Genomic DNA, 142,533 nt, shown 5'->3' on the forward strand with positions numbered 1-142,533 from the left:
AAACAGTATAAATGCAGCAGCAGCTGTACTGCCCTTAAAACAGCCTTTACCCAGGGATACTGGTTGACCATTTAAATCAAATGTATCCCCGATCCGCTCTGAAATCTCTAAGTTTAAGTTAGTTCAGAGAGCTCAATATTTTATACCTGGACTTAGGTATATGATGTCATTCTCCTTTCTCAGATATAATTTAGAAAATCCTAAGAAATTCACACAAAGACTTAACATTAAATATTTACTAATAAGTAGTGCACTTAAAATTTTGAGCATGCATATTTAATAAATATTTTTAGTTTGTCTTAGATTTCACACTATAGTTTAGAGAGTTTCACTTCCAGCTTTCAGACGGACAAGGCCTTTTAGGAGGTTCTTGTTTTTTTTTGGTATCTGTCTGTTTTTCACTTTTAACTACTCTTTAATGGAATCTCTTAGGAACTTTTCTGATCTAAATGCCCAATAATCACACACCATTGCCTGACTTATGCAGACAAGCCATTCAACACCGTTTCATGAAAATGCCATTTTCCTTAGCTTGAAGGGACAGAGTCCCAAATCCTGAACAGATAATTCATTAGACCATAACAAGGGAAAAATAAGTATTTTTTCTCCAACTATTTCATTAACCAGAATTCTTGTCTGTTATAAAACTATAAATACCCAATGTATATCCAACCATTAATCCATCAGTCTTGCTGATTCCTCTCCACCCAAATACTGTAATTTACCTAAACATTTCAAAATAGGAGGACGTCTTTTGGGGGATTTCAGGGATGTATAGTTTGTGCAGAAGCAGCGTCCTTAAACTCTAATGGGGACTTTAAATGTCTGAAGATATTAAACAGTTGAAATTTTGACAAGGCTGAATGTATTGTAGGAGTAGTACGAGAACTCATATATTTTGTTTTGATACCATTTTTAAAATAGTGTGTTGACAAACAAACAGTAATGTAAACACATCCGGCTCACGAAGGGTGCTCTCACCAGTAACAAAACCGAGCTGGTCCTCAAGCTGCCATTCCCCAGGATGTAACTCTTACGGCCTCTCAAGTTACATTCTCGGATTCTGCATGCATTGTAGAGAAACAGGCAAGAAAAGCGCACTATTATTGTAGAACCCGCGTGGCCCTGAGTGAAATCACATGTGGGTGATAAGCAGACTGAAGAAAGAAGGCAAGTCACGAAACTCACAGTTTCATGTGGAGGAGTGTGGAAGCTTTGCTCACCGATTGTTGGCCTAACTTGTCAATTTTCCACACATGGAAGTTATTAGTGCAATCCTGTAGTCTTAAATAGACCTAAGAACTTTTACCATGGACTCAAATCCATTCCAAAATACTACAAAAAGTATTAAAGTTTCAGTAGGCAAATTTTCATCTCTTTGGGGGCGCATACATATATACGTGACAGTACGTCTCTATATGACATTTATATCCATGTCATCAGTTGCAACGGGGGCATACTTTTATTTGTGCATTTTTACTCTGCATTGTAAAGAATTGTGGGCACTTCAATACTTTTCTGTGAATCGGGCTTAAATGTGATTGTTCAAGAATACATTGCACTCAGGCATTCAGGCTGAAACCAGCAACAATCGTCAACGACCTTTAACCATGCCTGCTCTCCGCATTAGTGCAGATCATTAATCATATTTTATGACCAGGAATCCTTCTCGCAAAGGTTCTCGGCCGTCTTGCTCCCTCCCTGTCTCTCTACCCCCCACTGCCTTGCTTCGTGGAAACGCACGCACATGCACACACACGCACACACATCACACACCCTGCACTCACGTTGCACACACGCAGAATGGCCCACTGGCTGAGAGTCCAGCCTTGCAGGCACAACTCCCTTCCTGGGTGCTGGTCCGTAGTGGTTTCTGTTGTAAATGCCCTGAGCTGGGGCGGGCCCCCGAGCTGCTGCAGCAGCCGTGAACATTAGCGAACGTTAGGCTCCGAGAGAAATGCCACCGCGGAAGGTAAGGCCTGGATCGTAGCGCGGCCTCCACAGCAGAGCCACGGCCGTGTCTTGGATGGAATCCATCTCCACTGCAGATCGTCACGAGGTGAGCAGAACACGGCCAGGAGCCCGGTGGGAGAGGGCAGCATTACTCCGCGCAGGTCACCGCTCCCTGGGTCTACGTCACCCCCGGCTCGAGCGTGCGGGGGGGGGGGGGGTGGGAGGGGCTCCCGCTCCCACAGCCTCCCCCCTTCACCCTCTCCTCCTTCCCCTCCATCTGCCCCCCTCCCGCCCCTTCTCCTCTGCAGTCACCCACCCCCCCGTGAAAGATTTCTGGAGTCAAATTGGGATTTCCATTCTCAGACTCGACTTAGTGCAACTAACTACGGCCCACGGAGAGTAGTAATTGGGGTGAGAAAGTGGAGTTTGAAAAACAAAAATTAAAGTGGAACTTTTCAAGGATAAAATAAAAAACAACAGGATTTTAAAATTGCCAGACAGCAGAATCTGGCTCTGAGGTCTTTCCAGTGGGACCCCATCTTGATTCCGGACTTCCTCTGCAGACACCCTGTCTGAATACCCCCGGCACCTTTATCAGGAAGTTAGGTGAAACGCACACCCTAAGCGGCTTGTAAACCACGCGCGGCTGGGACCACCGGAAGGATACCCGCCTATAAATCTGGATTCCAGGCTTAGGGCTCAGGTGCCCAAGCCGGCTGAACATGCATTCCCAGCACGCTTGCACGTATGGATGCGTGCCTGTGTGTGTATCCGTGTGTGCGCGTAAACAGCTTCCCGTAACTGGATCTGCGGCAGCGCTAGTCCTTGGGAATAAGGGGCGACAACTAGCCGCTGGGATCGGGATTCAGTGCTATTAGGGGAAAAATTATCAGTGTCTGAGTCATCGCGAGCCTCCAGACTTTCCCCGCAGTGTGGCAGAACTTTGTGCTGATGAGACAATAGTGGAGCGTGTGCGTTTCCTACAGGGCAGACCATTCCGGGGCTGGGGGAAGTCTCGGGCCTGCGCCGGGCCGCTGGGGGCCCGGTCCCCTCCCCGCACCGCGGCAATCCCCGGAGCCCGGCCGGCGCCGGGGTCCCCGCGGGGCGGGCGCGTCCCGGGGCGCGCGCGGGCGGCGCGGGGAGGGGGCCGGGCGCGTGGTGGGTCCCGCGCGCCCTCGCGCGTCCCCCGCGCCCGGGAGCAGCTGGCGCGGTCGGTCTAGTGCAGCGCTCGGCTCCGCGCCTCGGGCGCTCGGCTTCACCTTCAGAGGCGCGGGGCGTGCGCGTCCTCCTCCCCGGGCCGCCCGCCTCCCCGCCAAGGTAGGGCCGGGGTGTAGGCGCGGCGGGGCCCGCGGGAGGGGCGGGGGGCGCTTGGGACCAGGCCTCGACGTGTGGGGGACCCGGCGTGCGCCGCGGGGGTCGGGGCTCCGGGAAAGGACTCCGGGGCGCGGGGAGGGCGGTTCGCTTTCCCGGTGGCTAGTTGCTCCGCTCCGCAATTCCGGGAGAGGGAAGATGCAACTTCGGGCGGCCCAGCGAGCGCCCGGGAGGTGGCTTTTACCGCAGTGGAGGGGCGGGGTGGGAGCGCGGAGGAGGCTCCGGCTTTGTACACTTCGTCAAAGGCGACGCGGGAGGAGGGGAGCTCGGATGCGCTCTCCATCCATTAGGAGACAAAGAGCAAATTGCCTTACTTTAAAGTAAAACGCTCCGGCTAATGAAGGTGGGTGCTGGGGCCTCGGGGCCCGAGGAGCCGCTTCAGTTATTAAGGGTTTGGTTGATGGGGTCGATGCCAGTGGGCACCGAGCGCTGCTGCCTCGGGGACGTGCTTGAGGGGAGGGGCGTTGTTCCCCCCCTCCCCTGGTTGCGTGCCCATCAGCTGGGAGCGCATAAGTGACCCTAACATTAAAGAAGTGAGAGCCCGGAAGGGAAGTTAGGGCCGGAGTGGGGTTGGGGACGAGGGTTCTCGCAGTGACTGAGGCGGGGTGGGGAGACGGGGTCAGCGTGGCAGGGGCTCCTCGGAGATGCACCCAGCCTGGCGTGGCTGGGGGCGGGGGAGGTATTGATCGCGCTGTATACCCGCGTATATACTAGAAAAGAATACTTGGGGTGTGTGTTTGGGGGTGGTAGTGATGGAAAAGCGCCTCGTCTGCCATTTCCAGGGGGAGCTAACCTACTGAAGTGTTTCGATCAGTATTTAGATTGAACCGCCTCGTCGAGTTTTAAAGAAACTTTGTATGAATAAGTTTGTTAAAAGACAGCCGAGTTGGGTATTTAAAACAGGGGTTCATGAAGGAAGGTTGGTGTGCGGTGACAATCAGCCGTGGTGGGCTGGGGAGCCGGTGGAGCTTTGCTATTAGGGACCCGAGAGACCGAGCCTTGTATCCGAAAAATGTGGGTCTGTAAGTCAGCCTCGCTTATTATCAGCGTTAATAAGCTCCCCGCAGCAGACCGGGATGTGACCAGGGGCTTCTGGGGTTGTGTGTCTGTGTTTTACTCATTCCGCTGGGCTTACTGATAAAGAATTACTTGGTCTCCGGGTGTGCAAAGATCAACTTGCTCAGCCCTCTTTTAAGATATATTCATTCTGTGCCTTATTTAATCCAGATGCACAGAAAGCCATTTGCTGCTTCATTGTTGGTTTACATTTTTTGAAAAGGCGACTGGTGTAACCTGTGGAATTTGAAATGCAAATAAAAGCCTGTGGGAGTCGAGGCAGAACAAATCAGCGTTTATAAAGTGGAAAAGATTTAATGTCTTTGAGATCGTTGCGGAGGAAAAAAACTGGAGAGGGGGAGTGATTTTTCAGGGAGTGAATTGTGACGTCAGGTCTTTTTGGAAAAGACGTTATTTTTAAGGTCTGAAACCCGGGTATGTAAAGTGCTTACAGGAAAAACAGATTACAAGATTAACATCTGTTAACATGATCGTTTATCTCCAGCCAAAAATAGGTCAGTTCTTTCTTAAGGAAACACGATTGCTGGCGCATGCTTAAATAATAAAATTAAAATAATGAGTTCATAAATTAGGACCAGCGTTTGTTCTAATCTGACCTGTGAAGAACATTTTTTAATTTCGAGATCAATGAAAGGTCAGAGTCCCTTTTGGGTGTTGAGAACAGCTTCACCCTGCGTCCATCCCCTCCCGGATGACCCCCTCCTTTTCACCGCGCTCTCCCTGTCCTCCCCCACCCCGATTGCTAATTTCCCCTTTCATCCATTGAGGAAGTACAAAATATATTTAAACGGATATTGTCTGACGCACCCCCCCTCGTTAACGAAGGCAAACTCTCTCTCGGCGCAGATGGCTAACTTTCAGACCTCTGCTGTTGTTTTACCAATAAATGAAACGGTAGGGAAGGGGAAAAAAAGGAAACAGCCTTGCGAAGTCTCCCTGCCCCCTGGGTGTGAGTGACGGCTCTCCCGGCCAATCCGCAGCGGCTTTCTCCATCCCGGAGGTAATTTGGGGTGTGTGTACGCGCGCGCGCGTGCATGCGCCCATGTGTCTGCACACTGTTAAATCCGACCAGCCCCACGCGTCCTCAGGCTCCTGATTTGCACAGTTGAGAGCTGTAGACGTGGACACGCTTTTTTCTGAGTCTTTGAAGCTAGGTGGGCACGCGGCAGTCCAAATGGAGACCCTCCATCCTCTGAGTGTCCCCTCGTAAAGAATGGGCGTAAGAAGTGCTTTCGGATTCCAGTCGAAACCTGCAGACGGGGAAGAAAAGGAGTGATGCGATTGTGCTTCTCAGAGACTAGGGAATCGAAATGTGTGGTTCCTTCCGTCACGTTCCCACGCGGCAGGCGCGCCCTGCGCTCTTGGGGTCGGAGGGAGGGAGCCCACTCGCCGGGCGCTAAGCGTAGCCAGGTCGAGGATTGTTGAAACTGGTGTTAACTGTAAAAGTGAAGGGCAGCGTGGACCTTCCAACTTCACATTTTATTTTCTCACTGGCAGTTGATCCTTAGTCCATGGCAAAGGCTAGAATGTGACCTGCTTATGGTCAGAGTTCTGCTGCCCACCCGACTTATGAATGCGAAGGGCTGGCCGTGGCTCCCGCGCACAATGGGCACATTCACGGGCGGAGCGCGTCACGGGCCGCCACACATTTCCTACGGGTTTAACCCGGCACCAACTTCCCTAGGAATACTGGTAGTGTTGTGTGTGGACGCATGCTACCAGCCATGTAGCATCTCTGTTCTGTATTGGAGTGGCTGTGCTGCCTCGCTCTGGGATGGATGGTAATGCTACAGGGAACGGGTTAAGGACCCACATGTGTCCCCTGCTTCCCCGAGACCCCTGGGAGGCACCCTGCGACCCGACCTGGTCCACGCACGGTGTGTCCGGCTGCAGAGCCGCGCGGAGGTCTGCCGGAGGGTCCGCGGGCGACCCCGGGCGACCTTCGTCCTCTCCCATCCAGATCCTAACTCGGTTACAAGGTGGTGTCCGGAGCCCCGCGCCTCCCGCCCGGGCCATTTCCGCCCCCTAAATCCGAGTACGACTCGATTCTCTTCCCCCCGCCCCCCAATCTCTGTGAGCTCGCGGATTGAGGAATGGGCAGAAGGGGGAGGCGTCGTTAGATTAAATCATTCCTATTTCTGTGTCTCCCGCTGGTGCGGCGCTGGGCCTGGGGCGCCTGGGGAGGCGGGGGCCGGGCGGGGGCGGGGGCATTTACCTGCCCGCCCCGGGGGCGGCGGCCTCTCGCGGCCCGGCTAACTGGGGGAGGGCCGTGGGCGGGGCGGGCGGGGCGGGGGGGTGGGGGAGGGCCCGGCCCGCCCCCTCCCCCCGGCGCCCGCCCCCCGCCCCCGTCATGTGGAGCGGACGTCACACGCCTGCACTGTAACCCAAGAAGTGAAAGAGACGGGGACCCACGGCCCAACTTCGCACCGTAACAAAGGCGGGGGTCCGTGCGGGCCGGAGAGGGTCTAACTGGGGAGGGATCGGGCCGGCGGGAGGGGGCGGGGATGAGGTTGGGGGTGGGGAGTGCAGGGCCCGGGGCTGCTCTGGGGCGGGAGACTGGGGGGCCCGGCCGGGGGGTGAGGGCCTGGTCAGGGGCGGGGTCGGCGCGGGGCGGGGGGGGCGGGCCGGGCCGGGCCGGGCCGGGGCGGGGGGCGGGCTGCGCTGGGCCCCGGCTGGGGCGGGGGTGTGCGCGGCGGCGCGGACCGCGCTCCGGGGGCCGAGGCGCGGCGGAGGCCAGGTAATTGGTTTCTATTTTAAACTTCACTTTGTCCTGGCGGAGGTGGGGCGGTGGGAGAGGCGTGGCCCCCGGGCGATTACATAAGTGTTCATACCTGACCTGGTGCCGGGCCGCGGGCAGCGCGCGGATTTGTGCGCGAGGGGCTGGTGGGCACCGGGCCCGGGCGTCCCCGTGTGGGGCGTCCGCGCGTGGAGTTGCTGCGTCCTGCGCGTGGGACCTGGTGCGTGTCGGCCGTGGGGACCCCGCGTGCCCTCTGGGCTGCGGCTGGAAGCCCCGGGGTGTCCGTGGTTGGGGGCCAGGCCTGCCGGCGGGGTCCACCGCGTAACAAAGGGCAGGGCTGCGGGACGCTGGGCCGCGCACCGCGCCGACCTAACGGCAGGTCACAAAAGTCTTCATTAAACGTGCAACAGACCTGCATTTCCCCCATGAACCTGCCCTAGGTCTCCAGTCTTGATTAAAGATGACTTAAACATTGAGGTGCTCCCACCCCGTGGCGGTGTGATAAATACCATTAAAGGTCTGACCGGAGGAGAAGCAAGGGTGGTTATTCCCCGACAGGATCTTTGCCAGATTATTTTTCATGCCTTCCTGTTAGTATGATCGGAGTATTTTGGTTTAGGAATGTAAGTGCTACTTTAAGGAACTAGGCATGCATGCTATTTGGTAGGATCTTTCTACTGCCGCGCAAAAAAAAAGAGCTCGTTTTATCATTTGTTTGTTCCTCCTTCATTTTCTCTTGCATTCTTTGATTGTGGCGTCAAAATAGCTGTGTTATTTATATTGACACAGACTGGCCGGAATTAACTATCCCACATACCACTGCCGCGCAGTTTCCCCGCCTGTGTGCGAAATTGGAGGGTGCGGAGCTGGCCGGCCGTGCCTGGGTCTGGGAGTTCGGGTCCTGGAGAAGGACAGACAGTTTCACGAGAGCAATTCCCATGCTGTCTTGAATGGACCCTGGGAGACCCTGAGCTCTGAGCGAGACTCCAGTATTTTGGTAATGGAATTAGAATTTTGATGTGTTAAGATACAAATATATTATGTCTGGTATTTTTCTCAGTTCATTAGTAAGGCTTTATTTTGTTAAATTTGCTAATTTGAATAAAATGAAACGTTTAGAGCACATTAACATTCTGAAAAAACAACAAGCCCAAGGGATGTGCCATAAAGCTAACTGAGAAGAATGCGAATGTCTGTAAAATGAAACAGAACAGCCAAGGAGCGTATTTGGTAGGCGCAGGATTCAACAGTGGAAAAAGAGAGAGGAGTTTTGCTTCGTTTCATTTCCGAAAGCTTTTGTTGTCAGCGTAATCTTTCCAAATGGCTTAGTATACTGAAACTTGCTCCATCAAGGACTTTTAACTTTTGGACGTGTAACTGATACTAGTCAGTGATGATTTGAGAAGAGTTTTCATCACTGGTCTTAATCCCATTGTTATTTGTAGAGGACCTTTAAAGTTGACTAATTTAGAGATTAAAGTTTCCTTGGGGCTCCGAAGTCCCCACATTTCTAACTTTATGAGACATCTCAGAGACCAACGCAGAGTGAATAGAATGGGAGATGTCTGTGAAAACAGGTCGATGCTGAAATCACCTCGTCTCCACTTCCGTGAATTAAACTTTAACTTCATTTACCTTACTTGCTCCTACGTGGAGATATTTGAGTCTTACAGGTGGAGCGTTCAATGGGGAGATTAAGTTTAGCAACAATTATGTGAAAAAGAAAAGGAGACTTCTTTAAAGAACTCAAAGTGGGGTCAACTCGAACAGATGGTTTTCAGCGTTACTAAACAGGGAAAAATGATGATGTGACCTAGGAATTTAAGTAGAGTTTAGTCATGGATAGTTCTTGAAAAACCAGTGCTCAGTTTATTGGGTTGCTGTGGAGTTTTATTTATTCCTTTTCCAGGATACGTATTGGTCTTATTCATAATTTACCAGAAGGACTCTTATAAAGAATTTTGTGGGAGTGGCTCTAAGTCTGGCTGGAGATTGTGTTTAGAGTTTCAGCTGCATTATACCTTAATGGCATAGAAATAGGAAACTGAAATAGAAGCTGACTCTGTTCAGCGGGAAGGAGCTTGTCCAGACGTGTGTACTTTCCTTTCATAATATATTTGTTTTCAGTGTGCAAGAGACTGCACTCTTTTGGTTTTTATTCCATTTTCGACATTGCTTTTAGTTATATCATTAAAAGTGGGATTTTGCTTATAATGTAGCTAGATTTCCAACTGAATAAAGCAACTCTGTTGTGCAGGAAACAAATAACTTTTTCATTGGTGTTTGATGGCCAAATTTAGCTGGAGACAGCTAACCTTTCTCGGTGATAGGCATAGATTTCAGCTGAAGGCATAGAGCTAATGGTAGAAAGCAGAAGAAAGTGAAATGTATTTGATCAGATATCTGCAGTTATAAATATTTGAACGTAACATTCCTTCTTCAAAAGCAGACATCTTACATGCTGTAAATGTTTATACCTTTTAGCACTTGGATGGACTTATTCTGACACAGTCAATTCTTTCAAAAAATGCATCTCTTTGCTGCCCTAACCCCTCCCCCTCAAAAGCTCTAGAGGCTGTGGGGAAAGTTCCATTAACTCTCTTCTTACTGAATGCCGTCCAGAGGATACCAGTGGGCCTGTGTGCTGCATTGCCCTGGCCCCGCTGCCTGTGTCCCCCTCGCTGTACTTACACTGGCAGAACTGGCAGCCAGCACACGGACCTGCCTTGGCTTGCTTAGCACTGGGCACCTTTGATCTTTTCTTCCAGAATTATTAATGTCTAAACAGGAAGAATTCATCGCATCACTGTCTTTCGCTCCCAGACCCTTATGCTCTTGGTAGGAAGCCTCATCTCATTTGGATTTGCATTTTTAAATGAATAGAGCCGTGTCAGGAGGTGGATTTGTTCTGAAGTCTGATCAGGTGGTGTTTGGAATACATCTCCATGTGTGGTGGTATAGAGGTAGGCTAGCGGGATGGAGCTTTGAGAAGGCAGATGTGAATGTGGAGTGTGGGTGTGCATCCCTGGGCTGCCATTCTGTCTGCTCTGGAGTTTGGGTACCAGCAATTTTTCAACTCTTGTTCTGCGCTGGGCTTGGTGCTAACTGGCGGCATGAGTCACACAGGTGACGGTGGGTCTCTTCTCCTTCCTGTCTTCTCCTCGGGATGTCACCCCCAGCCTGTTCCGTCTGATGACCAGCAGTGTGTTGGCAGCAGCCTGTTAGGGTGTGAATGTGCCTTGGGACCACAAGAGTGACAGCATTTTTTAGATTCATGCCTTTGCTGCCATCCTCTCTGGACCCAGGAACAAGTGAATTGTGTGTGTGGGGGGCAGTAGGGAGGTGGGACATTTCTCTTTGATGGAGGGATGACCTCTGCCCTGAGGGAGCTGAGATCCCGCCCTACCTCTCTCACCAGAGGGGGGAGTGATTTATGGGAGGGCATATCCTCTTCATCCTCTGACTCTAGCTATGAATACCTTACAGTTCTCAGAAATTTCGACAAATTGTCACGAGCCCATTTTAAGAAAGGGGTCACATCAAATGTTTATTTAAGAAGAATTTCTTAATACAACAAACCTTATGGAAAAAATAAAGAAAAACTTTCACTATAAATTTAAAATGTCTCATCCAGTTCTTTTAAAAGCATCTTTATTTTAAAATTAATTTTCTTCAAGAGAGGACTGTTTGAGGGTTATGACTTAAATAGTCATAGGGAGGATACATATATAGGCCCAGTAAGTGCATTGCTTGTATTTGAAATTTACACTATCTGCTAAGGTATATCAAGTATATTTCAGACGGACTGGTAACAATTAGCAGTTGCAACTGTCTGTTTTGTGTATTCTCTATCCCTTGCGTCTGGCTACACGGGATGTGAACAGCTGAAGCTTTTCTTTCCAAAGCTAGTGCTGGTTGGAATATTTATGTCCAGGATGAAATGTTTTCCAGTAGCATACATCGGAATGGTAACGAAGTATAATTCTGTGGCTTTCAATATCCCTTAAAAGTAGTTTTCCGAAAAAGAGTTGGCATTTAGTCTTCAGTGCCAATGGTACTGAAAATTACAAAGCAGAAATCATCAGAAATGCAACTATTTTTAGAACCCAAACATGTAAATATGTGTAAAATGATGAGTAAAACACCACACCGGTGAGTCGAAAAAATAAATTTAAAAAGCAGCTCCATTGGGTTTAGATACGTTTTACAAATACATTTCAAATATACGTTTTACAGATATATTTTACAAGTATATTTCAACTATGTGTTCATTCGGTAGATTCTTTTTCTTTCTGTTCTTTTGTTGTTGTTGACGATGCTTTGCTGTCAGGAATTTAATCAAGTCATCGCATTCCAAAAACTGACTTTAAGAGACATGTATTTTATGTGATCGTGAGGTTCAGACACCTCCTCAATGGAGCGTTGAAAGTCGGTTGAGATATTAATGTATTTTATTTTCAAGACTAAAGTAAGCTGATGTTTTATTCCTTCAAAAGCAGGTAGGCTTGTCTCTCACCGTTTCTGGCACCCAGAGGATTGCTGTTGTCAGCTCAGCCCTCAGATGCAGCTGTCTTGTTATTTCTTGCTCATTTAGGGTATGGGGAGCTAGGCTAACTTGTGGTGTTAGCTTTCAGGATGTAGTTGAAGGGAGACTCTGAAAAACTGAGGTTCTCTGGTAAAACTCTAGTTTTTTTCTTAGGCTCTAAGAATTAAAGAAAAAGCTTTTTTCGGCATTATTTGGTCTCACTTGAAAAACCCTCCCCTCTTCACCTCCTCCCATGTGAAAAGAAAAGATATTTGTTTAGGAATTTTTGTCCTTTGTCTCAGACAAGGGCAGCATGCGCCTGTGTTTGCCATGTGGCACTGTTTAACCTATGCTGCTCGGGCTGACTTGGGCTGCATGAGGTACTGATTCATTTCAGCATTCCAGAATGTTCTTCGAAAGTGAGGGCAGTGAAGGATGCAACCAGAGATGTGCCGAGAGGCTGTCTCTAGCAGCTTCTCATTCTGTTGATATTTGAGGGCTGTGAGCAAGTGTCACTTTTTTTTCCTGAAATAATTTTTGTGGAAAAGAGTTTGACATTAAATGTTGGCTGACTGTGTTGGTTCAGGAAGACACACAGCCCAAAGTGAGCAGTTAAAACTTCTGCTGGTTGTAAATAGGCTGAAAGTTGGGTTAGTGAGACAGGACTTTCACTGTTTCGTTCCTGATTATTCTGGCGACTTTAACCTAGAGCTAAAAAAAAAAATGTGTTGTTTTTTTTTTTTCCCCCTTAAAGAATTGGCTATTCTTTTTTAAATGGATGGATGAACCAGTGGACGGATGGGTGATCCTGTTCTATAATTCAAACTTTTGTGGTGCTGTTCTGGGATTATCTAGATGTTTTCACCTTGTTTAGTTTACACGTGTTATTCTGAATTTTCAGATAGATGTGGATTTAATCACAAGGGTAGCTCCTCTGCTAGATGCCACGTCTCAGGAAGCTGTGCACGTGGAGAATCAAGGTTTCTGCCTCCATTTTTAGGGTCCCGTATGGCTGTGGAGTTGCCCACCAAAGCTCACGTGTGTCCAGATAGTCTCCTGCTGAATCTGTCTCATTAGTTTTAACCATACTGTGTTTCCTGTTTTAAGGAGAGGAGTAAGCACATTTATACTCATTCATGTGTGTTGCCTGTAAAGCATATGTGGGCATATGTGGATGGGAAGGTACCTCTCAGAGAATTTGAGTGGTGTGAATGAAGGCTGCTTTGGGTGACATCCTGTATATTGACACCGTCAGTGACCCGGGGCGATTTTTGTGCCAGTTGGAGAAAATCATTCACATTGATAACCGTAGTCCCACCAGACGGAGATTCTTCATACCAGAGCTTTTTGTGTCTTTAGCATGACCGTTAGCAAAACGGTGGTAATTTGTTCCTTTGAGTAACACCACGCGTAACTTAAATTAGTGCTACTGTGATGACCCGGCCATGTGCTCAGATGGCTTCCTGAGTTCAGACGTGGCTTTTCACTTTTTAAAACAAGAGGCAAGGACGATGATCTCATTTCTAAAACCAACTTGAAAAACACAACTATGAGTAAGTAACTGAATTCCTGATGTAAAAATACTTGCCATAGCAACGTAAACTTGGGACAATTCTGCAGAGTCATGGGATTAGTGGTTCAGTGGTAGGATTAAAATTGGCCTCAGTAAATTACCCTGGTGACAGAAAAGCAGAATCTGTTAAGGGTTTTACAGGAAGATTGGCTTATCAGTTATTTTCTAGGTTGATGAAAGATTATGGGCTGCTTAAAATTTGAACTTTACAAAGGAAGGTTAATTTTCCTAATAGCTACACATTTTCAAGTATCTGTAGGGATTGGTTAAAACAAGAGGTTACAGCAGTTAGAATTTGGGATTTTTTGTGCATGTGGGAGTCCATTGACCATCCGTGTTCATTTAGCTACAGACGTTCAGAGGGCAGTTGAGAGTATGCATTTCAGCCAGCGGTTAAATTAGGTCTTTCCAGTGTCCATGGAAATAGTAGACTATTTTGGAAAGTGCATTAGATCTTCGGGGCCACAAAGGCACCATTTAGACGCTTACTGAGCTGTACCTTCGTGGCCCGAGCAGGTTACGGGGGTGCATTGCTCCAGAGTAGGGTTTTCGTGTCTGTCAGGAGTTTTCAATTGATACTACAGGATGACCATGAAGGGAAAAATTTACTTTGCTGGTTATTTACCTTTCTTTGTACATTTATGTTATTTCTATTTAGACTTGTTTAAAAAGGCTCATACTGAGTTATATGTGTGTTATTTGCAACTGACTTAGAGATGATTTGGGGGTGAATCTGGGTATTTTACAGGTACTGAACGGCAGAAGGACTTAGTGATTTGGCTGAGGCCAGAGTGATGGAGCCGAGCTCAAACCCAGGTTTCCTGAGTCACAGTCTGGTCTCTTCCTGGTACCCCGTGCTGAGCGCACAGAAGAAAGTGCGGTCGCAGTCTGAGTTGTTGAGAAGGTGCAGGGCTGATCGAGCTCTGCAGATGTAGACCCAGCAAAGTGGTGGGTTTTTTAGGACAGGAGGGAGAGGGCTCCACTTCAGTTTCACTTTCTGATGCTTAAATCTGTCTCCAGAGAGAAGAAAAAACGTTGACTAAATTTTTGCAGCTCTCCATGGGGATATCGTGTTAGTGGGAGAACTGCATAAACCGTCCTACTTCAAGGCCACCCAGCATCACCGAACTCAGACTGGGAGGAAACGGGGAAGCCCCGTCATCACCCAAGACCTGGCAGCTGCGGGCACCCGTTCCCAGCTCAGCACGGGGCCCGGGTACAGATTTTCTTGGGAAACCCAATGGTAACACCCTACTCTCATCACTTTTTATAAGAGAGTAAATATAGAAAGCACATCACCAGCAGGGGATAGAAAGTCCTAGAAGAAAGCAGCCAGCAAAACATGCAGGGAAAGGGGTCCTCGAGGACCAGCGGTGGCTGAGATAGACCCGCAGTCTCTGGTGGGCCTCCTGTCTGAGGCCGCGGCAGAGGTGAAGCACACGCTCGTGCAGGGCAGGGCACGTGCAGGGCCAGGCTCTCATCGCGATGGAGTGGGTGACTGCCAGGTGGGCTGGGGAGAGCCACGGGGGAGACCAGAGCAGGTGGGCACCTTCCCTTGTGCACATCTTTGGTGTAGGTGGACAAGATGGCAAGGAAGAGGAAGACACGTCGGGGAGAGGGGCAAGCCGACCTCGGTGAGACCACACTTCCCTTTTCCCCGTTGGCGACGGCAGCTCAGACAGGTGGCCACAGCACCCATGGGACGGGCTGGCGGGGTCTTGCTCTGCTCCTGGATGCCGTATAGGGGATCCGTTCCCTCTGCCTGCTCCGGCAAATTTGGGAGCTGGGCCAGGGTGCAGGGAATTTGTCTTCATCTTGCAAGAGCCGCTTAGAAAACCTGTCTCCTTTGCGTTCTCCAAGTGGGCAAACATAGCCAACATTCTAGGTTTTCTCTTAAGGGGAAAAATCAGTAAACTGAGACCCAGATTTTGCATTTTGTTTTCCATTCTCTGAAGAAGTTCGTGCTTCCTCATTATCTTCCTGACACTGTGCCCTAGGTAGGTTGCTACCTTTCTAGACGTTTCTCAAAATACGTAATGGCCCATGTAAACGCGGATTGTAGAGATTTGTTTAATCGGTGTATGGACATCATCCTGTATCCCCTTCCGTGAGGATTTTGGCAGAGGCTCGTTGGAGAATCTGGTGACTGAAATCCTGTTATTCGTCTGTTGGTAGGAAGCGTTTGCTTGTTCATCCCCATTCCATAAAGGGTGTGAGGTACACACTTGAGGTCTACATTAAATATAGAGTGAAACTTAAATAAAAGTCAAGAACAAGGAAATGGGATAATAGGTCCTGACAAGGGGAAAATAGGATTCCGTATCCAGATCATTGTGTTCCCTCCGGTGGGTGTACTTGGACCAAAATTTATAATCTGAGCTTTCTGGTCACTAAAACAAGAGCGAAACAGGGCCATTTATATGTCGAATTGACAATACAGGCAAAACTCACCGGTTCTGTGAAAGAGAAGCCTTTTCTAGCCTGGAACCCTAAAGGAGACGCCTCACGTTGATTTGTATGTTGACCTTTTTCACAGGCCACGTGTTTTCCTGTAGACGGTCTTCAATGATGCTCTTAGGGTGGGTCTGCGGTGGCTTTCCAAATGTGGTTCCTTGGAGCTACCCTGGTACAAGGAGCCGAGGGCATCAGAACACAGTACCCTGCACTGAGAGCTATTTTTTGAATCGCCATGACAATATGATCCCAGGTATTGAGCATTAAGTTTCTCGCTGTATTAGAAATTGAAGTTTTACTACTAAGGACTTACAGACGTGAATCAAATTGGGCGAATGCCTGAAAAACCAGCCCCCCCAAATAAATAGCTCATAAATGCTCTACCAAGGCTCATTTCCTTTCCACAAACATCCATCTCACACCCGCTGTGAGCAAGGCTCCCACATTCTGTGTGTATTTTGTTTAGTATTCATAACAGTTAGGAAGTCGTTCTGGTCCCCTTCCCCCCACTTCCTTAACCACTGAGACTCTCGCGGGTAAGGAACGGGGGTTATCTGAGCAGAGCATCTTCTGGGCTTGAGTTTGACCTTCCTCATGCTCGTTGAAGCCTAGAGACTTTTTTTTTTTTTTTAATGCGTTACGCGGGCCTCTCACTGCTGTGGCCCCTCCCGTTGCGGAGGACAGGCTCCGGACGCGCAGGCCCAGCGGCCATGGCTCACGGGCCCAGCCGCTCCGCGGCATGTGGGATCCTCCCAGACCGGGGCACGAACCCGCGTCCCCTGCATCGGCAGGCAGACTCTCAACCACTGCGCCACCAGGGAAGCCCCAAGCCTAGAGACTTTGAGTCTTGGTCTGCGCCCTCTGGAGTTGTGTCACTGTGGAGATCATGTCGTGGAAGGCCAGTGTTCCTCTTCCCGGCCCCTCCCCCTTTCTAGGTGGCCAGGGTTACTGATGGCTCCCCAGGAGGAGCTGGGAGCCAATGTCAAGGGTGCCCTGAGCTGGGGCCGGCCACCTGAGCGTGTGGGCCCCTGCTCAGCACATGGCCATGTCTGCCGTGAAGGTGAGCGGACGCTTCTAGTGATCAATCCATCAAGAAATAGAGTGGGGCTTCCCTGGTGGCGCAGTGGTTGAGAGTCCGCCTGCCGATGCAGGGGACACGGGTTCGTGCCCCGGTCCGGGAAGATCCCACATGCCGCGGAGCGGCTGGGCCCGTGAACCATGGCCGCTGAGCCTGCGCGTCCGGAGCCTGTGCTCCGCAACGGGAGAGGCCACAACCGTGAGAGGCCCGCGTACCGCAAAAATAAAAAAAAAAAAAAAAAAAAAAAAGGACGGGGGTGGTCTGGGGATTTGAAGCAGGGAAACTCCTGCATCAGCGTCCAGCCGTCCAGCCAGCTAGCGGGGCTTGGCCCACCTCAGCTGCCTCTTCTCCTGGTCGACTTAGCGAGCCTGCACCAGAGCCCGGAGAGGCCTGAGCTTGGGAAACTGGGGTCTGTATTTGCAAATCTCTAGGGCAGGCGTCGGCAGCCTTTTTCTTCCTCCCTCCTTCCCTCCCTCCCTCCCTTCCTTCCTTTCTTTCTTTTTTAAAATTTTTATTAGAGTAGAGTTGATGTACGGTGCTGTGTTAGTTTCAGGTGTATAGCAGAGTGAGTCAGTTATACATAAACATGTATCCACTCTTCTTTCTTTTTTTAGCTTCTTTTCCCATATAGGCCGCTACAGAGTATCCAGTAGAGTTCCCTGTGCTGTACAGCAGGTTCTTATTAGTTATCTATTTTATACATGGTAGTGTGTATATGTCAGTCCCAATCTCCCAATTTATCCCTCCCCACTGGCAGCCTTTTTTTTGTAAAGGGCCAGATAATAAATATTGTGGGCTCTGTGGGCCAGAACTTCTTGTTAGAGCTAATTCACTCTGCCTTGTAGCGGTTATAGAAGCAGCCACAGACAACACACCAGTGAGGAAATAAGCTTTCTTTGTGGACACCGAAACTTGAATTTCATGTCATTTCATGTGTCGCAAAATACTGTTCTCCCTTTGATTTTTTTCCAGCTACTTAAGGATGTAAAAACCATCCTCAGCTCACGAGCCACACAAAAACAGGTGGCGGGCAGGCTGGCTTTGGCCTTGGGGCCGCAGTAGGCTGACCAGCACGCTAAGAGTGCTGCCTGGTAAATAGAACGCTGCTGTCGTTTTCAATTTTCTACTTACCCCGTGGAAAATGGTTAAAGAAGTGGGTAAAATTAGTAATGTGTTTTATTTAACCCAGTAGGTCCAAAATGTTCCTTGAACACGTAGATGATATAAAAGTTACTGCTCAGTTAGTCTTCGCTCTTTATTTCACACTAAGCTTCGGAAATCTGGCGTGGATCTTACACTCAGGGCTCAGCCCGATGTGGACTCGCCCCTTTAGCCCCTGTGGAGATGGCACAGCTGCGGGGCTGGAGGTGCTGCCCTTGCAGGAGCCCCTGCCGTCAGCCAGGGCCTGGTGCTGAGGTCCATGAGGAACCCCCAGTCCTCCAGTTCAGCTGTTTGTAGACAAGGACTCTAAGGGGAGATACGATACTTTGGAAATATCTCAGTCGAATCCGAGCAGCTTAATTAAGGGAGAAAAAGTTCTTTTTTACCACCCTCAAGCCAGGAGCCGGGGTCGGGGGGCGCTGGGCGCTGAAGGGAGGCTGGGGCCTGACGCCGCATTGTGTCTGTCCCTTGGCGAGTCCCTGGTAAATTGGCCCAGCACGCTGGGAATCAGGAGCCTTCCTGTCTCCCTGTTCCCTGCTGCGGAGCCCCGCCTCTGCTGTAGCATCCAGAAACTCAGAAGTGTTAATCCCGGGTTGCAGGTGTGTGGGAAGGAACTGTAGTAAGAGGCAGCCTCTGGCTTCCAATCCAACATCCGGTCGTGGTGCCTTTTGCCCAGTTCTGGAGCCGGTATGCCTTTACTTGTTCATCTGTGAAATGGGGTGAGATGCTGGCCTCCCCCGAGGGCCGGTTAAAGGACGATGTGCCTTGTACCCGAAAGAAAGGGAGCGGAAAGCAGGCTAAATTACAAATGAAGGTCACTTACCTGAGAATTTCAGAACACAGAAGGATGGTTCCAGTTTATTCTCTGTCACATCTAGTGGTAATATGTAAACGTATAAACTTTACATCCAGCATAAAAAAGCATTTGGTTCTTCCTACTTTTTGCACATTAAAAAAAATCACCTGTTTATGTTACAAAGGAGGTGAGAACTGTGGTCTAATTCAATTAGATCGATGTACTTTATATTGAGCATATTAAGCCTTAAACCTGTTTTATCCTCATTTGCCACCTTTTTGCTTTGTTAGCCTCACAATATAAAAAGCAACTTTATAAAATATAGAAACTGTTAACTTCGCTTGGGGGCTTAAAGTGTATCTGGAGTGAAAACCCTGGGCAGAGTTCATTGATTATTTTGTACATCGTTGTTGTAATGATGGTAGGACACCCAGAAAATGCTCTTTGTTGGAGGAACAGAATATTTTCCTGAGATTATGCTTTTGCAGGGCCTCTCCCTGCATTCTTCGTGGATGAACTCGTGCCAATCTCATTTCTGCTCCCAGGTCCCGGGGATGTGAAATACGGTTGTTGGATGAGAGCTCAGTACACTTTGAGCTCTGTATCAAAGCTCGTGAAAGTGCTGACGTAGGGGGTTTTCACTTAGGAGGGCCGTGTGGACGGAAAGGCAAAACTTCTTTTCCTCAAAATGGATCTGGAACCAGCGTGTTTCATCAGTCTTTTTAAAGTAGGTCATTTCCATGTAATACTATTAATAATAAGAAAAATGAAGATTCTTTTCCCCCAAATGGGTAACAATAATGTTCAGAAAAGGTGTTTCTCAGAGGGAAGAATAAAGTAAGTAACTCAAAGCAAATGATCTCCTTTAAAAGATGCTTCTGGGCTTCCCTGGTGGCGCAATGGTTGAGAGTCCGCCTGCCGATGCAGGGGACGCGGGTTCGTGCCCCGGTCCGGGAGGATCCCGCATGCCGCGGAGCGGCTGGGCCCGTGAGCCATGGCCGCTGAGCCTGCGGGTCCGGAGCCTGTGCTCCGCAACGGGAGAGGCCACAACAGTGAGAGGCCCGCGTACCGCAAAAAAAAAAAAAAAAAAAAAGATGCTTCTTTCAGGGAGCTGAGGGTTAAATACAGTGCCATGAATTTGTGTTCCTTCATGTCAGCAGTATTTTTGACTATGATTTGTATATTATTCATGTGCTGTTAGGTCCTGCCCTGGAGGACTTTACAGTGGGCCATTTTGTGAGTGTTGCAGAGTACGCTTGGGGCTGGTTTGCCAGCCAGCTGGAAGGGGATTTCTAGGTATAAAATTGCAAGAGAGTCACATTGTGTTGGGATATTTATTACCTGCCACAGGTAGGCACAAAACCCTGCCGTTTTAGAAGACGGCGCAAAGCTAGTCTGTATCCCCATGTGTCTCAAGACTGCTGTTCCGTGTGGTTATTAAGTTTTGTCACCTTGTGAAGGTGAGACCTGGTGAAATTGCTTCCTCATCCTGGGGCTGGTCCTGTTCTTTGCCACGATGCTGCGGTTTACCTGCTATTCCTGCCTGTAAATCCAGGTTCAGGTCAGCAAGTTTATTATTTAGAGTGAAGTTCACGTTCCATATCTTGCCCTATCCGTCACTGAAATGCTTCTTTGCATAGTTAAATGGTGTTGAGACAGACTAGAATTCTGTTTACTCTCTTGCTTGTGGACTCGTAGTATCAGTGTTCAGGAAACTTACCGGACTTAAAAAAAAAAAATAGATCGGCTCGCGTTCAGGTAGGATAACAAAGTCCAGATCGACATTGTTCAGCTCTGATAAAAAGCACTGTTTCTCTTTTTCTGTTTCACTGGCCCAACAGAACAGTGCTTTGGAGACGTGTGCAAGTTTAGGCAGAGGGATACTTCCACTCAGAGGAGAAGTGAGAACTTCTTAGGATCACCGTTTTTTAGTGTGTGGGGCTGACATTCTTTGCAGAGTTTTCTAAATTCACATGCATCTCGAGTTAGATTTCATAAGTTGGCTCTTATCTAGGGAATGACTGAAGGCCCCAGAGCCAGTCACCCCAAATTGGCCGTACATCTGGGGCACTCAAGAGCTTGGGCAATTTCTATGCAGTCACGTGAAATTTATGGGTATTCGTTTGCCCCAGGATCTGCTAGTCAGATGGACTTCAGTGTGACAATGAATGCAAGTGTTCTGATTAAAGCATCCCTTTCGTAGACAAACCATGGCTGGGTTTGGAGGTTAGTGGAAAACGGACACAGGACTGCAGGCTTACATTGAATCACTCAGGGCAGAATTTCTTTCCTGTTCACTTGGAAGTCACTTTGTTTAATTCACTTTAAGATGTCTGAAGTTGGAACTACGAATATGAGCTCTGTCTTATTTTTTTAAAATAAATATATTTATTTATTTATTTTTGGCTGTGTTGGGTCTTGGTTGCTGCGTGCGGGCTTTCTCTACCTGCGGCGAGTAGGGGCTACTCTTCGTTGCGGTGCGTGGGCTTCTCATTGAGGTGGTTTCTCTTGTTGCGGAGCACGGGCTCTAGGCACACGGGCTTCAGTAGTTGTGGTTCTCGGGCTCAGTAGCTGTGGCTCGCGGGTTTAGTAGGTGTGGCGCACGGGCTTAGTTGCTCCGCGGCATGTGGGATCTTCCCGGACCAGGGCTCGAACCCGTGTCCCCTGCATTGGCAGGAGGATTCTTCACCACTGCACCACCAGGGAAGCCCTGTCCTATTTTTAACTGAGAGGAATTGTAGTAGCTGAGCACAAGTGGGGTTCCTTTCCCCTTACCCCTTAACTTTGTTTCTTGTGTACCATCGCATTTGCTGGAAGGGGGTTGATCTGAATGTCATTATTCCAGGGAATTAATATGAAGCTATACATTTAAATTATTGAACCAGAATTAAACGTGGACAGCTGGGACCCAAGGACTTACACTGTATTTCTCTTGCATAAGGGGGTAAAGACACACAGTACTTCACTTTGAAGACATAGAGATTTTCAGAAATAAATTACGTAGAAGTTCACAAAATGCTACAGAGACACAGCACTTTTCCGTTAGGGGTGGGTGGTGTGGAATTCACGGCAGATAACACGTTAATTGATTTTCAACCGCATATTTGAGTAACTGAGTTATAGCCAAATACTTAGGGTAGCGTTCCACTTGCCTAAGTTAAACTATTCCTTTTCAGATAAGTATACAAAATGCAAAGTTCGTAGACTGCAAAGACTCCATCATCTTTGCCGGCAAGATATTTACCATCCAAAGAGGAAATTGCATTTTGAGAAAAAAGAACGTGAGAGATTTCACAACATGAATGTAATTTTATTTTATGCAGGCTACGATTTGTTGAATGCCTTCTAGATGCCAGTCGCTGTATTAGGCGTTTAAATCCAATAATAGCTTAATCAATATATGTAGATTTTTAATATACATATATAAACTTTAACTTAAAAATTAAAATCTGACCATGTTATGTGAGTTTTCCTGCAACTTAAAAAAAATTATTTTCCCAAATTAGTCCTTTTTTAAAAAGTGTTTTATTTTGTAATCTTTATTTATTATTTTTGCCCACGCTGCACGGCATGCGGGATCTTAGTGCCCCGACTAGGGATTGAACCTGTGCCCCCTGCAGTGGAAGCACAGCGTCCTAACCACTGGACCACCAGGGAAGTCCCTGCAACTTATTTTTTTTAACATAACCTCACAACTTACTCTTTAAGGCATGGGTGGAGTACAGATGTTTGCACACCCCGTCTGTGGTTTCCAAATGCCCAGTACCCAGTGTGGTCCATTCTGACCCATCAGAAGGGAATTTGGGGTGAGCATCGGCCAGTGGGAGTGGGCCAGCTCCCGCCAGGTGGATGTCGCCCCGGGGAAGCTGCGCTGTGTTTGTCCCCGTGGGGGACTTTGTGTTGCTACCCATTTCCTAGCGTGCAGTATACCTCTGTGATACACAATTTTGTGCGCGTGTGAGAATGTTTCTTTGGGCTTGGTTCCCTGAAACGGAATTTTTGGCAGGAAGGGGCATTTTCATTGATGGATATGGATGCATTTCCCAACAGGATATCAAAATGCCATTTCACAGCCCCGGCAGCAGTCAGGGACCTGTGGCTTTCTCTTTGTCAGCACTTGGTGTTATCAGTCTAAGTCTTGGGCAACTTGATAGGGAAAACACCGCATTGTGTTTTAAAAATTTAAAGCCACATTTAGCGTTTCTTAACGTTTGTTGACTCTTATTTCTCTTGTGAACCACCTGTTCACTCACTCGGTCGGTCGGTTTTTCCACTGAGTTATTCATGATTTGCTGCTTTGTAAGAACGTTTTGTTTATTAGGACAGTAGCTTTGTGCTTTGTTGTTGCTCTCCAAACATTCAAATCGCCTACATCTGAGTTGTTTCGCAAAAGGTGTGTGACTGAAACTGATTTTTTTTTTTTTTTTTTTTTTTGCATTTGAGTGGGTGAAGGAGTGTGTAACAATTCTTTTGATTTCTTACCTGATTATTGTAATGGTTACTTTTTCTCTTGATTCCTGGATAGATTTTGGGCATTTATATTTTATTAGAAAATTAGTAATTTCTTTCAATATTATCACACTTGTTAATGTTTTGAAGAACATTGTATTCTTTTAATTTTCCTTCCTTTGGTGGTCAGTAGACCTAATTTTCCCCAGCCCCTGCCTTTTTTCTCTTTTGATTGGGTCAGCTTGTCATTTTTCTCCTTCATTGGGCTTATCAAAGAGCCAGTTATGGACTTCATTTATCAGTTTTGCTGTTTTTTTCTGATTGTGGTTACCTTTTAAAATTCAAATTTAAGGATTTTAAATTTTCTTTGTTACTTTTTGATTGGAATATTTCACTTACGTATTTTCTTTATTTTTAAATCCTGCAGCTGGTTATACTTTCAGCTTTCTGTGTGTCCCATAAATTTTGACACAGAGGAGTTTCAGGAGAGTTTTGCAATTGCCCCGTGATCTCGTCCTGCCCCAGGCGTTGTTACAGAGAGTTTAAAATTTTCCAAATGGGTGGACTTCTGTTAGCGTGGTTTTTGCTTTCGCTTGTTAGTTTTTGGTATCACAGTACTATGTATGGAGCCTGGGAGATCTGTGCTGTTTCTGATTTAAGGAACTGTTAGAGCCCATCTTTGTGGTCAGCATGCAAGCCACCTCATCTCCTATTGTCACTTTAGCAAAGTGGCTGTTGTGGGGTTTGATACTTACATACTAGATTGAACTCTACTTTTTAATTCAAGTCTTCTATTGTTTTTACCTCTTTAATCTGCCAGGTTTAAGAGAGATTTGTTAATTCTCCGAGATCCATTTTCTCTCTTTTGATCTTTCCATGTATTCACTGGGGTGTTTGCTTTGTGTATTTTGTTCTCTGTTATTTGACTTTAAAGGTGTAGGACAATTTTATTCTTTGTGATTTCTTTTTTTTTTTTTTAACCCTTAATCATTATAGTATGACTTTTGTGCAGTTCAATGCCTTTTGAACCATGAATTAAACTTTTCGTGATATTTCTATCTTCACTGTTGTTTTTGTTTGCATTTTTCTGGTATATTTTGTCTGTGTGTCCACATTTTCTGAGTTCCTTCATTTTGGGTGTCTTCTGTACAGGGCATATAGTTGGATTTAGTTTTTAACCCTTTCGTTGAGTCTTTTAAATAAGTAGATTCCATTTATATTTTTTGCTGAAACAGATTTCTTAGGTGTTCTTTCCTAATTTAAAAAAAAAACTTTTACCTTGTTTTATGCTTTCTTCTTTTTTTCTTTGTTTTCTGTTTATAGGTGTATGAATTATGCTTCCTCTCCTTTAATCCTTGAAATCAGAAGGTAGATAGAAAGTCCGGTGTTTTCAGTTTTACTAGTGGTTTTATTTATAACTTTTGCCTGAACCCCTGTTTCTCAATTTATCCACTTCAGTAACAATATAATTCGACTTCCTCTTTGGGAAGGGTGAAGAAATGAGTACTTCTGTTACCTTCCTCCCTTTCTTTCTCTCTTCCCCTCTCCCCACACAGTATTGTAATTCCTTTTTTGGATGTTGTTTTAGTCTACTATTGTTAATTTATTATTTTACATTGTATATACTGTCTTGCAAGAAATGTAATAATGACATGTTTATATGTATGTCACAGTTACTTAGACTTGATTCTATTTACACTTATTTCTTTGCTTACTGGGTTTAGTGATCATTACCAGATATTTTTCGTTTTTATTTTTTTGCCTGTGAGTTCTTTGAATGTTCTTTTGTTTGGCTGGATTCCCTTTCCAAGTAGATGGGAAAGGATGGTTCTGGGGAGGATGGGAGTCCTTGCTGGAGTTAGTTTCCTGAGCAGGAGAGGGTGCTGGGGAAGGAGAGAGCCTCGAGGCGCTCGTGTGTGTGTGAGCGCGGCAGGTGACGTCTGAGAGGTTGTTAGGGGCTGTGAGTGATCTTGAGGGTGCTGGGCTCTGTCCACAGGGTAGTGGGCGTCCTGAGGGCTCTCACCAGCGGTGAGGTGATGGGTTCTGGGTGACCCCTCAGTGGTCTTTAGCAGGGGGCTCGCCGGCGGGGGGACTGAAGAGGCGGCTGTTTAGGGAAGACGGTGCAGGGCAGTGCAGAGGGAGGGTGGTGCTTGGGGCCAGACCCGTGGCTGTGAGACTGGAGAAGGGGGACCCGAGAGGGGCATTGGAGGGTGTGGTCCTGGAGACGTGGTGACGGATTGGGCCAGTGGGAGATGGAGGGAGGCCAAGTGTAGACGTGGTGAGTGCGGGACCCGGGCTTCCAGGTCTGGCCCTGGTAGAGGCTGCACCCAGACGGTGTGGTCCAGCTTCCTAAGACTGGCAGTGTCTCCTGCGCTGGGCCAGGATCTCTGTCCAGCTACATCATACAATCTGTGAGGCCATCAAATGTTCGGGAAGAGGCCTGACTGCTCCTGCGGGAATGTTTTGACAGCAGTGGCCTGGGCCTCCCAGATCCCAGAAATACTTGTGTTCCCTGCTCCCCCGACAGAAGTGGGCAGGTGACAAAGCACTCAGTCCACACACGGGCACAGTAAAGGCCAGAGAAATAATGCAGAGGCCACACATCCCGGTACAGAGAAGGGGGCTGAGGCCCAGGAAAGCTCCCTGCAAGGGGTTGCTTCTGTCTCATGCCAGGTGTCGGAGGGGATGCAGACCAGCCTTCTCACCTGTCCCACCAGGATGCTGGTGGCAAGAGGATGCCTGCCTTCTGAGTTCAGGAGGTTGAGGGTTTGATGGCTGTCATAACCTCTGAACTGATGATACATTGTGCATACTTGTAGAATTATTCTTTAGAAGTTCTTAATAGCAATAGTGTTTTTATCTGATTCTAATTTCTTCTGGCCAGCAGGTTGGTGAGGGAGACTGTATAGGTCATGTCTTTGATGTGGGTAGAATAAGGCATCTGAAAGTTGTCTTTTAATTAATCAGCTTGCAAGAATACTTTTGAGAAAATTACTTGGGAAGGAGAAAGGAACATAGAAGGAATTTTAAAAATCAGGTTTATTGAACTTTATGGAAACACTGTCAAGGGAAGGGTAAGCCGTGCGGTATGTAGGATTTACATAAAATCGCAGAGAAAAAGTTCTTAATGTGAATTAGGTCAGAGCTTCAGTGCTTTTGGCCGAGGATGGTTGTAAGATATTTGTTACCAAAAAATGAAGTGGATTCAAATTCTCAGAATAAACCAGAGAGCACAGAAGAGGAGTCGTATGGAATTTCCAGCCCAGGAAGAAGTGGGACATTCCAAAGCTGATTTATAAAAGGGCTCCTTGGATCAGAACACTGCACAGTGTCAGTTAAATGCCGCATCTAAAATAACTTGAACTTGGAATTTCTCAAGCCATTAGCGCAAAAAAGAGCCACTGTGGGAAGCATGTTGTGCTGGGTAGAAATATACCCTTTATGGGGCCCTTCTTTCCATATTCGAATTAGAATTGTATTCTGAAAACTTCTCTCATTTGCTCCAGAGCTAAGTTAAAACTGGGGAGGGAAGAAAGGGACTCTTTTCTGTAAGTTTTTGGCCCAGACAACTCAGCAGAGAGCATGAAGTGTATGTAACAGGGAGTTTAAGGCTGTTCCAGATTCAGCCCATGAAAACTGGCTGCCTCATCTAGAAAAAATATTTTTAAGCAGTTGGTGGATTCTGGTGATGACCTCAGACATCTAGAGGTCTAATCCTCATTTGAGATAATACTGTTTCCGGAGCAACATATTTTAAGTAATTTTAACAACTGATTATTGACCTCACGAAGCCTGTAAATATTATTCACTCATGTCTTGTCTTATGATCTTTAAGGGAGTACGATATTCAAGCATTTGAAATGATTTTAAGCATTTAAAATCTACATTGTTTTGGCTTTTTACTGAGGTAGAATATACATAAGGTAACATTGGCCATTGTAACGGTTTTTAAATGTACAGTTAATGCCTACGTTGGTTTTTTAAATTAGTGAATACTAGTTGAAAGGAACATAAGACAACACCGTGATTTTTCTAGGTACAGTGTGACTTAACCTTTCAGATTCCAAGGGCTTGAGAATAAAAGAAGATAAAAATAGACAGTGAAGGCTCTGTTTAGTCCCAACATTAAAATTATATTTTTTTAAATATTAAAGTTTCTGGTCAGGAGACTAAAGTTACCAAAATCCCTTTTATCTGAAAAGTGAATCCCCCCCCTTGGCCCAACTCAGTAATTTTATTTAATTTCTTTTTACATTGAAAGAAAGCACTTTTACCCTTAATGCAGTCGTGGAAACCATTACTAGGTTTTTGGTTATTTCAGTGTGGACGGGAAAATATGTAACCTGAAATCATGAGTACTTTCTTTTAACTGTGCGCTCTGTACAATACATACATTCATAGATCTGTACTAAAACTTATTTTTAAAGAGCCCTCTACATAGAAGGAGGTAATGAGTGTAGCTTTCTTAGTAACATAAAAACAGGACAGCAAATCCCTAATAAGAATAAGTTTGGGTGTCGTTTTGGGCCAGTGACCTCACTGTGCTGCAGTTTACTAATTTTACATTTTACAGGGAGAAGGTAAAAGCTTTCTCCAGAGCAAGGGAACTTCAGCACAGCCTGACTTGACTGCATCAGCTATTTATTCAGGCAGACGGAGCTAAACCTGTGGAAAGACTATAACTTCATTTAAGAAAAACTATTCGGGAATGAACTTTAAATGCCTCTAAAATCGATATGGGAGGTTGGAGGCTTGAGACCTGGAAGTTTTCTTTCAATGCTGTATTCCTTCTTTGCAGTGCTATGCACCCTGATGGTTCAGGATCTTTCATGTTTGGGGAAGCATAGAAAATGTGAAGCACTGCTAAATGCAATCTGTACACCCCAGGCCCTTTGTTCAGGTCTAAACAGGGTAGGTAACAGGGGAGTGTGGATCGAAGTTTCCATTTATTCCCCCCGAGTGAGAGTTTCTGTCTCATAAATACCTAGTGTGGTGGGTTTTCTTATGTGGACGTGGGCCTGTCCCCAGTCACAGACGCTGAAGGACACTGCCAGTCTTACTTTTGCCGTCTCTAATTTCAGATAAATGAACACATTTCTGCGAAAGTGGGAAGCAGAGATCGATGGCCCGTTTCTCGACCTTTCTGGTCCACGAGAGCAAGTCTCAGTGTCATGTTGTCACATATGCACCAGGAGACCTCCTCCAGCTGCCTGTCAGCATGTCTGGAAGTGGCGCTGAGGCTTCTATGTGCAGATGGGCACGGGCTGGGCTGCGTGTACGGCCGTCCAGTGTTACTCGAGGTGTCCCCTTGTTCTCAAGCTCAGGTCTGGAAGAGGCTATGGTGCCTCTTGGGGAGAGGCTGTCTGGCAGGACAGAGGGAGCTAGAGATGACCAGGCAGTGGCCAGAAGCGCTCAGACCGCCCTGCATCTGTTCTTACTTTTCTGTAGTTGCCTTGAGGGTCTGTGATGCATGTGGTTACCTTATCCAGGGAAATGCATTTCTCTGGTAACAGAAAAATCAGGAATTGAAGGTACTTACAGTTTGAACATGTCTGCAGATGCAGGAAGTTACTAAACTTCTGCTTTGAAAACGAGGCTGCCCATCAGATTGCAAAAGACTTTTGAGGCTCAGACTCTAAATTGATTTGACGTGTCGTGTCTTTCTGAAGATCACAGCCAGCCCCGGGGCCAGGACCTGGCTTCACGTCCCCTGGCCAGCACCCTCTCTGAGCCAGTTGTAGCTTGTAGTCCCTGGCGGAGAGGGGTCAATTCTGCCCCTGGTGCTCAGAGGGGTGGGCCTGGGCAGAGACACTGGTGGGAGATGTTTGCTTTCACCGAAGTTGTTTGTTCTCTGAGGCGAGAGAAGCGGGACCAGCGGTCCTTCCATTCCTCCCGGCCCCAGGTTCCAGGTGACGCTCCCCGAGACCCAAGGTTGCTTCTCATGGACTCTACATCCCGGACCCCAAGGCCTCACGTCTGAGCCTCCGGCAGGCCCTGAACTGGCCTCTGTTTTAGTTTCTCCTTGGAAATCTAGTCCTCGGCCCCTGCCCCGTCTGTCTCATTGGCGTGTCGCTGCAGGGTCCACGGGCCGGGCTCTGCAGGTTCCCTGGTCCTCCTCCCATGGCCGCAGCACATGGTAGCCTCCTGTGTCCCTGAGAGTCTGACCTCAGGCCCTCCTGGCAGTGAGGGCCTTCATCACCTTTGCCTTGTTTGCCCACTTGCCCCCTGTTCCCCGCCATCGTCCCCTCCCCTGGGGCCTGCTTCCCTGCCAGGGCCGCCTTGCCAACTCCGTTCCCCAGATTCGGGGTGCGCACCCTGAAGGTCCCCCGCGCCCTCCGGCTCTGCCGCAGCATCTCCTTCTGTGCGTCTGCGGGAGCCCCTCCTCCATCCCTGCTGCCATGGTCTTGATTTCCCTGGAACCGACCACATGCACGGCCCCGCCTCCGCCCTCCCGCGGGCTGAGCGGCTGAGCACCTGAGCATGCAGGTCACCGGGCGGGGTTCTCTTTCGGGTCCTCCTCACGCTGCCCCGGGCTCGTAGGGTGAAGCCTGTATGAGGGGGAGGGTCTGCGTGTGGACCCGCGTGTGGACGGTGGCCGTCGTGCAGGAGACTGCGTGGTCTGGGCCGGGCGGGGGCCAGCTGCGCCCTGGAGCCGCAGGGCAGGGGTGTCCCCCGGGTGATGTCACTGCCCCTGAGTCAGCCGAGAGGCAGCAGGGCCCCGGCGGGGGCAGCCGCACACATGTGCACTGTGCCCGTCTTTCAGCAGGACCCTAATAGCAATTAATGTAATCAGTGTCACACATCAAGAATATGGAAGGCGGGCTCCCCTCGTGGCGCAGTGGTTGGGAGTCCGCCTGCCGATGCAGGGGACACGGGTTCGTGCCCCGGTCCGGGAGGATCCCACGTGCCGCGGAGCGGCTGGGCCCGTGAGCCATGGCCGCTGAGCCTGTGCGTCCGGAGCCTGTTCTCCGCGACGGGAGAGGCCACAACAGTGAGAGGCCCGCGTACTGCAAAAAACAACAAACAAAAAGAATAAGGAAGGAGCTTGAATTAATATTCGCTCCCAAGGGACCTCGGCAATTTTCAGCAAGGCTTAGACGAGTCACAGGGGACAGGGAAAGTCCGAGAAGCAGCGGTTGGAAGCCCGGGTCTGTTTTGAATCCAAAAAGCCTCTGCGCTTCTAAAGCTTGAATCCAGGGTGCAGTGAGCACAGGAGAGTATAGGCAGAACCGGGTCTCTGCAGTCCTCCCCGCTGCTCAAGCTTGTCATGTGCCACCAGCTGTAGAAGCCTCTCCCTGCCTGGTCCTCCGTGGGCCTTCGCCCTCCCACCCACATCTGTCTTCTCCGTTTCATCTTCTCTGTTCTGCTGTCTTTATTTCCAAGGTGTCCCCTTAAATATCCGAGTGCGGCGCTCCACCCTCTGCCTCTCCCCAGTCAGAGCGAGACCCCCAGCTTCCCTGCCCGCCCAGCCCTTGCCTGGCCACCTCCGTGCTGTGTGACGTTAGCCATGTGCTTGCCTTCTCTGTGCCCTACTTGCCTTATTTGTAAAGTGAGGAGAATGACCATAATTACAGGGGAGAAGAAATATGTGCCGAGCTCATGTCTGGCACCTGACAAGCCCTCAAAACACGTTAGCTGTTGTTGTCTGTCCACTGAGTGGCAGCCTCCGTGGGGTGGTGTTCAGGTGCCTGCAGGGAGATCTCGGAAAGAAGCCACAGGGACCCTCATGTTGCTCCGTGGAGGCAGGTCCATCGTGTGGTTGGCTGGACCACACCAGGGGTGCTCGCATCTTCCTTTGTTTGGAGGGACCTGTGTCTTCCACCTCTCACATGCTGGCCTTTTCTTTACTCTCTCTGTAATTCGTTTCGGTTATTTATTTTTTTCTGATAGACAACATTTCATTTAAATGAGACAGCCTTTGTAAAAGCATATGCTCTCTACTAAAATGTTTTATTTTGATTTTCATGGGTGGTTAAGTGGTTTTCTGCACAGCATGCAAGGCAGTGTAATTTTATTTGAAAATTTGGACTAATTCTAGATTTGCAGAAGGTTGCGACAATAGTTCAGAGCGTCCCATCTCCCCTTCAGCCAGCTTCCCCTGATGCAACACCTTAGACAACATCAGTGCTTTTGTCAGGCCAGCAGGAACCGCGGTGGTGTGTCACTAGGGGCTAACATCCGGGCCCTGTTGGGATTCACGGTTCCGTGAGTGTCCGCCTTCTGCCCCAGCCGGGTTCCCCGCCGCATCTGGTGGTTACTTTTCTCCAGTTGTGATGGTTCCTTGGTCCTCCTTCGTTTCTCCTGGCCTTGGCAGTTTCCAGGAGGACCAGTCCGCTGTCTCGTAGTTTGTGCCTCCGGTTGGCTTTCTCTGATCTCCTCCTCCCCGTTAGAGCTGGGCTGAGGGTTTTGGGAGGAAGGCCACAGGGAGGGGAGGCTTTAACATCACAGCACGTCAGGGGTCAGTCTTTCAAAAATGGACTTACGCTTCACGGTCTTTCCGGCTCTGCTTCGTCTTTTATTGCTTAATGAATCTCCAGATGAGGGTGCAAAGCGCCTGCCGTCAGGGCGCTGGCCCTGAGATTCTCCCCTCTGACCGTGTGTTCAGCCGAATCTGGAACTTTCCTCCCAGGTGCCATGGGGCATCACAATCTCAGAGCCGTCCTCGATGTGGACTGGCTCCCTTGGCCCAAGGGAAACGGTAAATAGAGTTTTTAAACGGCCTCTTTCTTCTTTGAGTTTCCTTGACTAATGAATCACAGCCAAAGAGTAAACTCTTTTATGTTTCCTCTCCCTGTTCACCTGCTGTGTCCAGGAACAGGGAGTTATCTCTGAACACATGTGACTTTGAGATATTCAGTCAAGGAAAAACTGTCAGAAAAAAGTTCATGCTTAGTTTTAAAAACTCAAACGTCGAAGACAAGTCATCCAGCTGGTGTGAGATAATGAAGAGCCTCTGGGCACCTAGAGAGCCTGGTCCTGGCCGGGGCCTCCGGGAGATCCCCCGATGGTGAGGTAGCAGTGAGTTCACCACCGAGTGCCGTTCATACACCCCGTGCTGCTTCTCTGCATTGCTGGTGCTGCTAAGACGATATCATCCTTTCTCACGGGCCCTGCTGCATCGTCCTGAGGGGCCCAAGATACATCTCAGGTCTTAAAAGATACGTCCACTAAGTAATTTCTTTAAAAGGGGAGAAAGGAAGGGAAACATCTCAACCTCTTCATGAGTGAAACGACCAGGTCTGGGGTACAGGAGCGGTCTTGCAGGCCCCCCATCACCTACCCTGCTGCGGGGCTCTGCACTCCTGGACCCCCGGGACCCTGGTGCCTCCCAGCAGCCCTTCCTGGACGCCAGCCGCTCGCTCGTGGGATGTAGTCTGAGTTCCGGCTCCTGAGCCCGGAGATGCCGACATGTTATGTGATCATGTCAAGAAAGGGAAATTACCAGGAGCTCTTATTTCCAGGGACCCTCGCCTGCCTTTTTTCATTTATAAAATAGTATGTTTAATTTATGGTTAAGAAGATCGACTTGCATGCACTGCTTGTGGCTCATGCAGCAGAAGTACCTCATTTTAGACGTTAAAAGGTGTCTGCAAGTGCTGTTTTTAAAGCTCGCCGTCAGTTACCTACTGCAGAGGTCTTTTGAATGCGGTGAGGACAGTAGCACGCCCCAGTCAGACTCCCGATCCGATGCTCTACCTCGTCAGCACAGACGAGCAGGGCAGGATGAGGTATGGAGATGCCCTGAGATCCGCGGTCCAGGACAGGCAGCCCCCCGGGTGCGGTGTTTCTGGTGGGGCTCGACCTGCAGGGAAGCACAGTGTCGCCCAGGAAAGCACGTCCTCGGGTCTTTGTCGGTGATGCGTGACAGCCTGCATCGGCGGACAGTCAAGGTTACGAAACGAAAGGCCCTGTGCGTTTGTAGCAGTTTCTTTCTTTCTTAAAGAAAACCAATAGCAAACTTTTCTTAAAAAGGTAATTATTGATACTGTAATACCAACTTTTGATCATTTCAGACTCTGAGAGGCCGGGAGAGTCCTGTCTCTTCCCCAGAGCACCAGCGTTAGATGAGGGGGCTTATTACTTCATTTAACACGTTCAGGGCAAGTCAAATTTGGTTCAATTAGAATCCCTTCCTATTTAATCCGTCGGACTTCTGTTTCGCAGACCTGGGATTGAGGGCAGGCTAAGCGCCGAGTTGTTACTTTGACCTTGGTGTGGGACCGCTTCTCCCGGCTTAGCTAGAAACGTGTGAAAAGGAGTTTGATGGTAAATAGAAAAGCAACCGGGCACGAACACCTGATTGCGAAACCCTTTTATCACCTCCTTTTTATTAGGACCAATTCAAGAGCAAAACTCTTCAAGACGTTTTCCCTGAGAGGCAGCTGTGTAAGCAGATCTGCAGAGCGTGTGAGGACTTTCACTTTTATTATCTGGGAAGGCGTTGCTGAAGGACATTAGTTTGCATATGAGTAAGATTTTTTTTTTTGCCCACATTTGCACAGCTTGCTGCTCCTGGGACGGTATTTTTGGGCAGAGCGCTTCAGAGATGCAGAGAGCTGACCTTTCCCTGCTGGGAGGAGCCATCTTAGTGCAGAAAGCAATAATGCGATCATTTATAAACTTTGGGGTGTTCCTGTTTCCATCTTTGGTTTTTCTGGGTGGTCTTTAATGAGAGGAGCTGTAGGTCTTTCTCTGCACCCTGTGTGCCCCGACATGCGTGGACTCGTGCCTTTGTGGCTTCGGTGTTTCCACCTAAACAGACATTCTAGACACTTACGTATGTTGAGCCTGCAGTTCCTGATAAGGAGATGTGCGGCGGTGACACTCTTTTTCCTCTTTCTCCAGTAATCGTGTGGATTGTCCTTTGATTAAAGTCATGAAATGGTTTGATTTGAATTTGTACGAAGGAGTCTCTGGGTTTGAAGAACGGAAACCTCAGGTGACGTTCCTCTCCCAGGAGGATCCCACGCCGTGCCTGGCGTGGCGATGGGCAGGCATGGTCTCGTGACTCTGTGTGGCCACGGCAGGCTAACCGGGGAAGCCTGGATGGCGCTGCTATAAGTTTAGAAGCCCGAAGGAAAATACTGAATGTGATTTTAACATGAAAGATATTACGATGCAAAATAGGAAAGGGAGAGCTCATACGGTTTCTTTCTGGATTTGGGGAAAATCACTGGATTTTCGGTGTCAGAGAAGGAGGGAGCAGACGTGGGATTTGCACGTAGAGCCCTTGGGGGCGGGGCGGGAAGAGGTTCCTTCTGGCGTCTGCGTGCCTGGGGTGAGGGTGTGGGCCCGGAGCAGGAAGCCGGTGAAAGCACGTGAGCCCCTGAGAAAACTGTGGACCCTTGTAACTCAACACAACGCAGATTCTCTTTTTGAAAGTTTCTTTCCGCGTGGATTTTCCGTAAGTGCTTGTGACATCAGGAATCAGAGCTACAAGGGATAATTCGCTAAATGATCTATGATTATGAAGCATCTGGAGAATGCAGTCCTGCACACGTGGAGAAGTGCAGGGTGCACACGTGCTGGGTGAAACTGACCCAACATCAGTGGGTATCCTTTCAAACAAATAGCTGTGCTGAACATCGGGACTTGAAGGTGAGTGAGAGGTTTACCTCCTCAGAAGAAAAGTGAGATTTCCTGTTTGTTTCCTAGCGGAGCCGTGTTTTCAGAGCGTGACATGGGGAGGAATTATCCTGATTGATTGCAGGACAGGATGAGCGTGTTCTTAGGAAAGGAGCCTCCTTGTGTGAAAACAAAACAAAACAGAACACGTTGATGATTCTTCTGCACATCACTCCTTAAAGACAGCGTCATGGTCTTATTCTCCGTTCTAATTTTGAAGGGTCTCCTGTCACTTACTTAGCTTATTTAGTATAGTTTCCCTTGAGAGACTGAAGAACTAGTTTGAGAAAACTCCCATTAACTGAGAAAGCAGTTAGGGTTTGCTTCTCTAAAATGTAGGCAGGTTCAGTTTAAGGAGAAAAAGCTTAAGTGTTTACAAATCCTGCAGCTCCTTACTGAGAACTTCCCAAGGAGAAAGTTCTAGCATACAAGGAACTTATGCAGATTTTTTCTTGGCCCCGCCCCTCCCATGGTGTAATATGCACTTACCTATGAATTCTCAAAAATAAGCATCTTTTCTTGCGTGTGTGGCATCTTGCCGGCAGGTCTCCGTAACCTTCCCGTGAGCCCTGCCGGCTTAATTCAGCGGAAGGACAAGTCTAAGGCCCGAGTGTGGTGGCTTTACCTCCCCGTGGCCTTTGCAGCCCCTGTAACTGGGCACTCTTAGTGCGGCAAACCCGCTTTGGAAAAAAATAGACAAAACTCAGAGCAAACCGAAAGCAGTTTTATGGTGTACATCTGTACGAATCACTTGCTCATATGATTTGAAGTGTAGAGCTGAGAAGCCAGCAGTACCGTAGACTCAGAAGTCACAGCCCACGACTTCCCTGGTGGCGCAGTGGTCAAGGATCCGCCTGCCAATGCAGGGGACACGGGTTTGAGCCCTGGTCCAGGAAGACCCCACATGCCACGGAACAGCTAAGCCCGTGCGCCACAACTACTGAGCCCTCGTGCCTAGAGCCCGTGCTCTGCAACAAGAGAAGCCACCGCACTGAGAAGCCGGCACACCGCAACGAAGAGTAGTCCCCGCTCGCCGCAACTAGAGAAAAGCCCGCGCAGAGGCAACGAAGACCCAACGCGGCCAAATAAATAAATAAATAAAAGTTAAACAAAAAAGAAGTCACAGCCCGTATCCACTCCCCAGTGAGTCAGTGAGTGGTGACCCTATGGGGGTGTGTAACTAGGGTATAACTAACTGGTCCATGGTTCTGAAGGTCCCAGTGAAGATGCTTGCCCATCCTGGGGCACCCCTGGCTGACGTCACGATATGCCTCTGTGTGTCTGAGGGCCTCGAGGCCCCGGGCTGGTCCCTCGTTCAGGGGAGCGGTGGTGCCTGGGGCGGCAGCTGAGGAACCTGGCAGTTTACGTGACTCGCCACCGGACATCTAATCGTCCTTCGATTTTGCAGCTGACCAGCTTGCACTCGGCTATTTATGGATAGAAAGAGGCTCGAGCTTTGGGCCTGTAGTTGAACGAGACCCCAAATGTGTTTTGTTCCTCTTGCCTATGAGTCCCACGCGATGGTCCAGACCTGGCTTTGGAGCGCGGTCCCTGAAATGGTACAGCTGCTCGTCGCGGGTCCAGAAGTGGGGAAGGGTGTTTTTTTTTTTTTTTTTTTTGCGGTACGTGGGCCTCTCACCGTTGTGGCCTCTCCCGTGGCGGAGCACAGGCTCCGGACGCGCAGGCTCAGCGGCCACGGCTCACGGGCACAGCCGCTCCGCGGCATGTGGGATCTTCCCAGACCGGGGCACGAACCCGCGTCCCCTGCATCGGCAGGCGGACTCTCGACCACTGCGCCACCAGGGAAGCCCCTGGCGGAAGGGTTTTGCTAGATGGAGGCTGACGAGGCTGGCTCAGAGCGGGAGTTAAGGGAGTCGTGCTGTTGGCTGTGAGCCCGCTCCGGAGGGGAGGGGAGCCAGAGCATCTTCCTCCAGGAACGAGGGCCTGTGACGGCATCTCAGGTCACTGGGACCTGCGTCCTCCTCGAGTGAGGCAGGAGCGGACTGCAGTGACCCGCGTGCCCGGTCTCTGGTCAGGAGACGGGAGGTCAGGGCGGCCTGTGATCATCAGCCGTATTTGTCTGGTAACATGATAGAAGCTCAGACGACTGAGCTGGAAACGCGTACTTTAGAGCAATTGCATTTTGTTTCGTTTCATGTGAATTCTGTGGGCAGGCCATGCATGTCCCGCTGTTTTCTCCCCCAGGTTTGTGCTCACGGGACACCTGTGTGTAGTCATGTGGGCCTGTTGTGCGACAGACTCGTGTTGACCTGTGTCCTGGGTAAACGACAGAAGTTTATGGGTAACTGTCTCTTTCACCAAACAGGTGTTGGCAGGGTTTGTGTCGGTGAACTCTAGGACCTGAGTAATTGTCCCTAACCTGGATGTCACAGCCCCTGAGAACACGAGGGCCGCTGCCCTGGCTTTTGGGTCACCTGCCTTCACACCGCCACCTGTGCCCACGCGGCCCCTCACCTTGTCTGTTGCCGCAATGCCTGCAGGGCTGCTCACAGCACCTGGTGGAACGGGGCAAGAAGGGCTTCTGGGGTTGGATGTGTAGCAGCCCATGGAGGTGGGGGAGTGAAGGGAGGGAGGGGGCGCCGGTGTGATGGAGCGGGCACCCCCAGCACCCTCCAGTACGGCCCTGGTTCCGGGCCGGAACCAGACGGATGATCCAGCTGTGGTCGCCGAAACGGGGTCCTGGTCTCTCGGTTCCTGGAAAATGTGCCCACTGTTCCCTCTCCATTCACCGCAGGCCCGCCCTGTGCTCATAAAGCGCGACACTTCCCAAATAATCCAGGCTGGGCTGCCGGTGGAGAAATTCGATTTCAAGTTCGATATCTTTTCTCTCCAGGGATGGAGGGGGCAGGAGCTAGGAGCTTTGGAATTCAAAAATGTGCCTGGTTTTATTTTATATTTACTGTTTCCAAAAGCTGTTTCTGGGTAAGATGCTGTGGCTTAGAAAAAGCCCGTCCTCTTTTCTTGCAAGATCATTTAGGATCACTTCAGGTGCAGAATTTTCCTAACTTTAGTAGCTGAATCACACAATAGTGTTATTATGGGGACTGAAAGTGGAATTTTGCTTGTTTATTCTTTTATCCTTGCAAGGAAAGTATAGATAGTCTTTTATCTTCAGAAATTAGAACTTGCAGTGATGTGTCATTAACTGTGCTTGAAAATATATTTTTAGACAAGCAAGGCAGAATAAATCCTACAGCCATGTGATATCACGTTCTTGTCAAGAATTGCTCTTGGTAAACATTCTCTGATAGATCACTCTCCTTAAGAGGCTGAACTACCCAGCTGCTTTCAAAGGCGCTGCCTGGGTTAGTGATAAACCAGGTCATGTTACAGTCGTTATTGCTCGTCAGGGATCTGGAAAATTTAAACTGATTATGGTGTATGCGCTTTATCTAGTAAAGCATTTGGGGAAGAATTTGTCCTTTTATAATTTTGATCCTCTTACAGTATTGATTGGTGTTGGTACAACGGCAAACAAAGTCTTAAATAACTCGTTGCATGATATACCTTTCTGCTGTCCTACCAAAATGGATTCAATTCAATCAATCCCTGTATTCTTACAGGAAATGTTTGGGAAGCTGTTGCTTAGAATTTATTAAAATTGATGCTTGAAGTATTTATCTGCTGTGTCCTCTTCATGAAGGGATTTTTGGGGCCTGAGTTCTCTGCTAAACAGAACCACCTTGCAGGGTAATGTTTAACAGAATGGTTTATGGTTTACTGCACATAATTATCTCCTTCTGTATTCTTGGACACAATTCTTTCTTTTACTTGGTGGTGGGGACTTCTAGGTGCTTTCACAAAAAGCACAGAAGAAAGAGATACTATTTAATGGGTGTTAATTGCGATCTGTTTTCTTACACTGGGAGAGAAATGTTGGTTTTAGGTAAGAGGCTGGAAAAACAGGTCGGTGTACGCATGCTGGAGGTGAATATTGCCCTTTGCTGTTGATTTACATGAAATAAAATACAGCTTATTTCTAGAAACAGATTTCAGTTAAAATATATTTACCATCAGCTAATACACATTTCAAGGAAGTGTTCCATAGGAAATGCAATGCAGTGTTTCTGCCCATGACTGTTTTGTTTTCACTGCTGGTAATTTCTAAACAACCAAAAAAATTAAAAACAATTTAAATGGGACCCCGGATTGGTGGCAGATTCTACACGTTTGAGGTTAGGCTGAGTAAAAACCTATAAGCCACTTTCAAACGGGATTTCTCCCTGCCGTTTATCTAAGGCCTTCTGGTGTTCCATGTTTGTTTTAAAAAAGAAATTGATGAGTCTTCATTTTCTCTGGTGTTCCCCGAGTTTTCAGTGTTTCTGAATTAGTGGAAACGTTGGCTTTCATCATCTTGGTGCAGGATAGAAAAAGAGTGAAAGTAAAAACTTGTGCTTTTGTGGTTCCCGTACTGAATAGCAAGTGATTTTCTTCTAGTTTTGTAAAGCCCCCTTGGTGACGACAGGTTTCATGGAGCCGCCCAGTTTGGGGGAGATGCAGTTCTGAGCTTCTGGAAATGCGGCTCTTAATGGAAATGTTGACAAGATCATTAACTACGCCGGCAGTGCTGGCCCCTCCAGGAAGCTGGATTTACTGCCAGATCTCAGCTCTTTGTGGTGGACCCGGGGCTCCAGCAGGACACCTATCTACAGAAAATTACAGAGCAAGCCCCTGTTCCTGTGATTTTTCTTTTTTTCAGAGCAAGCCCCTGCTCCTGTGACTTTTTTCCCCAGCTTTGTGAAGTTTCCTTTTGTAAGGACAAATAGATTGATACGGCCACTACTTAATATGAGACTTAGGAACTAGTAAATAACAAGTATCAGTAATGTATTCATTTTGGAGAGCAGGAGAAAATGCAAGTAAAGAGATGCTTCTTTTCTTTTGAGATTAAACAAAATCCATTGCCTTTATTTTCACGTGGATGCCTCTTCATTAAGTCTCCATAACCATTTTGGATTTTCCAGGATATGGAATCGCACGCTCCCCCGTTTATTCTTGGCCTTTTCTGAACGTGATCAAGAATTCTATTTGTGTATTCATCTGCTTTCGTTGTTCCCCTGTAAGGTCGGATTTGACTACGAGTTTTTGTATTTTAGTAAGGACGTGTGGGCAGCTTATATATTAATGTTGATTTATATTTTCTTTAGCAAGTATCTCGTATACTGCCCAGTGAATACATACGGGTTACTATTTATACCGTGAGGAAATGTTCTTCTCTCTGGAGCTGAAGATGGCCTCTCTCTCTGCTCAACCAGGAATTTACTGGGTTTTTGACAAATTGTGGTAAACAACTTCATCAAAGGTAACCAACTTGTGGAATAACGGTTAGGTCCTCTCTGCATTTCTGCTATATATGGAGCAATGATTCCAAAGCTGTGGTCTGAGGTGCAGAATGGAAGCGAGTCTTGTTTTTAAAGGATCGCGGAGTTTGCGCAATAAACCCTCATTATGGACGGTTAGTTACATTTGGGGACTCGTGTTGGCACTCGCATTGATTTATTTGGGGGGCTAAATAATTGAAAGGAAACCTTTGTTTCGGAAGATGGACCTTTGTCACCCCTGTGTCCGTGCTTTGTTCACATCACTTTGTGTCCTGAACGAAGCGTTTTTGAGGTTTACCTTTGAAACGAGTGCTTCTGGCAGAAAAGTCCAAGCACACTGTTCTCCGGCTGCTTGGAAACAGGTCTGCCGGGTCCACTTGAGCTTCCCCCATACTCTGGGACAGCGGGTTTGTGTCCTTCTGCCCAAGTGAGGGAGGCGGGGCGGACTCCCCCGTGAACGTTGCGATTCTGGTCGCTCGCGTTCGTTTCTCCTTATGAGATGGAAACGGGGTCTGCTCTATAATGGATTATTGATTGGCTCTGCCATCAGCGCCCTGGCTCTCCAGGCAGTGAATGCACCACTTCATGGGGCGGCTCGGACCCCGTCTGGGGACTATAAGCCTGGGACTGTTAATCTGGGGCAGATTGGCGAGTGGGGAGAGGAACTCCTCATTGTTGTGGAATTTCTCCCCATTTGTTCACAGAATGGGCTTTTTGTCTCCGCAGTAGATAAGCTTGTGCAGGATGTTAATGGTGCATTTTAATTCATGGCTCATAAGACCACAGTGTCACTGGGAAGGCCCATTGCATTGTCTGCTGGAGGACAAGAGGGCAGTATGTGAAACTGACGGCAGCACCCACGGCCCCGCAGCTTCACTGCCTCACGGCCGCCCTCAGGAGGTCAGTTTTTAAATTTTATGACCTGCCTTCTGGGGCCAGAATATCCTGTAAATATCTTGAGCCTTCTGCCTGCCCTGAGCTGTTTTCTTTGTAAGGGCGTCTTCCCCACAGCACCGATTCCCCACATTTCCCGAATTCTCCTGTTTCCCCCCCTCCCACCCGGGACAGTGCCCCCCCCCCCCCCGTGGGCTCAGCCCCCATCCTTCTGACTCCCGGAAGCACCCCTCGCCCCCAGTGACCAAGGGAGAGAGAAGGAGAGAGACCACAGGGCGTCAGGGAAGCCAAACTATCTCTTAGTATCGTGACGTGGTTAATTAATGAACTAGAATTGAAGAGACATATTTGACAAACAGCACGCGCATCAGGCTTTGCTTCTGTCGACAGAAGGGCCGCAGACGCAGTGTGGGAAACGCCCCTTCCAGCTTTCCTGCAGCCCCTCGTGCCCCCCTGAGGTCTGCAGTCTGATCTGGGTGCCTTTAAAGAAACTTGCACTTGTTTTGTTATGCAGATTACTCTAAATATTAGAGGTTATTTCAAAAAAAAAATCAGCCTTCTGATTCCTTTTCCAGGATATGACTTCGACAGAACTGAATTCGATGGTTTTGAGGGAATCAGTACAAAACCGATTGGCTTTTGCTTTGTGTTGGTTTACTCTACAGAGCAGAAAATGGCAAGATTTCCTGTAGAGTCAGAGCGATGCTTACTGTGTAGAAATACAGGATGTTCTACCTTTTCCCCCTGACAACGCCACATTTAGTTGGTCAGAAAATGATTGTTTAAACTGGGGAAGATAAACCCCGGCAGCCTTACTGGATTTTTGCCCTGGGACGCGATGGGAGGATCTTCCCGAGCACCCACGTCCTCGTGGCTGCTTGATTTTGGCTGCGACGGCTGACTTTGCACCGTCTGCACCAAGGCTGGGCCCCATGGAGCTCTGGGGAGATCCCTTGAATGTCTCGGGGCAAGCCTCTGAAACACCAGCAAGCAACCTCTTAAAATACTGCTTTCATGCGGACCGGTTCATATTATTCAGATGATTTTTCTTTCTTTGACTTTCAAATACTAGAATTTAACAAAAGGTAATTTTCCCAAAGTGCATTCCTTAGAGACTTCTGAGCTTCCTGGGGGGCCTGGAGAGGGGGAGGGGAGGGGAGGGATGGGGATGGGGGAGGGCCCATCGGGCTGCCCCAGAGCAGCTCTGCTTCCCATCGTGCTACTTACGGGAGTTGCAAGTGGGAGTTATTTTTTAACTTCTTCTGTGAAAAACATTCCAAACCCATAAAAATGGAAAGAGTAACTAATGAATGTCTATACACCCACCATCTAGCCCTAGCCGCTGTTAGCATTATATCTGCCTTCTCCTCTCTTTTGTAAACCACCTCTAAAATATTTCATTACACATCTCCAAAAACTAAGAAAGTCTCCTGTGTTACAGACCTAACGAAAGTAATAGTAATTCTCAAATACGGTCTAATACCCAGTCTACGTTAAAGTTGACTTTGTGTGGAGTCTTGAGCTGGGACAGGTTTGAACTTGTGTGCGGTGGATGATGGTAGCTGTTCGTGGAAGACTTTGTAATTGTATTAAACAACTTCTGTGGCGAACCTGTCAGGGCCCAGTGAATACATACGGGTTACTCTTTAGCCATTTCTAACATAGCTTCCTAAACTCTTATTGCCTCCTTTTTTTTTTTTTTTTTTTTTTTTTTTTTGCGATACGCAGGCCTCTCACTGCTGTGGCCTCTCCCATTGCGGAGCACAGGCTCCGGACGCGCAGGCCCAGCGGCCATGGCCCACGGGCCCAGCCGCTCCGCGGCATGTGGGATCCTCCCGGACCGGGGCACGAACCCGTGTCCCCTGCATCGGCAGGCAGACTCCCAACCACTGCGCCACCAGGGAAGCCCTTATTGCCTCCTTTTGAATTTATTAAACCAAACAGTGTCACTGCGAGTGACTCGGTATCTTTGGGTACTGCACTGACATCTCATTCATTTATTTAGCAACTATTAATTTATAATAATACCTACCATATATTGGCCATTTGCTGCGTGCTCAACATTGCACCTTGCGTGCATTACTTTAAATCTCACAAAAATACTGTAATATAGTTCGCATTACCATCAGTTACATTTTATTTTTTTAAATTTATTATTATTTTTTGCGGTACGCGGGCCTCTCACTGTCGTGGCCTCTCCCGTTGCGGAGCACAGGCTCCGGACGCGCAGGCTCAGCGGCCATGGCTCACGGGCCCAGCCGCTCCGCGGCACGTGGGATCCTCCCGGACCGGGGCACGGACCCGCGACCCCTGCATCGGCAGGCGGACTCTCAAACACTGCGCCACCAGGGGTGCCCCGTCATTTACATTTTTAAAATGAAGAAATGGACTGGGAAACTGAGAGGTTGAGACACTTGCTCCCAGTCACACAGCTGATCCCAGGGAGTGGCAGAACCGAGTTTGGATCTCGGGTAGCCTGACCTCGGAGCTCATGGTCTGGACCACCTCTCATGGTGCCGCTCCCTGCTTGGCCCTGTGCTGGTGTCAGGACTCAGTGGTACGTGGTGGGTCTGCCTTCACAGTTAGGATGCCTCACACACGAGTGACCAGTTAAAGAAGCGGTAATAGAAGCATGTCCAGGCATGAGCTGGGATAGGGCCAAGGCTGGGGCGTGGGGACTGTGCCTGACCCGGCCACAGGGCGAAGGGGGTCAGGAAGGGTCTCTTAGAAAGACCACACCTGAGAAGGTGGACGGCGGGTGGGACCTGCATACCTGAGGGTTCCAAGGTGGGAGTGAACGCACATCCAGCTGGGGTGCGGGGCAGGTGCACAGCCATTGGCTGGGGTCCCAGGGACCCCAGCAGTACAGGGGTTCAGGGCCTTAGAAGCCCCCTCGGGGGAGTTCGGGCCTCATCTTCAGGGTGTGCAAAGCGTCTGAAGGGTTGAAGCCTCAAAGAGGTCACCCAGCTCTGCATTTGGGAGGATGATCTTGGTCTGAGATGAAGGGGAGCGTGTGGATTCAAGTGTGAATTGGAGGTCCAGCCCACAGGATGATGGGGTTACCCCTGGGTGTGGGGGAGAGGGCTGGGGGTTGCTCTAAAGGCTAGTTGGGCCCACACCCACCTAGGTTTCCCTGGGGAGACCCGGCCACCCTTGGCCAGGGCAGGTCATCGCTTCCCTCCTTGCTCTGCTGCTGTCCTCTGTGTGGTTACGTGTTTCTTTCTGACGCCTGGGTCCCTCGAAGCCAAGCCTGTTGCTTAGTTATCCGAGCCCTTAGGCCTCATGAGTGGCCTGGCGCCCAGTTGCTCTCAGAGATTGTGATGAAACCCTCGTTAACTCGCCCGGCGACCGTGCCCTGGGGCTTCCACCGTGGGAGCTGTCACGGGAGGGCGTGCGGGACTGTGGTCCCACGTGGGTTCTTACAGATCTGACAGCTTCATCACAGGGCTTTTCCTTCTGGTGTGTGTCCTGGATCCCAGCCCTGCAGGGCTTGTTCTGAAAGGAGTTACTGTCGGCAGGTGGAGTTAACCGGGTCCTTGGAGCTGTTTCACAAGGTCACCAGGGATGCTGCAGGAAGTGACTTTTCTGCCTTCTGTTAGGTCCAAGACTCAGTTCCCAGGGTCCTCACTTACAGAAGTGATTTATCTGTTGAAACCTTTACCCACAGATTAAATGTATCCCAAATCCAGTGAGTGTAAGTCTTGAGAAAGTCAACTTTTTTCACTTGTGCTGTGCAGGCATGAAAACAAAGAATCAAAAAGAAAGAATCTCTCTAAGGTATGGCAGTGCCCTTACATACATGCATTTAGACCTGGTGCTTTATTTATTTATGCCCTCACATGTTGATGTCTTAAAGTTTAGCTACATATTTTATTTTCAAAAAGTTTATATTTTGCCCTCTCTTAAACCCCTCCCCCATCTCCATGATAATGCATTTTATGTTATGAATGCAGATTTATATTTTCTGTAATAAACATTTTACTTTTTCCTGTTGTTATCATTGTTTTCATAAAATGATATAGGCAATATATATAAATATTTATGTAATATGAAATTACCTAAATTTTTCAAAAAGAAACTTATTTCCAAAATTATGGAAGGCATTTTACAAAAGTAGCTTCAAACTGTTCGTCACATCCCTATGAGACACACACACACACACACAGAGGGAGAGGTGCATTGGAAATCTATTTTAAAACCTTAATCAGCAAGCCATTTTTATGCCTAAACAATTAAATTACAGGCTTGTCTGGCAAGTTCCCAATTACAGCCTTGGAAAAAGTTTGTAATATAATAACGACAAAACTGTGGTTCATTATGGGCAAGATATGATTCAAATGGGGCTGTGCTCTATGTGTGTATATACATGGGTCGTATGCCAGCTGAAACACACGTGTGGATTTTCTCTCCCCTCTACTTCCTAATATTTTGTGTTGCCAGAAGACTTTCTTTAATCGCTCTGGTCTGAGTAAAAAGCTAGCATTTACTTACACGTTTTGTAAGGCTAGTTATCTTTAGGTTAACGTGTTTCAGGAAAAGTTGGAACACCAAGTCGCACTCGATGTGCGTTTGCCTGTGAGAATAAAATAGGGACAGCTCGGTACTGGAATGTATTTGGCTGAAACCACGTAGTGTGACACTTTATCACGGGGCAGTGTTTGGATGACCACCTCTCACCACCAGAGCCCCCAATCAATGTTGACAAACCGTCTGAGACCCTCCTGGCTCACAGAGGCTGGTGGGCTTTTTTTTTTTTTTTTTAAAGGATATCAGAGTCAGTGCTGTGGGTTATGGGGCCAATAAGGTTCCCCTAAGTCTTCTAACTGGGGCGGCCGCCCTGCTGCATTTTCACATTGGAAGTTCTGAGGACACCATTCTTGTTCTTTCGGGGAAAAGAATTTTTGTCTGCAGCTGAGAAGAATGATCACGAAGATCTGTTGATTTGGCCACTGACTAAGGAAAGCCAGTTGTGGGGAATTCCTTTTTGACTGTTTCTCTAAAGGTTTGCCAGAAACTTTGCCAGTCGGCTGTGGGCTTCAGGGAGGGGGCCACTTAGTGGCCTCTTTCAAGTGGAGCCAGTTTTGTTGATGTTATGATTTCCTTAAGATAATGGTGTTTTGAGTTTAAGTGGTCATTACCCTTATGGTATGTTTCCATTTTCCTCCTCCAAATATTTTTAAGTTCTTTAAAAAGACATCTCCTGTCATTCTCACAGAGATTGACAGCAGGGCTCAGTGTTGAAAGATGGGAGTGGGCAGAGAAGTGGGAAGAAAAAGAGAAAGAAGAGCTGGTTGTGCTCGTTCATGGGCACCCTGAAGGCCCTTGCTTGAGAATCTTCCTGTAAGTTGCAGGGCTCTGCTGCCTTTGCGGACTTTTAAGCAAGTTTTGCAGGAAGCCCGAATAAGAAATGAAAAGTATATTCTCTAGTGTTTGGGTTTCTTGAGGGGAAGTGCCTAGGCTTTGCCTAGGGGTTTGGGGTTGTTGGGGAATCAGAAATTTTACACATCAAGGCTGTCATGAGGATATGGGATGTGGATTTCTCTGGTAGCAAAGATGGCAGCGCTAAGCCTTTTTAAATGTGCAGAAGAGACTGAGGTCCCCCATGGGAAGAAGGGGGGCTGTGCTCACATCTGATCCTCTTTGCACTTTGCTCTGGGCTCGTCCAGCCGGGATGCTACCTGGTAGTAGAAGCGAGGCCCCGTTGGGCAGGTGTTTTATTGTCCGTGGACTGTTCGCTCTGCACTGTGACTGGGGGTCTGAGTGGCACTTGGAGGAGGTGCCTTGCAAGGGGTTTTGGTGTCACACGGCTTCCTCATGTCCTTTCCTGACTCTCGGCACCTGACAGGTGAGGGCACGCCTGGGTGTAAAGGACACCTTCTGAAATTCACACGCTGGCAAAAGGGGGACGGGACTCCCGGGCTGGGCTCTGCGCCACACCTGGACGGCACGGAGGTGGGGTCTCTGTGCGGATCCCCAGCGCAGCTTCTTGGCTTCCAGAGCCCTTAACTTTCTACGGCTCCCAGCAGTATACCACATGGCAGGGAGAGTAGCAGAGAAGGAAGGGAAACCCACACAGAGTGCCCTTTTGGTGATTTGAACAACTCTTCTCACTTGACAATTTCATTTCCAGGAGCAATTTGTAGGTTGCCTTTTATGAACCTTAGCTAGCTGAGCATTCATGCTCCGGGAATCTTGTCTTCCTGGTGGGGTTTCGGATGTTTAATTCCCGTGAACTGGAGAAGTTCTGACATTTAACATCCTTTATGAACCAACTTGGTGGTCCAGTGAAGTCTGTCACATTACTTAAGAGACACCAACTTATGGTGTTTTAGTTGTTTTTTCCTCTGTAAATGTATTCTAGACGGTTCTTTAAACTCGGAAGATTTTTGTACCCAGATGAGGTCAATAAGTTAAATGTAAATAGTATGTTTCATTTATATTTTTATATATTATATCAACTTCAACATTTGGGGGACTGAAATAAGCCCTGGGATGGCAGGGGATGCATGCAAATCATTTGTCTTATAAAGTCATCATGAATAATATGCAGGCGTCTAAGACCAAAACAGCTTGAGAAAACAAATTAGCTTAAATTGTCATGAAGAAGTCTTCTTATTCACCGCATTTGTTTATCCAAGTTTAGGGGAGATTTTGTTTATTTATTTTATTGGGAGTTTCCCGTCTCACTTCTCTCTCCCTCTCTCCTGGGGTGTGGGAGTGGCTCTGTACCGTCGGTGTAAAGAGTAAGGAATATCTGTGAGCAGCTGTGCTTCCTGCTGCTTTCCAGAGTTTGTTGCTTAGACTGAGTTGGTTTCTTTAGGTGCCTGGGCAACTCGCTAGCATGAGGCTTTCTGGAAAGAAGTTTGAGAATACATCATCTAAATGAGATTTCTGCCTCTGGCGTGGGTCTCCCGGGGGAGGCATTTGGAGAACAGGAGTTGTGTTGTTTTTTCAGAAGGCGTCTGTCCCTCGTGGTGAGCGGAGGAATAGAGTGTCATCTTTTGGAACCCCTGGGGATGTTTGGGTGACACCCTCCTGCCCCCTGCCTTCCACCGTCAGCATTCTTCTCTGAGTCCGCTCCGGGGAAAACATGGCAGGTCGGACCACCCAGAGCAAACACCGCGTTGCTGCCTGGCCTCCTCTCTGAACAAACGATGTGCGTTGTACACTGTCTGCTCGACAGCCAGAAACACTTAGCTTCTTCACATTTTGTTGCTTTTCAAACATCAGTTCTTAGTGTGCATGAGGTTGAAACTTTGTAAAAAATGTGGCTTCCTTTCTACATGTTATAGCTTTTTGAAAAAAGAACATCTGTCCATCTGGGTGCCTCTCTGTGCAAGTCTGGAGCCCCCAGGAGGGAGACCCTCAGAATCATTAACTCAGTTACTTCTGTTTAGAGATAAGAAGGATAAACAGACTGGGCCCCAGGGGCCTGTGTGCGCGGCTGTTCTCCCCAATGCCCCACCCCTGCTTGCTTTTTTTAAAAACAATTTTTCACTGAAGTATAGTTGAATTACAGTGTTGTGTTAATCACTGCTGTACAGCAAAGTGACTCAGTTATACATAAATATACCCATCAAAATACAGTCCAGAAAGACACTTTACCTCTCACATCCCTTCTGGACTGTTTTCCTTATTCTCCGTATCGCTGAGTCAGATGGAAATTCCTGAGATAGCTGCTTGTCAGTGTGTACTGTCTTGGGCCTGTCTGGCAGTCTACAGGCATCTGGGCTGGCTTCCCTGCAGCCCAGATCGTGGCCCTACCCGTGCCCGGCACAGCGCTGGGCAACCCCGTCCACTTCCCCTTCGCCTGTGCACAGGTGAGGGAGGCGCCCGGGCGTCTGGAGGAGCAGCCCCGGCCCCTCATTCTCCAGGGGGTGGATAAGCATGAGAGCGACAGTGACCCCACAGTGTGACCCCTGCTCCTGCTGGGCTCAGACCCCGCCTCCCATGTGAGGACCTGCCGGGGTCGGGAGGGTGTCTGCACTGGGGTGGGACTCGGCCCTGCGGCCAGTGCAGGAGAGAAGGGAAGGGACAGGACCAGGTCGGGAAGGGCACGGTGAGGCCAGCCGAGGGGTTTGGGCTTTATCTAAGAGGCAGCGAAGACCGAATGTTGCGGTGGCAACGGCCTGGTGGTCACACACACCCCTGGGAGTGGTGTCCGTCGGGGCGGTCGGCGTGGGCCGCCAGGTGCTGGAGCAGCAGCTTCAGGCCCAGATCTGGAAGGACCTCAGGGTTCTGCTCTTGTCCTTCGTTGCCTCTCTTTCACTAAATCATCTATGCTTCACCAAGATACAAAGATGCATTTGTAAAGAGCCTTTTCCGGCTGTGAACGCCTTCCTCGCAGCTCACGTGTCCTGCACGTGCCCCCGCGTTTTGCCATCCTCCGCCTGGCCTGGGTCTCTGTCCTTCATTCTCAGACGCGCTCCTGTCCCGTCGCCCGTGTTCCGCACACTCCCACGAACTCTCTCACCACAGTCTTTCCTTAAACACTGGATATCTTTGATAAAAAATTATTCTAGTGTGCAGTCACTTACAATGATTTATTTTAATGATTTAGCACACAATTATTATCAGTCATCAATTGTTTAATTACTGATTTTTTAAAGGGAAGCAGCTGCTCGTACGTCTGTTTAAACTTTCGTGGGTGCTTCCTTCCTTTGATTTGGACGGGATTGGTTTTCTGAAGGAGGAGCGTGCAGATCGCGGTCCGAGGATGTTACCGGGCCCCTGTTTATGCGGGGAAACCTGGTTCCTAAGATCTCCGTGTCTTTTCTGTTCCAGGTGCTTGCTGCCCTCTGCCATGCTCTCCAGGTAAGACATGCCCCTCCGCGGGGCAGGCGGACTTCTGCAGCCGGCAAGCGGGAGGCTCGCCTGAACATGGAGAGATAAGACGCAGGCCCACGTGACCGAGCGCCGTGCCCCGCCCCCCCGGCCGGGCGAGCCCTCGTCGTCGAGATGGACCGCCCCCGAGAGGCCGAGACGGAGCTGAGAAGCGGCCCCAGCCCACCCAGGGCCAGCAGGAGCCCCGAGGCGGACGGCGACAAGGCGCTGAGCCACAGCTGCTGCATCTGCGGCAAGAGCTTCCCCTTCCAGAGCTCCTTGTCCCAGCACATGCGCAAGCACACAGGCGAGAAGCCCTACAAGTGTCCCTACTGCGACCACCGGGCTTCCCAGAAGGGCAACCTGAAGATCCACATCCGCGGCCACCGCACGGGGACTCTGATCCAGGGCCACGAGCCCGAGGCGGGCGAGACGCGCGTGTCCGAGGGCCTGGATGGCTGCGCCAGCCCCACGAAGAGCACCTCGGCCTGCAACAGGATCCTGAACGGCGCCACCCAGGTGGACAGTGGCAAGATCCTGCTGAGGAGCAGCAAGAAGGAGGCGGAGGGGGCCGCGTGCGGGGCGGAGGAGGCCAAGGCGGCGGGGGCGGGTCAGTGCGCCTTCTGCAAGAGCAAGTTCGAGCGCAGGAAGGACCTGGAGCAGCACGTGCACCAGGCGCACAAGCCCTTCAAGTGCCGGCTGTGCAGCTACGTGACCCTGCGGGAGGAGTCCCTGCTCAGCCACATTGAGAAGGACCACATCACGGCCCAGGGGCCCCGCGGTGACGCCTTCGCAGAGAACGGCAAGCCTGAGCTGCCCCCCGGCGAGTTCCCCTGCGAGGTGTGCGGCCAGGCCTTCAGCCAGACCTGGTTCCTGAAGGCACACATGAAGAAGCACAGGGGCTCCTTCGACCACGGCTGCCACATCTGCGGCCGGAGATTCAAGGAGCCGTGGTTCCTGAAAAACCACATGAAGGCGCACGGCCCGAAGGCGGGAAGCAAGAACAGGCCCCGCGGCGAGCTGGACCCCATCGCCACCATCAACAACGTGGTCCAGGAGGAGGGGATTGTGGCCGGCCTGAGCCTCTACGAAGTCTGCACCAAGTGCGGGAACCTGTTTACGAACCTGGACAGCTTGAACGCGCACAACGCCATCCACCGACGGGTGGAGGCCGGCCGGCCGCGGGCCCCGGTCGGGGAGGGCCCGGCGCCCGGCCCCGCCGACTCCCAGCAGCTCTTCCTTCAGTGCCTGAACCTGCGTCCGGCGGCCGGCGCGCCCGCCCGCGGGCAGGCCGGGCGGCGCGTGGCCGAGCTGGACCCGGTCAACAGCTACCAGGCCTGGCAGCTGGCCACGCGGGGCAGGGTGGCCGAGCCGGCCGAGTACCTCAAGTACGCGGCGTGGGACGAGGCGTTGGCTGGGGACGTGGCCTTCGACAAGGAGCGGCGCGAGTTCATCCTGGTGAGCCAGGAGAAGCGCAAGCGCGAGCCCGAGCCCGGCGCGCAGGGGCCCCCGCGCAAGAGGGCGGGAGCGCCCGGGGACCCCGCGCCCGGGCCCCCGGACCCCCGGCCGGCCGCGCGCCCCAGCCGCCGCGCCGCCGCCCCCGCCGGCCACGGCAAGTCGTCGGAGTGCTTCGAGTGTGGCAAGATCTTCCGCACGTACCACCAGATGGTGCTGCACTCGCGGGTGCACCGCCGCGCGCGCCGCGACCGTGACCGCGACGGCCCCGGGGACCGCGCGCCCCGCGCCCGCTGCGGCTCGCTCAGCGAGGGCGACTCGGCCTCGCAGCCCAGCAGCCCCGGCTCGGCCTGCGCCGCCGCCGACTCCCCGGGCTCCGGCCTGGCCGACGAGGCCACCTACGAGAGCGGAGAGGAGGGGGCGGCCCACCCTGCACCAGGTGAGCGCGTGCGCCTGGGTGGTCCAGGCGCGGGTAAGGTGGGCTCGGGCGGTCCCGGTCCCGGTAGCCCTGTGCCTGGGTCGCCTTTGCCCTGGTATCCCACATCCAGCTGGCTTGGGCTCAGGTAGCCCTGTGTCTGGGTCGCCCCATAGCTAGGTGGCCCAGGCCCAGGAAGCCCTTGCCCGGGTAGCTCACGCTCAGGTGGTCCAGGCTCAGGGAGCTCTGTGCCCGATGGCCCTGAGCCGGGGAAGTCCAGGCCCAGTAGACCGCTGCCCGGTGGCCCAGGCCAGGTAGTCCTGGTTCGCCCATCAGCCACGCCCAGGTAGTTGAGGCTCAGGTAGCCCTGTCCCCGGGTGACCCAGGTCCAGCTAACCCTTGCCCAGGATCTCACGGTCAGGGAATCTGGGCTCAATTAGCCCTGCCGCCAGGTGACCCGGCTCCCTGGTTTCCCAGGCCCACATAGTCTTGGTGCTCAGGTAGCCTCCTACTTAAGTGGCCCTACAGCCAGATAACCCTGTGCTTGGTGCCTTTTCCCAGGCGTCCCAGGCTCTGGTAGACTTGTACTCAGGAAGTCTGCGCCCAGTGTCAGTTCCACTTGAGGCTCCCGTTTGATGACTGCCCATAGTGTTTGCATAAATTCGCACCTTTGGCTATGTGGGTGATGGTCTCTCTGGGGCATCAGACATTTCTGAGCAAAGAACAGGTGATGGACCCCCTCCAAGATGTGCCCTTCTCTTCTCGCCGTCAGCTGGGCACGCATGCTTTCCTTGCCCCTCTCCTTGCACCAGATAGCCGAGTGGAAGAGGAACTTCGGATTGTGTGCAGTTATAATTAATCTCCTCAGATTCAAGTAACCCTATGGGTTTAGAGAAGGCTAATTGGAACCAGATTACTTTCCAACCTGCAACTATGTAAATATTTAAAGATGCTTGGCCAACTTTATTTTCATCATTTTCCTATTTTTTAAAAGAAATTTTTAAACATTTTGATATTTTCTTCATAATTTTTTGTTTTGGGTAATTCTTTTAAGTGTAAGGTGATGTTTCAGTTACAGACCTGTAACTTTCTCTGCGTAGCCAGGAACGTTTTTCTCTTCTCCCTGAAAATTGGTTAATGGATGTTGCTTTTACTGAAAGGTCAGAGGCTGTAGCGATCCAAGTGCTTCAGCTGGGCTTTTTATATTCTGTAGTGAGGAAGACTGCCCCTGTGCATGTCTTAAAAAAACCCACAAACATATGTCATCTTTCCCTTATTAAAGGTTTAGCCAGTTGTCCTGAACAGAGTTTAATTATTATAGGTCTATACAACGTTTTGTGTGAGCATCTGATACACTTAAGTATATGTGGAGTCAGTAAAAGTGTAGAAAAAAGTTGTTTCTTTGCTCCTGTGAGGGCAGTCAGTCTATGCTGAACCTGCCCATGTGTGTATGTAGGTAAATGAAAATAACACGTTTTTAAAAGTAATTTTTTAATTTATTTTTGGCTACGTTGGGTCTTTGTTGCTGCTCACGGGCTTTCTCTAGCTGTGGCTCATGGGCTCTAGAGCGCAGGCTCAGTAGCTGTGGCGCACGGGCTCTAGAGCGCAGGCTCAGTAGTTGTGGCTCGCGGGCTCTAGAGCGCAGGCTCAGTAGTTGTGGCTCGCGGGCTCTGGAGCGCAGGCTCAGTAGCTGTGGCGCACGGGCTTAGTCGCTCTGTGGCATGTGGATCTTCCTGGATCAGGGCTTGAATCTGTGTCCCCTGCATTGGCAGGTGGATTCTTAACCACTGCGCCACCCTTTTTTTAAATTAATTTATTTATTTTTGGCTGCGTTGGGTCTTCGTTGTTGCTCACGGGCTTTCTCTAGTTGCGGCGAGCTGGGGCTCGTATCTTGCATTTTGTTTCTTAGTCGTTAACCTGTGGGAAAGGAGCAGTAGAATATACTGTTCTCTGAAAATGTGGTGCTAGTTCTGTGAGCTTTTTTGGGTTCTTCTAGCAGCTTGTCACGTAAGATGTGGGGAACCCAATTGTGACCCCCCCCGGGTGGCATTTTTGAAGATTCATTTTTGTTTTTCCTTTTAAAAAATGTTGACAACTATGGATTTTACTGGTCACATTCCAGTTGTACTATGGCTACTTTTTGGAGCACATTGGATGAAATATTAAAGCTGCCAATGATTGTTTTCCTGCTTTGAGGACAAATATATTTAATATTGGGAAAAGCTGTCCTTGCCCGCATCTATTATGATGGCAGTTAAATGATTAGTAATAAGCTAATTCAGCAGTGCTTCTAATGTCACTACGTGGGAAAGATCAAATTACGTTCACTGTAAGTTGGCATTTACTCTTTCTGTTCCTTCTCAGGTTCATTAAATTTTAGAGATTATCATTTACTTTTTAATGAGATTATATCTTTTTTCTCTGTATTAATCAACTTTTTGAGAAATGTGATATCTCAGGTGATTCCATAACAAGATTATATATGGTGTGGGTGTAACGAGTTGACAACAGAATATTGTAGCTTATTGAGAGACTAGAAAAAGAAATTTATGGCACGACAGTGGCATAAAATGTTGAAGAACATTGTAGGTCTGCACGGGTCACTTTTTGTAGCCCCAAAGGACGGTAGCTTTCCTCCTAAAACCACAAACTTTATATCGTGGCAGGCCTTTAGTGCTCTAGCTGGCATTAAATCGCTGCTTCATGGCTGCCCCGTAAGGAGAGAGATGTGTCATACGGATTTAACACTCACAGAGCAGTCTCGTTAGCAGGGATTGGCAAGGCCTTGGAAGCAGCTACTTTGCAAGAGCAAGTGGGTATGTTGAATCCTCTGTTTTGATCTGCAGTGAGCCTTGCTCTCGTTAAAAAATGCATTCAGCTTTGGAAAATACTTGCCTTTCTTGTCACTAAAAGATGACTTAGATCTTTAAACAGTGACACGACTCTAATAAATTCTCAGAACCTTGGTGGGATGACCGGTTAAAATGATTAGAGGAAACATGCAGAAATTGAGGGACAGAAGATCATACTAATTCTGAGAGGAATGAATCCCGCTACTTGTAGTAACGAAGTTGACATTAGAGTTCAGATCTTTGTGCCCCTTCCAGTAAATCCCCATTGTGCCATAATTTTCCCCACAGATTTTTTGACATCCAGGGGTGGATTTGAATGCCGCTCCTGGATCTAGAGACAATTTGCATTATCAGATAAATTGAAAGAAACTTGCTTTTTTTCATGAAATATTCTTTGTCGAGTGTTGCCTCTACTCCTTTGGAAAGCTCCGATCGTCCCATTACCTTTATTTCCACATAAGACCGGCTCCCAGCAGCCCTCACTACAGACTTAAAATAGTCTAAGAGCAAAGTTGTGAATAAAATTCAATAATTTACAATGTGTTACGGAGCTAGATTTCAATCTTTATTGAGAAAGTGACGTGGCACTGATAGAAAGGACCCTTTTGGAATTCACAAAAATTAATCCTTTTAATTAAGAGGAGCAGTGAAAGGGCACTTGGTTGAAATTTAGAAAAATTAACATTTTCAAACACAAAGTAGGGTCATGGTGCTCAGAATTTATTACTGAAGACAGGTCAACGGGCCGAAGTGCAATTCTGCTTAGAAAGCGTTAGGATGACTTAGGAGTGGTAGAAGCCTGCTGACTGTGTCTCAGAGGACTCTCTGCATCAAGTCCCCGTACTACAAGACGTGGTGCCCTTGGGAGAAGCCCTGCCTGGTGCTGGGGGCCTTGCCTTGACGCAGAACCCATTCCTACTGCATACTGCATATATGCTGTTTCGGCTAAAAGTTAGGTGACTACCCCGGGTATTTTTTTAATTGAAGTATAATTGCTTTACAATGTTATATTAGTTTTAGGTGTACGACATAGTGATTCAGTGTTTTTATAGATTATACTTCATTTAAAGTTGTTACAGAATAATGGCTCTGTTTCCCTGTGTTGTACAGTATATCCTTGGTTTTGACTATTTTTTGTTATTCTAACTTCTATCGCATCAAGCGTATTGTCTGTTGAGCCCGCCCTCTCTCTCTCTCTTTGGATACTGATTGTAACTTAATTGATAGTAAAACCCCAAGTTTTGAAATTGCAATATTTGATTTTTTTTTTTTTTTTGGTATGTGGGCCTCTCACTGCTGTGGCCTCTCCCGTTGCGGAGCACAGGCTCTGGACGCGCAGGCTCAGCAGCCATGGCTCACGGGCCCAGCCGCTCCGCGGCACGTGGGATCTTCCCAGACTGGGGCACGCACCCTGCATCGGCAGGCGGACTCTCAACCACTGCGCCACCAGGGAAGCCCTATTTTATTGTTTTTGACTGACAAACCCTATGGCTCAACCTAATAGAATAAAAAGTTCTTAGAGCAAGTACCATAGTGTTGCGTGTAGTTGGAAGAAGTAAGGAGAGCATTTTCATAATTTAAAAATATAGTCAAGGGAAGAAAAGATAATTAGAAGGAAGACGTGGATTTATTTCAGAAAGCCTCCACTTTCTCATGTCCCTCCACCTGCTGCCACCAGGCCCAAGTCTCGGATGTTAGAGCTCATCTTCTTTCTGTCGTCGTTGCAAGACGAGCCACAGTGTTTTGATTATAACGTGTTAGTTGAGCACGTGCTTTGAGACTGACCGACTGTCCACGTTTGTGCGCGGCGGGTCAGACGGGTCAGGCTGTGGCCATGCAGCTCTCCAAAAGGTTAACCAGCCAATCTTAGTATTATTTTTTTTGATAGACCATGGACGGTCATCAGAACAGCTTAGGGAGGAAATGTTGCTACACGTCCTCCCATTGAAGCAGGGTTTAGGGGGAATCAAGGGACAAAGGTCAGTGTGGAGTGTGAGGTGGGCCTGGGAGGGGTGTTTGCAGTGGCGGCCGGGCCTGCTGGGACGGGAGGCTTTTATTGTTGCTTATCGTAGCATTTACTTTGCGATCAAGCAGGAGCTCCAAGGGGACGGATTCTCTCCACCGTCCTTCTGGTGCAGGGCGAGCAGGTTCTGAGCAGGGAAGCTGGGACCTGTTTGCAGCCCCGCCTGGTTCCCATCTCCGATGCTCAGTGATGGGGAAGGACTTTTATCTTAACACAGGGCTTCATCCGTGCCTCCTGCCCACCCCCCGCCCAAGAGGCTAAAAATGACACCACAAAGAATGAGGAGTAGGAGACCAAGGAGGAGAGAACATGAATAAAGTGAGAGGACGGGAAATAGAATCCGTGTAACTGGGGGAAAGCAGCAGGCACATCTGGGGACAACCCTGTACAATTACAAACCCTGTGATCCTGAGCGGTGTCAGTCCTACGTGGTACCGGGGCCCCCCACTGAATAGGAGCCTTCGGAATTGGTACAAGTGAAATCAGGCGGTCAGCTCTCCTCGGACACGGTTCAGTCCAGCTCGCCGGGCCCAGTTTCCTCATCACACAGGCATCTTGAGCGATACCTAATAAATGTCCATACGCAGGCTGGTCGGCCACTCTGGAAGTGCCCCGGCCGTGGTGATGCTGGCGCAGGTGCCAGGCCACAGAGCTTGGGACACTCTCTGTCATGTGCCAGCCAGCGGCTGGAGCACAGCACCAGGGTGGGGACCGGTGACAAGGAGAATCCGGACAGCAGAGGTGGAGATCGAGGAAGAGCTGGTTGATTCCAGATTACAGAAGAGGGACCGTAAACGGCAGACGGATGCCTTTCAGCCAGATGTGAGGGTGACACCACCCTTAGTGTTTTCTCCTGTCCTGAACATCGAGGAATTGACTTAGTTGGGAATCAAGTGAGACTTGAAAACCCTCCTATTAAATTCTTATTCGGTAGGAAAGTGCAGTGAATTCTTTACGAAAAATATTCAGATGCACTTGACCGCCGACAGCAGAACGCCCTGTGGTTCAATCAGCATCGTAGCAACCGGAAGCGCTTCCGTCGGCATGCGCACGGAGACGACGGTAATTATTCACGGGCCCTGTGGTCCCCTGATTTGCCTCCGAATTATCACAGGGAGAGTGCGTTATGATGAGAACAGGGCCTTAGAGGTGTGCTTATTACATTCTGGTTCTTCAGACATTGGTCGTCTGTGCCTGGCGTGCACGTTCAAATTTGCTGGAACACAGTGCTGCATCCCCGACCTTCCAGAAGGAACTTATTATGCTGTGAAACGCGTGAGACTCTGGAGATTATATCCTGGATTTTCTGAGACACACACGTGGGGTGCACGGTCCTCAGCGTCGTTAAGCAGACACCGTGCAGACCCTTTTGTTTGTTAGCAAAGTTCCAACACTTGATTCGTTGTCTCTCTGTCTCCATCTCTCTCTTTCACACAAGATAGAATCATAGAATTTTAGAGCTGGGAATGGTCTGCACCCCCCCCCCCCCCCCCATTTTAACAGAGAGGAAACCAAGGCATAGGGGGAATCACTATAATTTGCCCAGAGCCTCCAGGTGTACCTTGCCCGAGGACAGCATGGTGCTGGGAGGCACGTGAGCGGGGTCGCCTAGGTTACGGTTCTCCTTTCGCACGAAGTAGCTGTGTGTCTTCAGTCCTCAACCCCTGGGTGTCTGGCTTCCTGGGTGGCCCTATGGGGGCTGGGATCGCCACCAGCAGGGCTGTTGCCACCGTGTCCCTGTTAGGTGCCCGGCATGGCCTGGACATCCTGTCCACACGGCTCTTGTTGGTACAAGAGTTAGAACCAGAATCAGGGTCCACAGGGTCCGTCTCCCAGCCTAGGAGAGGGTGTGTGTCCTGGCTGGTCACTTGAGGGGCAGAAGCGTGGGGTCCCAGGACGGCTCAGGCCCCATCCAGGGCTCCAGATCCCCAGTCTCCACTCCCACCCACCCTGGAGGCGACGGAGATGGAGGTAGCCCTGCCGAGCTCTGTGGAAGCCCGTGCTTGGAGGCGTGGGGTGCCGGCTTCACGCTGTCACCAGGAGGCTGCCTGCCTGCGGTAAATATCGAGCGGGTGCTGTCTGAAGGCAAAATTCACGATGTTCCTGGAGTCCAGGAAAAATGCCTGCACTGTGTTTACAGAGTCTTATTTGATGTGCCTGCTTTTCAGTCTTTTCCGTCTCTGCTTCACATCCTAAATCCTGTTATTTCTGTCCTGTTGCCCCGCTGGACTTCGTTTTCCCCAGTCTGCGGTATGGGTGATGCTGGCTGCGATTTTCCGCTCTTTCCCAGTGGTTCACGTGTCAGGAAGAGGAGCTTGGTCTCCTCTAGTTCAGACAGGAGCTTGTGACCTCTCGTGTGAAGCATGAGAGCCCTCTTGGTAGATGTGACCCATTAGTGGTGAGTAGAAACAAAGGCATTTGGGTCTCTCACCCCAGTCCCCTGAGATGTGGCCTTCCATGTGAAGAGGTGGGTTGAACTGATTTTGCTTCTGAGCCATCAAGTGCTGATCAGTGAGGGTGTGTCCCGGCCAGCTCTGCCAGGGGGATGACCCTGGGCTTTGGAAGTGAGGTTCACACCTGCTGAGCCGGGGTGTCACCCCTGAGACGGTGCCTTGTCCCCGCTGTTGTAGACATGTCGTTCCAAGCAGCACTGATGCCCCCGCCTGTGTTTGTGGTCAGAAGCGTGATCATAATGTTTGTCTGGACCTGGGATGGGGCACACCTGACGGCACCCCTTCTTCCTACCGTTGGTTGAAAGTGCCCAGGTGGCTGGCCGATCTGCTCAGCCCTTCGATGCTGTCATTGCAAGCCCAGGAGTTCCCGCTCGTGACACTGGCTTCCTGGGACCACAGCCGTGGCCCTGATCTGCCTCCCCGTCTCCCCCGCCGCACCTTCTCTGCGCCCCGAATGTCCTGCCCAGAGCTCCCCACTCACCCTCTGGGGGCCCGAGCATCCCGTTTCCCCGGCGAGCACATTGGAGGCCGGAAGTCCCTCCCGCCCGGACTCTCACTTCCAACCCTGACCCACTGTGTTCCTGGAATTGCGTCTCTGCAGTTGCGTGGCGTCGGCCTCGTGCCTCACACGGTGGGCACGTCCCTCTCCTGGAACTGTGCTCTCGGTGGGCAGGGCCCAGGTGTTCGTCCTGGCGTCCCGCGGTGATCTTGACTGCGCAGTGGCCGGCAGCCCCACCGGGAGGGGTCGGTTAGGTCCATGCTCCGTCACGGTGAACTCCCAGGAGGGGTATGGTGTGTTCCTGGGAGGGGCTGAGCCCTGGGGCAGCGGGGATGCTCACCCAGTTGTCTAGTCGCCACGTGTACGTAACCGTGGCAACGACTAGTAATAGTAGCCATGGATTAACCAACAGTGTTTTTAGCATGAACTTCTTGTGATCCTGCAAAGTTTTTAAGTTGAAAGAGCCGCTTCAACGTGAAAGAATATCGTGGCCTTTTTGGATGGGCTGGCGTTAGTTATGTTTGGGGTGATTTTGGGTGCGTTTGGTATTCTGCAAGGAGACTTTCTCACGACTTCTGATCCTGCGTGTTTCCTGTGGGCGCCGTGATTGGGGTCTGCGTCCCGGGCTCTTTGTGAACCTTTGTCACCGGAGGAGCAGAGGCGGGCTCAGCGTTTGCAATGCTGGTCGGCCGAATGGGCGGCAGCTGGTGTGCGTGCGGTCAGCTCTGACCCCGCTCACGGTCATGGCTGGCTTCCCGGGATGTGGTGACTCAGGTCCCCGAGGGTTTCCCACCTCACTGCCAGGGTCCCCGTGCCTGGTGGCCGTATAAGGATCGGGAGCTGGACGCCTCGCCCGCCCGACCGCCCTGGGGCTCAGGGTCCGCGTGCCACACGTGCGCTTGGGCTGATCCCTGACCCGGGCTGGGGCTGTGACTGGAGGGTAGGCCTGGTGCGCAGTCGGTGGCGGACACAGCTTTGGCGCTCGAGGGCCCAAGACCGAGGCAGAGCGAGGACCTGCGGACTGTCTAGGGATTGTGTGGGGCGCTGGGACTTGGAGCCCTTGGGGGAGTCCTTGGTGCCTTTCTAGGGGAGTCCTCGGTGTCAGATGCTGAGAAGCTGCAGAGGCCCTGTGCCCTCGCCCCCAGCCCTGGGGTCTTTCCTGCTGAGACAAGCATCCCTTTCCTGCTCCTGCCTTGGCCCAGCCCACTGGGAGTCTGAAGTTCACAGTCAGTGCCCGTGACCTCGGAAGCAGACCCACCCAGAGCTCAGGCGGCCCCTTCTTTCAGGATATACTGTCCTTCCCGTGGCACATTCCGGCTCAGCCAGCTCTGTACCGTGGGTGCTATCGATTTGTATCATCCGTGGTCTGCATGTTCATTGTGGGTACGGTGAATCATTTAGTTAGCTGAGATTCTCTTTTCTCAAGCATTTAGGTTTTATTCGGTAAGTGTTTTTGTTGTGTACGTGTCCCTGGCACACGTTCTTAATTTTTTCATTTGTAAGTTTGTTTTTTTTTTTAAGTTCTTAATTTCCTGTGTGCCTGACCTATTCTGAGGCTGGTTTTTCATGAAACCTTTGTAGGCTACTGATCTGATCCAGTATTTGCATACACGGTTTGTCTAAGCCTTTGCGTATTAAAACAGATTGTGCTTTCAGATCTATATTTTACTAGAATTGAAAAAGCTAGGGATAGTCTTCTCTGGATTAAAGATTAGAAGGTCACACCTTCATTACTGGAATTTTACCGGTGTCTGTGTGTGCGGTCAGTGTAGTTGCATCCGCTTAAAGGATGCCTTGTCTTCTGTTTCATTTACAAAGGCAGCCACTGATTTGAGAGAAGTTTTTTCACAGATTAGTAAGACGCTTGGGCTGACTGCTGGCTGCCAAATATGTTCCCCTAACAATGTGTGAGATCTGAGTGTTACTCATGTTCTTTTTGAGAACTCCAGAATAATTACTTTCAGCACTGTGACTAAACTGTATTCCAGTTTTACTATGACTGCTCTGCTCACGTAATAACCTGATTGGTTACTGAAATATATCATTTAAAATGATAACCCAGTGGTACCCTCTGATGACCGGTGGGTCATCCTGTAGAATATGCCACGTGTGCCTAAGCCTAATATCTGAAACCTGCTGGGGAATGGCAGCTTCCTCCAAAATCACGAAGTCATGTTGTTCCTGCAGACAATAATCCAGTGATTGAAGAGTCCATCAGTGGACTGGCCCGTTGGAGAACATCATTTTTGACGTTGGAATGATGGTCAGTTTCCCAGTCTGACTCCTAGGTACTGTAATTGCTTTGATTGAAAACTTGTCTGTGATGTTCTTGGTTTTTTTAAATTGATTTCTGCAGAATGCATGAGATATGATTGATACAGATTAACCCAGTATTGGACTTGAAATGCATAGTAATGGGGTGGAGTGAACATTTTCATCTTTAAGAAATACGATTTGGGGCTGTTTTCTCAGAAATGATGAAATTTGGTAGGGCATGGCCATGAGGTTGAAAACAGGCGTTAAACCCTTAAAAGCTGTTTTTCTTGTAAAGCTCCTTGGCTGACAGAGGAGTGTCATTACTAGCCCCACAATGCAGTTAAAATGTGTCACCGGGGAGGCGACTTACAGAGTTCCTGAATTCCAGGTGTGAAGAAAGGGATTGCAGAGTCCTGACTTGGGAAATTTTGGAAACTCTGAACACGAGGTTCTGGACAGGTTGTGTGTCAACACCAACGAGATAAAAGAGTCTCTGCAGTTTCCATGGTGACCGCCTCCTCACAAGTCAGAAACCAATTCTTAATATGTTTTGGAACCCCAGTTACAAAAGGGCATCGTGCTTGAAAGTTAGCTGGGAAGAGATGAAGTCGCTTACACAGAGCTGCCCGGTGAGCTGGACAGCACTGGGCAGACGTGATTCTTGGATCCCTTTTAAATGTCCACATTTCTTTTCTGTTCTGGGTCCGAATTTCTTGGGTTTTCCTTCTTGTGTTGAAGATCTTTTCCTCTGAGTTTAAAGGTCTGGTGTATGGGGGGGTGTAGTACAAGTTCGTAGAAGTTTTTGGAGCGGTGCCACATCTGGAAGCCTCCCAGAGCAGGTGCACAGGGCAGGTGAGGGGCCGGTCTTTCCTTCCCGCCATCTGTTGGTCCAGCGTCAGCCACGCCCACCCAGCTGGCCACTGGTCAGCTTCATCCTGTTGAGGCTCCTCCCCCTCACTCCTCTTCCTATCAGATGGGCAAAGGGGAGTAAGGAAGTGGGAGGAAACAGGACATCAGCTCGCACCCAGTGCTCAGCATGCACGACCAGCCTTGATGTAGGGCAGCAGTGGGCACATGTGGCAGTCTGTCCAGTCTCCCAGGATCCTGTGCTTGTTGTCTTGGCTGTGTCCCAAGGCCAGAGACAGAATCCCAGACTGTGACCAGTGTGCCCGGAACAGATCGCCGTGACCCTGCCCTTGTCATTCCCACAGGCCTCCTCCTGGGAACCTCCACTGCTGCCATCCCCACCCCCCACCCCCACCCCCAACCCTGTCCCTCTGCCCTGGCTGCAGGGGGCGTGTCACTTCGCAGCTCCCTCGGATGCCCTTGGTGCGGGGGGAGGCCTCCCAGGGCAAGGTTAGGGTCCCCCAGACCCGGTCTTCTTGCCTGAGGACTGCTCCTACCGCTACCCCAGCTCTCCTGCCCCCCAGTGAGGAGGGGAGAGGCCAAGGCTGCCTTTGTCCAGCCCCGTGCCCAGGCTGACGACTGACTCTTCTCTGCTTCTTTCCTCCAGAGCCTGTGTCCCCGGCCCCCGTGGGTCACGGGGGCAGTGATGGAGGTGGACAAGCAAGGGCTAACATTTCACGGGCCGGATCCCGACTGGCACGTGCAACTGATGTTAGAATTCTGTTCATTCTTTGCAAAACGGACAAGTCTTTGGTGAATACGTGGCGAACAATCCACATTCTGCAGCCGTGCTTCCCCACCTCAGCCACTCAGGAGATGTTTATTTTGTACCCTCAGGTCTTCAAAGAATATTTACATACACAGTGTATACACGTGCGCCATTGTTTGTCTCGTTTTGATACTTAATAAGATCATTTTACTTGTTTTGTTGCGCGATTTGCTTTTCTAGCGAACAGCATGTCTTGGGAATCGGCCACATCCATGGAGTGTCTCCTGACCTGCGTCAGACGGAACGTGATCGTAATTTATTTGCCTGTGGATGGACATGGAAGTTTTTTCCCAGTTTTCATTACAAGTAGAGCCTGCAGTAAATGTGCTGAGAACACTTAGGAGAATTTCATGATCGATTTCTGTAATGAAATGGCTGGTTTGAGGGGTTTGCACATTTCATATTTCAGAAGATTTTGCCAGATAGGTTGTAACATGCTCACATCCACCAGCAGTGTATGAGTTGGGCCCATTGTCCCAGACCTTCAACAATTCTGGGTGTTATAAAGGTACTACAGTTGCTGCCCCAAAGGAAAAATGTTATACATTTATTGCTTTGATCTCTGTGTTCATAGTTTCTGTGATAATAAGCATGTTTTCATGTTTGTTGGTCATTTCTATTTCTTGTGTGATATACCTGTTCCTGCACTTTGCCCATTTTTATAATGTGTTGTTTGTCCTTTTCTTATTATGTTATAGGAGCGCTTCATACATTGTGGATATGAATCTGTGTTTGCTTTAAATACTGTCTCCTAGTTTAATAAAAGACTTTTTTATGAAGTCTTTTATTGCAGAAGTTCTAAAACTGCCAGGATTGGCAGTTTTTTTCCTTTACGGTTCTTCAGCTTTACACACCACTTAGAAAGGCACCCCCTGCCCTACTGTTAAAAATATTTTCATTGAATAAAGCTAGTTTGCCTTATGACATTTACCTTATTACACATTGCGCTCATCACGTGGGACTCGTGACGTATTCTGTGAGACGTTTTCACATTTTTTCCATATTGCTCTCCAGTTTTTCCAACATAATTTATTCTGTCATCAGTCTTTCCTCCACTGGCTTGAAATATCCTTATTACACACGAATGTCCACGTGCTAGCTTCTTCACCCAGCATCTGAAGGCTTGGTGAACCGTCCTAACCCAGTGGGGTGTGGGTGTTAGCAGGGAATCTGAGGTTGAGGTTCAAGGACGCTTCCTCCGGATCGTGCCAGTTATAAGCGTTGAAGCCAAGTGACTCCAGACGTCAGGAGCTTGTTCTGTTACGCTGCTTGCGCTGGCTGGGCAGAGGCAGGTAGGAGGGACCAAGGAGGAGCCGGTGGGAGGCTGCCTTGCACCTGCTAGAGCCGTGCCTGTTCTCTCCTTGGCTATTGGACAGTCCTGAACCTCCCCTTCCCAGCCGCGCTCTGCCCCAAAGCCCAGCCCAGCAGCAGGGCCTCAGGCCGGGGACTGGGGGGTGGGATGTCTTGGCAACCTGCCCAGAGAAGGTGCAGGAATGAGGGGCTGCAGGTAGGCCCTCCCTTGCACTGGAGGGACCTTTGGAGTCACTGAGGCTCCGAGAGGCCCCATCACAGTCGTTAGTTAAGTGCCTGCCCTGTGGTTTGGGTCCTTTGAGGGTAGTACTGGCTTCTCCTCTGTTCTCCATGAATACATTCAGCTCTTTGCAGTAAACGAACGACACTGCATCTAGATGAGAAGTAATTTTCTTCGTGATACATAACGTTGGTGTCTCCATCAGCGTTCACACGTTGTTTTTGGACCGTGCGTCTAATTCACACAGTGTTTCCTTTGAAGTCATTCATGTAAATAATGTATTTGTTTAGTTGAGAACACGTTAGAGGTTTAGTAAATAAAAAATACAGGGTGCCTGTTAAATTTCAGATAAACATCGAATACTTCTTTTTTTTTTTTTTTTAGCATAGGCACGTCCCACGTAATGTTTGAGACATATGCTAAAAGTTACTTGTCCTCGGTGTGAAATTCAGACTACCTGGCTAGCCTGTGTGTTACCTGGTGCCTGTCTCTGGGTGAATCTTCTGGCAGGTGGTTATTTCAGGGCACCCGGGAAACATCTGGTCTTGTTTCCTGGCCTGCTCGTTGGCGGACTAAGGCCTGTTTAGCAGCTCTGTTTACTACTAGGTGGAGATGCTGGGACCTCAGGCTGTGAATGTTCGAAGGCTAATTAGCTGAGGGAGAAAAGGGGAGGGCCTTCTGGTAGAGATACCTCTCTTTCTATTGTTTACACGCGTTAATACTTCAAACACGTGCATTAGCCATGTTGAGGGTCAAAACAATGCTGGTGGAAAAAGAGATTCAAGAGAGAACAACAATTGCCTTTAGTCTCTTTGCGTGATGAAAAAAATCTTAGCATTTTCTAACACAGAAAATGTTCAACAAAGCACCTGGAGCCAGAATGACGTGACACATTTGAGTGCACCGCACAGCACGAGGGAACCGGGATGCTGAAAGCTACTGAAACGTGTCCTAGAGAAGAATAGTACTGCAGGGGTTGCTTCTCTGGTACAGACGTCAGTCATCAGAACAGGAAGTTCCATTCTGTTCGGAATTTGGTAGCTTCTGGGCTGAAGCTTGCTGTTGTCTCTTGGGTCAGTTCTGTTACGTGGCGGGGTGTCACTATTCCGTGGTGGGTGTAGAATTGGGGTCAGAGCTTTGCCCTGACTTTGTGGGACCCTTGCAGATGCCCCAAAGAATCTGCTAAGAGTCAAGGTGTAAAAATAGAAGACTCCAGCCTTAACCGCTGAAACTTAGCTCACACACACGGGCCTATCTCCTTAATTCAAAATAAAAAGAGACCCAAGACTCCTTTAGATCCTGCTCTAGACCTGGGCTTTCCAGATGTAGAGATGTGTCTTGTAATCTCAGTGGTCCGTGATCTGTAGCCTGTGATTTTCACAAATAATAGTCAATAATGACCGACGACTGACTACCCCTTCCCCAGAGCAGCATAAGGAAGTCGGTTCTCGTCCTGAAGTAGTTTATTTACTGGATGTATTTCTTCTGATTCTGAATTGATTTTGCCTGTGTGTGATCTACCCTTATTTAGTTTTGGTTAAGAAAATATTCCGTAAATATGTGAAGCAAAATCTGGCAAATCACCACTGCCTTGGGAGTCCTTTGTCCCGGGTTTGAACTGTTGCAGAATTACTGACTTATCAGTTGCAGATTCCACGATGCACATGGAAACGTCCCCAAAGCAGTGGGCTCCTCCCATCCCTGTGACGTCACAGAGTATACAGAGAGGTCTCGAGTTCATTTTAAAAGATTGGTCTGTAATTGAGATGGAAGGTTCTGGAGTCTGATGTCACCTTGAGATGAGGCCTTCCTGAGTCAGCAGAAGGTCCTGACTCACCTGAATGCGGTTCAGAGGTGAGCATCCAGACATCTGCCAACAGATGTCTCGTCCTGTCGTGTCGCTTACCTGGTGTTGGAGGCGAGGTCCTTCCAGGTCACATCAGGGGAGCATTTGTGGGAACGTGCAGGAAGGACTGGGCTGCATCTCTCTCCCGGAGGGACTTGAGAACTGCAGAGTTTGATCCCTGTAACCTCTCCTTTTCCAGCCCGTAAAAGGGTTTGTGGGTGTTTTCCTCCTGGGGATTCTTCCCTTGGAAAGGCTGCACGTGAACCCTGGTGAGACGTGTTTTCGCTGACCTTTTCGGGAGCGCTGCTTGCTGCTGGGCAGACTCCTGGCATCTCTGAGTGTATCCCAGTCTAAGCCTTGAGATGTGCTCAGCGCAGGGTTTCCATGCCGACGCCAGTTGGCAAGATGATGCAACATTTGGTTGCAGGACTGCGTACGATTTTGAGAGGACCGCTTGTGTTCTTTCATTAGGTAAAACTCAACCAACCAATTATAGACATGAATTATCTCTGCGTATTTTCAAGATTTGTGCAGAGGAGAATTATGTTAGGTTTTATTTTTCCGGTTTGATGTATTTTATAATCTGAGATTTCCTTCTCGCCTTTACTGCCTGTAATTTAAACACTTTGGCTTGTCCTTTTCTTGGTAGAATTGGAAACACACCTCTCCTCTTCCTAAGGTCACCCTCCTCGCTGTGGTCTGTTTGCGCAGGTGTGTCTGGTCCACGACTCCTTTCCGTTTAGTCGCTGTCTGGGTGTCTCCTGTCCTCACCTCGCCATAAACACGGAGACACTTCTGTAGTCTTAGAACTGCCTCGTACTTAGTCCTTTCAATTCGAGACCATACTTGTTTTGACTGTTGCACTGACCTCCACTTCTGATTCCTCGGTTTCCAGAAAGTTAGTCCCCAGTCTCACGGTCTCAGGGGCAGCCCTGCTTGTGTCTGATCCCCAGCGTCTGCCTGGGTCCACAGCCGGGCCCTGAGGGCTGAGCGGCGGTGGGGGGCGGGGGCGGCGCGCGTGTGCTTCACCCTTGACTCCTGAAGGGGAGGATGCTGAGACCTGCCACCTGGAGCTGCAGCCCTTTGGGTGGACAGACGCCACCTAGGGGGTCGGGATGGCATCACCCGTGGCTTCTCTCCACGAAGTGTCTGCCTCGGCCTCACTGAGGCCGTATCCTCCACACCCGCAGCTGACAGCAGCGACTTACTGGGTTCTGATCAACGCCACCAAAGACCAGGTTGGCATGATTAGCATGTATGATAGCTCGGCTGAATTTGGCTGGGATTTACTTTATTTTTTTTTAATTTTAAAATTCTGTGGTTTATGAGTTTTTCTCTTACGAAGAAAGAAAGGTATTCATTCAATGATCAATTTGATAGGGTTAATCCATAGGAGGTCAGGATACTGGCAGTCTTGTCACAAATGCCCAAAGAAATGCATATCCTTGCTTCCCTATGGCTGATGGCTTTTTTTTTTCTCTTGAAAGACCATGTTCTTCATGCATTTCTGTTTTTTTTTATTAATTTTTATTGGAGTATAGTTGCTTTACAATGTTGTGTTAGTTTCTGCTGTACAGCAGAGTGAATCAGCTCTACGTACACATATATCCCCTCTTTTTTGGATTTCCTTCCCATTTAGGTCACCACAGGGCACTGAGTGGAGCTCCCTGTGCTGTACAGCAGGTTCTCATTAGTTATCTATTTTATACATAGCAGTGTATATATGTCAGTCTGGTTGGGATTTACTTTAAATTGCTCAAGTAGCCGTACTTTTACTTAAAATAGCAATAAGCAATGATAATCATTGATTTTCTGGTGCATTAATCAATTAAGAGGAAAAAAAAAACAACAACCCTGCCTTAAAAAGGCCAAAGTGATACAGATTGATCCATGCATGAGACAGAAAGACCCATGATGGCTTGGGTGCCAGACCCGCCTGGTGACTAAGATCTATGGAAATGTCTTCAAAAACTCCTTTTTCTCTTGAAAATACATATTCTGTGGCACAATGTGTATACTTTTTTACTGTAAATAAGACCAAAGAAATGTGAAGTGTTGCCAAAACGTAGGCATCCCTCTGTGTAGTTCAGAGTAGTTCTTATGTAATAACTCCATCGTGGGCCTGGGAAAGTTTTATTGGATTTATTTTAGGATGATGTGCACCCATCGGTCCTGCTCGGGTGTTTTGAAAAGACACTGGCTGTTTGGAGAGTAGGGAACTCCAGGGCCCCGTGTGTCCTTCAAGCCAGCCCTTGCCTTGAGCTATCCAGCAGGTTTCTGTGAGGGCAGAGGGAGGGACGAGGCGGCAGCTTTGCCAGAACAGACCTCACCGGGGGCTCGGGCTGGATTCTGTTCCGCTCTGAGACAGGGTGGAGCCCGAGGGCTCAGGACGTGCCCCGGACGTGTGACCTGTCCCTTAAATCAGGAAGCCTTGACCTGGGACCTGCCAGGTTTGTGTCCATCACCCCACTTTCTGCTCCGGTGCAGCCGGCACGTGGGCCAGGCCATCTGACCGGGCGGCCAGGAAAGCAGTAGCAGCCGGGCCAGAGCTGTGCTCTTCGGGGCTTTGGCCCTTCCTTTGTCTCAGGGCTTATGGCACCCTGAACGTCACCTCAGGCTACGTCTCTGTCCCCCTTTCCGACGTGCCCCAGCCTAAACTCAGGGTGACTCCTACGCTGTCACCACTTTTGAACATTTCTGAGTCCGTGGTCTCCCTTCACGGTGGGAAATATACGTGAGAATAGTGTTTCACTGACCTTGGTAGTGTTTCACTTGACCTTCAGAATTCGGAGGTCTCCTGACTCTTTGTTCACTTCTATTTATCCTTTTTCTTGTGGGGGGCAGGGAATCACCAAAATTTTGGGGGTCTGTTATTAGTGTCTTCAAAAGATCGCCGTAATCTGTGGAAGTTCAGTAACCTTCAGCGATTGTCGGGTCAAGTACCCGTTTGGGGGAGAGTCTGGGAATTTAACTGCCCCACATAAAACTTTTTGAGAAAAAAATGCAATTTTATTTTTGAACAACCGGTTTATATGTACTTTGTTTTTTAGAATATAACACTTTCAGGGGGTGTACCCCCCAGCATTTTAAGACGGCATAAAGGCATGTGAAGCATAAAGTTTTATAGCTACAGGAATTGCTTTTCTGCCCAAGCTCTTTTGATCATCTCTCAGATTTAGAAATTATTTTCTTTAGGTATCTGCTGTTTTCCATAAAATACTGTAACCCTTGCCCCTGCCTCCGCCTTCCCCACATGGAAATAGTTCCTCAAATAGTGTGTATGCCCTTAAAATGAGAAATCTACATGACCATAGCTTCAGCTGGTTGGGTTTTCTCCCACGTCTAGTATTTTACCGATTCTAGCAGTTTGACAGGTTACTTTTCTGGGACTCGGGTATGTGGTAAGGTGCCCTGTACCGAGATGAGGGGGTGGGATGGTGATAGGAGGGGGGCCGTAGGTAAGAGGTGCTTTGAAGGGCTTCACAGCTTCAGACAGTTGAGCAGTTGTGGTTGGAGATGGGATGCGCAGCTTCCTTAAATCTCAAGCCCAGCAGAGATCTTAAGGAAATGAGAGCAGCAGTAAGTGACTCCTAAGAATGAAAAACTACAGAGACGCAGGTATTAGACAAATATTAAACAAAAAGCATCCTCGCCCCTGGAGCTGTTGGCGGTGTCAGAGCCACTGCGGTACCTGGCTGCCATCGTGCTGACCTGGCCGGGGTTGTTGTCTCTGCCAGGCTTGGGCACCAGGTTACTGGGCTGTTGGTCCACGGGGCCTCGCACAGCCCCGATTCCTTGGCATTTGGGCCTAAACGAATGTAAAAAGACTATGGTTATGAGATGATTCGTATTTTTAGTATGTATATTCTGATGAACATTCCTGGATTGTCACGTTACGCACAGTGTAATTGTAGAAAATGCAGATAAGGAAAAAGGAAAAAAAAGTGACATCCTTACTCAGAGGCAACTATGGTTGAGGTTTTGGTCCAGCTGTGCCTTCCTGTGCATCTCCTTTGGCTCCACTCTTTATACACGAACACATCTATATCTTACATGAGTGCGTATACGCATACCCTTGCACACATCTGACAAATAATAGCTCTGTTCCCCGTTTCTAAAAACTTGATATATTATTAGCTTTTGTTTACAGTTTAATGTACAATTCTGGACAGTTGGTGCCCGCGGGGTCTTGGAAGCTAGAGATGTAACTCATTCGTGGCATTCAGAGACCGAGGGGACAGCCTGTGACTTAACGGGTCTTCTCCCAGCTGATGGGCTCTATTTGCGAGACTGCGTGAGACACACAGGAGCCCTGTCGACACGGGGTTCCAGCCCCTCCTGGACACCGGCTCTCCACAGACTTTGTGTGTCTCTTTTCTTACCTGGGAAACGAGGCCTCGGGTCCCATCCAGACCCCCTCTCCGCAGCCCCTGCTGCTTCTGTATGGCATTTCTGTAGTTGCCTCAAGCAGAAAGACATTTGTGTCTTCACTTAGTAGAAAACTGGGTTTGTCATCATTTGTTCAGTTTTTGACACACAACTAAATTCTTTATATTTTTAAAGCGATTCTTCCTTTTTCTCTTGCTTAGCACTATATTATAGGTTTTCAAGAGAAAATAGAGATTACATTCTGAATGAAATTTTTGCTAAAGCGTTTTGGTTTTCACCTTAACTCTCACATGTAAGGCTAGTCCAAGAAACACAATCTTCTTTTTCCTTTTTTTTCCCCCACATATGAGGCCAGTTTATTTCAGGCGGGGATCTGAGTGAGTTACTGTTGATGGAGGATGTCCTTCTCAGCGGTGAAACCATGCATTGGGGACCCCAAAATCATTGGGAAAGAGAAATTCTAAAAGACTATTTTTTGTTTTTTTTTTTTGAGGTACGCGGGCCTCTCACTGTTGTGGCCTCTCCCGTTGCGGAGCACAGGCTCCGGACGCGCAGGCTCAGCGGCCATGGCTCACGGGCCCAGCCGCTCCGCGGCATGCGGGATCTTCCCGGACCGGGGCACGAACCCGCGTCCCCTGCATCGGCAGGCGGACTCTCAACCACTGCGCCACCAGGGAAGCCCAAGACTGTATTTTACTGACATACTTATTTTATTGATACCAACAGACTGCTTATAATTTACTTTTAAAAATTCACAGTTGTATTTGACCCCCAAGCGGAGAAACTTGCAACTTGAAAACTAGCAAAATTGTAGGATTTCACATTTAATAGGTGAGCACCGTTTTGTCCTTTGAGTGTTTAAATAGCATTTCTCTTTAGAGATGTAAATATTGACCTAGGAACTTCTGAAACGTATGCAGAAACTTGGTGACAGCAGTAATTCCATAAAAGGAACTATGCATTTCTTTCCTTTTTAGGAATAATAAAATCTCCTATGCAGTATTTTCTCTCATTGAAAGCTACCAAGTTAATATAATTAATTACATCAAAAAAAAAGGGATTAAAAAATTCCTTCAAGTTTTATTACTTCTTGGCTTTAAATAGCAGAAAAGTGTCAGATGTGAATACTGAGATAACAGGTTTTCACTGAGGATTACTTACTGGGAGAGGTTAAAGTCATAAAAAATTGTCCTTGGATTATGCACTTATTTAAATATTTAACAAAGCGTGAGTTAGAGAAATTGAGGCACTGCTTGCAGATAATCCTGGGTAAAGACAAAAAGTCATGAATGTTTTCAAATTGGGTAAAGGCAGAAAAGTGTTCAGGTTTTGAACGTTCTGGATTCCTGGAGTTGTCCTGACGGCTTTGGTTGCCACGTTTTCACGGGTTAATAAAATGCTGAAAGAGCTGAGAGCATCGTGCAGTGAAACGTTTAAGGCTGAAACTGTGCTCCCAGATCTCTGCCCTTGCCGGGGACAGCGCGAGCCTGTTCTTTGAAGTCAGGAATCAGGGACCAGATGAACCACTGGGGAAGTTGTTACAGAGTGGAAGCATTCAGAGTTCAAAGGCATCTCGCGGAGACCCTCTGCCAAGTTTCATTTCAAAACTTTACAGCAACCATCAAATGGTGGCAAGCTGCGAAGCACTGTGAAAATCTGTTTATTTCTCAGTATCCCAGGCCGTCCTGACCCTGTGTTCTCCAGGTTCTTTATGCAGGTCTTTGGGGCTGTGTTGGCCAAGCGTGGGGATGGCTGGGTGGACATCCCTGCCTGCATACTTCTTCCCTCTTTGCTTGCTGATTGGAAACTGGAGATAAATTTGGAGGAAGGAGAGTGGAGAAATGGAGTACATGTTTTTTTTATCTAGACTCAACTTGGGAAGGAGGCAGTATTTAAGACGGAGGGAAACATGTATCTTCAGAAATACTTTTTGCCAAAGATGAAGACTTTCCCCAAGTTTTCCTTCCTATGACTCTGTAAGCCTTGGTCTCCACTACTGTGGAGGTTCTGTGTGTAGTTACTTCCCATCAAAGATGGCTCTACGTTGACTGTTCAAAGATGTTTCAGATGAAATCTCAGGGTAAGTAGTCTAGGAACTGTTGCCTTCTGTTTCTTAAGGGCTATAGAGAATATAAATCTCAATTTCCTAATCTGATACTTGGGCTTGGGTTACATCTTATGATTTGAAACAGGATTATATATTTGACTGAAGACCAAAAAGCCCCAAACAGTAAGTTTGGAAAACTTGCAGATCTTGGCTTTGGTCACTCGTGGGCAAATTCAGGGCCGTTGACATGGTCTGAAGCACGTGCCACCTTCCCAGACCGACTGTCCAGGTGCCCACGGACCTGGGCCCGGGGGGCTTCCCAGCTGCGTCTTCTGCGATGTGTGTGACACACAGGGGACCTCTCTCGCTGTGGAGCTGGCCTCCTCCAGACGGACTGAAGTGTGTTCCAACTATGAAGCTTCCACCCCTTTCATAAAATGTCTTAGTGCCCTGTGGTTTCCATCCTTAAAGTTTTGTCTGTCTTTTCTGTGGGCCTGGCCTTCCCTCTCTGTGAGATGCAGTGATTCAGCACAAGGTATGGGAAGTCAGTCTTTCCTTCACAGTATCCGTATGTCTGGTATGGAGGGATTATTGCTGGCACAGCTCACGCTGTTCGTGGAAGTTAGCAAGGAATTTCCAGGTGTTGGAGAAGGTTGCTGACGGTGCACTGACTCCTTTGCAAACCGAGCTCCTTGCTGGTTGGAACTGAAACGGCTGCGAAGACCTTACCTTTTACAATCGGGCTGACGCTGACTCTCCCAGCAGTGCTTTGTTGAGGGACCGGAGCGAGAAGCTCCGAAACAAGCTGTGTCTTCAGGATGCGCTCACGCGGTGCGTGTGTGGGGTGTGTAATGTGTGCATTTGTGAGTGTGACTGGTGTGTGTCTGTGTGTTTGTGTGCGTGTCCATCTGTGTATGTGTACGTGTATCGCTTCTTTTGAGAAAAGGATTCAAGGCCGGACTCTCTGTGTGTTTAGTGTCAAATGTTTAGTGGGAACAGGAACGGACACGCACGTTTATATCATCCTTCTTGTGACCCGCCATTAAAAAAATTAAGACCGTTATTTAGGAACAAAACTAGAATTTACTGACTTATTTTACCTTTCACATAATTAAAGGATTCTAAGGCAGTTTGGCAAGACGAAGAGCACTTCAACAAGCTCCGGAGCTGATGTAGTAGGTAAACCTTATTTTTGGTGAAGACAATCTAAGAAAACCTAAGAAAAGGTAACTTTGACTAACAGTTCTCAGTAGGTCGGAATATAGGTTGGGGCTCAAACACTGAGCTTTAAAAAAGTCACCAGACCCAGGAAGGCTGTTGGGTGCCCACCTTGCGCCATCCCCTGCCCGGGTACCTGCCGATGATCAGCTGACTCTTAAAACCTCACATTAAACTTGAGGGGTGCAGACTTTTAAAAAACTCCCTCAATGAAGAAAATCATAGCTGGTATGCGAGCTTTACCTAAGATGATTTGTTTTCAATGAAATCTTACTTAAGTACATGCTAGTGTGCTATTCGTGAACAAAAAGGGAAATGCCTCGTTTCAGAAGAAACAGGGTTTTTATCCCACAGCGGGATTGTGAGCAATGAGTAGTGCCAAAAGCCAAGCAGCCATACACGATGTAGTTTATTTAAGTACTTAGGAATGTACGTGTGTATATGTACGTGGACGTCTGTCAGATTCTATTAGAAGTACACTTTTAAAGTGAATTGCTTCAGAGGAAGGGGAGAGGATGATGTGGTTTTGGTGATATCAGTTTCTTCAAAAAACCTTTTTCGTTCAAATATTTAATTTTTTTAAAAATAAAAGTTAAATAAAATTCCTTAAGCTACTTGGTAGTTATATAAGCTGTTTAAATAGTGTATCAATTTGAGAAAACATTTGACAAAACCTTTTAAGGGAACAGATGTTCACTAATTTCGCATACATAAATGTTGTTTTGGAACATTTTCGTCCATGGGATTTCATGAAGATGTTTAACACGTTCACTAATATTACATCATTCTTTAAATACCCGTTTCAGTTTTAGTTTGATCCAGTCACACTTAACCCATGCCAGAAGTGGGTTAGATTGAGAAAACATTTTCTATCTTAGCATAAAATCAGTTTCTGTGGGGTGGCACCATGGCGGGGGGGGGCAAAGGGGGGGGCGTTTGGGGACCTGATTATTTGAGAGAGTAAAATCAGATCGTGGTCGTATGATAGAATAAACAACGTAGGAATGCCTCAAAAATAGTAGAAAATAAGAGGAAAAAGCTAAGCAATTAGAAATTCCAGTATTGTACAATTTAATTTTTTTTAGAAATTTGCAGTTTATCTTATTCATACAATTCTTTTTTTTTTCAAAATTTGGCTAGAGAATATTTTATTTAGAATATCAAAATCATGCTATAATCCATACCAAGCATGTAGCATTTTCTTTCTTTTTTTTTTTAACACCTTTATTGGAGTATAATTGCTTTATAATGGTGTTTTACTTTCTGCCGTATAACAAAGTGAATCAGTTATACATGTACATATGTCCCCATATCTCTTCCCTCTTGCATCTCCCTCCCTCCCACCCTCCCTATCCCACCCCTCTAGGTGGTCACAAAGCACCAAGCTGATCTCCCTGTGCTATGCGGCTGCTTCCCACTAGCTATCTACCTTACGTTTGGTAGTGTATATACATCCATGCCACTCTCTCGCTTTGTCCCAGCTTCCCCCTCCCCCTTTATTCATACAATTCTAAAAAATGGGCTTAGTTGGTTGATTCCTATGTGGTTGCATAGAAAACATGGGTCCTTTTATTTCTGTAGTCCTGCTATCTGTCTTTCGATTGATGTATTCATTCAACAAACGTTTATTGGCTGTGGGGCTGCAAGGAATTAAAGACCAATAACATGGGATGCTTATTGTTAAGGAGTGTAATGGCCTTGCAGGGAAGGATATTTAGTATATTTCTATTCAGCATGTTCAGAATTTAGGGATATGTCAGTACTTATCCGCAAATTTTACACACAGACACACACATGCGTGCGCGTCCAGACATAAATACGCAATGTATGTTATGTACATCTGGTATGTGTATATGTATATATAATTTTGAAGTCCTGTACTAGTAAGATTTAGGTACTAAATTCCACTTCAGGTGCTCCAGAAACAACTTTACATTTTTTCGGCCAGGTTTGGGTGCTTGGGGTTGGGGGAGGGCGGAGAACGGAGCCAACTTCAGAGACAGAAAAGCTTTCCTTCTGAGTCTGAACCTGCCTTGTTTGTGGTCATTTACACAGCACGTCATGTTTCCAAACCACAACACTTGGCTTCTGCCTTCAGTTCTTCACGGACGAAGACTGGGTTTCCAGGTTCTTTCTTCCCAGATGTGGAATCTGGTGTCAGAGGAGGGACTCTGCAAGGAGGGGTACACGGCGGGGGCCACCGGGCTTGACCGCTGGTGTCATTGGTGGGATGGCGCTCCGGGCTGGGGACACGTGGGGATAAGGAAGGGTGGACGCGGGGTTTTTAAGACACCATGAGAAAGAAGACTGAGAGGAAAACCCAGGTTCTTGGAATACGAGTGAACTGAGTGTGCTTTAGGCCTCCAACTTGCCTGCAACTATGTTCAGAAGACTTTGAGGTGGAAGGGTCTAGAGTGACCAAGGTGCCACGGGTCACCTCTGTCGTTGCGGCCGCATCTTGGCAGTGGGCTGGCCTCTCGCCTTCTCCTCGGGGGCCACGCCCTCCCTGTTCTCGGCCGGTCCCCGTCTTTCATCCCCTTATTAATCCCTCATACAGCAGCTCCGGCAACAGGAGTTTGAAATCCGCGGCCCCTTTCTTGCCCGGGCTGACGCTGTGGGTCACCAGGTCAGATCGCAGAGTCCAGTTCTCCTGAAGATCGAGGCGGGGTTACCAGGCCACACACATGCCGTGGGCGGTGGGGTGACAGTCCAGGAGTGCAGGCAGTGGCTGGGCACGGTGGCCCTCCTCCTGTCCCGTTGGGGTGTCCCTCGAGGCCCCCTGCCCCTCCCCCTCCCCCCATGTCTTCCACCCACCACGTGGAGCTAGAGTTCCCTGCCCTGTAGGCACTGAGAGCAGTAAGTGTGAGGACTTTGGCTCCCTTTTGCCGCTCTCAGGAATGGGGCCCCATCAGGGGACAGTGAACCTTGGTGTCATTCACTCTGAAAACGATTGATGACACCGCTGCAACGGTGCCCATCCGCCACTCCGCCTGGCACCTCTGGGCTACAGTGTGTTTTGTTGTCTCCGACCCGCTTGGGTTTGACTTCCTCGGGTCTCAGACACTTTCATCTTAAGGGATTTTTCAGGTTCTTTTAAGGTTAAGATGACCTACCTGCTTTGCTAGCTTCGTTATCTAAGTACCTGATAATAAAAAGTGACACGTAACATATTTTTAAAAACATTTGATGCTGGAGGTGGCACAGGTGTGCAGATGGGTTCCCACTTTGCCTGAGTGCAGAAGACGCCTGGATATTACAGGAGGGCCACCGCCTCGCATCCTCACAGCAGACAGGAGATTCAGAGCTCTGGAGCTGTCTTCTCCTTTTATGGACGGAAGGTTAACACTGGGTTTCAGGCCTCCCGAGTCCAGAGCGGCCCTTTCTTTGTGGCTAAGGTACAATTTTAGAGCTTGCTGAGTTTGGTGCTTTTGGTTTTTGTATGTTTTTTTGTTTTTTTTTTTTTTTTTTGTTTTGTTTTGTGTTGTTTATTTTTTGGGGTACGCGGGCCCCTCACTGCTGTGGCCCCTCCCGTTGCGGAGCATAGACTCCGGACGCGCAGGCTCAGCGGCCATGGCTCAAGGGCCCAGCTGCTCCGCGGCATGTGGGATCTTCCCGGACCGGGGCACGAACCTGCGTAACCTGCATCGGCAGGCGGACTCTCAACCACTGCGCCACCAGGGAAGCCCTGGTTTTTGTATTTTGTCATGACTTTCGGAGTTCCTAACACTTCTAATTTCCATCATGTCCGGGGGTTAACAGTGCATGACGCGTGTTCAACAGTGATGCTGCTGCCTCATCTCCGTACTCTTGCTGCCGGTCTCCTAACGTCGGGGAGCACGATCTTGTTTCTGAACTCTGATATCATGATCCTAAATGAAGAGTTGAATTTAGGATGAGTCTTTCGATTAAGGAATATTTAGTTTAAGCTGTGGCCCACTTGCTTAACTCTTTGGAGGTTTTCTTGCCTGAAGTAAGTGGTGTTTGATGCAAGTCTGTTGTATTCGGATTTGGGGGGAGATTTGTCTAGAATAAGGCAGCAAAGAGGTCCAGGCCGCGACCAGTGTGCCGGGGGATGTCTATCTTGGGCGTATTAGGAAGGTGGCTGAGCTTGAGATTTTCTCCTTAGGACGCGTGACCCCTAAGGCTGCTTGGTCCCATACGCTGATCCCCTAGCCACGTGAGGCTGCCGTGCGGGACGGGAAGACGGATCGGGCCTTTGCATCATTGGAGAAGTTCTGTTGGATGGTGCTGGCCCGAGGGATTCCACGTGCTTCTCCATTGTCCCAGGGACACGGCCTCTAAAATCTAGAAACTGTCTTGGAATTCCAGCTGCTATTATTTCTTGCTTGACCCCTGAAAGTTTCCTCTCCTTTTAGGGTCCCAAGTTTGCGTCACTGGAGGTAAGATGGGCACCTGCAGCAGTGTAGTCACTAGAGGGTTGGGTGGATGGACGTCTGCTCTGTGATGTATTTAAATGGATACGAGCTGAGCTTGTGATCAGCTTCTCTGGGGGGTGTTTGCTGATTGGGTGTGAGCTGCATGCCCTGAGACATGGTGAACTGGGGGAGATGAAGCCTGTGTGAGAATCTGACTTGAGGATTTCTTCTCCTCCTCTGTCCTGACTCACAGACGGCTGCCTACAGGTGGATGATGGTATCTTTGACTCCAGAAATTCATTTGCAAGAGAAAAGTTTCCCTTGTGTCAAAATGACTTGAATCATTTTGTCACAGGAGTCATAGGTGCCTCCCTCCCCCAACAAAGCAAGGCAGTTTTACCTGTTAGGGCTCAGTGCAGGACATAGAAACCGCACCAGGTATTTCAAGCAGGAAGGCATCCAGTACAGGGAGTCGCAGGATCCTTGGGTGGGCTGAGGGGCTGGTCTAGGCTGGGCCTCCTGCAATGGCACCCAGACATTCCAGGATTGTCTCTGCTAGAAGAAAGATGCCCCCCCACCAGGGGCCGAGCCTGGCTCCAGATCCACCGGGGCCTCTCATTTGGGGACCTGGAACTTCAAACGCGGCCGCAGGGCCGTGTGGCTCTTGGAGACTGGCCATTGGGGGTGTTTTTGGTGTCATATTGGATGTAATTCACTCTGGTGTGAATGGTACTGTTCCTACCAGAAAAATAATTTCTCCTCAGGTGGTATTCAAGTGCCTGCCTTTTTGTTCCCCCTCAAAATACTGTTAACTTCAAAATTATCTTCTTAAGAGTTTTTTTCTTTTTAATTTCAGTTGGCGAACGAGTTGTGCCAGTGGTAGCATTTACTATAGTCTTTTGAGGGCAAGGTTAAGTGATAGAATTTTATTAATTTTGATAATGAAATTTTTGTCATTAAATTCGGGAATGAAAATTTGGTCATCGGAGCTCTACTCTAGTATCCTTGATCTACAAAACATAGAATTTTTATACAGTACATACCCGTGCAGAGGAAACTGGGTGAACTGCCCCATTAAGGAAAGTTTCAACCTAATTGTCCTGAAGTCTTTTCTCTCGGTACTCTCCTCTTCAGGCTGTGTATTTGTTTTTACTTGCTTAAATTGGAAGTCGACATATGTATATGTATCTCCACTCATTTGCTGTATATTCCTCTGAAATCACAACTTTTCTGAATTTTTTAAATTATTTTTTTAATGGTCACAGTAATGTTTGCCAACTTATTGTGAAAAGGCATAACTACAGAATATGGGAAATTGTAAGACACAGGGTCTGTGGCCAAAAAAATTCTCACTTAATGTGTCATGATTTTTTTTAATTTTTATTTTTTTATTGAAGTATAGTTAAGGATATTGAAGCAGTTCAGGAGTGCAGCAAGTTGATTGTCGTGTGTGTGTTTGTGTATATATAGATACAGATACATATGTACATCTTCTTCTTCAGATGCTTTTCCGTTATAGGTTATTACAAGACACTGAATAGAGTTCCCTGTGCTGTGCAGTAGGACCTTGTTGTTTATCTGTTTTATATATAGTAGTGTGTGTTCGTTAATCTCAAATTCCACATTGGGATTCTAATTGAATTTTAGTATTTCACAGCTCTCTTTTCTGAAGGTTAGACAGGTAAGGATCTCTGTCCCTGTTCATGCATTTTGCCTTGGCTTGTGAATGGGTGGCTGGGCCTTGTTTAGCGGAGCTACTCTCAATGCATTGGGTCCCAGTGTTCATGGTGACCTTATTTCCAGGTGTTAAGGAGATTATCAAACGCTGTTGCTAAATCTTTCATAGGAAAATCTGTCCGCCGAGGTAGCCCCTTACAGGGCTACCCAGGACAGCTCTTTAGAGGTTGTTTCATAGCGATTAGAGAACAGAGACGGTCAGCCTGGAAACACGCACAGCTGTCAGCTTTGAAGCCTCTTCTCAGACTTCTCTTGTGCCCTGCCCGGCTGCCCTGGTCCCTCTGGGTTTTGGGGGATAACGTTGATGCAGCCTCGTGACCAGTGCCCTGTGGGCTTCCTCATGGTGACGGCAGCCATCCGCACCTCCCATCGTGAGGCGTTTTCCACTTCGCGGGTTCTTTGACGCCACCCCTTAAATCTCAGGGTGAGCTGAGTCACCCTCGGTGCTGGGTCCACCCAGTTCCCCGGGGGCGGGTTGCACAGGGCTGAGGGTCCCGGGAAGCGGCTGGGAGTCGGAGTGGCTCCCGGTCAGCGGCTCACAGCCTTGCCGGCAGCCGCCATCCGCTTCGGACAGCAGCGTGTGGTTAGGGACGCACATCCTGACGATGACAGCAAGGTCATCTTGACGTGTGATGCGAAACGGAACGCGTTTTCCCCTCCTACCAGTTTTGTCCCCCAGGACCCAGACCACTCGTCACCCCCCGGAACATGAGGCCTCGTCTCAGTTCTGGTGACACGCCTCCGTCCTCGTCACCCCGTGAATTCGTGGGAGAGGCGGCCAGGCCAACTTGGCACCAACGCCGAGGACGGGAGAGCGCGCTGACCGCACCGGGCGGGCGCCCGCAGGTCAGGGGTGTCCCGGTGGAAACGGGGGTAGGAGGAGGTTGGGGTGGGGACAGCTGGGGGCCAGAGGGCGTGACCTGCAGAGGCACGTGGTGGCGCGGGAGCGAGGGCCGCAGAGCCCGGGGCGGAGCGCGTGCGTGTGTGCAGGGGGCACGGTCGGGGCTTTGCGGGGTGGCGGCGCCTGCTTCTTGACCTGGGTGCGGTTACGAGAGCGATCGCCTTAGAGTAACTTATTGAACCGTGAACTGGTTTTGTGTATTTTCGGAATCTCTGATTTATTTTACCAGAAAAAGGCTCAGAGAGTTCGGGGGGCATGGAGGTGTTGCCTGGGATGGCATGGTAGACAGGTGGCTCGGCTGGTGTCCGCTGCCCTGTGAGGGGACGGCCGTCAGGGGCTCGTGTGCTGCTGATTTGGGGCTCAGCCCCTCACAACGGAGGTGTCAGCGCATTTGATCGAGGGGGCAGCGCAACTCTTGAGTTCACACCTGAGCGCCCTTGCTCGGAACCAAGAGAGCCTGGGTTCCGACAGGTGGGTCTCACTGCCGGGGGGACCCTCCCAGGTTTGGGTGTCCGAGGCTGCCCAGGCAGGGGCCAGGTCAGGGCAGGGAGGCGGCCGGGCTGCAGGCTCACCTGCACACTTAGAGCTCCACGTCTCTGACTCTGAGAAAGAGACACCCTGTCTGTTTCAGGATCATCCGTGGGTTCGGGTGGGACCCGCCGCTGATGGTGAAAAACAGGGTGTTCCTGACACCTGGGCATTTGTACATCTCTTGGGTTGACAAAAAAGTTTCAGCAGAAGCCCAGAAATCCTCACCCATGCCGACAGGTTAGCAAAACCGTGAAGGGTTAGCCTGGAAAGGGAAGGCCTTGGTGAGACGTGAAAGCTGCTTTCACAGGCTCTGCTGTTTGTTTTAAGAAGAAGAATTCGATTAACAGAAAGGCCTCAGGTGCAGAAGCAGGCAGGCGGTACCCAGCAGTGAAGGAGTCCGGTGTCCACGGGCAGGGATATTTCCACGATGACCGAGATCGGGACGCAGCGGCCGCGGATGTGGGCCCTGAGGGAGAGGCCGGCTTCGAGGTCCCAGAGGCCATACTGCCGCCGAGGATGCTGCTGTCCGTGGCCTGCTCCGCCGATGTCAGCACGCCTCCTCTGTGGACGTTCCGTGGCAGGGCGTGGCGTGGCACTGGGATGACACGTCAGAGCGTGGCGCTGTGCCTGCTGGCCGGCGTGGAAGCTGGTCATCCTGATGGGCCCCTGGCGGTCAGCAGACCCCCTGGCCTGGTGCAGTACCAGGCTCGATGCGTGCCCGCCGCCCCAGGGGACTGCAGGTGGGATTCCAAGCCACGGGGAACGGTCTTTCGACCCCAGGAACGTGACAGGCCTTTTCCTCTGTGAACCCAGTAATGAGTCTCTGCAGTTAAAGCGACACGTGTTCCTCGTGTGCCGTGTGGGTGAGTCACAGACGAACAGACAGATGTGTAAAAATACGGAAGGATTTATCACTGGGGCTGTCCGTAGTGGGTGGACGCTTCATTGTGGTTTTTAAATTAACCGTGAGGACACAACAGCCTTGAGTGTCCGGAAGGTAAAGGGGACGAGAGGCTGTCCTCGTCACCCCCCCCACGACATCTCCCACCCCTCCGGCAGCGTCCCGCCCCTCCTTATCTCCAGACCCATCCGTGTCGTACCTCTGAGCCTTTCCTGGGTTTCCTGCCCTGCACACAGGGCTGCAGCGGCTCCACACGCGGCCGGGGTCAAGTCTGAGCTGGGGCCGGGGCCCCTCAGCCCCTGTGTGTGACGCTGGCCGCATCGCTTCGTGGCCAGGCTGTCCTGGGCGCTGGGGGCGCGTTGCAGCCTCTGGGCTGCTGATCCGTTGGACGTAGCGTGAGCGTCCGAGGGGGGTCCAGCGTGAGGGGCCGCGGGGGGCTGCCTTTGATTGTGGTGCCTTTGCAGACCCTGCTCCTGGGGGCGACTGTGTCCCCTGTTGCCTAATGGGTTGCGCCATTGCCGTGGCGCCGGGAAGCCATTTCACCAGGCGCTTCCAAGGAAAGTTCATATCCGCTGACCCTGTTCCCGCCTGAGCTGTGGCTTTGGAAGATTTGCAAGGAGCGAGGGGCAGGTGTGTGTCGCAGTTTGCTGCCGGGGACTGTGAGGGTGGATGCACCGTCTCCTATGGCTTAACAGATTCTACCGTCTCCTTGGGACCATGGTGCACATGCATGTACCCAGGGGCACACATGTGCACACGGGGGTGATCACGGGGTCACTGGGGTTTGAGGGGGTAGGAGGGACGGTGACCGAGGGTCCCCTGGAGCGGTGGTGAGGCCGTACACGGAGCATCCCCCGTGCCCAGCGGGCAGTCGGGTAGAAGTGGTTGGCCTCCGAGGTCCCTGCTTCACTCACGGCATTTGCTGAGTTGTGTTGCCATCTAGCTCAGGCCCAGAAGTCGGTCCGTGCCCGCTGGGTGCTTTGCAGAAGCTGCTGGGCGGGAGAGGAAGGCCGAGGTCCTCGCCCTGGCCACCTGCCCCTGCGCAGAGCAGAAATGGGGCGATTTCGGCCCCAGGGCTGGTGCCCCCGCTGCATCCAGGGAACTCGGGGCACACAGGCCGAGCGGTAGCCTCGACCGGTGCACAGAGACCCGAGGTGACCCGTGTGGATGTGTCGCCGTGGAGCTGTGGTTCCGAAGACACAACGACCAGGACGAGTGGCTGTGTGATTTTTTCCCAGATTCTAAAGGTAACAGCCATTTCGTGTTCTGCGGTTACGTGTCTTAGGTTTGGTGAATGTGTTTTCTGGATATCGAGACATTGATCGAAGTCTGAGTGGAATAAAGAAGCGGGAACCCTGGGTTCCTGCTTGTGTGGCTCGTGGTGGTGCTGAGCTTGGCCACTTGAAGGTTTTCAGGGTGTGGATTGATGCGCTCAGCTTTTAAAAATAGCCCCAACGCACACACACACGTTTTCTCCTTTTAAAGAATGGTGTATTCATTGGGTTTGAATTCTGGACTTTGTAATTGTCTGGCTGTGGGAAAGGGAGCGAGTTCTCAGGACTCGGGGTCACGTGGGCAATTATCTGGCTGGACAGTAGCTGCCCCCGGCGGCCCTCCAGCCCAGATACACGGCCGTTCTCTTGTGGGAAACTGCGTGTGTGCGTGAGCCCGTGTGTGCACTGCGTACATGCCTGTGGCTGGGCGTGCCTCTGCGCACACGTGACTGTGAGTGTGGCCACGTGACTGTCTGCACGTGCGTCCCCTTTGTGCCTGTAAGAAGTGAAGGCTCAGGACGGATGGACACAGACAGGAGAGGGTGCCGGCTGGGCCTGGTGATTCCCAGTGCAGCCCTGGGATGACTTGGCAGCTCTGCAGATAAATCACATTCATGAACACGCTACATCTTTTTTTTTTGGTACGCGGGCCTCTCACTGTCGTGGCCTCTCGCGTTGCGGAGCACAGGCTCCGGACGCGCAGGCTCAGCGGCCATGGCTCACGGGCCCAGCCGCTCCGCGGCATGTGGGATCTTCCCGGACCGGGGCACGAACCCGCGTCCCCCGCATCGGCAGCTGGACTCTCAACCACTGCGCCACCAGGGAAGCCCCACGCTGCATCTTTGAATGTGCTTTATTATGGCTTCAGCTCTGCCGCCAGGATCAGTGCATCTTTTCAGTCCCGTATAAAACTGTAAGCTGCTGGCATCTGGAGGGACGTGGAGGTTAGAGATTAAGGGGCCAGAACCCCAGCAGCCTGGTGAGGGTGCTTTTTAGGTCAGAGAGAAGAGAGAGCGTCAGTGGCTGCCGTTCTTAAAAAGTGGGTTTAGGTCACAGAATCTAGACGTTCAGACCAGTGGTGACTTTGCAGAACACTTCCCATCTTACCTCTTGCTGTTGTCCAGTCCAAACTCAGTGTTCTGGGGAGGATCCGGGTTCCTGTCCCCAAGGGGCCTCGGGAGGTGGGTGCAGAGGGACAACGCAGGTCACAGGCATGGTAGGGCGGGCAGAGCAGAGGACGTGGGGGAACCTTCCGGACCCTGGCGCGTGGCCGGGCCGCTGCGTTCATCACCACGAGTCTGCTTGTTCTCTGGCGGTTTGATTAGCAGCAGCCCTCTCGCCGGGGGAGGCTCTCGTGAGGGCCACGTGTGTGCTCAGCTCACTACTGAGTCCAGCGAGAAGCATCACAGTCACGCCTGGGTTTTATACAAAGAGCGAACAAGTTAATTAGTATTGACCGAGATGGCACCTTTAGCGAGTGGATGACACGGGGCTGAGACGTGACTTGTGTCCTCAGAGTATGTCCTCCGAGAGCCATCCCCACCCCCTGGAGTGGTCATCGCCCCCTCCCACGCGTGCAGGCACACGTGCGCACACGCAAGTGCACACCTCACTGTCAAGGAGCTGCCCACACTCAGCCGGTGCCCAGAGAATGCTGAGCACGCCTGAGTGCAGCAGGGCCTGTCGTGGGCTGAGTGACTGTGGTGACCAGTGTGTTTGCTGATTCCCCCCCCCCGCCCCAGATATCTCTCCATGCGGGTGGGCGGGAGGGATCCCACAGCAGCAGTTTCCCTTAGACGGCCTCGGATGGGATGCCAAGCCCGTGGAAGCAGAGGGGCCGGGTGGAGGGCCTTCCCTTTTGAGTTCAGCTGATAGAATTTGACGGAAAACCCTCTACTTAGCTTTAAACATTTTTAATTCATAGATTCACAGCTCCCACTTAGCCAACGAGCTCCTGGAAAACAGTCATAGAAATACGGTATTGCAACTGCTTCTCAAAATAGAAATATGACTAAAGGATTGAGAAAGTAAACGTTAGTAATTGGGGCTTTCCTGCGATTTTTCTGTGCGGCATTGCTCCATCGGGGTTGTAATTCTTTGTCTAGACTTTTAAAAAGCTGGATAAATTGAAGGTGAGCTATCAGGAGAAAAACCAAAGATATGCAAGAAAGAGGAACACAGGTATTTCCTCTTTATTTAAAAAAAAAAAGGGTGGGGGGAGAAAGTGAAAACCAGAGAGTGAAGAAGTTCGTGAAGAAGAAATGTATGTATGCTTTGTTTTTGCATTTTAATGGAAAACAGTATAACTACAACCCCTTGTTCAGCAGGCCTGGGCAGCCTGCCGAAGAGTCCAAACAGTTTAGTGACGTGATTTGGGAATATTTGCTTAAATTATTAAGTAAAATATAAAACAATTCTTGCCACTAAATGTCTCTGGGGGAGTGAAACATCTGAGATTTGATATTTATAAAATAGTTTGAACTCTTCATGTGAGCGATACAGAAAATCTCTGTATTTTATACTCACTTATACATTTATAACCATAAAAGGCTAGAGAAGCAGCTTCTGGTGGGGATGAGATGACTAGGCAAACAAGCTGGTGCTACTTAGTTAACATTCTCCGTGGTTCCTTCCCAGGCTCACGGCTTCCTAGTTCACAGTTAACTCCGTGTGAGGTCAGGACCATCCTTGTTACACATCAGCTGGCGCCATAGGAGGAGGGATGCGGGACCAGGCAAGATGGGATGCTTACTCCATACGGTCAGCTTCGTGAAATAATAAAGGTTTAACTTTGCGGGCGTGTAGATGCCACGTGCTCAGAAATCGTGTCCCCAGAACATTCTGCCCACCCTCGGTCTGGAGGCACCTCTGACAGTGCCCCACGAATGAAAAGAATTTTGGTTTTCATGTAGACAGAGTTCTGTGTGGAAGGACATCAGGCCATGTCGTGCCTGTCTTGGGCCGATTCCCCTTTGAAACACCCTGGTTTTCTGTCCAAAAATTGGACCTTTGTAGGTGCTGCCTGTAATCGAACCCTCACGGTCTAATGGCATAGACAGATCATTTCACCCGAGTTAGCCAGATCATCCGAGTATATCACTAGCTTACAGCTCTCCACATTTTAACCTCTGAAAGTGTGTATGAACAGACACATCAAGATGTGAGACATTTCAAGAGCTTTTGATGAACGACTCTTACCCATTTCAGATACATTCGGTACTTGCGAAGCCCTTTCAGAGGAAATATGCACAACCGTACCGATGCACGCTTAAAACAAGTTGTCGGTGTACCTCTTTGGCCGACACGTACCTGTTGTTCAAAAGTCCTGCCTCCACGGTCCGTTTCTGAAACCCGGGACGCCACGCGGAGCGCAGGCGCCGGCAGCGGGGATCTCGCGTTGGGAGCGGGCGCCATCTAGTGGTGTGGTCCGCACACGGCGCCGGAAGCCGCGGCTCCGGGGACAGCCCGGCCAGCGCTGTGCCCCAGAGTGGCCTTTGTTCTGCAGGTCAGCACGTGCTTGGTTTTACATGTGAAAGATTGTCCTGATAAAGAGTCCTAGTTTCTTTAAAAAGGGTCATTATAATTTGTTTGTAAATACACAGAACTCGGGTTTTGTATCTCGGGATAATTAAGCAGCAAACTTTCCAACCACGTGAAGGCTAGTTTGTGTCTGTTGTAATCGTTTTTATGTCGGAGATTTACAGGGTGACTTCTCTGCCGCAGTCTTGCGCCGAGCTTGGTCTCTTAAAGGGCAGCTTGTGGAAGAAAAACCGAAGGCGGTGTAAGGGACGTGCGTTTTCTGTAGCGGTTGAGGAGCTGGTGTACCCGTCCTGCCCGTTAGGAAGCAACAGGGCTGGAGGGTGACGCAAAAGAAGCATCGCGTGCTAAGCGCCCCTGGGCTGTTCCTTGCTGCACCTTTTTAGTGAGATCTTAAAATCTAAAAGCTATATAAATGCCTTCTTTCAACAATTAATTCGGCTTCAGCGTACTTCTTTATAACATTCTATTTACTTCCTCTTTGCCTTAGTAAAGTGGACATGTTCATTACTCTTCAGAGCGTGGTTTGTAAAGTTTCGTTTAATGGTTTCTTTTCATTTTTACATTTGTTTGAATTTTGTCACGTCGACAAGTTTATACTTTCTGTTAGGATTCGGGGAGTGAAGGAGGGTGTATAAAATGGACAGTAGCTGTGAAAATATACCTGAATTCTGTTCACTTCAGCATGGATTCGATTTAAAAAAAAACACACACACAAATGACCCGAGTGACACATTTTTATGGGTGTATCAGTGAGGAAGCAGTAAGTTCTAGATTTCTAGAATGTGATTATGTTTTATGGAAGGACGGACTACCCTCTAGTTACTGGAAGCTTGGGTGGAAACGCGAGGTATTTGATTAACCTTTAAAATGTTGGTTTTGTACTCTCTGAATAGGAATGTTCTTGAAAACATTATTCCCCAGATTTCAAGCTTTAAGTGTCCTTGTGGAACGGTGGTCACACTGTTTAGTCAGAAGTCCTGTATTTAATCTGTAACTCCTTTTCTTCAGAAATCAAAATCCAGCTTCCAGAGTACTAAGATATTTACATATTTTTCTATTAACGCAAATTACAGTTTTGTGAGTTATTTATGTGAATAGATTAATTACTTAAAATGAAAACTCCTATACTGTATTCAGACAGACAGAAAAACAGGCAGGAACGATTTGGGTAATAAAATATTGGTTCATTTATACAAATTTTAAGACGTGATCATTCAGTTGTCACTCATTGTTCTAGTTCTGTCTGGTTTCCTTACTGAAACTTTGTTATTATTATTATTTATTATAGTTCACATTGTGTGTGTAATGAGTGAGAGAGCTTTGAAACACTTCTTTTAAAGAGATTTTTCTGACCGTAGAGCTGAATAAGTCCTTGATAGATACTGGGCCATTAGAAGCAGTTTCTGTATTATTCTCTATGGAAACAAAGCCTGTCCTTTTACAAAGGGTGAAGTGGGGCAGAGCTGGGACTTTCACTTTGGTACTGGTGTTGTTCCTGGGCCTGGAAGCCCTGGTGATTTCCTTGTTTGCCGTAACCCCTCCTTAAAGCAGCCTCGCAAGTAGGTCACTTGGTCACGTGCTTTTCTGGGTGCCCCTCTGTATACGACCAATAATAAGAGCGTCTTTTGCCCCTTGGTTATTTTCCTTTATTCTCCCAGAAGGAGAACTTCCACATTGAACCAGCCCCGGGCAGTGCTTTTCAGCGTTTCCTTTGCTTCACTTGCACAGAAAGCTTATTAAACCGTGTTTGTTAATTGAAAAGCCCCATGGATATTGCAGCTAAAACGTTTTCTTAAGTCATTTCTACATTGTATCCAAGACATCCTATGATAATAATAACCCTCTTCATCACATTTCATTGAGGTTCAGTGTTTCTGAGATTCTTTTAGCTGAAATATCTTTCCAGGGACTCTTTCTACCCCCAGACACCTATGCAGATTTCTCTTTGTTAATTTCTTGTGTTTTACTTGTCTCAGTTAACTCTCAAGTTTCAGCTAAGTCTCGATGCATAATGGCTCTCATTTCTGTTAAAACATCATACCTTTTATTGTGCCCGGTATCTATTTTTGTTACCAGCTTTCCCTTTTCTTTAATTTTTTTATTTAAAAAATTTTTAATTTTGGCTGCGTTTGGTCTTCATTGCTGTGCGTGGGCTTTCTCTGGTTGCGGCGAGCGGGGGTACTCTTGTTGCGGTGCACGGGCTTCTCATTGCGGTGGTTTCTCGTTGCGGAGCACAGGCTCTAGGCACGCGGGATTCAGTAGTTGTGGCTCATGGGCTCAGTAGTTGTGGCTTGCGGGCTCTAGAGCGCAGGCTCAGTAGTTGTGACGCACGGGCTTAGTTGCTCCGTGGCATGTGCGATCTTCCCGGACCAGGGCTCGACCCCGTGTCCCCTGCATTGGCAGGTGGATTCTTAACCACTGCGCCACTAGGGAAGTGCCCCAGCTGTCCCTTTTTAAGACAGGGTAAAATAAAAATCAGAAAAGAAGGGTCTTCTGAGAAACATTATTTGAAAACGGATGTTCTTGCTGTCACAACAAGTTTTCGGTAACTGGTTATATTTGTTATAAAAGTTACTAGGAACTCACAAATATTAAAAATAACCGCTGAAGTCTCAAAATTACTTTTAATCTGGGAATTCTTAATGGTGAGAATTCTTCAGGCCTACAGTACTTGGGATATTGTATGTTTGGGGAGAGAGTTACTGTTTATCCCATATAAGGCTCAAATCACGAGAATAATTTGGGTTTAGGCTATTTTCTGTCTCGAGAACCTCCTTAACCCCACTCCCCCTTCATACATTCGTGTGTGGAATTAGTTTGGTGGATCTTTCTTTTCCTCGAAGAGGAATAGCTAGGAAGGGGCAGGAAGAGACAATCTCATGGTCACAGCCGCTGGGGTTGGGAGAACACCTGAATGCGCAGATTGCTCTCAGCCTTGAGCGCCAGCTGCCGTTTGCGGTCATCACTACAGATGTTATTACATCCGGGTTTTAATTCAGGGACGGGGCTGCTGATGGAGTCTCATACTCAGGTCGTTCCCGGATCCCCTCCTAGGGCAGGAGGAGGGGCCGCAGGAGAGAGCATCTCTTCCTGTTTCCTCTGCAGCTCGCACACTTCCTGGGGCCACGCGCTGGCCCTGTGGCCGCGGGGCATGAGGCGCTGGGGGCGGGGAGGCCCTGCGAGGCGGCCAGGCGGCCCCTCCAGCGGGACCAGGGTCCGTCAGTACTTCGCGAACTGCCTTACCTGGCCGCCGTTTTGAGTTTTCCTGCATTACCGTGCGCTTGTGCATCCTCTTTGGAGAGAAAGTTCGTCTTCTAGAATTGCAGGACCTGAAGGCATCTGGGGTCCAATATGAAAAGTTCTAGAAACTTGCTGCACACGTGAGGCTCAGTACTTCACCTTACGAGCACCCAGCCCAAATATGGCTAAGCTTTTGGAAAAGTCAAGTTAGGTTTCCCCCACAGCATCTGATTCTCCCCCAGCAGTTACTGGACAGGGTCACCTCCATCCCTGTGGATCCTCCCCAGCCGTGGACGCGGCGGGCGGGCGACGGCTGGATGGCCAGGGTAGGGATCGGGCTCCACCAGCCACAGCGAGTCCTTGTGGAAGCTGTTCTCTGCCCCAGTTTCCTTACCTGCAACGCGGGGGAGAGCAGCCTCACCTCCTGGGTGTGTTGAGAGAGGTGATGGCGGGTGTAGACGGCTCCGCTGGGCTTCTGGCTCCTGGGGGAGGGGGAGTCCTCATCCCAGCCCCGCGCCGGGTGTTCCCGGCTGGACGGCAGCTCACCGGCGGGAGCCAAGACGCCTCCTTCCCCTTAAGGGCAACAGCCTTTCATCTTGTGCCCAAGACTGTCAGGAGACACCAGGTCCATGTGTCCTTCTGTCCCCTAAATGACCAGTGTGGTAAGCCTCTCCAAAGAGGGAATCATGGGCTTTTACGGTGCTATTGCTTTTGACCTGTGTGGTTCCTGCTGCGAGCCAGGCCCTCGCTGCCTGGGGACCCCATCAGGGCCACGCCACCGCTAGACGAGGCCGGGCGATGCTGGCCGGATGGTGAGGTCAGCCATGACCGGGGTACCGCGGCTGGTGTCTGGCACCACGTCCCGCTCGCCTACGGGAACCAGGCTGGCGGGCACCGGGGACCAAGCCTGGCCAGCAGCGGTTGACCCCCCCCTGGTGACTTAGAGCCGTGTCTCGCAGGCGGGACTGGTGACCCACATTCCTCCTGCTTCCTCTCGATCCCATTATAGACGTTAGTAGCTGATAACATCCTCTGAGATTTGCTTAGGTTCCTATCAGAACGAGTCATCTGTGTTCACGGCGTAACTAACTTGGGATGAGAAACTGGGGAGACTGGTCAGGAATCAGTTGACGGCGGGGACAAGTCAGTCTATAAAGCTCCTCCCTCCATACCCAGGACACAGCTGCCTGCAGTGACCGTAGGTTTACTGAAGGGTCCGTCGGGACACTCGTGCCAGGGGAAGGCCCACCATAAGGCATGCAGGGTTTTGTGCTGCGTTAGTTTCTGTTTTGTTTTTGTTTCTGTTTTGAGAGTTTCTGTGTTTTTTGTTTTGTTTAGTTTTAACCAAGGGTGGGAAGCGAAGAAATTATAATAAACATAAAAAGAGAGGCAAAGAGCCACAGTCATATAGTAAGTGGACAGACTAAACCAAGATGAGCTGAAGAGGTGACATATGATAACCGAGGATTTAGAAATGAGGCTCTTCTTGTAAAAGTGCCTTCAGTCCCCAAACTTGAAACCGTTCCCTGCTGGCCCAGCCCAAGTTTATGTGTGATGGCTGAACACGCGCTCCCCAGCGTGAAGTGCTAACTTGCTACTTTTAAAGTTATACATGAAGCAACGACAGAGCGTTTTCTAAAAAAAGAAGCGTGTTTCCCCTTTACATCTCTCAGACATACCTGTGCAGAATCCACCACGTCTGAGTCCACTGAATTGAAAGAAAAGCAGTGAGGCCGCTGAGGTGCCTGTGAAGCCAACGGTTCATTTCTGGTGGTCGTTGGTCCCTTCTGCATAATCCTCCCATCCCTGGAGTTGAAGGGGGAGAGAGACAGCCTGTGGACCCCGGAAGGCCGGCCCCTCCCCGCCTGCTGGGGGCTGACCTCCAGCCCCATGGCAGCCCTGTCTGTCTCGGCCTCTCCTGAAATCCGATTCTCCGTGACTCCCAATGATTTGTCCTCTGTCGACCCCAGCGCACCTTGATCGTGGCCACAGTTAGAATCACCCAAAGGTTTTTTCAAAAAATGTGCAGACGCTTCTTCCCAAAAGGCTGGTTTTTGGTCTAGGCACTGGCCTTGGGTCTTTCTTCCAGCGACGGTTCACGTCCTTTGCAGATGATTCCAGGGGGCAGCTAGAATGCTGCTGTGGATGAACTAGCCCGAGGCCTCCCTCCCTTCAGGACACAGGGACTGAATGTCAGAGTTTGTGGTGGTCCAGCCAGCAGCCCTCTGTTTTAGGTGGCACAGTCCAAGTTCCTGCAGTCATTCTCCACATTACTTGGTTTCCAGAGACCTCCCTCCGTGAGCCTGTCCTGGACATGTTTTTGGCTCTTCTTAGTATGGGGCTCAGAGCTGAGACTGGGCTCCTCCAGCTAGGTGAGCACTGTTGGTGCCCTTGCCTCCCTGGCTGTGGCTGTGGCTTTACCTTGATATATCAATAAAACCCTGGGCCATGGAGACTCACACTGAGCTTGTGGTCCCCTAGGAGCCTGGACTCTTTTTCACAGCACAGCCCTTAAGCCAGACCTTTCACTTGCTGTACTTTGTTTCTTCTTGTTAGTTTTTAGCCTTTGTTCCATCCTGTTGAAAACTTTTGAATCTCTGTCTTTTTTTTTTTTGGTGAAGGTTGTGGCTCTCCCTCCTAGCTGAGTGTCAGTCCTGGGTCTGATAACCTTTGTCCAGTCCCATTTCTTCATCTAGGCCACCGATAAATGATGGTGGGGCTGTGGGAGGACCGATGCTGTAGCATCCTTAGGAGACCTTCCTCCCTGTGGATTCTGGGCAGGGGTGTCGGGTCAGCTCCCAGTGCGCCCTGTCCAGCCACATTTCATCTTGTGCCCAAGACCATCAGGAGACACCAGACCCATGTGTCCTTTTGTCCCCTAAATGACCAGTGTGGTAAGCCTTTCAAAAGAGGGAATCATGGGCTTTTACGGTGCTATTGCTTTTTACCCCCTAAACCAGAGATAAAATTTTGAAACGGTACCTGTTTTATAAACCAGAATACCAAGGCTCACAGAATTGATCTAATCTGCTTTCTCAGCAGGTCAGTTGAAAAGTGTGTTTTGATTTGCATTAACATGGTTACAAACTGCTTCCTTTGCTACTCGGGGCAATGTAAGACCCATGCACGGAGGTGAGAAGCTAGGGAAGGCGTTGCAGAACCCTCTCGCAGGTGTGCTGGCCCGCTGTGAGGTGCGGGGGTCCTCGGAGCCGTGTCTCTCAGTTCCGGCACTGTGATGGAGGGCCTGCTGTAATTTTTCACTCGGTGTCTCGGTCAGAGGCACTAGAGGTTCTCGTGATGTTTGAAATCCTTTGTGGAAGCATAACCTCTGGGGCTCTGACAGATGTGCTCTGAACACCTGCAGTTGTGTAGTGTCAGGTACGGTGGCCCTGTTGTTTCAACTGATAGGCTTTGGTGTGTGTTCTCATAAACCCATATGCCTTTAATGCGGGAAAAACTAGGTCCCCCAAGCCGCCGTCCTGACTCTCTTTGAAAATGTAAAAGTGAACTTGATAGACTGAGCCTCAGCCTGAATTAGACAAAGGCCAAGACGATCCCCTGCATTTAATTCCAGGTTAAATGCCCTTTTTATCATCAGAGCTTTCCAGGGCCGCCCGGTTTGCTTTCTGAGTAACACTAGGTACCCACATGACAGGCAGGTATATCTAACTTTATTTAAACGTTAGCTTTTCAGAGCCTATAGGATCAGAAAATGTATTCCTCTTTTGTCTTGTTTCCTGACCAATTCTGCCAATCACTACATTCTGGTAACATTTCTTATGTGGACGTAATCCTTTAAAGTTGCTTATAAGTGGCTGTGTACCTACTAATTGAAAATGAATATTTGTTACTGTGTTCCTTTAGATCTCTGGTAAATGCCTTCTGTGAAGGACACTTTTCTGCTTTCCTGAAGATCCCTTTGGAATACACTTATTTTTCTTTCTTTTCTTTCTTTCTTTCTTTCTTTTTTTTTTTTTTTTTTTACCAATTTGATGTGATTACTGTCTTAACTCCAAAAATATACTTAGAAAAATGTTGTTTTATTTTATTTTTTGTTTTTGATTGAAGTATAGTTGATTTACAATATCGTGTTAGTTTCAGGTATACAGCACAGTGATTCAGTTGTGTGTGTGTGTGTGTGTGTGTGTGTGTGTGTATTTTCAGATTCTTTTCCCTTATAGGTTATTACAAAATATTGAGTATAGCAAAATACTAAGTTTAGAAATACAGTAAAACATTGAGTATAGAAAAATTTTAACATTCTGTGTAAACAGATACCTACATTCCATGAGAATGTTAAAATCTCTAAAAAATTCTTATTTAAAAACCAACAGTATTGGGCTTTCTCATAAAAGAAAACCTAAGATTTTAGTCCATCCCCGCTATGATACCTGTAATGAGAAAAAACACCTCTGAGCTCGTACTGATGGGAAGAATCCACGCTCTGTAGTTCGGAAAGGTTTAAGACATCCAGAAACGTTTGTGCACCTTCTAATTGAAATAAACCCAAGGTCGTCAGTGCAGACTTCAAGTGGGTTTTTTGTTAAATCGTGTCGAATCCACTTGCAGTGCAGTCTGGTCGGGGAGAAGCTTTGCAGCCTCGGTGCCCAAGCTCAGGGAGCCTGGCTGCACTTGGGGTGATGTCGCCGGCACTCACCCGGGAGGGTGCGAGGCCACCCCGTGGCAGGGAACCCGTGCCCGGCCAGCTCCCCTGTAGAAGGCTCCAGGCAGACCCCGCAGGAGCGGCAGTGGGCGTCCCACCCAGGGAGCACCGTTTCTCCCGGGCATACCCCTGGGAGGCGTGGGCATGAAGACTGTGACTCACCCCCTTCCCTCTCATGCCTCCAAAGGAAACTGTCGGTGTCCAGGTTTTGGAGCGGAATGTTGGACTTTACTAGACAGTCACGGGGGCCCATCCTGGATCGGCCCATAGTTTCTGAGGCAGCTGCAGGATCCCTGGGGGGAGAGCACACTGTTTTCCAGCCCTGCCTCTCTGTGACCATGGGCTGAGGGGTTCTTTGAAAGCCACGGAAAGCCTTATGCTGTTATAAAGAATTAAGTCTTTTTTCTGGTTTTTGATAGAACTAGTCCCCCTCTGTTGACTAGCAACAGTGTAGTTATATGTCACTAGATAGGCAGCTATGTTATTTTCCCCTGTAGTCTACTGAGTCATCTAATTGGAAAAGAAGCCCCACCCCAAATAGCGCCATTTTGCCCTCAAGGTTGATCCGCTCTTAACAGAGCTTGTTGATCCAGGTCCTGGATCGCACCGGTCCTGAGACCCACACGCTTCCCTCCACATGTGCACGTGGCGGTTTGGTTGTGCTTCTCTGTCTTCTGTTCTGAAGAGAAATGGTAACGTCACGTTTTCCATTTCGATCCTCCAGGGACAAAGCCACACCGCTGCTGCTTTCCTGAAGAAGTAGCCTCCGCTGTGCTCTCCAACGGAGACCAAAGTCACACACTTGGAAATAACCCATCGGGAAGAGCCGCCAGGGAGCCCAGCGCGGGGACCACAGCTTATGTGTCTGTACTTGAAAGCAGTAGCAGAGACACTTCCAAGAGAGCAGAGCAGCCTAGGTTTTCTGTGGACTTAAAGATGCCAGCATTTCACCCCAAGCAAGAAGGCCCCGGCTCCAGGGATGCTGCGGACTTCCCTTCGCATCCCGCTCAGACTGCAGATGTGCAGCTCCCCTCTGAGAGCCAAGCCACCCACCCGAAAGAGAAGCTGTCCGATTTGCACAATAAAGAGCATTCCGGGGGAGGGAAACGGGCGCCGGCCCCAGACCTGGTCCCGCTGGACCTGAGCGAGCGGTCGACGCGGGACGACCCCAGCCACAAGGAGTGGGCCTCCTCCCTGCAGGCAGCTCTGGCCGTCCACCCGTGTCCTTACTGCAGCCATAAGACCTACTACCCCGAGGTGCTGTGGATGCACAAGCGCATCTGGCACAGGGTCAGCTGCCACTCCATGGCCCCCCAGTGGATTCAGCCCAACGGTTACAAAAGCATCAGAAACAGCTTGGTTTTCCTCACCCGGAGCGGACGCACGGGCCCCCCGCCTGCCCTCGGGGGCAAAGAGTGCCAGCCTCTGCCCATCTCCCGGTTCACCCGCACTCAGGTGCCGGGCGGGGCGCCGGGCCGCAAAGGGAGCCCCTCGCCCCTGGGGGTGCCCACGAAAGCCGCCGGCTTGCCCAGGAGCAAGGAGAGCCACCCCGGGGGGCCCTGCGCGCTCTGGGCGGCCGGCCCCGACGGGCATCGGCAGACCAAGCCCGGCCCTGGCCCCGGCCCCGAGCAGCCCGGGGCTCCGCCGCCCCCGTCCAAGCCCAAGCAGGAGGCCGGCCCGAGACCCGGGCCCGCGGCGGGCAGCGGGGGCTTCAGCAGAAGTGCCACACCGACGCCCACCGTCATCGCCCGGGCGGCTCCCCAGCCCCCGGCCAGCAGCAGGCAGGGGGACAAGTATGGCCTCTCCCCGGCGGGGGCCGGCCTCGGTCCCCCAAATAAGCACAGTGCCCTGGACCCGCCCAAAGCCAAATTCAGCCCTCAGCCTCAGGGTCAAGCGCACGGGAAAGGTGACGGGGGCCCCCCTCCAGCTCCCCGAGAGCCCCCCGCCAAGGTCGGCTCCAGAGGGACTGCGGCCTCGCAGGCCCAGCCCGTCTTACACAACATCAAGCAGGAGCCTGCGTCCGAGGGCCCCGAGAAACGCCTGGACATCCTCAATATCTTTAAGACGTACATTCCAAAGGACTTTGCTTCTCTCTACCAGAGCTGGGGCGGCAACGGCCCTGCGCTCGAGCACAGAGGTAAGGGCTGCGGGCCCTCTCCCCGCCCGCCCTGGGGGCTCTGGGACCTCACGGGGGCGCCCCTCCTTAGAGGGGCGCAGTGCTGCCCACTGGCTGTGTCTGAGCCCCAACGCCGTGCACCCTGGCTGCTGTGCCCGGCCTCCTGCTGACGTCCCCGGCACACCCAGTCACGCCCCCTCCACGCCTAGCAGGCTGCCTCCGTGGCACTTCCCCACTTGGTCATTTTATCTTATTTTTATTCTTAGTATTTTTGTGGCCGCACCCGCAGCTTGCGGGATCTTAGTTCCCCGACCAGGGGTCAAACCCAGGCCCCCTGCAGTGAAAGGGCTGAGTCCTAACCACTGGACCGCCAGGGAAGTCCCTCCATTTGGTTATTTTAAACAAAGATCAGTGGATGTTCATTGTCTCATGCCTCTATAAAGACAAGATGTGCATTTGAAGTGGTTACTTAAGTTTTATCTTTACACGTATATAATTTTAAAAGCGCACATCAGTACCACAGCATTTGCTAGCAGAGCCCTTGCAGAATGTGAATGTCCCTTACCAGCTTTGGGGAGTTGACTCATGTTTAAAATTCTGGAAAAAATTATACCTCAGATCATTATCTTCCTTTCCTCCCAGCACCTCGGTATTAATACCTAATAGGAATAATAATTAGGAAGTGTCAGCGAATTTCCACAGGCTCCGTTGAATGCCTGCGTGGGATATGATGCCCTCGTTCTTGATGATAAATTGAAGGTAGCTCTCAGTTAACATCCAGAACCCTGGGAAGTCTAAGTATTTCCATTAAAAAATAAATAGACAAAAACCCCTATGGGGCTCCGGCTCTCAGTTACCTTACCTGGGTGGTCCTAACCCTTCTTTGCATACAACTGTACACCAAGCACCTGTAATTTATTAAAGTGGGGTACCATTTCAGATGAATTGTGAGATCCAGTCCCTCAAATTCCAGGAGCTCAGAAGCATCTTTGGGGACAAAGTTCAGATCGGGGGAGTCACGTACACAGAGGCACCCGATCTGCTGTGTGGGATGCCTGGTGGCCGTGGTTCCCGGCAGACGGATGTGCGTCTCTCCGTTCCCGGTTTCCTCCTATGACTTGGAACCTGCCCAGGTCCATCGCTGGTGCCACGTTGGTGTGGCGAGGAGGCCTTTGGTCCATGTTGACCCTTAGAGAAAAGCGAAGGTGTTTTTCGACTAGCAGAAAACTCAGGCGTTCCACAGGCTTAGAGATTTTGCCAGTGGGGTCCTTACCCCAGGTGGTTCTGGGGCTGTGGCTCAGAGACAGAGCTTCTCGAGAATTTCTAGAATGAAGCGGAGGCCTGGATGCCTGGAGGTGGTGGAGGCTTTCATTAAGATGCGGTGCACAGGGCGTGTCCTGGTTAAGACTCTCATCCCCTCCCCTGTGCTTCAGGTGCTCTGGGCGCACGGTCCTTGGTAGGTGGGGAAAGGCTGCTACCACGTAGCTTAGCGTTTCCACCTTTTTGGACGTTGTTAAGTTTAGTGAGCTTTCCATGTTCTCAGCAGTGTTTCCCAGTCGTGCAGATTATTTGCTCTGAGATGGAATAAACGTATATTGGTTGGCCTTTCGGGATCTCACGCCAACCTCGGTTCTCTAGATACAGGTTTTCGAGGACCCTAAAACAGAGAGGACTTAGATATAGATGATGGTGAGTTTCGTGGGCGCCGTGCTCCTGGTCACCTTCTCCCCTCCGTCCAGTTGCTTCCTGGAGTCTCTACCCGGCTGCAGAGTGAGTGGAGTCTGCACCAGTGTCTGGATGAGTTCCACTTAGTAAACCAGACTTGAACGTCATTTGTTACAACCCACAGCCTGCCCGATCACAGCTCTAAACCTGCCAGTTCGCACCTAGTAAGCGGCCCACATGCCCACTTGCTAAAGGCTCTTTGTGCTGCGTGTGGACCTGCCTTGTTGTTGCTTTTTTTCCCAAAAAAGTAGAAGTGAGTTTTAAGTTAAGGTTTAGAGAATTTCAGATGACAGACTTTGAAGTACAGGTAACCTGAAATGTTTTCCTTTTCCTTAAGATTTTTTAAATAAATGGTTCTAAGGCTCCCCCCTCCCCTTAAACAGAGGTTAGATATTTATCTTTTAAATGTGAAAAATGCTAAATCGTCCTCAAAGCGTGTGTACTGTTCTTGGATGATTTACTCTTCTCATGTCAGGTGTAAGTGTGCAGATTTATGGTGTTTTCCCTCACCCTGGTTTGGGTTTCTTAGGGGAAGTGCTTAAAATTTTTTGGCCTTGGTGTGTGAGTTCATAGGTTTGTTTTGAGAACCAAAGCTCTTGGGTTTAGGGAAGGACTGAGGTCAGCTGTATAAATCCTGGTTGGCCTGCCTCAGTTTACCTTGAATGCCCCACCAGGAGGGACTTGCTCCCCCACCCCCCGGTGGCCCCTTCTCTCCCTCATGGACTCGGTTTGGCTCCTGGTCTGGACTTGGGGGTACTTCAGAGCAAGCCCAGAGCTCTTCTCATCCCCGGCCCTTTGCGTCTTCAAACCCTGTCCTTTGCCTCTCCTGCATCCCTTTCCTGGTCCAGCGGCAGACGGGTATCAGTCCCTGCTTGGCCTACGGGGGACCTTCGCTGGTTCCTTTCTCCTTTGAGTGTTTGTTTATGATGCTTTGAAAGTGTCGTAGCTGCAGGGAAACCCAGCAGGTGTGGCGAGGTCTATTTGAGAGGTGAACAGAGAAGTGATGTTTCCTGTTACAGAGACTTTACGTCTACTGTTGCAGCCTGGGAACCATGGGCAGCCCGCTCCCAAAAATTACATTTCCGACATGTTACTGAATTTGCAGTAACTAAACTCTCAAGATTTGGGTTTCTGCTCCTTGCTGAGCACCCATTTTTTTCTTGAGTACATATGTGGTTAACTTTGGCATCAGGAATTGAGAGTCTAGAATCTGAGCTAATTCGTCTCCATTCCACGAGTCTGTCAGCAGTTTGGGGGCTCACGCCGTCCTCTGATGCAGTCTTGCTGTGTTTCCCCGAGGGGTGTCATCTGCGAGTGAAGATCGCAGCCTCCCCACGCGGGCCGTGGGTGACACGTATCGCGGTAGGAAGGCAGAAACATGCAGAAGGGAATCTTGTAAAAGAAGAGGCACTCACCTGTAGTGGACATGACATCCTTGTGGTGCTGGAGGTGTGATCCTGTGAGTCTCAAGGGAGGTACTGTCTTGAGACAGAGAATGGTGCTCTCGGGCGATGCCTCTGAGACATCAAGGTTTTATGAGGTTAAGAGAGAGAATCCTCAGAGAGCTTTCCCCCCCCTGTGTTTTGACCAAATGATGTTTGTGTAGAAGTGAATAGTCTGGAAACTCTGCCAAAAGAGAAAATGATGTTACATGGAAACGATCATTGTCACTTCCCTTAGGGGCTCGAAGCCTAATCCTTTAAGGATAAAAAAAAAAGCTACATTTCCTGTGATCATTCTGCTGTGTAGATCCCAAGTCTGGAAACAGGTATGAGTGTAACGTGAGTGGTTTGTTGATAGAACAGTCAAAAAATAGTAAATTATCTGTGTTTCCAGAATTTGTGTCCAGCCTGTAGTAGAGGATGATTTGGATTTTAGAATTTAAAAAATCGAAAATAAAAGAACAGGATAATTCTGGATAGGATAACATATAAGGTTTTTCTTGTTGAGACTTCAAAAAAATCTTGTATGCCCAAGACGTATTAATAGGATTACGACAGAAGATTTGTACTTCCTTTGTGTGAATCTCGGTAGAATCTTTGCGGGATCCTTCAGTTTCCTTCCTCCCCTGGCGGGGGCAGCAGAATGAAGTTGAGTGCATGTTGGCAGGGCTTTGGAGGAGAGTCTGCAGGTGCCCCCGAAGACTCTTCCTTTCCTTTTTGAGCCCACTTTCTATACACAACTTTACTTTTGAGGTCAGAGTGGCAGAGCTGTTTGCTCACCAGGTAGCCTTCAATTCAAATGAAGTTTGTAACCTTTCTCACTAGCTCAGAATTTTGAAGTAGCTTGGGCATAATATTATTGACCATAAAGGGCAAGGGTCTTTTCTTGAAAAAGTAGGGAGAAAATGATATGATAGAATGCATGGGAAGACAGTGTGTGTGTGTCTGTGTGTGTGTGTGTGTGTGTGTGTGTGTGTGTGTGTGTGTGCTGCTGCATACTTAATGCAAGGAAATCAGAATGGGGGAGTGGGTACAAGGGGTGTGCTTTTTCTGCTGCTAGTTTGGATGGGAATTACTTAGGAAAAAAAAGTATGATAATGGCTTAGTTTTGCGTGTTGTGACCATTAGATGCAGAGGCCACATGGGGGAGTCGTCATCATCGGTGGGTGTCCTGGAGGCATCCTTAGGACCAGCATTTAGATGCAGCCCCATTATTCTTGGGAAAATCCAGGCAACCACAGGTGCTGTCAGAGACGGTCTTCTTAGGAGCCCAGCTGGAGGGTGCTCACAGTGAAAAGGAGGGAGCAGCAAAAGCGAGGATAAAGTTGAGATTTTCCTGGACCAGAATCAGAGGAGGGAGGGACCGCCCTGAATGGCTGAGTATGTTAGCGGTTGATAGAAGCCGTCTTCATGCTCGCTGCCTGTGGTCAGAAGAACTGGGGTGTCCGGCGCACTCAGGAGCCCCGCCCCCCCCTCTTGGGCCCATCGGTCAGTCATCCAGGGGTGCCTTCGTCAGCTTTTCCTCTCCCCGACTTGGCCTGGTCAGAACTCCAGGAAAGAGGAGGCGGGTGGTCTCAGCACATGAGCCCGCGGCTCCTGGGGTCGCGTGGCCAGGTGACACTTTCCGTGTTTTACCGGGAAGCTGACACCCTGATCTTTTACTAATGACAGGGCACGAGTGGGTTAAAATGTGTCTTATCATTCTCCTCGCATCCCTGAAGGAGGTGGTGAAGAGGCTGAGAACTTTGTGGGCAAATTCTTCTCTTTCTCGGAGACTCACATTCATGACTTGTCCAACAAGAAATCCACCATCTGCCCTACAATTCATGCATTTCTTTGACTGTTATTTCCATAAACATTACCGGTAATGTAGAAACAATTTTATATTATTTTTATGTGTTGTGGCTTCTGAATTAGGACAAGAGAATGATTTGGTCTCAGCTGTTTTGGCTAAGACCCTTGGTCGTCCTTTCACTCACCTTTTACATTCAAATGTCAGACTTCAGGTGTGTAAATACTCAGCTCAGGGAGCGTCATTTAAAGAAATTTGTTGTTATAGGCATAACTTTTTCTAGTTAGTATTTTTGTTTTCCCATTGAGTTGAGCTACCATTGAGCCTGATGGGGAAGGTTAGGCTAAGGGAAGTCATTTCAGAGCTACTGTTACATGAAAAATTAGGCTTTTCTTCAGAGAGATGCCCTCATCCAGAAAAGGCAGACAGACAAGTATGAGTCTTCTGCGTCCCTTTTCTAGCAAAAGCCGGACATCTTTTAGGGTCAGGAGGGAACAGGAGGTCGGCACTCTAAGACTGGCCTCCTTCCTAGGTGTCCCGTCTGTGCTCTGCCCGGGATGCGCAGGACACACAGGTAAGGGGCCGGCAGGGGTGGGTAGGTGGGGATGGCGCAGCTCCCGGGCGTGTGGCCCGGCATCGCCTTGGGGGCAGGACCCAGCCCTGCTTTCCTGGTCCCTCACTTGGTCTGGCCACATCACTCCATCGGCCGGATGCGGGCCACCAGCTGCCTGGGTCCCACACACCTGAGGGCGCGTCATGGGAGTGGAATTTAATCCTCTCTAATCTGTGCTCCCTCGCGGTCCTGCGTGCGCGGGCTGTCCGGGGGCCTGGAGGTGCCTGCCATCAGGACACAGCAGAGGGGCTGACGATGTTTTCCTCTCGCCCCCTTCCTCCCTCCCCCGCCCCTGCACTGCTGCCCAGGGACACTCCGGACGCCGGCCCACCAGGGAGACTTGGTCTGCGGGGAGTGTGGGAAGTGCTTCCACCAGTCTAGCCATCTCCGGGCCCACACGCGGGCTCACACAGGTACCTGCCCGGGGGGCCCTGGGGGGAGGCAGTCTCTGTTTTCCACAGTCGGTGACAGGTTTAGATTTCGCCCGGGTGAGGTGAGGGGTCAGGCCTTCTCTCCTGGGATTACACTCCTGGCTGTCCCATCCAGCACCTGCACCTGAAATGATTTTTCCTTTGCAGCCAAGTGCCCTGTGGTTTAATCTGAGATAAGCCTGTCTTGCAAATGCTCCACTTTAAGTAGAGTGGACTTCTCAGAAGTGCACGGGGTAATGAGATATGCTGCCACCGGGGCGCACTGAAACCCAAGTCCCCCATCGGCATGACACCCGGCTGCCTGCTTTCCTCCTCGGCACCAGCTGGCCTCTGTGGACCGGTGGGTGCCGAGTGGCAGAATTCCTCGGCCTGTTTGTCAAGAGCTTGCCTGAGATGGAATCAGGGGGAAGCAATGTGTGTGCAGTGGGAACACCACACAGCCAGGGCGAGGCGGGGCCGGGGGTGCTTTATCCCAGGCGTGAAGGATGCATCCGTACGCGGGTCGGGTCTGATGCAAAGTGACAGGGGCCAAACGGTAAGTGACGCAGAAGGAGGGGCCCTCTGCTCGCGCGCGGCTAATTCATGCTGTCACTGATGGGTCTCTTTGGCGACGAAGCCTGAATTAAAAAGGGCACCGGCCCCAGGCAGTGTTTTCAATTTCTTACAGTAAGTGTTATGGTAAACTGGTATTTTCCGGCCACAGGCTGGGCGCTGGGACTTTTTTTCGTTGTTTTTTTTTTTTGCGCAAGTGCTTAACCTGTAAGGGACACGTGTCGCGGGGCGTCGGGAAGCTAGTGTCCCCCTGCTAACGCACATACTTGCTCTCACAGTGCTGTTTGAGTCTAACGGCCTCCGAGGTGCTGAAGCCCACGCCACCTCCGCAGATGCCCCCAAACAAGTAGGTCTCCCGACTCACGGGTGTGTGGGTTTTCATGTCGCGTAGCTGGGAAAAGGGGTGTCACGATGGTCGTCACAAGGGTACCACGTGGTGTTTTACCAGATGTGTAAGTAGCTTTTCGTTGCTGTGAATGAGAGCCCAGTCCTGCGGGACAGTCTGTGGGTGCCTGATAGTCACTTAAGGTGGCTCAGGCCGTGAACGACACGGTCGGGGTCGATGCAGCTGCGTTGGGTCTTGTTGTGGGTGACGGAATTGGTAGAGACCGCTGGTGACAGGAAACACCAGAAAGTCATACTTTTCCACTCAAGATGTTTTGCTTGGAGGTTAGCTTGAGAACAAGTTAGGCTTTGTCTCTTGTCTTCAGAACCGTATTTTATTTTATTTTATTTTTTTTGTGGTACGCGGGCCTCTCACTGCCGTGGCCTCTCCCGTTGCGGAGCACAGGCTCCGGACGCGCAGGCTCAGCGGCCATGGCTCACGGGCCCAGCCGCTCCGCGGCATGTGGGATCCTCCTGGACCGGGGCACGAACCCGTGTCCCCTGCATCGGCAGGCGGACTCTCAACCGCTGCGGGAAGCCCTTCAGAACCGTATTTTAAAAAAATTTTATTGGAGTAGAGTTGATTTACAATGTTGTGTTTCACGTGTACAGCAGAGTGTATCAGATATACATATATCCACTCTTTGTTTAGATTCTTTTCCCATGTAGGCCATTACAGAGATTTGAGTGGAGTTCCCTGTGCCGTGCAGTAGGTTCTCATTAGTTGTCTATTTTATATCTAGCAGTGTGCATATGTCAGTCCCAATCACACAGTTTGTCCCTCCCCCCTCCCTCCCCTTGGTGTCCATAAGTCAGTTCTCTACATCTGTGACTCTATTACCACTTTGCAAATTAGTTCATCTCTACCATTTTTCTAGATTCCACATACAAGCGATATTATACAATTAATATTTATCTTTCTCTGTCTGACTTCACTCTGTATGACAGTCTCTAGGTCCATCCATGTCGCTGCACATGGCATTATTTCAGAACCGTGTTTTTGAATCACTCCATAAGAAGCGTTCCGCTGAGTTTGGTGTCTCAGGGCCTCATCCTTGTCCTGATTTGATTCTCTGTCTGACGCACACCGCCGGCTCGGCCATAATGCGTAAGATACCCGTATGCATGTACATAGAACGCGGGTGAACGCGGGTCACCGTAGATGTGTGGCCTTAGTGCGTTCAATCTATAAAAGGCGGCCAGCTCCTGGGCACGAGGGACTGTGGGATGCGGTCTGTGGCTCTGAAGTAAGGGGGTACACGCCATCCTAAGTGGTCCGTCCCGTCATCCTGGGCTAAGAGCTTGTGGTCTCAGAGCTTTTCTTCCTCTTTGCCCCTGACAGGATGCCACACCCATCCTCGTTCTCCCACAAGTATTTTCTCCACAACCTTCTTGCTTTCTGATAGCTTGCCGTAGAAGGTTCGGTAACTGCAACCTCTCCCCCTTGTAAATGAAGAGGGGAAAGTTTCCTTGCTGCCAGAATAAACAGCCAGGATCCCGTCCAGGCGGTCAGATCCAGTTAGCACACCCTGCCTGGACACGTGTGGGATTCACGGTCGTTGACAATGATGACGGTGACATAAATGTCAGAAGAACCTCCAGAAATTCCAGTCCGTTTCTCTAGAAGAGAATAGTGAGCGATAAAAACACTGCCCAGAGCCTGCTGCTAGTTCATGGTTGAGCTGCCCTTAGGATGGACGGAACCTGATCAGAGGCTCTGGTTTTGTTTTTTATCGAATTTTCAGAATCCCTGTTTTTTTGTTAAAAGCCTTTTCTTCATATGCCACGGACAGAATGCCTTTCCCTTTGTTATAGTTTTTTGGTAAGTGACTTCTCTCTTAATAAAACCCATAGTTTTAGAATGACAGCTGTTATTTCACGATGCTGTGACAATTGATGAAAAAAATAACATCTCACTGAACGCAGAATTAAAAGATTTCTGGACACATGTGACCTCAGCTCGAATTAGGCAACTCTCCTTTTAAACAGAAGTAAAACCCTCTTTCGACAAGGCGCACCCTGTGATGTGTCTGTGGGTTGTAGTAGCGGCAAGGTCGTGCCATAATTGGAGAATTACATACTGACAGTACAAGTGAAGTCAGTCCAGAGCATTCCTGCAGACACAGCGGCCCATTCAATCCACCTAAGATTCGGCTTTTCCAGAGGAGTGTTTGACGGGGCCGGGAAGCACCTGGCAGGTCTCTGAATAACATAGTGAGATCCTTCAGGAACACACATCAGTTTATCTGGTGCACATGGATTCTACCTAAGCCTCTTTCAAAGGCTTCTGGTAAAGGGAGAAATAGATCAGCAAAGCAAATCACTAAGACTGTATTTTAAATTAGTTCTTTGTTACTTATAGTTATGCTGGGAATTCCTCACAGTTGTTACCCATTCTTGGTGATGAAAGAGAAGAGATGTATCTATATTTTCGTCTTTGTCTCTGTAAACCCAAGTTCTGCAGTTTTGTACTTATTACCAGCCCACCTCTTAGTTTCACGTGTACAGTGACTCAATACTGTGGTCTTAGGAACTATTTACTCCTGTTGCAAGGCCTCCGTGGGTCAGCTGTCCTGCTTTTCAGTCTCCTGACCGTGGTTGTCAGGCCCGTGACACCAAAACTCAGCTGGATTTATACACCTCTCGTGCTCGCATATTCGAGATACGGCCTCTGGAAGTACTTTTTGTCCTCTGTCACATTAAAAGGAGCTTTTGGTGCTCAATCACCGAACATTTTGGTTCTTGAAGGAAATTCTGTTTTCTTTAACGTACTTTGGAATTTAAGAATTCTCATAGAGATGTGTCTGCCAGGATAAGTGCAAAACATATCAGTAGTAGTTATCGGCTTATATCTCACTGTTCTCTCTTATTCTGGAGTTCTCCTTGTTTACAAAAATCACACCTGCTGTCTTAGATTTAGAATACGATCTAGATTCATAGGACAATTCTGTGGTTATTTATGTCTAGAACGGGACTCGTTATACTTATCAGCCATGTTCTTTTTCATGTTTAGTGTGCTTTACAAACATTAGCTAATTAATATTTAAATCATTCTTTTCCTGTGGGCTTTAGAAGCTGTGGGTCAGGGGAGTTTTGAAAATCACACAACACTGTATTCCCGCATAAATTACTTGATGTAACACTAACAGTTGATGGACTTTTATAGATATACATAATAGATGTTAAATTATCTAACGGAAACCGTATTTGGGAATTCAGTTTTACAATAATCATTTATTCACTCATTAACAGTATTTATTGTGTACCTCCTGTGTGCCAGGCTCTGTCATATTGGTGGAGATAACGAGGATGTTGGGAGACAAAGTAAATACTTTTCCTGCTTTCATGGTTCCTGAGGTCCAGTGGGTGGTTTAGGTAAGAAAACAGGGCAGAGAGGTGCAGCGCTGTGATAGGATGAGGGCCCTGGAACCAGGCTTGGGACATCGAGAAGACTGCCAGGGTGCGGGTAGCCGGCAGATGCCCCCGCTGATACCCCCCCCCCCGACCCCAACCCCGGAGGTGGAAGAGATGTCTCGTTGGAGGAATCGTATGCGGGGAGAGCTGGGCGGGTGGCCAGGCGCTCAGGACATGAGCCTGGGGAGACACATCGCCGTTGGGTACCAGCGCTGAGATGCGGGAATTCCATCCCGAGGGCAGTGGGGACCCTGAGCCAGGGATGACGTCACCAGTGTTGTGTCTGTAGGAGAGTCGGGTTGGTCTGGGTCGGGGATGGATTGCGGAGGTTCCGGACAGTGAGCTGAGCCCCGCTCTGGAGGTGCTTGGGGTCATCCCAGCGAGACCCAGAGGCGGCCCGAGCTGGGGTGAGGCTGCGGAGAGCAGATGGGTGTGGGGATGTTTGGTGGCAGGAAGAACTTGGGGGTTGGATGCAGGATGGGAGGGAGGGGAAGGGGATGGAGTGGACCCGGGTGCTGGCTTCAGGCTCCAGCTCTCGGGAGGAGCCGTTCCTGGAGCCTGGAACGTGGCAGGAGGAGCCGGACAAAACCAGTTCCAGCTGACCTTCAAGTCAAGTTTGTGATGCCTCTTGGCGGGCGAATATGTGGGTTTGAAGTGGGTTTGATCCTGGTGGAGAACATATAAATATTTAATAGCTCTCAACGTTGAAGATCAGCCAATTCTACTCCGAGGGACTCAGTAGCCTGAATTGTTAAGATGTTGGGTTATTGAGTAGGAGACTCTAACCTAGACCTCAGACCAGGCAGGTGAACTTCACCTGAGTTTCCTCATTCGTAAAATGATGACAACAGCAGCACATACTTCTGTACTTGCTGAGAAGATTAACGAGGGCGGTGGACTGAGCCTGGCAGAGACCAGACGTCCAGCACGTGAGCTGTTGTCGGTTATTCCAAGAGTGAACAGGTGTCCTGAGCAGCTGGGGAGACACGGGCGCCGTGTCTGTGTACGGTGCACATGCGTGTAAACATGTAGATGCACGTGTTGTTGCCTGTGTGGACGTGCCCGTCGTGGACCGTTGTGCTCGGTCGTCACGGCCACTCCCTCTTCTCAGCATCTCCCTGCTTTGTCAGAACCTGGTCGTGTGCTTGTAAACACCCTGGTTTTATCTTGTTTTGTTTTACAGCCTAGCTGCTAGTCGTGCCTTAAAGGGACGATGGGAGAGCTCTTAGCTTGAGAAAAGTGTTGGCAACATAAATGTAATTCCCTAGTTTGCTGCCTTGTGTTCAGACGACATCACGCTGGCGGGCAGACGCTATGTCTGTACCCACAGCCATACGGCAGCTGCCCTTACTTTGCTGTATTAATATCTGAATTTCCTATGTGAGGTAATCCTAATGATAATATACATACGTTGGAGTGGATTAAATTCAGTTAATTTAGTTACTTGAGGAGGAATAAAAGTTTCCTTTTTTGTGTTTACAAGGTCATACATGCAGTTTATTTATTTCTTCTTTTCTATTATGGTTTATTACAGGATATTGACTATAGTTCCCTGTGCTGTACGTTAGGACCTTGTTGTTTATCCGTCCTATATATACTAGTTTGCATCTGCTAATCCCAACCTCCCAACCCATCTCTCTGCCACACCCCTCCATCAGAGAGTTTCGTTTTGATGTGTTTTTGGTCGTGGTCTCTTTTCTGCACGCACACTGGCTAAGCCCCTTCTGTGTTACAGGCTTGCACTTGAACTCGGAGATCCCAGAGCGGTTTCTTTATCAGCACATTCCCCTGTTGGGTGGGGTGGAAAGGATTACCGACTCCCTGGAAGTTAAAGGTCTGGATTGGGTAATAGTAGGGTATCGGATAGTTTGTTCCTGGGCACAGTATCTATTCTGTAGGCATCCCGTTTCTTTGCATTTGTTGTAAAAGGGTTTGAGCCCTGGCAGCCAGGAGCCCTCTTCATTAGTGGTGCTTCCCTAGCTGTGGGGATGAATCTTCCAGCCCTGGGGAATAAAGGCACCCGCCGCTGGAGCTTGTTGTATTAGGAAGATAATTCTGATCGTAAGAGAAGCTGATATTCCAAGCAAAACTCTGCGTAAGAGGAGGAATTCACGTATATCATCATTTTCAAGATGCTTTGCCATAGATTTAACACAACTGAACATTTAATTTCTAGTAGTCATCAAAATTCATTAGAAAGAACATTTTTTGAAAATAATATGCTTTTTAAAATATTGGTATCACTGCGCTATGGATGTTAGAGAAAAGAGTAGGGGGGGTTTCTTTAATGTTGTGGAGAAATTTATTTTTCCAATTGTATTGTTCGTTAAATGTTAGAAATTAAATAACGGTCTTTCTAAAACCAAGAAAAATTAACCCTCTCTCCCTCCATTCCCCTGGTTTTGGGACTTAAAAGACCAGACCGTCTTTTGCTGAAATATGAAATCTGGTGTTACGACTTGTTTGAATTCCTTGCCAAAATTTATAGACTATGATTAATAGTTTACTTATTATTCTAAATGTTATTTTTAAATGGTTAAGCTGGAGAAATAATTCCATTAATCAAAATAAAGGGAACTGAGGAGAAAAATGGCAACCTAATTTGTCTCATTTTTAGCTGTGGAGATTAGAATGCAAACGATGGAGAAATCCCATAGGCTGGTATATTTGAATCTATGTATGATCTGTTTTCAGTGTCACTTTTAGATTCTCAGTATCACAGATCGCATTTCAAAATTCAGCTGGTTTGTCTCAGTCGTTTTCTTACTCATGTAAACCAAATGTCTTGAAACACAGTATCCATTTTCCCACTCAGTGTAGCATAAGGTGAAAAGTCGTGAATAGTAACTAGTGATTTATCCAAAATGACCTGTAATAACGCGAGTCCCAGCTAACTGTTGGCTTGTTGGGAAAGGTCCTTGTCAGTAAGATGTTCCCTGCACATCGTTAAGCGTTTAGCATCACCACGCATGTCTAATGCAGGCCTTGGTCCACGGAGGCCGAGAGACTCACCTGTGTCCCAGAGGATATTGGCTTTTGTGTGTGTAGGTCACTTACTCTCACACATGAGCACATACGCATTCCTTTACCTTATAAGACAAAAGGGAAGAAAAAGTAGGCCTCATCAAGTTCCATAAGTCACTGTTCATCCCTGGAACACTGAAACGCCTTAAAGAAAGATAATATTTATTTCTGAATAAATATTGTTCAGTTTTACTGAAGAGTCCACAATTCACACAGCTGCAATAAAGAAAAGCCAAATTTTCTGAAAGCGTGCTTCTCATTTTCTGATGACTCTTTCTTTGTGGGAGAATAAAAGCAACTTGTTTGCGCTCAGATATCATGCCTCCACTTAATTTAAGTATTTCTGTGACTCCTTTCTTCCATGGTTGCATTTTCCCCTGGGCCTCATTTCTCAGATGAATTTCAGTCATTTCTTAAAAACCCTATATAGGACTGCTGTATTGAGGAATAAGGTGTTGGTCCCAACGAATCGGAAGTGAAAGCAGCTCTCTTAAAAGTGAGATGCTGAAAAAAAAAAAAAAAAAAGTGAGATGCTGTTTGAACACATCCCCTCATTTATAAAGAGAAACTTGGCATCTGTGCCTCTAGATTTGTGGACTGAATTAAACAACCTGGTTATTCGGGTTAGCCAGATTTTGCAGTCCCTCTAAAATACATAGCTTTAAAACTTTCTGAGCCTGCAGTGTAAAACTTCAGTCCTTTACGGACAGAGGGCCATCTTCATGCTTCTTCTCTAACCATCCTTTTTCCTTCTTCCAATACAAGTCTGTGTATTCTGGTCCAAAGGAAGGGAAATCCAAGGAGGTGCCTGGATTGTGTATACAGAATCTAGACACACACAACACACGTGTTCATACACATTCCTTGCCCATTTATGGACTCCCCAGCAAGTCTGTTTGCTACATACTTCCTCAAAACGTTCAAGGCCAGCCACCTAACAGCTAACAATAACTCCTGTTTTTCTGTCCGTAAACACAAAGGCCATTTTCCGTCCTCGAATGTATCTGGAACCAGTTCCAAATGAGCCCTGTCGATGATGGATCTCCCCATGTCGCTGTGCAAAAATGCAAAACATCCTTCTCGGTTTACTGCAGGAAATTCACCATCTACTTAAGGAAGTTTTATCACCTCTCTCATTCCGTTACCGTTTCCTACATTTCAAATAAACTACTGTCCGTACCACTGTGCCCACTCCCCCCAGCCCCCCATAAAATTTTGCTGAGTATCTTTCTGACTTCCGCTAGATGTCGACTGGTAGGTGTCGTGAATGCAGAGCTAGTTTTACGTAGGAGTTTTCTGAAACTATTAAGTAAAGAGAGGCACTTAATTCATTATGTCAACCAGACCCCCCCCAACACACACTTATTTCTAGGGTTCCTGCAGGCATAGCTGGAAACCAGTTGGAATTTCACACGAGCGCGGCATTTTATGTGTACATGTTAATTTCAAGCTGTTGGTTTTACTTCATGGAGACTTCAGCTGAAGGTTAATGCAGTTAAGTAAGATTCATCTTGCCCTGTCGTGTCCTCAGATTGTAAACTCCATTGTTCAAACAGCGATGCTTCACACGTCGTGCGAGAGCCTTCTCTGAAAGCTTCGGCTTCCCTTCATTCTCATTTTCGTCCTGCAGTTCCCTTGACTTTAGAAAGGGTTACCTTTCTATTTTTCCAACGTGGTAATTATTTACGGAAATGGGTGGAAGCTCCCTCAGGTGCTGACAGACCTATGGGAGTGCTGTACTTCTGGTTCGTATGGCCCCCAAATTCAACCCTGTTCTGGCGCTGTCGTTCACCTGTGAACCCCGCTTTGTATTACTCACGGTGCATTGTTGTTTTGAGTCCTCCGGCCCCATCTGGCCATCTTTGTAACCTTTCCTCCGGAGCTGGTTCAGGCACTATGATTTGCTGTTCTTGCATGCGGAACAGAGACGGCTAATGAACCTCTGTAGATCATTGGGGGTGATTTTCTCAAGCTGCCTTGGAAGGCAGGAAGGCACAGTGCAAACATATCCTGCTCGTATGCAGTGAGTTAAAGCTGAAGCCAGGGGTCTCTGCTGACCTGACTCAGTGGCTCTGTGAAGGTTGCTGTTTGTGCTTTGGGCGTTGCTAAGAAAATTAATAGGAAAAATGCACTTGGAAACCAAAGGCAGAAATGAGCTTTTCTCTTGTCTCTTTTTTCCCCAGGGGAGAGACCATTCTAATGCAGATACTGTCCAAACAGTGCCTCTCAGAAAGGGAACCTAGAGACACGCTTTCACCATCCCCGGTGCCCCGGGACAGCGTCCGCAGTTCCCTTGTGGATGTCCCGACCGTGACCCTGACCGCCCCGTGGAAGAACTCCCAACCGGACACCTCAGATCCTGCAGCCGCTGGGCGGAGCGGAAGCTGAAGGGAGGGCTTCTCCTTGTTACACGTTAAACATCAACAAAGATGCTCGACTTAGAATTACATGTAGATATTCTATATGCATATACGTGCTCACCGACCATAGTCCGTATTTTCTTATAATAAACGGTGGAGGTGGGAGCCACGGTAGGAGCGCAAAGCATCGATATTGTTCAAGACAGGTTTGAGACACTGGAAGAAAGATGCTCGTGTGTGTCGGACAGAGTGAAGCAGCCAAGCACTGAAACAGAAGCCGCCGCCGCTGCTCCGAGGCCTGTTGGAGGTGACGTCAGAACAGACGGCGGAGGGGTCCAGGTTGACGGAGTTTTGACGCTCTGGCCTCTCCTTGTCTTAGTGGGTATTTAAAATAGTGAATAAAAGAGGAAGGATGGGCCTTGAGGTGCTGTGGAAACAGGTTCGACGGGGGGCGGGCGGGTGACAAGGTCCTCCTTCCTCAGTGGTCCCATCGCATCCCCTTGAGGGCCCTCTGCGTTTCCCAGGTGTGTCCCTCTCTCCCATCTGTGCTCAGTGAATCCGGCAGAGGAAACACATCCGTGGGAAGGCTTTTGCTGTGCTTGGGAAAAGAGAGCTGGTTGAGCACTAAGCAAAGCAGGGTTCTTTGTTTATTCTCAGGACCTTTTGGTAACAGGGCTACATTCTGCAAACTGCTTACAACGGAAGACTGCCTGTCTTAACAAATGATCTAGCCACTGAACCCCCCCTCGATTTGGACCCTTTTAGTCCTAGCGGGAGGATCCCCTGAGCCCAGGGGGGGCCCAGGTCGCCGGGGTCCTGGTGTTCTGGGGCCTCCTGCGCCCCCCTCCCTCCCTGCCTTCCTGTCCATCTGTCCCAGCAAGTAGGTGTCTTTTCTTCTTGGGCGGGGGGCGGGGGCCTCCATGGGACGAGTCCCTTCATTCCCAGAGCGTGGAGGCCCCCCGGCCCGTGGGTCGGACAGCTTAATATACCTCTTCCTCAGTCGCGCAGATGCCAGTTTTAGCGGTGGGGAGTTAAAGGCCGTCACCAAGGGTCTTAAACCTTGCAGTGTGCGCAGTTAAAGTTGTACTCCGCAGATATGTTTTCTTGTCCCATTCCCGTGACACCATGTGTGATGGTAACGTTTCTGAGATTTTTGCACATAATGATTTTATGCATTATCAAAAGTTACTGCTGCCTTGAACGAAAACGTTCTGTGAAATGTTTTGCAAAAGCTTTACTAGGTTTTTTTTAATTGTGAAATTTTGTAAAGGCAGGAAATGGATTAAAACGAGCATATGCTAAATATATTTTTCAAAAAAGCAATAATTTTACATGTACAGAAATTATCCTAATCTTTAATACTGGTGAGAGCGACAGTTTACCTAATACAGTCATGGATTAGTGCAGTTTTTGTAGAAAATGGGCTTCTGATACAAAGACTTGTTTAAACACACACACACACACACACACACACACACACCCTAAAGTGTGGTTTTCCTGTTCTAATGATTTGTTGAATTTTATTATATTATCATTGTTGTTCTTAGTTAATGTTTGGTTATGGATTCTACTTGTTACTGAATTTAAATTACTTGACCGTTCAGGTTACTTTGCAACATTTGCAAACAATGCAATGTAACTGGCTAGCTTATATCTATAAATATATATATACATGTATATACACACGCATATAGCTGCATGTATGTGTGTGTATATATATATATAACTTTTTTACTTATTTTTTCCTGATATTCTTACACCGGCTGTGTACCAGAACGATCTGTCGTGTTGGTGTCATTAGGAATGTCCTTGCAGATACGATCCAGTGACTGTCCTCTAAAGTTATTTTGAGCAAAGTTTCAGAGCTACATTCCTCTGTTCACCCTGGAAATCAACATGCCTTTCTGTTGACTTACGTTCGATCACTTCCATGGTCTCCCCGCAGTGATGGTTTCTGCATTTTCTAGCTTTTATTTTCCTGGCTGACAGTGAAGGGTGACGGTTCAGGAACGCACAGGGGCTCGTGATTCGGTCTGTTTCTCTGTGTTTTAGTTATTCAGAGGAATTCTGTACCCAGAGTGACACGATCGTGTACGTTCTTAGCGTTTCAGAGGCGGCCTTCAGAGCCGCAGGTGTTGTCCCGGGAGACCCCTTTGCGGGGAGCGTGGTGGAGAGGGGCGCGTCCCGGGGTCCCGTTGGCCGGACACGCGGCCCGAGCCAGTTGGAATACTTGTTTCCACCCGGAGCACAGAAATAAGGTTTTCCCTGAATTCAGCAGACGGGGGTCCGGGGCGGGGGGTGGCGTCCAAGAACACCACCCTCCAAGGCAAGCCGTCTGGGGGCCCGACTGTGCTTCCTTTCTTCCACTGAGCATCAATATTGTATTGGTTTGTTCATGTGTTTATGTCAGTTTGACCATAGTATTTAATACGATTTGTGTTTTTCTTATTTATTTAGCCAATGTGTTTTGATTCACTTTTTTTCGACGGATAATTTCCGCATGGTCTCTCTTGTAAGTCACCCTCCGACTGTTACAGACTTTCTACTACCTCTACCAGTCTGCTGTTTCCTTGTTTCTTAACAGGATGTGACAGTGTTGGCGTCAATGTAACTTAGACAATAAAGGGTTTGGTTGTCTACACTGCAGCTTCTCCGTGTGTCTCCCCGCCCCCGCCTGCACACTGCTGCTGGTGGTCTCACTCCTACCCCTCCCCTGCTCGCCCTGTTCCTCGTTGTAACACAGATAATGAGCTTAGAGACTCTTTCAGGTTATTCACTCACAGTCCTTAACTTGAAGAATGAACTTTTAATTCTCTGAAAACTCAGCTGTTCAAAAGCATCTTCTCCGGGCGTTCGCCAGCCGTTGTGTCACTTTTCTCCCCTGGTTCCTGGAAGGCCTTGGGGCCATCTCAGATGGATGCGTTTCACCTCGGTTATGGCACGGTACAGATTTTCAAGCCAAGTGGATTTTTGCCTTTTTGGGTTTGAAAAGTATTCAGTGCTTTAAGAGATGCTTCCCAATATTTACTTATTTATTTTGTAAACCAAGAAAGACACTAGTTTCTTGAAAAGAAGGTGCTCCAGGAAATGGCCCCGGGGATGACGTATGCCACTTTGGCAAGCTTACGGAGCATTGGTTTTGCCCAGGATGTCGAGAACCATCTTCAGATCTGGCCGCTGAGTCACAGGTTGTACAGTGTCAGGCAAACAGTACACGGAGGCACGTGCACACGCAAGGTCATCATTTGGCAGGCCTCTGGGATGTGGCCTTGGGCCCAGCAGGTCGCAGGTGACACCTCCCTGCTGTTGCCCAGGCACCCGGCTCAGGTAGCTGCACCTTCTTTCCAGCGGGAGATAGAGTGTAGCCCACAGGGTCACAGAAGGTGAATGGCAGTTCTCAGTCTGTGCCTGGAACGCAACGCACCTCCTGGGTTTTCACGGCCAGATTCTCTTTACCGACGTGCCGTCTTGAAAACAGGCAAATCACCCCCTGGGGGGTGTGATCGACGCACAAAAAAAACGAATGCGTTTGTACAACTTTACTTTTCCACTTTCAGAATGTCTCCGTGTCTGAAGCAGTGTATGCTGTTTCACTGCTTTTAACTCGGGTGTGTTCTAATCGCAGGACATTTTATACACTGAGCAAAAAGAAAGAGGATAAAAAAATCACAGGCCAGGACTTCAAGTGATGGTTTAGGTGCCCCGTAGTGTGTCTGTGTGGAGCGACTGAGGGGAAAATGTTCATTCTTCAACTTTGCTGATTATGCTTTGAGGCAGTAAAATGCAAAAGACCATAGAGTTTGTATTTCTTTTTTAAAATACAAGTTATAACATTATATTTTGTACTCTTTATATTAGAATTTGTAACTAGATTGTTGTATTTAACTCTATTTCTGAAAAAATAATTCAATGTTTCAGTTGTGTGATAAAAAATATTTAGAGAAAACATATTCATTCTATTGGAAACTGAAATCAATAAAAACATCTTGGAGTTCTTGAGATCTGTAAGACCTTTTTCCCCTATTTCAGGAGGTGGCTTAAATCCTCTGACAGCCCGTCTGGATCTGTGGTTTGAAAATTTCTGTTGGCTGAACACACACCCAAGCGTTAGTGCGCTGTATGTACAGAAGCAGAACACACACCCAAGTGTTAGTGCGCTGTATGTACAGAAGCAGAAGAGCTTCTGGATGATTTACAAGATAGTTCATCTAAACAGATGCCAAGATGACCGCAGTATTGTTTTCAAGTCTTTTGTGGACTCCAGGACACGCACACTTTTTTTCTTTTTTAAAGGTGACTCTGCATTTCTCATTTTCCCCGGGCACCTCTCATTTCCTGACGCCAAATACACACACTGTTCTAAGACCTGCAGTAGATTTACTGCTTCGATGGCAGAAACAGGACTTGGGGGCCTCAGATGCACTGACAGAATTTTAATGTAAAAAGATAACACGTGTTTTGAAGTTAAAAGATCTGTGTCCCAATTGGCAGGAAAAGGAAGGGACGGGGTGAGGACCTGAATGTAGCTTTCACATTGTGTCGGTGCAGAAAACAGAGCATCCAGGCCCCTCCATTCTTGGATGAAAACGCCGATTTGAGGAGTTTGTGGAGGGCCTTGTGAGTTTTGTAAACTGCAGGACCTACCTGGCACGGGGGAGGTTTATGACTCAGTTTATCTAGACCCTCTCTCTTCCCGGGCGGCGGGTTCTGAGCAGAAGGGTGCTGATTCTAAATGAGGAAGGGGCAGCGCCAGCCTGGTAGCACTCTTGGTGTGCGACACAACCAGAATAGGCCCAGATCTCTGTGTGTGTGTCACCAGGTGTGGGGAATTCCCTCCGGGGAACACAGGCGTGGGATGTTCGTGGAGTCAAAGCCAAGATAGACACTTCCCCCGGTTCTGGGGTGTCCTACCGTGCCCGTGCCCTTCCTTCAGGAAAGTGGCTGTCCTTTCTCTCTCTCCGTCCACTGGTCACCAGAGAGCGGTGTAGATGTCCTGCCACACGCCCATGCGATGTCGTCCTTGGCGGTGGCATTTAGGTGGCAGACGGCGCCTGAACGCTCGCCGTGGCTGTAATCTACCCTTTGCCCTGCTGGAGGCAATCTGGCCGAGCTGCACACACAAAACAAATCACTCCACTTGTGATGGCACCTCTCCTTCCCCCTCGCTGTCTTGCTGTTTGAAAACAACAGCGGTGCATTCCTGATCTGTGCTACTCATGTTCTCAGTCTTACCTTTTTAAAAGGCAAGAGATCAGCAAGTTTATTGAAACAAAATGTGAAATGCGCTGGTCTTTGCCTCTGTGACGAGTTCTTGGAATGTCTGACTTCCTTTCTGCCAACTGATGCACCAGCTCTGGCAGGCTTCAAGGTCGGGGAAGTCCTGCAGGAATCTGGAAGCCTGTGATGGTCACACACCCCTCTCCGGTCAGTTTCCTTTATGGGAAGAGGAAAGATGCAGTGAAATGAAGATTGCACTGAGAATATTTCCTTCCTTCCTTCCTTCCTTCCTCTTTTTCTTTCCCTTCCTTCCCCCCCTCCCTTCTTTCCTTCCTTTTTTCCTTCCTCTTTCTTTCATTCTCCCTCTCTCTTTTTTCAACTAAAGAAGACATAATGGAGAGACCCATTCCAAGCCCCCTCTCCTAACGGGATGTCAGATCTGCTAAGAGTAGGGCATCAGAGTGAACCCTTAGCTTTGCTGCCAACAGTTCCAATCTTGTAAGGGCAAGAGGAAGCTGGCCTTTTAGCGTCCTGGGATTTGTCAACAGAAGAGCGGTCACGAGAAGGGTCATTCCCACTTGACTGTGCTCCACGAGTCTCCTTGTGTCATGTTCTGTTCAGTGTTGGGCATGACATCTAGAGAGTGGTTAAGACAAACTAGAAACATTTCCAGGACGGGGTAACAGAAGCCAGAAGAGGGGGTTTCTTTCAGAGAAGACAGGTGTCACACGAGACAGGTGAGTAGTTCCGAGGTGATTGGAGGTCTGCCCTGAGAAATAGCTCAAGTCAGAACTTGGGGATGTTTTGCATTGCAGACCTGGGACTAGTGGGCAGAAGGTACAGGCTGACTTTGGCTTAACAGACAGGATGACCTGAGGGTCAGGCCATTCAGCAGTAGGACAACAGACTCCCTGACCCTGGAGAGGTCAAACAGAAGCTCCATGTTCACATGTGAGGGGATCGGTATCGGGGCCCCTGTGCGGAGAGGGCAGTTGGAACCAGATGAACACGCAAGTCTCATCTGATCAAAATACTTCAGGCTTCTCTGAAATTGTGCAGAAACTTTGACATCATACGTTCATTCAACAAATTCTGGGTGCCCGCCGTGGCTAAGTACAGGCAGGCCTGGATACCAGAATAGAAAGAGGAACAAAATAGCACATGCTTTCGGCGCTCTCACAGTCGGGGGGTGGGGGTGGGAGGCAGACGTCAACATGAGTTCTGAGTCAGAGGGCTACAAGCTCTGGGGGTGTAGATGGAAGAGGGATGGGGTCCACCTGGGGAGAGAGGTCAAGGAGCTCGGAAAATCAGCCAGATGCCCACGTGTCCTCAGGACCGGGTGGCACCCGCCTGAAAATTTGGCAACAATTTTATAAAATGCTTGGGGTAATGACTTGGAATTAGAATCTGCATTTGGCATCAGACCTTAGTTGACTTGGATCATCTGTAAGAAGATCTTGATATGAGAGAGAAAAGTGACATGTGAGTTTCCGCAAGGAAGAGCCTAAGGAAACGTATTCTGCGAAATGCCCCTCGGTATATTTAGAACATATTTTGAATTGTCAAATCTGACAAGAGGCAAGGGGTGGAGGTCATTGTCAATTATCCCTTGATGACATTAACTCAAAGTGAGGCTTCAGGCAAAGATCCACAACATGTATCAGTGGGGAAGTTGCCGTGACAAAAGCCGGCATCAGCGCGATAGCCTGCCTTTGTGTAGATTCCGTGCATCTGTCCGGAGTTCCTCTGTGTGTCTGCCGTCGTGCAAGGACTAGAGACAAGCCAGGGGTGGAAGTCCAGGGCTCAAGCTTGAACTCGAGACAGAGAGGGTGAGACCTTTTAGGTAAGAAAGACAAAGGCCGGGAAGGACACGGGTCAGACCGTGTTGCACAGTGAATTGTCTTAGTCTAGGTCTAGGTGATACACCTTTCAGTCTTGAGGTATATATTCAGGACAGTAGCAAAAACGAGCTAATGTTTTAAAGGACTGTGTGCTAGGGACTGAGGTAGAAAGTTTTCATCTATTTTAACTCATTTGAGCCTCACAACACTCTTCAAAGCAGGCATTATTAGCTCCATTTTATAAGCAAAAAAGATAGAAGGTCAGAGAAGCAGATACAGCCTAGTCAAAGTGACACAGCCAGAAACTTGTGGCCACACCATCAGAGCCCGGTTGCGTTGGGCTTGCGAGCCCTCTGCTCTGTTCTGCCTTGATGCCCTGCATGCAGCCTAGCGACGATGATGAACTTCACGGGACGTGCTACCGCTTTCCAAAGCACTGACACCCATCATCCCATGGGTCCCCACAGCCATCCTCCAGGTAAGGGGTGTACCTAGCATGGCCCGTCAAGAGATGGGTGGAGGGGCATCACTGGATCAGAACAAGACATTTTGGATTTCTGCGTTCATATTTCAGAAGTATCAAAGTTTCTCTTGGCTGACTTTCTGTAAGTTAAGAACTGACATACATAGAGATGAAAACACTGACTGCAATTTCTAAGTGTGACTTCCAGGTGGGTCCTACAGTGAACCATTAGCCAATCTTGCCCAGACTCAGTCTTTCCTTCTCTCTCCGTTCTTTCCTTCATGCTCCAGACATCTGCTTTCCTAAAACTAAGTTGTCAAGGCCCTTATAGTCATGTATTGTGATTAGTTTTTCCTTCTATTCTACATTTATTCTAACTTTTTCTTTCTTTTTTTTTTTTAATTTTTATTTTTTTATTCTAACTTTTTCTTAATGGAAAGTTACACACACTCATTCATATTCATCATCCAGGTTCCAACAATGACAACATTTTGCCAAGATTTGTTGGTATCTTTTACTTTTTGTCGTGGTTGTTTTGACTTGGAATCATTTAAGTAATTCCCAGACGTCATGACATTTCAACTGTAAATATGTCACTGTGCGTCTCCGAGGGATGTATTTTTAAAAACCACAATAACAGGAATGTTGCATTCCTCATGTTCCTCGAGGCTTCCGTGGAATTTCTTCTCAAACCTCACTCCTCGCTTGGGTTTCCATCACCCAGTGTCTGGGTCTTGGTCCCAAGTCTCATTCTCAGGAGTGAGGTGGTGGATGTTCCCTGGGCATGCTCTGCTTGGGGGCTGGGTGGTGGACGGGGGCTGGATATGGGGCAGGGGGGTGGGGGGCCTTGGCGTAAGGGATGGGATGGTTTGAGTGCCCGTCCGGCATGGAGGTGGGCTGAGGTGCCCCGCAGGTACCACCACATCTGGGAGCGATTAGGCTGTGCACTGAGAGTATGGGAGGGTGTGGGCGTGGGGGGGGAGGGAGGGGCTGCCACTTCCGAACCCCCAGGGCTTCTTGGCTAACTACCCCAAGAATAAGATTGGCGCCTATCCCACGGTTGTCTGTGTAGCCTGTGGTCAAGTAATGCCTGGGATTTAGTAAGACGCCTGCTGGTGGACCATCACGGACGGCGATTCTCGGTGCCTGTTTGTGACGCTGTGTTTGGCCACCTGTGTGGCCTGACTCGCCCCGTGCGGGGTAGGCCACGGCTCACAGAGTGGCAGGCCCACCCCTGTCTCCTCAATCCTGTGTCTTTTCAGCTTTCTCGAAGCCTTGTTAGGGTTCCACATAACCGAGGCGCAGGCTAACGTATTAATGAATCATGTAACATTTCATCTGGGATCAGCGCCCTTCAGTTTGAGGTGAACCCTACAGAAACATAACAAACCACCATTCAAGGAAATATTTGAAAAGTTCACACCTGTCATGAATGTACATTAAGGTTTTAGTTAGGGATCTGCCTAGGAAACTTGAAGGTTGTAAAACCCCCAGAGACCACGTCTTCCAAAATTCTTGTTTATACGAAGGAAGCTGGGGTCCAGAGGGGTCACGTGACTCCCCCGCACCCACAGGTACCTGGAGTTTGCAGTCTTACGGCATTTTTGTAATCTTGTGTACTGAGTGTGTGTCGTTCAGGCATCTCTGTGGTCCCTGATCTGTGCTTTCTTCACCTTTCCCTCATTCTCATTCTTCCTTCTTCTCAGTTCACTTGAATGTTCCCCCACTGTCTGTAGGTTCCCCAAGGAAACTCGGGACGCAGTGTTGTTGTACTTTTGTCAAAACTCCGTACGGATCTGATCCCCCCAAAGTCGGGAGGAAAGCAGATCGTCCCGCTGGAGCATCAAACACAGCCACGAATATTCACACAGTCTTACTTGTGGGACCACTGGAAGCTTAATGTGCATTTATCTGGGGCTCCTTTTCTTTTTCATCATTTACTTTGCTGGGGTTTCAACGTGTTACCCACCCTACTCCGCAGTAACGTGCAAGATCCGGAATGTTCAGGGCTCTTCCTACAGACGGGAGGATGGAGGTGAGGGGAACCCCGCCGTCGCCCTGGTACCCATAGGCCTTCATCCCTGTTCAGCTCCCTCACTGCTTCTCCCAAGCTCGTCGTCCTGAAGTTGCCCGCTCTCACCACTAGATGGCAGATGGCGGTCACACTAGAATGTAAAGGAACCCCCATTTCAAACTCATTTTTTTCATCACTTCTGTCAGCAAGCAAGTATTGAGCACCTACTGCATGCCAGACAGTGGGCTTAGTGCCTGGTGAGGGCACTGCCAAGATGAAGACATATGAAGGCGCGCAGGCCTTGGCCGTCTGTGGCGATGGCATTCCTTCCGCTGTCCCCAAAGCGAGCACCTGCTGGACTCCTGCTGGGATCCAGGCACCTGGGATGCGGGGGGGTGCATCGGACGCCGAGTGCTCGTCTCTCAAGGGCGTTTACTTTCTCCTGGGGGTACACACTCAGTGGTCAAAAGGACAAATGCACAGCTTTCGGAAGGAGATGAGTGCGGTAAACAGAGAAAGGCCGGGAGTCGTGAAGAGGACTGCCGGTGGCCGGCAGGGCCTCTGCGGACGTGTGCCCTCCTCCAGAAGGACAAATGTCACATCCAGGCCGAGGGCGAGAAGGACAAAGGGCTGGAGGGGAAACCACGTGGTGTGCGCAGTCAAGGAGGCCCACGAGGCCGACGCAGACGCGGGGAGGCAGGGCTGTGGGAGCTCAGGCCGGCGGGGGCGGAGCCAGAGGAGCGGCCGGGGGCGGGGCCGCGGGACCCTAGAGGGCGGGGGTCGCTGTGGGCAGACGTGACCGCCCTCCTGTCTGTCGAAGGCCACTCGCCTTGCTGTTGGCGGAGTGGATTATCGTGTCTGCGGGAAGCGTTTGGGTCGTGGAAATGAAGGACCCTGTCCTCGGGCTAGGAGCAGACCGGGCGCGGACTGGGGTCCCGGGTCCCGAGCGTGGAGGAAGGACAGACAGGCTGTAGGGAGGACACATCCCCAGGCTCCCGGGACGTCCTGCTTCCCGGGCCCCGACCAGGATGTGCCGGGCCTGAGGCCTCCACGGGGGCCTGCGTCTCGGGGCATGTGCACGGCGCTCTTTACCAAAACGGCAGGGCCGGGACCTCGCATTCTTAGAGGTTCGGGAACAGGGCAGGGCAGCTGGCCCCGTGGTCTGCGCCGGGCGCAGGAGAGGAGCGCTGGGCTGCAGGGCGGGGGCAGCCAGCGTCTACACAACATCTCCGGTCCAGAGTCCGGGGGACGCTCCAGAGAGAGAACCGAGGAGGGAAGGGGGAGCAGGCTGGCAGCTCTGCCTGGAGGGCACTGGGAAGCGCCCACGGTTCAAACATTCTCATGGCATGAGGGGAAAGCAGCCGCCAGCCCCGCAGGGAGAAGGGCCGGGCGCTGTGGCTGCGTGAGCCGAAGGAAGGACAGGACGGAGCCGGGGTGGGGAGACAGGAGATGGGCCGAGCCTGGCGGGGGCGGGGAGGATGGAGAGGGCTTGGGATGCCACGTTCTTCCGGGGCAAGGGGTGCAGGAGGTGTGACTGCAGAGGATGCAGACTCTTGTATTCGGGGAATAAAATTGTCCATCTTTTTGTAATATAAACGGAATACTGAACGCATCTGTCCGCTCAGGCTGTCGTCACAGAGCACCACAGACTGGGCAGCTTAGACAACAGAAATACATTGTCTCACAGTCTGGGGGCTGGACGCCCAAGAGCAGGGCGTCCGCACGAATGATTTCTCGGGAGGCCTCTCTCCTTGGCTTGTGGACGGCTGTCTCCTTGCTGCGTCCCGCATGGCAGAGGGAGAGAGATCTTGGGTCTCCTTTAATTTTTAGAAGGGCACAAGTCCTGTTGGGCCCCCCTCAGTCACGCCCCTAAAGCCCCATCTCCAGACATAGTCACACTGGGGGTTAGGCATCACCAGTGGATGTTGGGGGATGCAATGCAGTCCGTAACAGTGAACATCTCCCCGAAAGGAGCCCAGGGAGAGAGGGCGGGCGGGCGGGGGAGACGCAGGAGTAGAAGGGGATGGCCATTTGGACACAGCGTCCGGGCACAAGGCGAGGGGAGACGGAGAAAGTCACCCCCATCATGCCTGGGGTCAGCCCTCCGAGGACGCGCTCTGCCAAAGGCTGGACCGAGCGGGTCTAGGCGGTGAGCTCTGCCCACAGGCCTTCAGGTCCCGGGGACGATAATAAAGGCCCAGCGGGGCTTGGGGGTGGGGTTAGGCAACTGGGCCCTCCCTCTGCGCGGAGCTCCGATGTGGCCTTGGTGGGTCGGTGGCGCACTTGTCTCAGGGCTCCAGGGGCTCGCGAGCGAGTGGATTGTCTTAAAGGTGGGGAGAAGGTGCTGACTGTGGAGAAGGTGGGTGGGGAAGAAGCGTGGGCACCCAGGGGGGAGTCTTTGAGGCCACACCAGGCCGGGCCCAGCGTGGGTCACACAGCAGCTCCCCCCCCCCCCGCCCCTGCCGGCCCCATCCGCGCGGGTCCTGCCGGCCCCCGGGATCCAGGTGTGCAGACCTGGCGAGGGGAGCGTAAATCCCGGAATTTGGCAAAGATGAAGCGAGAAGCATGGCTCCAGGTCCAAGGCCACATCCCAGGACACGAGCTGGGGGCCCAGGCAGGACGCAGCTCCCTCCTTGGAACTGGCCCATTCACCTGCCCTGAATGACTTCAAAGGACCCTGGGGTTTCCTACTTTACTAAAAATACTGGGAAGGTTCTGGAAAACAGTGCTTGGCGAGTGAAATGTGGGTGAGTAGACTTGAAAGGTCTTTCTAGATTTGCAGATTTAAGCTTTTTTCTAGATCAAACTTGTCAGTGAGTCCACCTATAAATACGGTTAGTTTCACTAATGCTGGAAATACTTTTGCTTTGGGGAAAGACTCATATCTAATGTTTTTGGTCAGCATTTGGAAATATCGCTAAAGCCCAATATACACACTGTGCTTTTCCACATTCTGGTGAACAGATAGGCAGCGTTATCTGCATCCCAGCGAGTGGGCTACACGTTGTGGTGGAGAAATATTATTGTCCTTGACAAAAGCTTTGTGCTTCTTGGAGGCTCTTCCCCTAGATCTTTGCTTGACTTGTCGCCTCACTTCATTCCACCCCTTCTCGGAGCAGCCTCCCCTCCCACGCTGTCTTATCTAAGTGCAACCATCCTCCTTATTCTCTATGCACTTCTCTGCTCTGTTTTTCTTCGTGGTACTTGTCACTATGTGTCATATATGTGTATATGCATATGGTTGTTGTTGTTTATTTGTCTCACACCCTGGAGTGTCTTGATCTCTCAGGGATCTGCAGATTCATTAGACCAGGCTGTTCTTCTTTCTCTCCCTGTAAATTATCTGCTGAATGGCCGTGTTTTCCAGAGGCAGGGATTCCGTCCAGGGCAAGAGTGAGGTTCTGATGATGTCGTCATCACCATCACCATCATCACCATCACCATCCTGATCACCACCGTCCTCACCATTACCATTATCCTCATATGTAAATGACAGCGTCCTGGAATACAATAAAACAGCTGGAAACATAGGCCTAAGATTTAGGGAGTAAGATTGAAAATAAAAATTTGTATGCAATTAGTCACTCTTGGCAAAAACCGGGAAAATACGTGTTCCCTTTAAAGAAAAAATAAAAATGAAAAAGAGATCAAAGTACTGCTAGGTGATGATGCTTCTGGAGGAATGAAGGTGGAGGAACTGTAGCCAGTTAAGGGTCAGACACAGAGCTGCCAGGACGGGGAGCATTCCATGCCTGCGTGAGATCAAGGCAAACACAGATCGTGACGAGACTGCCGTGCTTTGGAAGAAGCCCGCCTTTGTGAATGGGGAGGGTGGGCGTTCTGGGGAGCGTGGAGACAGAGTTCCGAGTGCAGGGTGCACCTTTCACAGCGCCAGACATGGCAGAACTTCTGCCACCCATGGCAGAACTTCTGCCACCCAAATGCCTTTGCTCCTCAGAAGACGTACAAGTCTGGCCCTTGGCTGGACACCTGCTGGGTTTGTAATGAACCAAATTAAGGAGTCTCTTTTGACATGTTTGCTTGGAGAACTAGAATTTAAACTTGCACTATTAATAGAAAACGTTTAGAAGCCACGTAAATCAGTTACATAACTATTAAATGGAAGAAAGTGGTCATTGGAGATTCTCAGACCATTTCTTGTATCATAGTATCACTTCAGGAAGCCACGAGGAAGCATCTGTTATAATGTAAGACTTCAGGGGAGAAAAAGAGTGAACTTACCGCAGGAACTACTGTGACGAACTTACAATGTCACTGGAATACTTTCTCATTAAAATAATTTGCAAGGCAAATAGATAAGTGACTATGATATAAAATGTCTGGCATCAATAAAGCTGCTTATTATTTTCAGATAAATTCTAGATTATGTAACCATGGGCCGATACACTGTAAAACGTTTCTCAAGGGCAGGGACATGTTTACGTGTCTAATACCTTACACTGTGACTGTCACTTTGATGAAAGATGAGAGGGAAAAGAGAGGGGTTCAAAAGAATTTGTGGGGTTAAAAAGAAGTGTTTCCAAGATGTTTGAAATTCCTTTCAATGTCCTGTACTGGATCAAGTCCATCTGAAGACGTGGAAAGAAGCTGCAAATGAGAGCAGTGTCGGCGACCTTAGAGGGATTGTGAAAATTGAGGAAATGCCAAGAAAGAGACAAATGTCGCTCTAGCTTTTTAAAATAATAAGATGGTAGATTCACACAGTCCATAGCGGTTTGCCTGAGCAGTCTTCTGGAAGATGGCATTACGGAGATGGTCTGAGAGCACCTGGAAGAGGAAGCAGTTCACTGAGAACTGTGTCACTGGTCCCTCCACATCATCCCCTCCCGGCCCAGGACTGACATATCATTGTATTCTGGAAATGTTTATTGAATAAATACAAATTGTTGAAACAATCGTGCTGAGTGTAACCGCATTTCCTCCTTTGAAAGCTTGAAAAACATTAGTAAATGGACAAATTAAGAGAGAAATCATGTATCTGGACTGCAGCGAGGGGTCTGACCAGCTCTTCTTGCAGAAAAGTGAAAAATGTGACCTGGACATATGTACAAATGAAAAGATCTCTTCATGAGTTATTTACTTGTTCACTCAAAAGGTATTTAATGAACCGCTATGCAAATACATTTATAATGACAAATTGATATATTTTTAAATTTATTTATTCTTGGCTGTGTTGGGTCTTTGTTGCTGCGCGCGGGCTTTCTCTAGTTGCAGCCACTCTGGGGGCTACTCTTCATTGCGGTGCGCGGGCTTCTCATTGCGGTGGCTTCTCTTGTTGTGGAGCACGGGCTCTAGGCACAAGGGCTTCAGTAGTTGTGGTGCGCGGGCTCAGCAGTTGTGGTGTGCGGGCTTAGTTGCTCCGCGGCATGTGGGATCTTCCCGGACCAGGGCTCGAACCCGTGTCCCCTGCGTCGGCAGGCGGATTCTTAACCACTGTGCCACCAGGGAAGCCCCCAAATTGATATTTTTAAAATGCGGGACCTGATCCGGATTTGGAGGAGGGGTCAGGGAACTCTCAGCTGAAAGGCTGTGGAGGCTGAATCCTGAAGGATGAGCAGGGAGGCGCCAGGGAAGGCGGGGGAAGAGCTTGCAAAGGGAGAAGCGTGACTTAGTAGGGAAACGAAAGGGTGCAGATGTGGGAAGAGTCAGGATGTGTAGCGGCCAGAAAGGCGGGACCTATTGCTGTGCCAGGGCCAGGACTTCCGGTCCTGATTTTAAGTGAAAACGTGAGACACGGATGGCTCTCCAAAGCAGATGATGACGTGATCTGAACTGTATTTCTGAAGGCTCGTCATGGCTGTTGGGTGAGGGGAGTGGAGTGTGTTGTGACCCAGGGTGGAGGTGAGGAAGGCCAACACCAATGTGTACCGGGGGCAGAAGTGGCAGCATCTCGAGATGCTTTGGACGGGAGGGGACCGGATGAGGGAGTGTGAAGCTGCTCTCAGATTTCCTGGAGGAGAAGCCCATGGGGCCCTTTTCTGAGCGGGGGAGTCAGTGAAGGAGGAGCAGGTACCTGGAGGGAGGGCAAGGGTCAGGCTTGAGCCACGCGTAGTGGAGCTGAGAGGACGCCGTCACTGGTGTGCGGCTGCCTCGGGCTCCGAGCTCTTCTGTATTCATATGAACAACTCCCATGACGACGGAGAACACGCAGGACAAATGCCGAGGGGGGTGAAAAAGGAACCCCATGGTCCACAGTATGGGGACAAAATACCTTGCTCCCGGCCCTTTGCTGACTCATCCCAAGGGAGACTCCCAAACAGAATCTTCGCGGACTGCAAGCTACTCTCCGCATCCCATAAACATCACCTTACTGCTCTAATGTGGAGAAGGAAAGAAAGAAAAGCACGTGAAGGACAAAGAGCTTTGATCTCATTTACTCATCACACCAAAGCTCCTCCCCCAGGGGAGGAGGACCCACTGCATTGGCCAAATGATCCAGGTACCTGTCGATGCCCCTTCCTAAAGCGGGCAGGGGAGGCGGAGCTCGCAGAGGACGCAAATTAATTAAGGCAACCGTTCCAATAAGAAAGCTTCTGGAACTCTCCATCTTCTAAGGTCATGGCCTTTGTGCGTTCCTGTGGACACACCGACGCAGAGTGAATAGCATCGGACACTCGATGGCGCTGTCCTGTGCTCTCACACTGAGGGTTGGGGCCTCTGGGAGGGATGTCAGTGCAATATTTTCGCCTCTGTTTCATAGTTTGGAAACCTGGAGCACGAAAGGGGGTGCTCTGTGGTATCGCCCCTTGTGATGAGCTGGAGCTGGAACTGACCGGTCCCCAGGTTCTCTCCTTCAGGCTCGGCTCTTTCTTCTTTACCATGCGTCTGCTTTAAACGTCAAGTGTGCCGTTTTCCCTGGGGTTCTAGGATGAACTGGTGGGCTCTGCTGGGTTCCCTAGGGTTTTACGAGCAAACAAGACTGGGTAAAGAGGGTGCCATGTTGTCTGCCCACCTCACCCAGAAACGGGCACATTACACGCTTGTATTGGTTAACCTCTGTGTCCCTCTCCTTGTATAAATGTTCTCCCGGGGCTTCCTTCACCTACAGAGCTGGAAACAGCACAGCCTGGAAAAAGCGAGGTTGACTAAAAGCTTGGATGATGTTGGGGATTCTTCGGAGAGCGTGTGTCCCTGTGAGACACTCACCTGATCGCAGTCTCAAATAACCAAAAAGTAAGAGTGGAGGTGAAGAGCCAGTTCTAGCCCTTCTGTGCTTTGCATTAAAATGATGCATGCCCCTCACGTGTCGTTGTAAGTTGCTTGGTCCTTTTCCCCACGTGCAAATGATTTTGTGCCACGTTTGCAGCAGGAAATCTCTCTAGCCGTAGGCTCAGGGCGGAGCTGGGCTGATTCTTTCAGGGATGCGGTGTATGTCCTTGGCTGACGCCCAGGAGGACACGCTCAGATGGCGCAGAGCAGCACGACGAAGTCACGTGGGGTTCAAGGGGAGAACTCACCTCTGGCTGATCTGTAAGAGGTGGTGCTTGCTCTCAGGGGCGTTGACCCAGGAGGCAAATCTATGTCATTGTTACAGTCGTTCACATCCTGTCTCTTTTGGAAAATGACCCTTTTATAGGTTTGTCTTGGCAGCAACACCAAAACCATGCAAATTATTTGAAAAAAAAAAAAAAAGTGGGCATTTCCAGTAATCTGGTCTGGAGAAAGCCATACAAGATGCAGCCAGCTTGCAATGAGCTTGACTTCCCCATAGAAATGAGGTTGATGAAAGAAATGCTTTTCACCCAGGAGATGCCATGGGAATGGCCTCGATATTGACGAGGGGTGGAAGTGATTGCCAGGCTGCAGTGTTCTCTGTGGGGGGCTGTGGTCCTGGGCTACCTCGGCTCTCCCTCACCTGTGCCCCCAGGCTCCCCAGGAGAGGGGCATCTTTTCCATACGAAGCGGCCACCATCTCCAAGCACCTGCCCATCACCGCGTGCGGTGTGTCCCTTGCTGTCCCTCGGTGGATAACGCTGCTGGCACCACTTATCCAAACATCTCCCTGGTCCTGCCAGCGACGGTCTTATTATAGATCTGTGTGTGTGTCTGCTTCCGCATCACACGCCCATGTTTATTTTAAAGACACGTCACCTGTCTAATGAATGACTATTGTCCGGGCAGCCTTGCCTGATTTTGGATTTACTGACACTATTCTTTTAAATGAATTAGGAGGAAAAAAAAGTCAACGGGTAGAGTATTATGTGTGCTGCGTCTCTAGCTAATGATGGACTATTAAACTTGGAATGTGCTTCGGAAAGCCAGGCATCTTCTGCTGTCACCCGGGGCTGGTTTTGCAGGCTTTGTTTCTATTACGTTCAGAAACAGAGAAGGAGACCACGACTTGGTCTCACACTTTGGAAACAAATGGATGGGGCTGATCATAGACAGAAGGAAGGAAGCCTGTCTGTCTGTAGCAACAGCAGCTGCCTTTCTGTATCACCCTGCCTCCTCTGCTGTGTGCTTGTGGGCTTCTTCTTTTTCTTTTCTCTCTTTATTTTTTTTACTATGTACGACGTCTGGCTATTTCTTCCTTTTCACTTTACTTTTAAAAAAATTCCAAATAGTTCCCCTTTAATATTAGACTAGGGCTTCCCTGGTGGCGCAGTGGTTAAGAATCCGCCTGCCAATGCAGGGGACACGGGTTCGAGCCCTGGTCCGGGAAGATCCCACGTGCCACAGAGCAACTAAGCCCGTGCGCCACAACTACTGAGTCTGCGAGCCACAAGTACTGAGCCCACATGCCACAACTACTGAGCCCGCATGCCACAACTACCGAACCCGCATGCCACAGCTACTGAAGCCCACGCGCCTAGAGCCCGTGCTCCGCAACAAGAGAAGCCACCGCAATGAGAAGCCCACACACTGCAACGAAGAGTAGCACCTGCTCGCCACAACTAGAGAAAGCCTGCACACAGCAATGAAGACCCAATGCAGCCAAAAAGTAAATAAGTAAAATAAATCTATAAAAAAAAATATTAGACTAAACACGTTAATTTTTTAAAAAAATTGGAAAACACTGGTTCTCAAAAAGAAAAAGCAACTATCTGAAATCCCACAGTGAAGAGATAACCACTGCTGTTAGCATTTTGGTCACTATGTCTCCAAAGAGTTTTTATATATGATGCGATAGCTAATATAATAGGATAGAGTATCCTACATTCTCCAAAATGAGATTACATTTTACATGTGTTCTATAACCTGTTTATTTAATCTATCATGTGAACATCTTCCATGCTAATAAATTTTTGTCTACCATATCCTTTTTAGTGGTTACAAAGCCAACTGTTTTCTGGATGTATTATTTACTTAACCAGTTTTGTTTTGAAGGGCCTATAGATTATTTTCTATTTTTGAAAACAGTTAATATACGGAAAGCTCTGATAAGCATCCCTGGCTCACCCATCTCTGGGCACCGTTCCCGTCTCGTACCCTGATCTGAAAAAGCAATTGAAGCATTTTGTCAGTGACCATCCAGACAGGCTCTATCGGTTCTCCTCTGCTCCGGCTCCTTTGCCCTCCAACCTCAACATTTCATTCATTTCGTTTTAAAGCAGGCCCCTTTCTTCTAAATTTTATTTTTATTGACCACCTGGCTCTTGTCTATCTGCCATTCTCGTTTCGGGCCAATTCTCTCATCTCTGGTTAAAAACAAGAAGGTAGAGATTCGGATGCTGAACCAGTCTCTGACTTTCAGGGACCAAGGATGGACCCAGTCCTGTAACCTGAGAAGTATCTCCTTTCCCTTCTCTGTGCCACCCCAGGGCCTTGACACCTCTCCTGGCCCTCTGCACAGAGTCCCCTGCGGTCTCAGCAGTGAGTTGTGTCTCCGCCTGTGGGTGGGCCCCTGGGTCCCTGAATGATAAAGGAGGATGTTATCCTGACTGCCCTCGTGCTCACCTTCCATCTGTGCTCAGTTAACTTTTCAGTCAATTCCTGAACGTTTCCACTGTTTTTCTCCAGGTAATAAATGCTGTTGGGGAGGTAGACATTTGCCTCTACCCTGTAATTTGTTTAGCTCTTTGTGCAATAGATTTCATTTAAAAAAACAAGAGGTTTATTTGTTTTGACAAGTCCACGTGCCACCCTTGTGCTGTGCCATGAACATGTCATAATATAAAATGGTCCCTGCAATTAGCTCGGTGGTGCTAAGACTTAGAAAATGGCTGCTTCATAATTTTGGACAATCTGAAACTCAACCAAAGCGCTCTCTACAAACACCCTCGTTTATGAGATGGCTGCTTCTTGGGTTTCAGTGAGGGGGAGGGCAAGAGAATCCCCCATCTCCGGTCTCTCACAAGCAGTGGTGGGTAGAGAACCCCCGGAAGAGTTTAGGCAAAAAGTCCACAGAAACAACAGTTGGGTCGAACAAGGAAGCGCCCCTCCCGTCGGGGCCTCTGACGCCATCATCCGTCTGTCACGAGTCAGGGGATGGATTCTGCTACACGGAACATCAATGGAAGACAACTTTGACTCTCTACATCCTCCATCTTTTGGCCCAGGCTTGGAATCAGATCTAAAATATACACTCACTGGTATTTCTAGTAATTTCTTCCCGAAGAGTAATTATTTTTCATATTTCTCGACATTTCTGGTGCCATTCTAGCTTGGGTTGGAATCTGTTTTTTTTTTTTTTTTATTAAAAAACTTTAAAGTTATGGGATAAAGATACAGCCAACAGTAAGCCTCCTTCTCTTTTTTCCCCACATTTCTCCAGGTGGTCTGGAGGGTGTGTGTGATGGTGTACTTCACAGACATAAATCACACACAGCATTACAATAGCACCATGAACTCTACATTTACTTTAAAACACCACCGAAACATCTGACTGAGACAATTAGGAGGCTGGTTCATGTCTTGTGATGGTTAAGTAAAAATAGAGACCATGTTATTGTCTGTGTTTGGTAAAATGTCTTACTCATTTAACATGCTTTATAAATAATAACATTAATAATAGTGTAGCTGAATCACTAAATGTCTTCTCATTTTTTTTTTTTCTCTCGCCAAGTTCGAATACAGCCTTTCATTCTCTCCTCTTCCCATTCACCCTGGCTTTTCATGGCAGTTTAATGAGTTATTTTCAGCTAAAATATATTGTTGTGTTCTTCATATACACGTCTTATTTATATCTACCTCTTAAGGATGATTTTATTGTTTGCACTTTGGAGAGTCAGGGCTATTAATATCACCACTCTGGGGCTCAGAGAGGTTAATTAACTTATCAAATGTCGCCCCATGAAAAGTGGCAGAACTTGCATCTGTCTAGTTCCGAAGACTGACTGTTTTCTTCTCTCTGGAGCTTTCCTGCTTTAATGCTCTGGGGGCCTCAGACTCAACCACTTAAAGACAGCTGGGGTCTTGTCCAGTGCTACAGAGCACCTGGGGGTCACAGGGAGCATTTTGCACAATGTGCACGCGTCTTTCTTGCAACTCAAAGTCATTGTTAATAAATGCAGCCGCCATATGCCTTGTCCACTTTGCCGTCCACTTTGCCAGCATGTTCTGTGAGCTCGTGTCACAGGCCACACAGCCAGCATTGCACGGTTACGGGTGTCGGTCGCCTGCACGTGATGGAAAGGTGGCCCCGTTCTTTCATTAAGAGGCTGATCGCACCTGGACAGGACAGATGTGGTTTCTGGTTCCGGAAGCCCAGCACCCAGACGGACAAGTGGGCTGCACTGACACACACGTTGTGATACGTGAGTGGACGAGAGGGCAGGTGTCCTGAGGGTCGGCTGAGCTCTCTGGGAGGGCTTCCCAAGAAGGGATCCCTGGTTCCCGGGCCGAGACTTGAGAGGCAAGGGAGACTGGAAAGGGATTGAATCAGGGGTTTCAGCTCTTCCCACCCAGGTCCACAGCCTGAAGAGACCACAGGGCTCACCTTGTAAAACTTACACTCCAGCGAGATGAGTCTGAGCCCCCGATGAAGCCAGTGCACAAATGCAAATTTGTTTACTCTTACGATTACTAAATTCAGCCATTTGAAAGCTTTAAGTAGTTAAATTTTGAGTAGACCTGTATGACGAAGAAGCTAGTCTAACTGTTTTAGTCTTTAGAAAATATCGATAAAAGTTTTCAGGCAAAGTTCTGGCTTCTATCTTTTGTTCTTTGTGTGGTAGGTTGATTGGGTTTCTTTAAGAAAGAACACTGTAAACAAGCTTTTCTTCAAATTCAAATATGTCTTGATGCTTTGGTCAAAACTCTGGGGTTAATCCAGGATCCTTGAGCTGGACCCATGTTGACTGTCTTTTTCCCATATAGGTAAAGGGAAAAGTTCTATACTAAAAAAGATTTTAGAAGGAAAAGCACATACATACAGCCTTCCAGATAATTTTCAAAAAAAAACTGCTCTGCATACATTTTGCTGCCCTGGGTCAAATTCCCATCCCTGGACCACAGTCTGTTGAATACCCTTCCTTCCCATCCTGACGAATGTCCATCCTTAAGCCCCCTTTTCTGATCATCAGCCTAAAAGGAAGAAGACGCTGGTCTTGAAAGGTCGTATGGACAACGTTGACCGACATTGTGCTTCATAAAAGCCAAATATGACAGGAATAAAAGAGACCAGGTGGTTACATCACCACCTTTTAATTCCAATGCCGATCGTCGTGAGGCCCGGGGCTTGGGTCCTGGAGGCTGCTTGGATTTCTTTTAAGTTCTAATCAGGGGAGTCAGGGAAACTGAATTATTGAAGTAACAAATCATGCTAGAAATCTATCTTTTGGACTGGAAATGAGGTTTAACGTGTGCATCTCCTGATAGGAATTTTTCCACGTAGACTGGACCTTGGATTCACTCCTATGTCGTGCTTTACTATCAGAGCAGAGGGAAATTTTTAGATATTGCAGGGCTTGCTTTTATCATAGGTGTTCTGAGTGAACGATAATGATGAGACATTGCCGGGCCTTGTTTTCCTCTCCAATGGACTGAGAAGATGTAAGGTGAGCCAAGCAGACCTATGGTGGGTATTCTTATTTTTTGACATATCTCTACTGGATCATTTTTTTTTTTTTTTTTACTAGGTTTGCTACTATGACCACAGATATTTCAATTATGAAGCTAGCAGAAAAGTAACCACATATATCTCTATCGATAAAATTTACATCTAAATCTCCATCTGTATCTATGCCTTTACCTGTATGGGATTTGTATCTAAATCCAAATCTATATTGTATTTAGATCTGTATTGATATTCAGAATATGTGTGTTCGAGAGTAAAAGAAAGCCTGGAGGAGATAGTCATAAGGTGTTTGGGATGTAGTTGTGTTTTTAGCATTTGAAAGTGAAGGTCTGAGCTTCCCTGCTGGCACAGTGGTTAAGAATCCGCCTGCCAATGCAGGGGACATGGACTTGGTCCCTGGTCCAGGGAGATACCACATGCCACGGAGCAACTAAGCCCGTGCGCCACAACTACTGAGTCTGCGCTCTAGAGCCCGCGAGAAGCAACTACTGCCACAACTACTGAAGCCGGCGCACCTACAGCCCGTCCTCCGCAGCAAGAGAAGCCACCGCAATGAGAAGCCCGTGCCCTGCAACAAAGAGTAGCCCCCGCTCGCTGCAACTAGAGGAAGCCCACGCGCGGCAACAGAGACCCACTGCAACCAGAAATAAATAAATAAATGTATTTTTAAAAAAAGGAAAATGAAGGTAAAGTTTTGCTTTTCACTTTTCCTGCTTTCAGAAAATGATGGATGTGAATTCAGGGGTGACCCAAAGCTTCTGCACCAACAGTGGATTTGTGGAGCGTCACTGACAGGTGAGCTGGTGTGGAGAAGCCTTGGCGATTCTCTGTGTCCTCACCTGAACACAGCCCTGCTCCCTCCTGAGGTGAAGGTGAACAGGACTTCTCAGTGCCTTTCTCCAGGTAACCAACTGCAGCACACTGAGAAGACGGCTGGGTTCACTTCTCAGATCACGCCCCGTCACACCCTCAGGCTTGTGACAAATCTTAAGCTCGTGTGAGAACTGATGAGTAGGAAGACCTGGCTTTATTTTCTGCTTTTTCTCCCGGCATCCTCACCTTCTTAATTTCCTCTTCCTCCCTTTTTTCTGAAAAAGAGAAAGGAAACAAAAAGATCGACTGCCACTTGCCTAGTCCAGGATCATGGAGGAGAGGAAAGCCTTTGGGATGAGACCGTGAGCTCCTGCCCCAAGGGGAGCGGTGAGTCAGGAGGCTGTGTATCGGGAAAGGGAGGTGAGGAAGAGAGAGACGTGCCTTAATCCACAAAGGAGTAGTAGCGCCACATCCCTTGAAACAGTGTGGAGATGAGTGCAAATATGTTTGAAATGTCGGCTCTACCCAGCACATGGAAAGGCTAAGAGGGTGCGTATCAACGGCATAAAAAGAACACTGCTCCTGGTCTCAGTGCCCGCCGCCAGACCCCCCTGTGTGTTCCGTGTTTGGTCGGAAGGGCTAGAATTTCCCGAAATCTCAGTGGGGAGCGCAAAGCCTGATTCCTCCCCTTTTCTCATCTCACCTCTGTGGCTCTCACCCGATCAGGTCTTACACGTACCTGCCATGTGCAGTATGTGAAATCTTTGCCCCCAAAGGAAACTGCTCCTCTGTTGTAGGTGTTCTACGGAAGTTTGATCTGCGTTTCACTATAATTTCAGAGGTTTAAGCAGCATTGCTTGAAGAGACTCTTCTAGAAGTTCAGCATCCCAGGGTCTGCAATGTCATCTGGCAGTCTTTTAAACTGGCCATATATACACCCTGCCCTTTATGACTTTTCGGAATGCATTCCAAGATAGGAACGAGATCAGGGTGGGGGACTGAGAATAAAACTGAAGACACAGCCACGATACCAGCAACAAATGATTTTACATTATTTATGGGGATAAAATACCATTCGTGGCCTTTATCCGATGCCACGGAAACGACATGATTTAGGTCCCTAAGGGTGGCCAGGGTAACACTTGAGCAAAGAAGAGAATCAGGGATGAATCATCTTTTTTCACTCAGCTGAAGGCAGGACTTTCTCTTATTTTTATTGTAGTTTTTTTGTATTTAATATACAAGAATTTGACAAAGTGCTACAGTATAATCATCTAAGAATATCCATTTTACCCCATAAAATTATTTATATCCAGTCTTAAAATGTTAAATATGTCACTATTACAAGTGAGTAACATAAAACTCAGTTACACTATTAAAGCTCGTAACGTGACACAATGTTATCAATCACATTCCCTGTAAATATTACACTTTCCCCACTTTCTTTAATTTTGCATTTTTAGTGTAACAAATTGAGATTAAAGTAGCAGCTCTTGTTCATAATCTCTTGGCAGTGAGTGGCAGAGAAGTTACAAGTAGAATGGTGACAAAGCAAGTCACACGAATCCCTAATATTTAATAATGTTTCAAATAGATTACTGAGATTTAAGAACCTGAGTGGTAATCAGCCCTGGATCAGTGTGGAGGGTAGCGTAATTACAGGGTCGTTGCATTAGACCACTTTTGAAAAAATCCAGGCCATTAGAGAGAGGCTTGAATTAAATTGTGTAGCTTGGAAGAAATTGAGATATTCCTCTTGGAAGGTTTCAGTTTTCTCTCTGTTTTTTAATGAACTCTGAATGTTTTACTTTAAAGACTGAGTAGCCTGACAAACACGGACTTATTTTTTAAATACGCAGGTTAATACAGCTTAACACAAAAGACTGCCTCTCTGTATCTTCCCCTGGAACGTTCAAAAGGCAAAACTATTTTCCCGTGAGTGTTTAAAAATGTGCCGGTGTACTCACTCGTTATGTTTCTTAAGACAACAGAGCTGTAAAAAAATTCCCTTTTAAAATTTTCCTAATAAACAGGGGGACATCTTTTAAAAGTTGTTGAGATTGGTTCTGAATTGAGGACTTTCAGATAATTACGTTTTAAAAAATGTACAGTTAACCGGACTTTCTCTTGGCCATCATACACACATCAGTTACTTTGTAATTGGTTACGTAGCATCATCTAGGTCATCTCGTCAAACTTTTCCACCCAAGTCGTAAACTTGGCAAAAGGAGCGTGAGCTTTCCAGACGAAAAACGGACTCCCTGTGTGCTGTAATGTTCACGTTGAAGTTGAACGTTCTCCTCTGCACGCATCTTGAATGTATCCATTTCACCTAAAGTGTGTCTCTGAGAATTTTTATGGCCAAGAAATGGAGATGCCGGCTACCGTGCTATGAGAAGGCCCCGTGGTCTCTCCTCCATTATTACCAAGCGTCTTTGCTGTTGCCAAGGAGAAGCCTCATTGCATCCACAGCAAATTCAGAATTGGTTGCATACGGCTACATAATGATGTTTACCAGGGAGCTTTGTTGTCACACTCCTGTAAACGACCACGACCAAGACAAAGTCTTTGCCTGCCTTTCCAGAGAGGGTTACCAGCCATGAGCCCCAAAGGACACAAGTAGGTTTTACACGGTTTTTGAGCGCTGGGTACGAGCCACGTTGTTAGAAATGGAGACACGACCATCGTTCACATAATGCAAGTACTTTCTGTGTCTATAAAGAAAATGCTGCAGAAGGGGTTAATTTTCCTTTGGAAATGGGAGAATTGAGGACGTCACAGGGTGGGGGGGGTGACACTGGGAGTTTGCAAAACTGTGAAGGACGGAGGCGGGGAAGGGGGTGACGCTGGCAAGGTATTAGGGATTCAGGTAGAGAGCAGTTTCTATAATTTATCCCGTGACTCAGCTACCGTGTTGGAAACAGTGGTGACATGTGATGGGAAGCCCTTCCTGTGCATAAGCTCATTGACCCTCACAACAATTTCATAAAGCACATCCTACGATGCTCGTCGTATTGATGAGGAAACCGCGCCTGTGGAGCCAGAGCGGATCGCCTGAGTCTCGAGTTAGTGGTGTGGCTGGGAATCCCCCCCTGGGCTGTCTGACCCCAGAGAGGAGTCTCAAGTGGAACCCATTCACTGAGACCATCTATAAAGTGCAATTTTAAAATATATTATTTAGGCCTCTTCTATGTGGTGTTAAAGCGATGGTTCACGCAACTGAAGATTTAGTTGGGTAAAGGATTAGTTAAACTGGATTGACCTCATATAAAGGAAGAAAATGTAAAAGAAGAAATAAAGTTGGTGGGGAAGAGGAACTACATATACACATATTTAAATGATTGAAATCCATACGTATGTATATATATTCCAGTTTCCTGTTGCTGCTGGAACAAAGTACCACAAAGTTGATGGTTTAAAACAACACAAATTTTATCTTACAGTCCTGGAGGTCGGAATCTGAGATGGGTCTCACAGGCTATGGTCAAGGTGCTGGCAGAGCTGTACTCCTTCCAAAGGTTCTGGGGAAGAACCTGTGTCTTTGCCCTCCCAACTCCCAGAGGCCCCTGGATCCTTGGATGGCGGCCCCTTCCTCCGTCTCAAAGCCAGCGGCCTATCACCTTCCAGCTGCTCTTCGCAGCTGCTTCCGACTTCGCATCTCTGACCCTCCCACCTCCTTTTTTCCCTTATAAGGAACCTTGTGATGACATTGGTCCCTCCAGGACAACCCGTGAAAGAGGAACAGAAAAGTATTCAGAGAACAGACTCTTTTTATATAATCATGTTGAACTTCAGTGCCTTGGTGATTTTCTCGCCGGGTAGGAGTGTTTTCTAGAGAAGGGGGAAGAAGATAAGTGTTGAGGAACAGGGTGTATTTGGGTAGAAGAGTGTAATTGTCTGTTGTCACTGTGGTTACCCTGGTCAAGCAAACATCCGAGCACACGTGAACCCAGAGGGAGGCTGCCCTTCACTGGGTGTTTGCCTCAGTCACCATGTAGAGAAAAGAACGTGTATTTGTACTTAATTTTAAAAATCGGCCTGACACACGTCTATGTGGCAGGGTGGTTCTTGTGCAGGCATTTTCCCCTTGGACTCGGGGCCTGGTCTTTGATGGGAATATTTTCAAGAGGAGACGAAGTGTTGGTCGAAAACCGAAGTCTGTGCACATGGGCCTTCCTTCAGTGCACACGGCCGAAAGCCCCACGGGCCAAGCGCTCCATCAGTGTAATGGATTCAGTGTCGTGTGCAGCTTTGTTTGCTGAAGCAAAAGCATTTGTATCTGTTTCCGAAACTGTCAGGGATCAGTCAAGCAAATATTCCCTTGAAAACGAGAAATGCACATTTCTAAAGCCCATCCGAACTTAGCCCTCTCTGCCATAAGGAGCAAATTCACGGCAAAGCTGTGCTACGGCGTGGAGCGTTTTTGAGAGTTGCTCCGACCTGGAGTCCTAACTGATGTGTGAAATAAATAAGTCCTCCTCCGCTTTTACATCAGCACCCAGGAACCTTCATCAAATCCATGGGCTGCACAGGAAGACCCACTTTTCATCCGAAGGCAAGGCGACGGAGAATTCAAGCCACCGGGTGGGTGAGGGAGCCGGGGTGTCGGGTTCCAGTCTTCCTGCCTTTGCTGTTGGAAGGGGAGGGATGTGGTCACATCAGGCAGAAGATGCCATCAAGGTGCTTAGCACAGGCCGTCCACAGACCCGGAGAGGACGGCCTCGTCCCAGGTTCTTCGAGGAGCCCGCAGCGATAGCACAGCACTCCTCAGCCTGCCCCTTCCTTCACGTCCAGAATCTTCCAAACCGCCTGGCTTGGAGCTCTGCACGCATCTGCTTCTTCCCCTTTTCCTCTGCAAGCTCCCCACTCATGTGGCCTTTAATGACCAAGATGGAGGTAAAATCCTTCTACAGAAGTGGTGGGTGTTTGTTTTCTTTTAAATAAAAGGTTCGGGTTCACTTTTATGAAGAAGGAAGCAAAGTAACCCACTCTCTGCCCACGTGCACACACAGTGAGCTGTTGGGACTTGGAACCTATGTTAAAGCGCTCGTGGATGCCTCTCAGAGTCGTGTTCGTACCCTCGAACGGGTGGACAGAGCTCAGTGCTGAAGTCCATTGGACTCGCCTGTTTTAATGAATGATGCTAGTACCTGTGGACTTCCGGGTGTTCTCCCTTTCCTCTCAGATACTATGTTCACAGCCCGTCTATTCTGGGGAGGCTTGAGTTGTTCCCAGAGGTTTACAGAATGCTCAGCTGCTGCCGACGTGAGCTGAGGTCTGAGGGCGGTGCTGAGAACGGCTCCGTTTGCGGGATCTAGGTCTGCTCTTTTGGTCAGATATTTCTTCTTCTCCTCTGCATAAACGCTTTTGACTTTGGCAGACTCTGTGACTCCCCATAGCAATGAAAGTGTGCCTCGGAGTGGATAATCCCAAACTGAGAATACTCCTCAAGCCGTTTACGTCTGTTTTGGGAAGGCGTGTTTGTACCTGCGTCGTAATGAGAGCCAAGAAGGCTACACAACCCATAACAAAGCTGGATACAGCCAGTCTGTTTCTGAAAGTGGCGAGAGTCAGCTTTTTCACTGTATTTTGTCATTCGGACACAATGTATTGCCCCCTTCATGCTCGGTTGGGGGAGGGACATTAAACTCTTTGGGATCAGATATTTTCAGA

General features: G+C 49.1%; 1 protein-coding gene across 12 annotated transcripts; it reads left to right on the plus strand.

Moving 5' to 3' along the window:
• Positions 1–2,966: 2,966 nt before the first annotated feature.
• ZNF516 (zinc finger protein 516) lies at positions 2,967–117,534 on the plus strand. Of its 12 annotated transcripts, XM_032653850.1 has the most exons (7): positions 6,779–6,844; positions 49,820–51,752; positions 96,405–97,817; positions 103,288–103,329; positions 103,677–103,781; positions 104,630–104,697; positions 113,357–117,534. In XM_032653850.1, the coding sequence occupies exons 2-7, from the start codon at positions 49,994–49,996 to the stop codon at positions 113,414–113,416; spliced, it is 3,447 nt and encodes a 1,148-aa protein (XP_032509741.1). In that variant the 5' UTR covers positions 6,779–6,844; positions 49,820–49,993; the 3' UTR covers positions 113,417–117,534. The 12 variants fall into 12 exon arrangements, with proteins under 12 accessions (XP_032509737.1, XP_032509738.1, XP_032509741.1 ...); XM_032653853.1 differs by lacking the exon at positions 104,630–104,697; XM_032653852.1 differs by lacking the exon at positions 103,288–103,329.
• Positions 117,535–142,533: the final 24,999 nt, after the last annotated feature.

Source organism: Phocoena sinus, chromosome 14 (genome assembly GCF_008692025.1).
Source record: "Phocoena sinus isolate mPhoSin1 chromosome 14, mPhoSin1.pri, whole genome shotgun sequence".
In the NCBI taxonomy this organism is placed as follows: Eukaryota; Metazoa; Chordata; class Mammalia; order Artiodactyla; family Phocoenidae; genus Phocoena; species Phocoena sinus.

Excerpts from the sequence above, each read along its gene's own strand:
- ZNF516 (XM_032653846.1), top strand. The coding sequence starts at position 49,994 with ATGGACCGCCCCCGAGAGGCCGAGACGGAGCTGAGAAGCGGCCCCAGC. Across the intron at positions 51,753-96,404 it reads GGCGGCCCACCCTGCACCAG|GGACAAAGCCACACCGCTGC; the intron begins GTGAGCGCGTGC and ends TCGATCCTCCAG. Across the intron at positions 103,330-103,676 it reads GGGATGCGCAGGACACACAG|GGACACTCCGGACGCCGGCC; the intron begins GTAAGGGGCCGG and ends ACTGCTGCCCAG.